Source organism: Macaca fascicularis, chromosome 3 (genome assembly GCF_037993035.2).
Source record: "Macaca fascicularis isolate 582-1 chromosome 3, T2T-MFA8v1.1".
Taxonomy (NCBI): domain Eukaryota; kingdom Metazoa; phylum Chordata; class Mammalia; order Primates; family Cercopithecidae; genus Macaca; species Macaca fascicularis.
Genome location: NC_088377.1, coordinates 60,257,690 through 60,363,868, shown reverse-complemented (window position 1 = coordinate 60,363,868; position 106,179 = coordinate 60,257,690). Strand labels below are relative to the sequence as shown.

Genomic DNA, 106,179 nt, shown 5'->3' with positions numbered 1-106,179 from the left:
AAAAAAAAAAAAAGGCAGGGCACGGTGGCTCATGCCTGTAATCCCAGCACTTGAGGAGGCCAAGGCGGGTGGATTACAAGGTCAGGAGATCGAGACCATCCTGGCTAACATGGTGAAACCCCATCTCTACCAAAACATACAAAAAATTAGCCAGGCGTGGTGGCAGACACCTGTAGTCCCAGCTACTCGGGAGGCTGAGGCAGGAGAATGACGTGAACCCAGGAAGCGGAGGTTGCAGTGAGCCGAGATGGTGCCACTGTACTCCAGCTTGGGCGACAGAAAGAGACTCCGTCTCAAAAAAAAAAGTGCTTATTAACAAATCCCGGCCAGACACAGCAGCCCAAGCCTGTAATCACAGCACTTTAGGAGCCCGGGGCGAGCAGATCACCCGAGGTCAGGAGTTTGAGAACTGCCTGCTAACATGGTGAAACCCCGTCTCTACTAAAAATAAAAAAATTAGTCGAGTATGGTGGTGGTTTCCTGTACTCCCAGCTACTTGCGAACCTGAGGCAGGAGAATCACTTGAACCTGGGTGGCAGAGGTTGCAGTGACCCGAGACTGTGCTTCTGCACTCCAGCCTGGGCGACAGAGCAACACTACCTCTCAAAACAAAACAAAACAAACAACAAACCAAATCGCCTTTATATTTCTGTCTAGTATAATTTATATAGCATAGGGATTAAGAAAACAAGTCCTAGTTGGGTGGGTGGCTCACACTTGTAATCCCAGCAATGTGGGAGGCCGGGGCAGGCAGATTACCTGAGGTCAGGAGTTCAAGACCAGCCTGGAAAACATGGTGAAATCCCGTCTCTACCAAAAATACAAACAATAGCTGGGCATGGTGGTAGGAGCCTGTAATCCCAGCTACACAGGAGGCCGAGTAGGAGAATCCCTTGAACCTGGGAAGCAGAGGCTGCAGTGAGCTGAAATCATGCCACTGCACTCCAGCCTGGGTGACAGAGCAAGACTCTGTCTCAAACAAACAAACAAACAAAAAGAAATTGACACTTTTGATCATACAGCTTGAAACTTAATTTATCTTACCTGAGTTTTTTCCTCAGGAAAGGATCCCCAGGCCTCTCAAAGATTATCAAAGAACTGAAACTCATCAGGTCATAGCATCCTGATAATGAGACTCTAGACCCCTCATTCATCATGATTGCTTCCTTACCCCTCCTCCTGAGTTCCTGTTTTCCCACACATAGTTGCATTTCTTCCCTGCTGTTTCAACTCCTCATTTTAGTAGTCAGGGAGATGGATTTGAGACTGATCTCCCAATCTCCTCAGCTGCAGCACCCAATTAAAATCTTCCTTGGCAATAATCATTGTCTCAATGATTGGCTTTCTGTGCGGCCAGCAGCTGGGTCTAGGCTGAACCCCGCTGTTTTGGTAACACTAAAAGAATGAACTATGATCATACACATGCAGTGGTTCTAAAACATGTCTGCTAATTTCTTTTTCTTTTTTCTTTTTTTTTTTTTTTGAGACAGTCTCGCTTTGTCGCCCAGGCTGGAGTGCAGTGGCACGATCTCGGCTCGCCACAACCTCCGCCTCTTGGGTTCAAGCGATTCTCCTGCCTCGGCCTCCCGAGTAGCTGGGATTGCAAGCACCTGCCAGCATGCCCAGCTAACTTTTGTATTTTTAGTACAGATGGGAGTGTCACCATGTTGGTCAGGCTGTTCTCAAACTCCTGACCTTGTGATCTGCCTGCCTTGACCTCCCAAAGTGCTGGGACTACAGGCGTGAGCCACTGCTCCCAGCCCATGTTTGCAAATTCTTTGACACCCCTCATGGAGTGGAGTCTAATTCCTCCTCATCTTGAACATGGTATGGCTTTCGTGACTCACTTCCTTTTCTTTTGAGACAGGATCTCATTCTGTTTCCCAGGCTGGAGTGCAGTGATGCAATCACGGCTCACTGTAGCCTCTACCTCCTGGGCTCTGGCGATCCTCCCACCTTAACCTCCTGAGTAGCTGGGACCGTAGGTGCTCACCACCACACCAGTTGATTTTTTTTTCCCCCCGAGACGGAGTAATGCTCTTGTTGCCCAGGCTGGAGTGCAATGGCGCGGTCTCAGCTCACTGCAACTTCTACCACCCGGGTTCAAGCGATTCTCCCGTCTCAGGGTCCCAAGTAGCTGGAATTACAGGTGTCTACCACTACTCCCAGCTAATTTTTGTATTTTTTAGTAGAGATGATGTTTCATCATGTTGGCCAGACTGGTCTCCAACTCCTGACCTCAGGCGATCCACCCACCTCAGCCTCCCAAAGTGCTGGGATTACAGGCGTGAACCACGGCGTCTGGCCCTGACTCACTTCTAAGGAGTAGAATGGGGTGGAAGAGACCTACATGACTGCTGAGGCTGCGTCAGAAAAGGTGATGCAGCTCCCACCTGGATCTCTCTGGGAATATGGGCCATTGGAGCACAAAGTCAGCCTATAAACCCAGCTGCCTCCAAGTCACCATGCTGGAGGGATTACATGGAGAGACCACAGTTATACTGTGAGATGTCCTGTCTGTTCCAGCCCTCAGCCATTCGAGTCTTCCCAGCCTAAATACAAGACACGGGACTGAGAAAGCTTTTGAAATGACCCCAGGTAGTGGTGCGTGCCTATAATCCCAGCTACTCGAGAGGCTGAGGCAGAATTGCTTAAACCCAGGAAGCAGAGGTTGCAGTGAGCCATGATCAAGCCACTGCACTCCAGCCTGGGTGACAGAGCAAGACTCCATCTCAAAAAATAAAAATGAAAATGAAATGACCCCAGCCTCAGACAGTACTGTAACCATAGGAGGAACCCTAGGCAAGACCTCCTGTCTAATTCAACACCCTGAATTATCAGAGGTAATAATTCTGACAATTGTTGTTTTACATTCTGGGATGTCTCCTTACACAGTAAAAGACAACAGATAGACACATAATAGTACTTTTCACATAAAAAATACTGAAAATGTAGCACTCCTGGCCAGGTGTGGTGGCTCACGTCTGTAATCCTGGCACTTTGGGAGGGCGAAGGGGACGGGTCACCTGAGGTCAGGAGTTTGAGACCAGCGTGGCCACCATGGTGAAGCCCTGTCTCTACTAAAAATACAAAAATTAGCCAGGTGTAGTGGTGGGCACCTATAATCCCAGCTACTCAGGAGGCCGAGGCAGGAGAATTGCTTGAACCTGGGAGATGGAGTTTGCAATGAGCCAAGATCGTGCCACTGCACTCTAGCCTGGGCAGCAGACTGAGACTCCATCTCAAAAACAAAAACATAGCAATCCTAATTGTTGTTATTATTATTTCAAACCAGTTTTACCTTGACCCACTAGGCCCTTATGTATTAATCATAGCAACTATTATTTATTGAACACTTAGTATAAATCAGACACAGCACATACGCGCACACCTTGTTATATTGCACTTTGATTTATCGTGCTTCACAGAAACTGCATTTTTTTACAAATTGAAGGTTTGTGGCAACCCTGTGTTGAGTAAGTCTGTCAGTGGCATTTTTCCAACAGCACATACTCACTTCATACCTCTGTGTCACGGTTCGCTAATTCTTACAATATTTCAAACTTTTTCATTATTACTCTATCTGCTGTGGTGATCTGTGATCAGTGGTCTTTGATGTTACTACTGCAGTTGTTTTGGGCATCATACACTGTACCCAAATAAGATGGTGATTTAATCAACAAATGTGTGTGTTCTGACTGCCTCTCTGACCAACTGTGCCTCCATCTCACGCCCTCTTGAGTCTCCCTATTTCCTGAGACAGAACAATATTGAAATTAGGTCAATTAATGGCCTCTAAGTGTTAAAGTGAAAGGAAGGATCCTACGTATCTCACTTAATGTCAAAAGCTGGAAATGATTAAGCATCATGAGGAAGACATGTAGAAAACTGGGATGAACAAAAGCAAAGTCGCTTGTACCCATTAGCCAAGTCTCTTGAGAATGAGGCTTACTCTGTGGCCCAGGCTAGAGTGCAGTGGCACGATCTCAGCTCACTGAAACTTCCACTCCTGGGTTCCAGTGATTCTCCTGCCTCAGCCTCTCAAGTAGCTGGGATTACAGGCATGCACTACCACACCTGGCTAATTTTGTATTTTTAGTAGAGACAGCGTTTCACCATGATGGCCAGGCTGGTCTCGAACTCCTGACCTCAGATGATCTGCCTGTCTTGGCCTCCCAAAGTGCTAGGATTAGAGGCGTGAGCCACTGTGTCTGGCAGGAAAGTTCTTGAAGGAAATTAAAAGTGCTGCTGCAGTGAACACATGAATGAAAAGAAAGCAAAACAGCCATATTGCTGATATAGAGAAAGTTTGAGTGGTCTGGATAGAAGATCAAACCAGTCACACATTCCCTTAAGCCAAAGCCTAATCCAGAGGAAGGCCCTAACTCTCCTGAATTCTATGAAGGCCAAGAGGGGTGAGAAAGCTATGGAAGAAAAGTTGGGGCCGGGCGTGGTGGCTCATGCCTGTCATCCCAGCACTTTAGGAGGATGAGATGGGTGGATCACCTGAGGTCAGGAGTTCGAAACCAGCCTGGCCAACATGGTGAAACCCCATCTCTACTGAAAATACAAAAATTAGCCAGGCATGGTGGCCTGTGCCTGTAATCCCAGCTACTCGGGAGGCTGAGACAGGAGAATTGCTTGAACCTGGGAGGCAGAGGTTACAGAGAGCTGAGAATGTGCCACTGCGCTCCAGCCTGGGCGACAGAGTGAGACTGTCTCACAGAAAAAAAAAAAAAAAAAAAAATTACTGATCATTAACAATGCACCTGGTCACCTAAGAGGTCTGATGGAGATGTACAAGAAGATGAACGTTGTTTTCATGCCTGATAACACAACATTCATTCTGCAGCCCATGGATCAATAACTAATTTCTACTTCAAGTCTTATTATTTGAAGAAATGCATTTTAGGCCGGGTACGGTGGCTCACGCCTATAATCTCAGCACTTTGGGAGGCCGAGATGGGTGGATCACTTGAGGTCAGAAGTTCGATGCCAACATGGGGAAACCCTGTATCTACTAAAAATACAAAAAAATTAGCCGGTGTGGTGGCATGTGCCTGTAATCCCAGCTACTTGGGAGGCTGAGGCAGGAGAATTGCTTAAACCCAGGAGGCAGAGGTTGCAGTGAGCCGAGATCATGCCACTGTACTCTAGCCTGGGCAACAGAACGAGACTGTCTCAAAAATAATAATAATAAGAAGAAGAAGAATGTATTTTGGCCAGGTGCAATGGCTCATGCCTGCAATCCTAACACTTTAGGAGGCTAAAATGGGTGGATCACCTCAGGTCAGGAGTTTGAGACCAGACTGGCCAACATAGTGAAACCCCATCTCTAGTAAAAACACAAAAATTAGCCAGGTGTGGTGGCAGGCTCCTGTAATCCCAGCTACTGGGGAGGCTGAGGCAGGAGAATCACTGGAAACTGGGGGGTAAAACTTGCAGTGAGCCAAGATCGTGCCCCTTCACTCTAGCCTGGGTGAAAGAGCAAAACTCCGTCTCAAAAAAAAAAAAAGAAATACATTTTGCAGATCACGAGATCAGGAGCTCAAGACCATCCTGGCTAACACAGTGAAACCCCGTCTCTACTAAAAATACAAAAATTAGCTGGGCATGGTGGCAGGCGCCTGTAGTCCCAGCTACTCGGGAGGCTGAGGCAGGAGAATGGGGTGAACCCGGGAGGTGGAGCTTGCAGTGAGCCGAGATTGCACCACTGCACTCCAGCCTGGGCGACAGAGTGAGACTCCATCTCAAAAAAAAAAAAAAAAAAAAAAAAGAAAGAAATACATTTTGTAAGGCTATGGCTACCATAGCTAGTGGTTCCTTTGATAGATCTGGGCGAAGCCATTGAAATCTTCTGGAAAGGATTCACCATTCTAGATGCCATTAAAAGCATTTGTTATTCATGGGAGAAGGTCAAAAGATGAACATGAACAGAGGTTTCACACTAGTGGATTGCAACCCTCATGGATGATTCTGAGATGTTCAAGACTTCAGTGGAGGAAGGAACTGTAGGTGTGGTTGAAATAGCAAGAGAACTAGAATTAGAAGTTCAGGCCAGGCGCGGTGGCTCACACCTATAATTCCAGCACTTTGGGAGGCCGAGGAGGGTGGATCACCTGAGCTCAGGAGTTCAAGACCAGCCTGGCCAACATGGTGAAACCCCGTATCTACTAAAAATACAAAAATTAGCCGGGCACGGTGGCGCGTGCCTGTAATCCCAACTACTCCGGAGGCTGAGGCAGGAGAATTGCTGCGGGAGGCGGAGGTTACAGTGAGCCAAGATCGTGCCACTGCACTCCAGCCTGGGCAACAGAGCGAGACTCCGCCTCAAAAAAAAAAAAGTTCAGCCCAAAGATGGGAGTGAATTGCTCAATCCCATGAGCAAACCTGAATGAATGAGCAGTTGCTTCTTATGATTGAGCAAAAAAAATGGCTTCTTCAAATGTGATGTATTCCTGGTGAAGATGCTGTGGATATTATTGAAATAACAGCAAAATATTTAGAATACTATATAAAATCCTAGTTGATAAAGTAGCAGCAGGATTTGCGAAGACTGACTCTAATTTTGAAAAAAGTTCTGCTGTGTGTAAAATGCTATCAAACAGCATCACATGCCACAGTGAAGTTGGAAGTCAATTTGATGCCGTAAACTTCACTGTTGTCGTATCTTTTTTTCTTTTTCTTTTTTTTTTTTTTTTTTGAGACTGAGTCTCACTCTGTCTCCCAGGCTGGAGTGCAGAGGCATAGTACCGACTCACCGCAACCTCCACCTCCTAGGTTCAAATGATTCTCCTACCTCAGCCTCCCCAGTGGCTGGGACTATAGGCATGTGCCACCACGCCCAGCCAATTTTTTGTATTTTTAGTAGAGACGGGGTTTCACCATGTTAGTCAGGCTGGTCTCGAACTCCCAATCTCATGTGATCCAGCCTCCTCGGCCTCCAAAAGTGCTGGGACCACAGGCATGAGCCACAGCGCCCGGCCACACTGTTGTCTTATTTTAAGAAATTGCTGGCTGGGCACGGTGGCTCATGCCTATAATCCCAGCATTTTGGAAGGCCGAGGTGGGCGGATTACCTGAGGTCAGGAGTTCAAGACCAGCCTGGCAAACATGGTGAAACCCCATTTCTACTAAAAATACAAAAAATTAGCCTGGCATAGTGGCTAATTATGCACTCCAGTTTGGGCAACAAGAGCAAAATTCCATCTCAAAAAAAAAAAAGAAATTGCCACAGCCATCTTAACCTTCAGGAACCACCACCCTGATCAGTCAGCTGCCACCAACATTGAAGCAAGACCTTCCACTAACAAAAATGTAATGACTTACTGAAAACTCAGATGATCATTAACATTTTTAAGCAATATTTTTAAAGTTACGGTATGTACTTTTTGTTTGTTTGTTTGTTTGTTTTTGAGACTGAGTCTCACTCTGTTGCCCAGGCTGGAGTGCAGTAACGCAATCTCGGCTCACTGCAAGCTCCGCCTCCTGGGTTCATGCCATTCTCCTGCCTCAGCCTCCTGAGTAGCTGGGACCACAGGCACCCGCCACCACGCCAGGTTAATTTGTTTTGTATTTTTAGTAGAGACGGGGTTTCACCGTGTTAGCCGGGATGGTCTCCATCTCTTGACCTTGTGATCCGCCTGCCTTAGCCTCCTAAAGTACTGGGATTACAGGCATGAGCCACCATGCCTGGCCTGTACATTGTTTTTATAGGCATAATGTTATTGCACAGTTAAGAGACAATACAGGCTGGGCATGATGGCTCACGCCTCTAATCTGAGCGCTTTGGGAGCCCCAGGCAGGCGGATCATTTGAGGTCAGGAGTTCAAGACCAGCCTGACCAACATGGTGAAACCCCATCTCTACGAAAATACAAAAATTAGCTGGGCATGGTGGCATGCACCTGTAATCCCAGCTACTTAGGAGGCTGAGGCAGGAGAATCACTTGAACCCAGAGGTGGATGTTGAGCCAAGATTATGCCATTGCACTCCAACCTGGGTGACTCCTTCTCAAAAAATAAATAAACAAACAAATAAATAAAGACTATAGAATAGTATAAACATAACTTTTTTTTTTTTTAAAGGCAGGGTCTCACTAAAAGAGGCTAGAATGCAGTGGCATGATCCTAGCTCACTGTAACCTTGAACACCTGGGCTCAAGTGATCCGCCTACCTCAGCATCATGAGTAAATGGGACTTCAGGTGTATGCCGCCACATCTGGCTAATTTTTTTATTTTTAATTTTTTAGAAAGAGTCTCACTATGTTTCCCAGGCTGGTCTCAAACTCCTGGCCTCAAGCTATCCTCCTGCATTTGCCTTCTAAGCGCTGGGATTACAGGCATGGGCCACTGTGCCCGGCCTAAACGTAACTTTTATTATGCAACCTCTGCCTCCTGGGTTCAAGTGATTCTCCTGCCTCAGCCTCCTGAGTAGCTGGTGTTACAGGTGCGCACCACCACGCCCGGCTAATTTTTGTATTTTTAGTAGAGATGGGGTTTCACCCCATCATGCTGGTCTCAAACTCCTGACCTCAGGTGCTGCCCGCCTCGGCCTTCCAAAGTGCTGAGATTACAGGCGTGAGCCACCGCAACCGCCCCTATTATGTGCACTGGGAAACCAAAAAATGTGTGTAACTCACTTGATTGTGACATTTACTTTATTGAAGTTGTCTGAAACTGCATCTGCAATGTATTTGAAGTATGTCTGTATACAATAATATTTCTATTTATTTATTTATGTATTTATGTATTTATTTAGAGATGGCCTCTGTCGCCAAGGCTGGAATGCAGTGGTGGCGTGATCTCGGCTCACTGCAACCTCCGCCTCCCGGGTTCAAACTATTTTCCTGCCTCAGCCTCCCGAGTAGCTGGCACTAAAGGCGCGGGCCACGACGCCCAGCTTATTTTTTGTATTTTTAGTAGAGACTGAGTTTTACTGTGTTAGCCAACATGGTCTTGATCTCGATCTCATGATCCGCCCACCTCGGCCTCCTAAAGTGCTGGGATTACAGGCGTGAGCGGATTACCGCGCCTGGCCTAAAATAGCATTTCTAGTTTTTTTCTATTTTTTCTTTTATTTTCTTTTTTATTTTATTTTTTTAATAGAGACAGAGTCTCACTTACTGTCCAGGCTGGTCTCAAACTCCTGGCCTCAAGTGATTCTCCTGCCTCGGCTTCTCAAAGTCTTGGGATTACAGGCATAAGCCACTGCACCTGGCCAGCATTTCTATACAATAACAATCATTTATTAAAATATTGTGAAAATAAGGCTGGGCATGGTGGCTCATGCCTGTAATAGCAGCACTTTGGGAGGCTGAGGCTTGTGGATAATTCAGTTCAGTAGTTCAAGACCAGCCTGGCCAACATGGTGAAACCCATTTCTACTAAAAATACAAAAATTGGCTAACTGTGGTGGTGCACACCTGTAATCCCAGCTACTCAGAAGGGTGAGGCAGGGGAATCACTTGAACCTGGGAGGTGGAGGTTGCAGTAAGCTGAGATTGCGCCAGTGCACTCCAGCTTGAGCGACAGAGTGAGACTCCGTCTCAAGAGAAAACACAGGTGAAATAAAGATATTTTCAGACATACAAAGGCTGAGAGGATTCATCACCAACAGAACTGCACTACACAAAATATTAAATACCTTTTTCACACAGGAGGAAAAGGATAACAAATGAAAATCTGGATTGACAGAAAGGAATAAAGAGCATAGGAAATGGAAAGTACATAGGACAATATATAAGACTTTTATTACTATTTAACTCTCTATAAGTATAATTCACTGTTTAAACAAACATAGCAATAAACTAGAAAGAGAAGGAAACTTCCTCAACCTGATTATGGGCAAGTGTGGAAACCCTAAAGTAGAGGATTAAACTGTGTCCCCAGAAATATACATTCAAGTCCTAACTTAGAGTACCTGTAAATCTGGTCTCATTTGGAAATAAGGTCTTTTCAGAAGTAATCAAGTTAAAACAAGATCTTTCTGGATTAACATGGACTCTAAATCTAAGGGTTGATATATTTATAAGAGAAAAGAGAGGGAGTGTTAGTCCATTCTCACACTACCGGCTGGGCGTGGTGGCTCACGCCTGTAATCCCAGCACTTTGGGAGTCCGAAGCGGGTGGATCACGAGGTCAGGAGTTCAAGACCAGCCTAGCCAACACGGTGAAAACCCGTCTCTACTAAAACTATAAAAATTAGCTAGGCGCGGTGGCAGGCACCTATAATCACAGCTGCTCGGGAGGCTGAGGCAGGAGAATCGCTTGAACCCTGGCAGCATAGGTTGCAGTGAGCCGAGATCATGCCACTGCTCTCCAATCTGGGCGACAGAGTGAGACGGAAAAAAAAAAGAACTACCTGAGACTAGGTAATTTACAAAGAAAAGACGTTTAATTGACTCACAGTTCCACAAGCTGTACGGGAGTCACGGCTGCGGAGGCCTCAGGAAACTTACAATCTTGGTGGAAGGGCGAAGGGGAAGCAAGCTGTATTCACATGGCGGCAAGAGTGAGAGAGCCAGTAAAGGAGGAAGTGCTACACACTTAAAAAACCAGATCTCCGCCGGGTGCGGTGGCTCACGCCTGTAATCCCAGCACTTTGGGAGGCCGAGGCAGGCGAATCACGAGGTCAGGAGACCGAGACCATCCTGGCTAACATGGTGAAACCCCATCTCTACTAAATATACCAAAAATGAGCCGGGCGTAGTGGCGGGCGCCTGTAGTCCCAACTACTCGGGAGGCTTAGGCAGGAGAATGGCGTGAACCCAGGAGGCGGAGGTTGCAGTGAGCTTAGATCGTGCCACTGCACTCCAGCCTGGGTGACAGAGCGAGACTCCGTCTCAAAAAAAAAAAAACAGATCTCATGAGAACTTACACACTATCATGAGAACAATAAGGGAAAAATCTGCCTCTATGATGCAATCACTTTCTTACTGACTTTTTTTTTTTTTTTTTTTTTTTGAGATGGAGTCTCGCTCTGTCACCCAGGCTGGAGTGCAGTGGTGCGATCTCGGCTCACTGCAAGCTCTGCCTCCCAGGTTCATGCCATTCTCCTGCCTCAGCCTCCCCAGTAGCTGGGACTACAGGCGACCACTACCATGCCTGGCTAAATTTTTTTTTTTTTTTTTTTTTAGTAGAGATGGGGTCTCACCGTGTTAGCCAGGATGGTCTTGATCTCCTGACCTCGTGATCTGCCCACCTCGGCTCCCAAAGTACTGGGATTACAGGCGTGAGCCACTGCGCCCAGCTGTAATCACTTCCCACCGTGTCTCTCCCACAACACTGGGGATTACAATCCAACATTAGATTTGGGTGGGGACACAGAGCCAAACCATATCAGAGGGAGATTTGGATATAGAGACACAGAGGAGACCCAGGGAGAAGAACATGAGAAGATGGAGGTACAAATCACAGTGATGCATCTATAAGCCTAAGAATGCCAAAAATTGCTAGGCCTCACCAGAAGCTACAGAAAGGCAGAGGGAGCTAGAAGGAGGCTGAGGCAGGAGAATCACTTGAACCCGGTAGGCAGAGGTTGTAGAGAGCCAAAATCGCACCATTGCACTCCAGTCTGGGCAAAAAGAACAAAACTCTGTCTCCAAAAAAAAGAAAAAGAGAAAGAAAAGAATTTTATAGCATCAAAAAAGAATAACATACTGAGGCCAGGCGCAGTGGCTCACACCTGTAATCCCAGCACTTTGGGAGGCTGAGGCGGGTGGATCATGAGGTCAGGAGTTCAAGACCAGCCTGGCCAACATGGTGAAACCCCGTCTGTAGTGAAGATACAAAAATTAGCTGGGCGCAGTGGTGGGTGCCTGTAATCCCAGCTACTCAGGAGGCTAAGGCAGGAGGATTGCTTGAACCCAGGAGGCAGAGGTTGCAGTGAGCCAAGATTGTGCCATTGCCCTCCAGCCTGTGTGACAAGAGCAAAACTCCATCTCAAAAAAAAAAGAAGAAAGTATAACATGCTGAAAAGAAAATTTAGCTGAGGAGGTACAAGAGTTATTCACAGAAAACTACAAAACATTATTGAATGAAACTAAGGAGGCTGAGCGCGGTGGCTCATGCCTGTAATCCCAGTCCTTTGGGAGGCTGAGGTGGGCAGATCACCAGGTCAGGAGATCAAGACCATCCTGCCTAACACGGTGATACCCTGTCTCAACTAAAAATTCAAAAATTAGCTGGGCATGGTGGTAGGTGCCTGTAGTCCCAGCTACTCGGGAGGCTGAGGCAGGAGAATGGCGTGAAGCTGGGAGGCAGAGCTTGCAGTAAACTGAGATGAGGCCACTGCACTTCAGCCTGGGCGACAAAGCAAGACTTAGTCTCAAAAAAAAAAAAAAAAAAAAGAAAAAAAAAAAGAAAAGAAACTAAGGAATGCAGAAACACATGGAAAGCCATTCCATATTCATGGATTGAAAGATGTAATATTGTAATATTGTTGACCGGGCCTGGTGGCTCACGCCTGTAATCACAGCACTTTGGGAGGCCGAGGCAGGCGGATCACGAGGTCAGGAGATCGAGACCATCCTGACTAACACAGTGAAACCCCATCTCTACTAAAAAAAATACAAAAAAATTAGCCGGGCATGGTGGGGCGCCTGTAGTCCCAGCTACTTGGGAGGCTGAGGCAGGAGAATGGCATGAACCCGGGAGGCGGAGCTTGCAGCAAGCCAACATCGCACCACTGTACTCCAGCCTGGGCAACAGAGTGAGACTCCATCTCAAAAAAAAAAAAAAAAAAAGATGTAATATTGTTAAAATATAAATACTCTCCAAATTAATCTACAGATTATCCAAATTAATCTACAGATTCAACACAATTCCTATCAAGATTTCAGCTGCTATTTTTGCAAAATTTGACAAGCTGAGTATAAAATTTATATGGGAATGCAAGGGACCCTGAATGGCCAAAACAATCTCAAAAGTAGTCAAGATCATACAGTACTGGCATTAGGATATAGATATAGATTAATGGAATAGAATTTAATATCGAGAAATAAAACCTGCCAGGCATAGTGGCTCATGCCTGTAATCCCAGCACTTTGGGAGGCCCAGGTGGGTGGATCACTTGAGGTCAGGAGTTCAAGACCAGCCTGACCAACATGGAGAAACCCCATCTCTACTAAAAATACTAAATTAGCCAGGTGTAGTGGCGCATGCCTGTAATCCCAGCTACTCGGGAAGGCTGAGGCAGGAGAATTGCTTGAACCTGGAAGGCAGAGAGGTCTCAGTGAGCCAAGAATATGCCATTGCACTCCAGCCTGGGCAACAAGAATGAAACTCCATCTCAAAAAAAAAGAAAAGAAAGAAAGAGAAATAAAACCTTACATTTAGGTCAACTGATTTTTTACAAGAATTCCAAGACAATCTGATGGGGACATTTGAAAAGACAACCTAATATAAAAATGAGAAAAGAATTTGAACAGATATTTCTCCAAAGAAGGTATACAAATAGTCAATAGACATATGAAGAGATGCTCAACATTATTATTCACTAAGGAGATAGAAATCAAATCCATGATGCTACTTGACCACAATTTGTCTCTTCAACAAATACTGCAAAGGTAACTACATATCCACACGCAAAAGAATCACTTGCACCCCTACCTCACCCATATAGAAAAATTAACTCAAACTGGACCATAGATTTAAATTTAAGAGCTGAAATTATAAAACTCTTCGAAGAAAACAAGAGTAAATCTTTATGACCTTGGGCTAGGTAATGTTGTTTTAGAGATGACACCAAAAGTACAAAAAACAAAATAAAAAAATAAGTATGTTGGACTTCATCAAAATCAAAACATTTTTGTTGCAAATGATGCAACCAAGAAAGTGAAAAGACAATCCACAGCATGGAAGAAAATAAGTTTTAGACACTAATAGCTGTGGAGTTATTTTATAGAAAATTTTTTTTCTTTTTTTCTTTTGAGATGGAGTCTCACCCTGTCGCCCAGCCTGGAGTACAATGGTGTGATCTCAGCTAACTGCAACCTCTGCGTCCCAGAGTCAAGCGATTCTCCTGCCTCAGCCTCCCAAGTAGCTGGGAGTACAGGTGTGTGCCACCACGCCCCACTAATTTTTTGTATCTTTTTTTTTTTTTTTTTTTTTTTTGAGGCGTCAGCCACCACACTTGGCCAATTTTTTTGTATCTTTAGTAGAGACAATGTTTCACCATGTTGGCCAGGCTGGTCTCAAACTCCTGACCTTGTGATCTGCCCACCTTGGCCTCCCAAAGTGCTGGGATTACAGGCGAGCCACCATGCCCAGCCTATGAAAACGTTTTTAAATTATGTTGTGGCAATGGTTGCATAACTTTTGAGTGTACTAATCACTGAATTGTGCATTGTAAATGTGCGAATTTTATGCTATATGAATTATATCTCAATAAGGCTATTTTTAAACAATCAACGCAACTCCTTTATTAAACTAAAAAAGAAAACCATTAGATTCAGAATATCTCTCAATAGATTCAGAAAAGTGTTTGACAGGATCAATTCAGCAAATTAGGAATAGAAGGGAACTTCCTCAAACTGATAAAGGGCACCATCAAACAACCTACAAGTAATAACATGTTTGATGGTGAAAGACAGGAATGTCCACTGCCATCACTTCTACTCAGCACTGTACAAAATATTCCCTCTTTTTTCATACAAAATAGTCTAGCCAGTACAATGAGGTTTTTGTTTTTTATTATTTTTTTGAGACAGAATCTTGCTCTGTCACCCAGGCTGGAGTGCAGTGGTGCAATCTTCGCTCACTGCAGCCTCTACTACCCGGGTTCAAGAGATTCTCCTGCCTCAGCCTCCTGAGTAGCTGGGATTGCAGGCATCTGCGACCATACCCAGCTAATTTTTGTGTTTTTAGTGGAGACAGGGTTTCATCATGCTGGTTAGGCTGATCTCAAACTCCTGACCTTGTGATCCGCCCGCCTTGGCCTCCCAAAATTCTGGGATTATAGATGTGAGCCACCATGCCTGGCCAGCCTTTTTATTTTTTTTAAGACAGAGTTTTGCTCAGTTGCCCAGGCTGGAGTGCAATGGTGCTATCTCGGCTCACCACAAACTCCGCCTCCTGGGATCAAGCAATTCTCCTACCTCAGCCTCCTGAGTAGCTAGGATTACAAGCATGCACCATCACGCTCAGCTAATTTTGTATTTTTAGTAGAGACGGGGTTTCTCCATGTTGGTCAGGCTGGTCTCGAACTCTCGATCACCTCAAGTGATCCGCCCACCTCGGCCTCCCAAAGTGCTGAGATTACAGACGTGAGCCACCACCCTGGCCCAAACTCCCTCAACTTTTGTTTATCTTGAATGTCTTAATATCTCCCTCACTTTTTTTTTTTTTTTTTTGAGACAGAGTCTCACTCTGTCACCCAGGCTGGAGTGCAGTGGCACAGTCTCGGCTCACTGCAACCTCTGCCTCCCAGGTTCAAGCAATTCTTCTGCCTCAGCCTCCCGAGTAGCTGGGATTACAGGCATGTGCCACCATACCTGTCTAATTTTTTTATTTTTAGTAGAGACAGGATTTCATCATGTTGGTCAGGCTGGTCTCAAACTCCTGACCTCGTGATTTGCCCACCTTGGCCTCCCAAAGTGCTGGGATTACAGGTGTGAGCCACCACACCTGGCCACTCCCTCACTTTTGAAGGATAGTTTTGCTGGATATAAGATACTTAGTTGACAGCTTTTTCTTTTACCACTTCACTGTGTTAACTTTTTGATCTCTATAGCTTCTGATGAGAAATCTGCTGATTTTCATCTTATTGAGGATTCCTTGCATGTGGAATTGCTTCCTTCATGCTCTTTTCAAGGTTCTCTCCTTGGCTTTCAAAACTTTAATTATAATGTGTCTCACTATGGGTCTCTGAGTTCATCTTACTTGGAGTTCATTGAACTTCTTGGATTTTTTATATTTACATCTTTTGTCAAGTTTGGGAAGTTTTCAGCTATTATTTCTTCAAATATTCTCTCAGCACCCACCCCTCTTCTCCTCTGGAACTTTGACCATGCATACTTTGGTGCAGGTCTCTTAGGCTCTGTTCACTTTTCCTCAAGTTTTTTTCTTTCTATTCCTCAGACTCGATAATTTCCATAGTCCTTTCTTCAAATTTGCTTTTTTTTTTTTTTTTGGTATTAGGCCATTCTTTGTGTTCCTATAAAGGAATACCTAAGACTGCACAATTCACAAAGAAAAGAGGTTTCATTGGCTCATGGTTCTGCAGGCTTTGTGGGAAGGATGGTGCTGGCATCTGCTTCTGGTGAGGCCTCAGGAAGCTTACTTACAGTCATGGTGGAAGGTGATGGAGAGCCAGCCCACCACACAGCACGAGCAGGAGGAATAGAGAGAGGCAGGAGGTGCCACACACTTTTCAACAACCAGATCCCACGATAACTCACTATTGCAAGGAGAGCATCAAGCCATTTTTAAGGGATCTGTCCCCATGACCAAAACATCTCCCACCAGGGCCCACCTCCAACATTGGGATTACATTTAAATATGAGGTCTGGGGGGACAAGCATTCAAACTATATCACTGATTCTGCCAATTTGTCATTTTATTTGTTATACTTTTTAGTTGCAAAATTTGTTCTTAGTTTCTTTTTCAGGTTTTCTATCTCTTTATTGATATTTCCTTTTTTTTTTAGACAGAGTCTGCTTTGTCACCCAGGTTGAAGCGCAGTGGCATGATCTTGGCTCACTGCAACCTCCACCTCCTAGGTTCATGCCATTCTCCTGCCTCAGCCTCCTGAGTAGCTGGAACTAGAGGCACCCGCCACTGCACCAGGCTAATTTTTTATATTTTTAGTAGAGACGGGATTTCACCATGGTAGCCAGGATGGTCTCCATCTTCTGACCACGTGATCCACCCACCTTGGCCTCCCAAAGTGCTGGGATTACAGGTGTGAGCCACAGCACCTGGCCTTTTTTTTTTTTTTTTTAATTGCCTGGGCTGGAATGCAGTGGTGTGATCTTGGCTCACGGCAACCTCCACCTCCTGGGTTCAAGTAATTATCCTGCCTTAGCCTCTCGAGTAGCTGGGATTACAGGCATGCACCACAACGCTTGGCTAATTTTTGTATTTTTATTTTTGTTTTTTTTTTTAAAGAAAAGTTTTATTAATGTGTTAATATTTCAGCAAAGGTATTGCAACGGGTTGAAAACACACTATTACAGGCTTTAAAGTAACAAACGAGTTTTACATAATGGAAATATTACACATACTTATGGGATTTATTGAATGACTAACAGATTCATAAAATAAATTTTTTGTTTGTTTGTTTGTTTGAGACGGAGTCTCGCTCTGTTGCCCAGGCTGGAGTGCAGTGGCACAGTCTCGGCTCACTGCAAGCTCCGCCTCCAGGGTTCACACCATTCTCCTGCCTCAGTCTCCCGAGTAGCTGGGACTACAGGCACTTGCCACCACACCCAGCTAATTTTGTGTATTTTTAGTAGAGACGGGGTTTCACCATGTTAGCCAGGTTGGTCTCGATCTCCTGACCTCATGATCCACCCTCCTCGGCCTCCCAAAGTGCTGGGATTACAGGCGTGAGCCACCGTGCCCAGCCAGACCCATAAAAGAAATTAAATCTGAAAGATGAAATCCAATATTAGCACCTGCAATATCTCTGACAGTGAAACTTTTAATGGTTTCCCTCTCCTAATGTATTTTTAAACTCGCTCCCAAACACAGTGCTCTCAAACCCCAAGGATGAACGCAAAGACATAAGCAGCCTTGATCCTAGAAATGTACAGCCAAAAGCAGAGCTACAAATAGGGACTCAGACTTGAGAGTTTTACTTAGAAGTAACTTACTGTACTTGAGCCAATCATAATGTGCACTGAATACTGTATATGAGAAAATTCTATGAGTCATAAGGTTTGCGTAGGGATAGTTAAAAATTAGTAATATACAGTATTATCCCTATCAAGTTTTTTTCTCATAAGCTATATTTATAGGAAAACTGTAATTAAAATATTTATTATTATGATTTTTTTTTGAGACAGAGTCTCGCTCTGTCACCCAGGCTGCCACCACGCCCAGCCTAAAATATTTTTTACACCTGCTTATTACATATCCAGGGACACAGCAGGAACATCTGTGTGTTTGATGGTTTGGCATCCACTTTATTGTGCTTACTGATTTTTGTGATAAGCAACACACATCACATCTTCACAACATGCAAGGTAATGCAACAATGACATAAAATTCTCCAAAGAAATAACTGGAAATTGGCTGGGCGCGGTGGCTCAAGCCTGTAATCCCAGCACTTTGGGAGGCCGAGACGGGCGGATCATGAGGTCAGGAGATCGAAACCATCCTGGCTAACACGGTGAAACCCCGTCTCTACTAAAAAATACAAAAAACTAGCCGGGCGTGGTGGCGGGCGCCTGTAGTCCCAGCTACTTGGGAGGCTGAGGCAGGAGAATGGCGTAAACCCGGGAGGCGGAGCTTGCAGTGAGCTGAGATCCGGCCACTGCACTCCAGCCTGGGTGACAGAGCAAGACTCCGTCTCAAAAAAAAAAAAAAAAAAAAAAAAGAAATAACTGGAAATTGCATTAAATACTGCTTTAATGAGGAATAATTGCTATAATAAAACAAATAACATTATACATTATTTTTTCAATGAGCTTCAGTTTGAAGAACTGAATAGTAGAAACAGATCTTAAGATTTGAGTCATGGTAAAACCGGTAAATCTTTGGGATTACAGGCATAAGCCACTGTGTCCTGCCCTCCTATGAGTCTTTAATGCCAAGTCAAGATAAAGTCTTTAATGCTTTGTCAAGATAAAGGCTCATGTCCATTTCAGTGTCAACCATCAGGGACTCAGCTGCAGACACTTTTGACTTATCTGCTTTTTGTTTATTTGTTTTTGATTTTTTGGGTTTTTTTGCAAGCCTTTATGCTGCCTTCCTGTCTTTCTTTTTTTTCTTTTTAGATCAAGTCTTTCTCTGTCCTCAGGCCAGAGTGCAGTGGCATGATCTCAGCTCACTGCAACCTCCGCCTCCAGGGTTCAAGCGATTCTCCTGCCTCAGCCTCCCAAGTAGCTGGGACCACAGGCATGAGCCACCATGCGCAGCTTGCCTTCCTGTCTTTCTCCACTTCCTGAGTTCCCTTCTCCATCCCTACAGCATGGACTCCACATATGCCAAGCTTGCAAGCTTGCTGTTTGCTGCAAACAAACCTGGACTGATAATCTCTCTTTTGTCATCTGGGCAGCCAGACTGACTGTCCTCTTCTACCTGGGTGCCTGTGTACATGTCCTCTAAGCCCTAACGCTTTGCAGCTTCTGTTTCTTTTTTTCTTTTTTTTTTGAGACGGAGTTTCACCCTTGTTGCCCGGGCTAGAGTGCAATGGTGCGATTTCAGCTCACTGCAACCTCTGCCACCCAATTCAAGCGATTCTCCTGCCTCAGCCTCCCGAGTAGCTGGGATTACAGGCATGCACCACCATGTCCAGCTAATTTTGTATTTTTAGTAGAGACAGGCTTTCTCTATGTTGGTCAGGCTGGTCTCGAACTCCTGACTTCAGGTGATCTGCCCAACTTGGCCTCCCAAAGTCCTGAGATTACAGGTGTCAACCACCAAGCCCTGCCAGCTTCTGTTTCTTTATCTATAAACAGCACTGTCGTGAAGATGCAATGAGATGAATTTTAGCTCAGAGCCTGCCACCTGGTGACTTACCCATGTTAGGTATTGTGGTTATAGCTCTGCTGTCAAACCACTTCTCCGACTCTCTTTCTAGCCTCAGTTCATTTGTCAAAGGGTTTGGCCCCAGGATTTTGCTGGATATTCAGAAGTACGACCTCACGTCTGCAGAACGCCACTGACTTTCACACGAGGCCTCCCAGGAAGGGATGCCAGGCCTCAGACACTAGTGGGTGGATCTTGGGACTTGCCACTCCACTTTCGCATTTTTCAGGACCACAAGGCATACAGTTGGTCTAACAGTCTTTTCTGTCCTCCCAGTGGTCAGCTGCAGCCCAGTTCTAGGGCTTCTGTGGGGGAAGACAGGAGAGGGCTGGGAGTCAGGGCACAGAAATGTGTCAGATGAGGCTTTGTGTCAGATGGAGCTTACCACTTGGGTAGTGGAGAAGGCCCAGAAGGCACTATGACAGTGCTCCCAAATCAGGAAAAGATTGCTAAATGCCCATACACTCAGGATCACACGGGAGCCCAGAGTTGGACACCTGGATCAGCTGGGAGTCTGCCTGACATTGATGATGTTTGGCTAGAATACTGATGGACGAATGGGAGGTAGCAAGACCGACACTGAGGGAAGGGCATCCCAGGCACAGGGAAGAGCATTTAGGAAGGCTTGAAACAGTCGGATGCATTCTGAGAACTCCAAGTAATTCCACTCTTGAGTTGAGCGAGGGCTAAAAACCTTCAAACCACAACACATTCCAGCCATTAGTCTCTTCTTCTCCCTCCATTTCATCCTCAATACTATAGCTAGATTTATCTTTCTTCCTTCCTTTCTTTCTTTTTTAAGATGGGGTTTCAGCTGGGCACGGTGGCTCACACCTGTAATTCCAGCACTTTGGGAGGCCGAGGCGGGCGGATCACCTGAGGTCAGGAGCTCAAGACCAGCCTGACCAACATGGAGAAATCCCGTCTCTACTAAAAATACAAAATTAGCCAGGCATGGTGGTGCATGTCTGTAACCTTGCTACTTGGAAGGCTGAGGCAGGAGAATCCCTTGAATCTGAGAGGCGGAGGTTGCAGTGAGCCGGGACTGTGCCATTGCACTCTAGCCTGGGCAATAAGAGCGAAACTCTGTCTCAAATAAATAAATAAATAAATAATAAAATAAATGTGGCTCCTCTGATTTTAAAATTGATTTGGGCTCCCTATATGACCTACAGGACCAAGAACAAACTCCTTTTCTTGACATTGAAAACTCTTCACAGCCTTCCCCCAAACTCCTTCCACCTCTCCTCCCTACCTTTTGTTATAATTATAGCCACTTGGATGATTTCCTGTTCTTAAAGCAGGCCAGTCACCTTTTTTGTCCAGACTTCTCCCTCTGCCTGGAATGTTCTTCTCCCCTTCCTCCCTGGGCAAATTCCCCCCATCTTCCAAGACCCAATTCAGAGGACAGGTTCACTAGAAGCCCCTTCAGGGTACTCCCAGTGCCTAGAATCCAGCCTGTCATTTTGGTTAAATAATTAATTAATCAGATCAAGGACATCTTCCCTGAGTACCCAATATAGCCCCCCAACGCTCCACCCCCATGCTTCCTGCACACCTCCTCTATGCTATGTTGGAACTTCTTGAAGTCAGGCTTCATTTCTTTTGTTCTGTTTCTTTCTTTCTCCTTCCTTCCTTTCTTCCCTCCTCTTCCCTCCTTCCCTCCTTCACTCCTTACTTTTTTTTTTTTTTTTTTTTGAGATGGAGTCTCGCTCTGTCGCCCAGGCTGGAGTGCAGTGGTGCGATCTCAGCTCACTGCAAGCTCCGCCTCCTGGGTTCACGCCATTCTCCTGCCTCAGCTTCCGGAGTAGCTGGGACTACAGGCGCCCGCCAACATGCCCGGCTAATTTTTTTGTATTTTTAGTAGAGACGGGGGGTTTCACCTTGTTAGCCAGGATGGTGTCGATCTCCTGACCTCGTGATCCGCCTGCCTCGGCCTCCCAAAGTGCTGGAATTACAGGCGTGAGCCTCTGCGCCGGTCCCCCCACCTTTTTTTTTTTTTTTTTTTTTTTTTTGCAGTCTCACTCTGTTGCCCAGGCTGGAGTGCAGTGGCACGATCTCAGCTCACTGCAACCTCCACCTCCCTGGTTCAAGTGATTCTCCTGCCTGAGTAGCTGGGACTACAGGCGCCCACCACCACACGCCCACCACCACACCCGGCTAATAGAGACAGGGTTTCAGCATGTTAGCCAGGCTGGTCTCGAATTCCTGATCTCAGGTGATGCGCCCGCCTCAGCCTCTCAAAGTGCTGGAATTAAAGGCATGAGCCACGGTGCCCGGCCTTTTTTCTTTTTTTCCTTTCTCTCTTTCTTTTTTGAGATGGAATCTTGCTCTGTCATCCAGGCTGGAGTGCAATGGCACGATCTCAGTTCACTGCAATCTCCACCTCCCAGGTTCAAGCGATTCTCCTGCCTCAGCCTCCCGACTCGCTGGGATTACAGGCACCCGCCACCGTGCCCGGCTAATTTTTGTATTTTTAGTAGAGATGGAGTTTCACCATCTTGGCCAGGCTGGTCTCAAACTCGTGACCTCATGATCCACCTGCCTCGGCCTCCCAAAGTGTTGGGATTACAGGCGTGAGCCACCGCGCCCGGCCTGCGGCGGCATTTCTTTTCTTTTTTAGAGGAATCAGGCTGGAGTGCAGTGACACAATATCTCACTGCAGCCTCGAACTCCTGGGTTCCACTGCTCCTCCCACCTCAGCCTCCTCAGTAGCTAGGACTGCAGGCGTGCACCACCACGCCCGGCTATTTTCTTTTTTAAATTAATTTTTTGTAGAGGCGAGATCTTGTTACATTGCCCAGGCTGATCTCCAACTCTTAGCCTCAAGCGATCCTCCCACCTCTGCCTCCCAAAGTGCTGGGATTACAGCTGTGAGCCACCGCGCCTGGCACGGGCTTTATTTCTGATGTTCCTTCCTTTTTCCTCGATGCCTTTCTAACTCTGTACCTGGCACATAGAAGTGCTTGGTACGTGTTTGTTGAATGAATGAATTAATGGGCGAACATGCCATTTCACCTTATATATCTTGTGAACCCGCCAGGCCCGGGCCTGATGTCATAGCCTTTACCCCTGGCCCGAGTCTCCAGTCTCCTGCGTGTCTGCTCACCGCAGCGCGAACGCCAGGGCACTACCCTCCCCAACCCCAGCCCAACCCCCTTCCACATCGGGGCCCCCCCGACCCTTTACCCGCCCGCTTCCCCGCCGCGGTGCAGCTCAGCTCCTAGGTCAGCCGGAGGTGTCCCCGCCCACAGCCAGGATTGGAGGACGGAGGCAACGCCCAACCCACTGGGCTGCCTCCTATTGACGCGGCCGCCGCCAGGGGTGGGGACAGGGCCGGCGGCTGCTGACGCCATCCCATAGCCAGAAAAGCCCTGGCCAGTGGCGGGCGCGACAGTGTCCGTGCGACCAGGCGGAGGTGAGTGCGCGGCGGCCGGATGGGCGGGACGGGCGTGGAGGACGCCGAGAATGGTGGCATGCGCTCACGTCCGTGTTCCCAAGGGCTGCGCTCGGCCAAGCGCAGTGCCCAGAGCTCGGAGCCAGCCTGGCCCGGGGGACCCTGCTGGCCAAGGAGGTCGTCAGTCCGGTCTTGTCTTCCAGACCCGGTGGACCGAAGCTTCCGGACGACGAGGAACTGCCCAACATGGCCTCGGAGGTGAGTGGGACCTCGGGGACGCCGGTCCTCCCAGCCTCCAAACGAGAGGGTGGGGGCGCCAGACCTGCCTCGGGCCACCCTGCTGGGAATCGCCCTCCAGGAAGTAATTTTGAAAATTACCCAGGAAGCCGGCACCCCCACCCCTCCCGGGCGCATCTTCTGGAGCTCAGCAGTCACCTTTACTGGGACTCACCTGTGTCCCCAGGCAGCCCTTTTGGCAAATCCACCAACCCACACTACTAGGGGTAGAGTGGCTCTGCCCTCACCTCACAGTGATGCCTGCCTGGCCAGGAAAAGTGCTCCCAAGCCTTCAGCCTTCCACCTCTTCATTCCTTCTTCCCCATGTCCTTTTGTCAGGTCCCACCCCACACCACATCCCTTCTCCTGCTAGAGCAATTGTCCCTGTTTATAGAATAAGGCTTAGCCCCTAAGTGTTCTTGTCCTTGACTGTGGCATGTGGAAAGAACCAAGAAAAAGGGGACCTCGCCTTGTGACTCCAGCAACCCCAGTGCCTGGTTCCCTTCCTGTCTCACTGGACCCTGCTCCTTAGGGTCAGTGGCTCCTGGCTTCTCTTCCTGACCACTGAGATGCTGGAGTCCCAAGCAGAGGTTTCCTTCCTTTGGGCCACAGTTGATTTATCTGGCAATGGGGGTAATAATAGCTGTTGGCCTCCCTCTGTAAGGCACTAGATTATGAGGCCATTGCTTTGGACCCTTCAGGGGAAAGGGGCTGTTCACCTGATGCTTGATGAAGGGAACCCCGGGAAGCAGGAGGTCTGGGTTCCAGGCCCTTCTGGCCTTCATTAGCTAGCAATTCACTTCCTTTTACTCAGTGCCCTGCAAGCTTCTGGGCCATGGGCGGGGGGCAGGGGAGCAGGGCCTGGACTTCGGAGCCAAACAGACTTGGTTTCTGTACCAGTCACTTGGGCCCTCCAAACCTCTTTCCTCATTTGTGAAATAGGGGTGATATTGCCCACCTCATAAAAGGCCATAATAACGTATGTCAAATCCCTAGCACAGGGCTGAGCAACAGTAGGTGCTCAATAAATGGTGGCTAACCACAACAGTACTGATATTTCTACTTTGGGAAGCCGAGGCGGGAGGATTGCTGAAGCCCAGGAATTCCAGACCAGCCTGGGCAACATAGTGAGATCCTGTCTCTACAAAAAAATTTTGAAAATTACGCAGGTGTGGTGGTGTACACCTGTAGTCTCACAGGAGGCGGAGGCAGGAGGATTGCTTGAACCCAGAAGTTTGAGACTGCAGTGAGCATGATCTCACCCTGCACTCCAACCCAGGCAACAGAATGTGATCCAGTTTCAAAAAATAAAAATAGAAAACCCTGCCAGTCATGGTGGTTCACACCTGAAATCCCAGCACTTTGGGAGGCCGAGGCGGGTGGATCATCTGAGGTCAAGAGTTTGAGACCAGCCTGGCCAACATGGTGAAACCCCATCTCTACTAAAAATGCAAAAATTAGCCGGGTGTGGTGGTGGGTGCCTATAGTCCCAGCTATTTGGGAGACTGAGGCAGGAGAATCGCTTGAACTCAGGAGGCGGAGGTTGCAGTGAGCTGAGATCGCACCACTGCACTCCAGCCCTGGGGACAAAGCAAGACTCTTCCTCAAAAAAGGAAAAAAACCCACAAATCCCAAAACCAAAACTGATATTTCCCATGTACATTCGCCCTTGACTGTTGCTCTTTCAACCCAGCCCAACTCAGTGCCCCATCCCCTGGCCCTGAAGAGACCATTCTGGCCCAGATGTGTCCTGGCTTGCAGTAGCACCTTCTGCTACCACACTGGGCTTCCCCTCTCCTCAGTGCCCAAAGGGAGGCACCTCACCCTGATCTCCCCGTAGGGTCCTATTATGCCTGCCAGTAAGGATAGGAGTTTGGTCTGGAGCACAGTAGTCTGGCTTCCCACAAGCCCAGTGCTCCAGGTGACCTCAGCTTGCCCCAGACCTTCCTGTAGGTTGGCACTAATTGGTTTGGCTGCCGCTCCGCTTATTAAGTAGTTGTTTTTATTACTAACAACCTCGGCAGGGTGGCCCAGGAGCCCGCTGGGGGAGGCGGTGCCCGGCTCCCGGCTGAAGGGCAGGCCGGCCCCAATTCTGACTGGCTGGCTCCAGTGATCAGGACCAGGGCCCCACGTGGTGCTTTGCTGGAGAGCTGGGCTTGGTGGGGCAGCTGTGGGGTAAGGGGCAGGACCAGCTCAAAAGACGGGGTGGGGGTGGAGGCTGCCTCTGCAGGGCAGAGTCCTTTGGCAGCCGGGGCTGTTGGGCATGGAGGGGTCAGCTCACAGCTCAGGGCCAGAGCACTGTAGAGGTCTCTGGGGTGCACCCAGGAACCAGGAGCTGAAGCATGTCCTATCCCCTGCCAGCCCTCCCTTAGTAACAGCTGGCATTTCTCAAGTCCTTCCTGAGCACCAGGCACCATGTTATATATGCAATTTGCAAATACGATCTGATTAAATGCTCACAACAAGGCTATCAGATAGGTACTATTATTATCTTTATCTTATTATTATTATCTTTTTTTTTTTTTTTTTTTTTTGAGATGGAGTCTCGCTCTGTCGCCCAGGCTGGAGTGCACTGGCGCGATCTCCGCTCACTGCAAGCTCCGCCTCCCGGGTTCCTGCCATTCTCCTGCCTCAACCTCCGGAGTAGCTGGGACTACAGGCGCCCGCCACCTTGCCCGGCTAATTTTTGTATTTTTAGTAAAAACGGGGTTTCACTGTGTTAGCCAGGATGGTCTCGATCTCCTGACCTCATGATCTGCCTGTCTTGGCCTCCCAAAGTGCTGGGATTACAGGCGTGAGCCACTGCGCCCGGCCCTTAGTATTATTTCTAAGAAGGAGTCTTGCTCTGTTGCCCAAGCTGGAGTGCAATGGCGCCATCTCTGCTCACCACAACCTCTACTTCCAGGGTTCAAGCGATTCTCCTGCTTCAGACTCCCAAGTGGCTGGGACTACAGCTGCCCACCACCGAGCCTGGCTAATTTTTGTATTTTTAGTACAAACGGGGTTTCACCATGTTGGCCAGGCTGATCTTGAACTCCTGACCTCAAGTGATTCACCTGCCTGAGCCTCCCAACCCTGAGGTTTAATAATAGGTGCCAGGCCAGGTAGTTAATAGAAGTCTGGGGTATTGCAGGGGGATAGAGGAGGATATATGTCCCCATTGGCCATTGTAGACTCCCTTCTACAAAAAGGACGTCAGTGAAGTGACATGCCCACCTCCACCCCACCCTCCTCCCAGTCCTGGGCACTAGGGCTGTGCCCCAGGTATTCTGTACCCCCTCCCCGATCCGTCCCATGCCCTGGTCTCTGCCCTCTTTCAAAACAGATGTGGCCAGCGCCTTGGCTCATGTCTGTAATCCCAGCACTTTGGGAAGCTGAGGCTGGAGGATGGCTTGAGACCAGGAGTTCAAGACCAGCCTAGGCAACATAGTGAGACCCTGTCTCTACCAATTTTTTAAATTTTTATTTATTTATTTATTTATTTTGAGACAGAGTCTTGCTCTGTCACCCAGGCTGGAGTGCAGTGGCACAATCTTGGCTCACTGCAAACTCCGCCTCTTGGGTTCAAGTGATTCTCCTGCCTCAGCCTCCTAAGTAGCTGGGACTACAGGCGAGCACCACCATGCCCAGCTCATTTTTGTATTTTTAGTAGAGACTCGATTTCACCATGTTGGCCAGGGTGGTCTTTATCTCCTGACCTCGTGATCCACCCACCTCAGCCTCCCAAAGTGCTGGGATTACAGGCGTGAGCCACCACTCCTGGCCCTACAATTTTTTTTTTTTTTTTTCTGTAACGGAGTCTCCCTCTGTCACCCAGGCAGGAATGCAGTGGCGCGATCTCTGCTCACTGCAAGCTCCGCCTCCCAGGTTCACAACATTCTCCTGCCTCAGCCTCCCGAGTAGCTGGGACTACAGGCGCCCACCACCACGCCCGGCTAATTTTTTGTATTTTTAGTAGAGACGGGTTTTCACCATGTTAGCCAGGATGGTCTCGGTCTCCTGACCTCATGATCCACCCGCCTCGGCCTCTCAAAGTGCTAGGATTACAGGCGTGAGCCACTGCCCCCGGCCCGACCCTACAAAATTTTTGAAAACTGTCTGGATGTGGTGGCGCATGCTTGTAGTCCCAACTACTGGGGAAGCTGAGGCGAGAGGACTGGTTGAGCCCAGGAGTTTGAGGCTGCAGTGAGCTATGATGGTGCCACTGCACTCCAAGCTGGGTAACAGAGTGAGACCCTGTGTCTAAAAAAGAATTTAAAGCTGGGTGCGGTGGCTCACACCTGTAATCCCAGCACTTTGGGAGGCCGAGGCAGGCAGATCACGAGGTCAGGAGATCAAGACCATCCTGGCTAACACAGTGAAACCTGGTCTCTGCTAAAAAAAAAAAACAAAAAAAACAAAAAATTAGCCAGGCGTGGTGGCGGCCGCCTGTAGTCCCAGCTACTTAGGAGGCTGAGGCAGGAGAATGGCGTGAACCTGGGAGGTGGGGCTTGCAGTGAGCCAAGATCCCGCCACTGTACCCCAGCCTGGGTGACAGAGTGAGACTCCATCTCAAAAAAAAAAAAAAAAAAGAATTAAAAAAATTTTTTTTAACAAACAAAACGGGCTGGGCACGGTGGCTCATGCCTATAATCCCAAGCACTTTGGGAGGCCAAGGTCAGGGGATCACCTGAGATCAGGAGTTCAAGACCAGTCTGACCAACATGGTGAAACCCTGTCTCTACTAAAAATACAAAACTCAGCCGGGTGTGGTGGCACATGCCTGTAATTCCAGCTAGTCGGGAGGCTGAGGCAGGAAAATTGGCTTGAACTCAGGAGGCAGAGGTTGCTGTGAGCCGAGATCATGCCACTGCACTCCAGCCTAGGTGACAGAGTGAGACTGTATCTCAAAAAAAAGAACAAAACATAGATGCCTACATACCATTCCTCTGCCCTTGGCTCCTAGGGAGTAAGGGGTCACCCAGTGACCTCCTAGAAGGCCAGTGACAATGGGGGGTGTCAGGGCGCTTTTCAGAGCCAAGGGAGTGGTAGGAATTGGAATCTTAGTCCAGCTCCAAGCTGTGAGGGAGAGAGTTGCAGAGCACTTAAGCTTGGTGGAGACCCTCAAGGCCTCTTTGCCTGTCCCTGCAGCAAAGGTTCAGGACACCAGAGCCAAGTCCAGAAGCCCTGGTGGAACAGGGGTGAAGAGCGTGGGTTCTGACTGGTGGAACAGGGGTGAAGAGCATGGGTTCTGCCTGGTGGAACAGGGGTGAAGAGTGTGGGTGGGTTCTGCCTGGTGGAACAGGGGTGAAGAGCATGGGTTCTGACTTCAGACTGCTGGGCTGCAGCCCTGGCTCTCCCACCCCAGGTGAGGGCAGGCTGCATGCCCCTCTGTGCCTCAGTTTCCCCCTCTTCATAGTGGAATTGTGTTGGTGCCTACCCCAGAGGGTTTTGTCAACAATTAGGATGGCACCTGACACCTTGGTCAGTGGCAGGAAAGGTTCCAGAAGCTCTGCTGTGGTCCCAGGGATGCCTCAGGCCCTGCCACCATCTCGTCAGAGTGGGGCCATGTGGTGAGAAAGAACCCCAACTTTAAGGCCACACGCAGTGGCTCATGCCTGTAATCCTAGCACTTTCAGAGGCCAAGGCGGGAGGATCACCTGAGGTCAGGAGTTCAAGACCAGCCTAGCCAACATGGTGAAACCCCATCTCTACTAATGATACAAAAATTAGCGGGGTGTGGTGGCATGTGCCTGTAATCCCAGCTACTCGGGAGTCTGAGGCAGGAGAATCTTTTGAACCTGGGAGGCAGAGCTTGCAGTGAGCCGAGATGGCGCCACTGCACTCCAGCCTGGCCGACAGAGTGAGAATCTGTCTCAAAAAAAAAAAAAAAAAAAAGAACCCAAACTTTTGGTGTTCAGCCACGTTCCCATGCTCACTCCCAGGGTGGTGACTCTGGGAAGGTCTCAGCCTCCTTCTCTGCCCAGTTAGAATGATCTGATGCCCCTGCTACCATCAGACTTGATAAGTTTCCTGAAGACTGCAAGAAGCGCTGTTCTGGAGGGTGGAGGAGAGACTAATTGTTCTTGCTCTCCTGGCCAGAGTGGGAAGCTTTGGGGTGGCCGGTTTGTGGGTGCAGTGGACCCCATCATGGAGAAGTTCAACGCGTCCATTGCCTACGACCGGCACCTTTGGGAGGTGGATGTTCAAGGCAGCAAAGCCTACAGCAGGGGCCTGGAGAAGGCAGGGCTCCTCACCAAGGCCGAGATGGACCAGATACTCCATGGCCTAGACAAGGTACTCGCCGTGGCCAAAGCCCCACCTAAGGCCCCTTCCCTGTGGCCCCAGGCTCCCACCAAATCCCTAAGCAAATAGTGCAGTGTTGCTCATCTGTGGTTTCACATTAAACTAATTATATACTCAAGTGCTGTTTAACTGTGTGCCTTGATGTCCACCTCTCTCCATCTTTTAATGATCCCTGTGACCCTCATGGCTCATGGGTAAAGGTGGGCCTGAGATGCCCCCTCCCAGGGTGCGCTTCCAGGACTCAGCTCCTGGATGGGGACAGTCAGTCATCACGGATAGGGTGGGACCAGGGCTGGGGCTCTCTTAGCTGCTGATGCCTGCTCACCTGACCCTTGGCATTGCTGCTACCCGCTATATATAGGTGGCTGAGGAGTGGGCCCAGGGCACCTTCAAACTCAGCCCCAATGATGAGGACATCCACACAGCCAACGAGCGCCGCCTGAAGGTATGACCCCTGGAGCCCCACCGCTTTCCTGGCCTCCCCTCCCCACCGCTTCTCCTGGCCTCCCCTCCCAGGGCCACTTTGAGCATTAGCACCATCATTCTGTTTACTTCGCCATTGGCAGACAGCAGGTGAGACCTTAGGACATGGGCCAGGCACCCTGGCTCATGTCTATAATCCTAACACTTTGGGAGGCTGAGGTGGGAGGATTGCTTTAGGCCAGGAGTTCCAGACCAGCCTGGGCAACATAACGAGGTCCCACAACTACAAAAATTAAAAAAAAAAAAAAAAAAGAACAACAGGCCTCAGCAGAAATGGCAAGAGATTTGGGCAGGACCTGGAGCCCTGGGGTACGGAGGTAGGTTAGCAGGGCTGATGAGGAACTGCCTGGGTTGACTCCTTGGGGGATACAGACCTTGGGTCTTCCTTCACCTCCAGGAGCTCATTGGTGAAACGGCAGGGAAGCTGCACACGGGACGGAGCCGGAATGACCAGGTGCTTCTAGCCCCTCCACCCCACTGCTCCATGTTGTCCCAAACTTGGGGAACCCAGGGGGCAGTTAGAGCTCTGCAACCGTCCTGGCTTCTCAGGGAAGCAACACGTCGGCCTCCCTGAGCACCACCTCCTCCTCGCACAGGTGGTCACGGACCTCAGGCTATGGATGCGGCAGACCTGCTCCACGCTCTCTGGCCTCCTCTGGGAACTCATCAGGACCATGGTGGATAGGGCAGAGGCGTGAGTCCTACAGGGACACCCAGGGGGCAGACAGAGGTGTGATGGCAGCCTGAACAGGAGACCTAGGGGGCAGGGGTGAACAGGGTGGGGGTGCCAGGCCCTGAAGGACAGGGGCATCCCAGAACTCCAGGATCGAGGCAGAATAGCTAGGAGTGGGCCATTTCCTGCAGGCCCCAATGCTCCCATGCCAGTCTAGCTCAGCAGGCAGGGAAGACTCACCCGTCGTGGGGCCGGGTGCAGTGGCTCATGCCTATAATCTCAGCACTTTGGGAGGCCAAGGTGGGTGGATCACCTGAGGTCAGGAGTTCGAGACCAGCCTGGCCAACATGGTGAAACTCTGTCTCTACTAAAAATACAAAAATTAGGCAAGCATGGTGGTGTGTGCCTGTAATCCCAGCTACTCGGGAGGCTGAGGCAGGAGAACTGCTTGAACCCGGGAGGCAGAGGTTGCAGTGAACCGAGATCGTGCCATTGCACTCCAGCCTGGGCTACAGAGTGAGACTCTGTCTCAAAGAAAAAAAAGAAAAAAAAAAGAAAACTCACCATTTGCAGAGTTGAGGGCAGGAAGCTAAGCCAAGCACAGCCAGAGTCACTCCCCACCCTGCCTGTCCCCTAGATCCCCCATCCCAAGCTTTGTGTCCCCAACCAGTCCATCTGGCAAAAGACAGAGCCAAAGGCTGCCTCCTGCTGGCCTCATTTCAGGCTTTGGCTTCTGAGACCTGGTGTCTTTGGGACTGGATTTGTTCCTTATAGACCTGGACGAAGAGCTGCTGAGGAGTCTCCATGTGTTGTCAGAGACCCCTTCTCTTCCTCAGCTCCCTGTGATGCTTGTTTCGCAGACTTGGGGGGAAACAAGGGCACAAGAATTGTCACTCAGCAGGTAGGGCAGGGCTGCTAGGAGGAACAGGGAGTGTCTGCTACTGAGTTCAAGGTTTCTTTAAATTTTTTTTTGTTTGTTTTTTTGAGACAGGGTTTTGCTCTGCCGCCTAGTCTGGGGTATAGTGGTGCGATCTTAGCTAACTGCAAACTCTGTCTCCTGGGTTCAAGTGATTGTAGTGCCTGAGCCTCCCAAGTAGCTGAGATTACAGGTGTGCACCACCATGTCCAGCTAATTTTTGTATTTTTTTCAGTAGAGATGGGTTTTGCCATGTTGGCCAGGCTGGTTTCGAACTCCTGAGCTCAGGTGATCCACCCACCTCGGCCTGCCAAAGTGCTAGGATTACAGCCATAAACACTGCACTCAGCTTAATTTTTAAATTGTCTTTAGAGATGAGATCCTGCTCTGTCACCTAGGCTGGAGTACAGTGGCTTGGTAATAGCTCACTGCAGCCTCAAACTCCTGGAATCAAATGATCCTCCCACCTCAGCTTTCTGAGTAGCTAGAACCACCGGTGTGCACCGCCTGTGAGATGGAGTCTCGCTCTGTCGCCCAGGCTGGAGTGCAGTGGCACAATCTCTACTCACTGCAATCTCTGCCTCCTGGGTTCACGCCATTCTCCTGCCTCAGCTTCCGGAGTAACTGGGACTACAGGTGCCCGCTACCACGCCCGGCTAATTTTTTGTATTTTTAGTAGAGACAGGCTTTCACCATGTTAGCCAGGATGGTCTCAATCTCCTGACCTCGTGATCCACCCACCTTGGACTCCCAAAGTGCTGGGATTACAGGCATGAGCCACCATGGCCAGCCGAGAATGTTTTAAACATTTTGTAGAAACGGGGTCTCTCTGTGTGGCTCAGGCTGGTCTCAAACTCCCAGCCTTAAGTGATCCTTCCTTCTTGGCCTCCCAAAGTGCTGGGATTAAAGGCTTGAGCCACCGTGCCTGGCCCTGAGTACAGAATTTATTTATGGGGTGATGAAAATGTTATAAAATTGGTTATGGTGATGGTTGTACAGTAAAGTGTAAATTTTAAATGAGTAAATTGTTTGTGAATGATAATCTCAGTAAAGCTGGTTTATTTAAAACAACAGGCCAGGTGCAATGGCTCATGCCTGTAATCCCAGCACTTTGGGAGGCTGAGGCGGGTGGATCACCTGAGGTCAGGAGTTTGAGACCAGCCTGGTCAACATGGTGAAACCCCATCTCTACTAAAAATACACAAAATTAGCCAGGTGTGATGGTAGGCACCTGTAATCCCAGCCACTTGGGAGGCAGGAGAATCTCTTGAACCTGGGAGGCAGAGGTTGCAGTGAGCTGAGATCATACCACTGCATTCCAGCCTGGGCAACAAAAGCAAAACTCTTTCTCAAAAACAACAACAACAACAACAAACAGGCCAGGTATGGTGGCTCACATTTGTAATCCCAGCCCTTTGGGAGGCCAAGGCAGGAGGATTGCCTGAACCCAGGAGTTTCAGACCACCCTGGGCAACATGGCAAGACCCCATCTCACAGAGTGAGATGGAGTCTCACTCTGTCGCCCAGGCTGGAGTGCAGTGGTGCAATCTCGGCTCACTGCAAGCTCCGCCTCCTAGGTTCACGCCATTCTCCTGCCTCGGCCTCCCGAGTAGCTGGGACTACAGGCGCCCGCCACCACACCCGGCTAATTTTTTGTAGTTTTAGTAGAGACAGGGTTTCACCGTGTTAGCCAGGATGGTCTCGATCTCCTGACCTCGTGATCCACCAGCCTCAGCCTCCCAAAGTGCTGGGATTACAGGCGTGAGCCACCGTGCTCGGCCACAAGACCCCATCTTTACAAAAAATTAAAAATTAGCCGGGCATGGTGGCATGTCCCTTTAGTCCCAGCTACTCAGGAGGCTGAGGCAGGAGGATCACTTGAGCCCAGGAGATAGAGGCAGCAGTGAGCTATGATCGTGCCACTGCACTCCAGCCTGGGCAAAAGAATGAGACCCTGTCTCTAAAAACAAAAACAAAACAAAACAACAAGAAAACAGGACCATCACTCACAGCACCTCTGCCTCTGCCCTGCCTACTTGAATGTGGTGCAGGGCATCTCACCTGCTCAGAGCAGCCCTTGAACGAGCCTCAGCTATTTCTAGGATCCTCAAAACCTCTCACGGCCAAGTCATACCCAACATGGGCCTCCTCCCCTGTTCTGGCCCCTGCTCGGAGATGCTGAGTTACAGAGGCTGGACTTTGGGTGTTTCTGGCAAAGCCTCACCCCAGGAGGCCCCACAGCTCAGGCCCAGTCCTTGGTTCACACGGCCCCACTTCCGGCCTTTTTCCCTTAGGACCGATTTGTCCCTGGGAGATCACCAGATCCCTCATTCAGGTGGAATGCTGCAGGGCGACACTTTTTCCAGGGGTGACAGGGTCCCAGTGTCACAGGCAGGCCTTGCACGAGCCTCCACCCGACCTCCTGCTCCTCCTCTCCCACAGGGAACGTGACGTCCTCTTCCCGGGGTACACCCATCTGCAGAGGGCCCAGCCCATCCGCTGGAGCCACTGGATTCTGAGGTGAGCCAGGTGAGGTGCAGGGGCCATACTAGAGGGGAAGACCCTGGCTGCCCTGACCCTCTTGCCCCTGGCTTCCCACAGCCACGCCGTGGCGCTGACCCGAGACTCTGAGCGGCTGCTGGAGGTGCGGAAGCGGATCAATGTCCTGCCCCTGGGGAGGTGGGTGAGGCTCCAGTGCCCCGAGGGCCTGGTGGGGGTGGCTGCTGTATAGCCTTAGGGATTGACAGAGCTGGGAAGGGCAGAGTGGGACAGAAAGCCGCCTTATCTGCTCAGCGGGGGACCCTGCATGGAGCCCCAGCTCTCGCTAAGGTGGGGACGACCAAGCCATTGAATGTGTCTGAGCAGAGCCAGAGCCCTCCAGCAAGGCTCCTGGCAAGCCCAGCCTGCTGCCCTCAGCCTGACATATGGGAACATGTGTCAGGAGACAAGTGTCCTGCACCCAGGGTGACTCGGTGCTTGGGGACAAGTGTTCTGTGGACACTTAGGGACAAGTATTCTGTACCCAAGGCGACTGGGCCAGGGAAGAGGCTGAGCACCAGGTGGTTGCCCTGGCAACCAGGACTTGGTTCTCTGTGTGTGCTTGCGTGCGTGTGTGTGTGTGTGTGTGTGTGTGTGTGTGTGTCAGGGTTGCCTGCCAGGAGCCCTGGTCACCATGAATCCCTGTCCCTGCAGTGGGGCCATTGCAGGCAATCCCCTAAGTGTGGACCGAGAGCTGCTTCGAGCAGGTGAGACGCCCTGCCCCTCCTCCCCAGGGAGAGGCACCCTCAGCACCCGCCAGGACCCGCAGACACACCTGAAACCAGAGGGCAGGGGCCTGTAGCTCCTGGTGGAACCTTCATTCATTGCCTACGGGCACTGAGTTCATCAAGTCTAGGGGTCACTCATGGCAGGGGTGCTTGGTACTGAGAGACTCAGGGCTCCTGCCTCCCTCCTGGGATTGTGCAAAAGATCCCTCCCCCAGCTGCCACCCCACCCTGATGAGGGGTGGGGGCTGGGCAACCTAGCTGGGGGAGAGGGGGCCACTTCCTGTCCTCCAGCCCAGCCCCGCTTCCTCTCACCCCCCAGAACTCAACTTTGGGGCCATCACTCTCAACAGCATGGATGCCACTAGTGAGCGGGACTTCGTGGGTAAGTCTTGGGGAGCCAGTCCCCTGCCCTGTGCCTCACTTTAGTCCCTCAGCCCAGCTTCTCTCCAGTCTCTTCCCACCCCTCTACGGACAGGCTGGTTGTGGTGATGGTTGTACACTGAAGTGTAAAGCTTAAATGGGTAAATTGGGTGGGGCACAGTGGTTCACGCCTGTAATCCCAGCACTGGCCAACATGGTGAAACCCCATCTCTACTAAGAATACAAAATTTAGCTGGGCATGTGGTGGCAGGTGCCTGTAATCCCAGCTACTCGGGAGGCTGAGGCCAGAGAATCGCTTGAACCCAGGAGGTGGAGGCTGCAGTGAGCTGAGATCGCGCCAGTGCACTCCAGCCTGGGCAACAAGAGCAAAACTCCAACTCAAAAAATAAAATAAAATAAAAATAAATAGGTCAGGCATGGTGGCTCACGCCTGTAATCCTAGCACTTTGGGAGGCCGAGGTAGGTGGATCACCTGAGGTCAGGAGTTCAAGACCAGCCTGGCCAACATGGGGACACCCCGTCTCTACTAAAAGCACAAAAATTAGCTGGGCATAGTGGTGCATGCCTGTAATCCCAGCTACTCGGGAGGCTGAGGAAGGAGATTCGCTTGAACCTGGGAGGTAGAGGTTGCAGTGAGCTGAGATTGCGCCACTGCACTCCAGCCTGCGCGATGGGAGCAAGACTCCATCTCAAAAAAATAAATAAATAAATGGATAAATTGTATGTGAGTAAAAACTCGGTAAAGCTGGTTTATTTAAAACAACAATAACAAAAAACAGACTAGGTGCAGTGGCTCACGTTTGTAATCCCAGCACTTTGGGAGGCCAAGGCAGGAGGATTGCTTGACCCCATGAGTTTCAGACCAGCCTGGGCGACATAGCACGACCCCATCTTTACAAAAAATGAAAATTTAGCCGGGTCCCCCCACCGCCTAACCTCCTCCCGACCCCTGTATGGTCAGGCTGGGTGGGGATGGGAGAGGCCTGGTGACTGGGAACCTTTTCTCCCTCCCAGCTGAGTTCCTGTTCTGGGCTTCGCTATGCATGACCCATCTCAGCAGGATGGCTGAGGACCTCATCCTCTACTGCACCAAGGAATTCAGCTTCGTGCAGCTCTCGGATGCCTACAGGTAAGCCCTGAACTGCCACCTCCGTCTGCCCCTGCCGGCCTCTGTATTCCCCACCCCCCGTGGGCGTGGCTTCCTTCCTCCCCGCCCCACCCCTCCGCCAGACCTGGCCGGTGAGCTGCTGGACCAGCCAAGGATCCAGCCCTTTCAGCGCCAGCACCTCTGTCCCCAGCACGGGAAGCAGCCTGATGCCCCAGAAGAAAAACCCCGACAGTTTGGAGCTGATCCGGAGCAAGGCTGGGCGTGTGTTTGGGCGGGTGAGCAAGGTTGGGGGTGGGGGGGTGGGGAAGGGCGGAGCCTCTGGGCTGATGGTGGGTGGCCAGGGGGCAGGATCCCGGGTCCAGCCCCTGTGCCTCCCTCTTCCCGCAGTGTGCCGGGCTCCTGATGACCCTCAAGGGACTTCCCAGCACCTACAACAAAGACTTACAGGTGCGAGGCCAGGGGAGGCCTGCCTACTACGTGCCAGTTCTCAGGGCTCTGGCACACCCAGGCAGGGCCTCACCCGGGGATTGCCACACATCCTCCCATCCTGTGCACACAGCCTCATCCATGGCTGCCCTTGGACTCTCTACCCTTCCTTTGTTGGGGTACTGAGTGTTCTTCCCATGAAAGGCAGTGGGGATGCCTCAGTTGGGGGAGTGGGACTGTGGGGACCCTGGGTGCAAGGGGGCTGCTAGGCCCTCACCTCCTGCCATGTGCCTCCCAGGAAGACAAGGAAGCTGTGTTTGAAGTGTCAGACACTATGAGTGCCGTGCTGCAGGTGGCCACTGGCGTCATCTCTACGCTGCAGGCAAGATGTCACCCACCTGCCTCTCCTCCCTAGGTCCCAGGCACTGGGGTGGGCATGCAGGGAGGGTGGCCTTGGGAGGAGGCGAGGTGGGGCTGGAGGACCTGGGGCAGGGAAGGAGAGGTGTGCTCGCTCCTGCTCCTGGGGAACAGGGAAAGGACAGAAACTGCTGCCTTGCAGTGGAAGTAGATGAGACTCAGGGGGCCTTGGGTCTATCAACTGGCCAGACCAGAACTCTTTTTAAAAAAAGAAAATCTGGCCGGGCGCGGTGGCTCAAGCCTGTAATCCCAGCACTTTGGGAGGCCGAGACGGGCGGATCACAAGGTCAGGAGATCGAGACCATCCTGGCTAACACGGTGAAACCCCGTCTCTACTAAAAAATACAAAAACTAGCCGGGCGAGGTGGCGGACGCCTGTAGTCCCAGCTACTCGGGAGGCTGAGGCAGGAGAATGGCGTGAACCCGGGAGGCGGAGCTTGCAGTGAGCTGAGATCCGGCCACTGCACTCCAGTCTGGGCGACAAAGCGAGACTCTGTCTCAACAAAAAAAAAAAAAAAAAAAAGAAAATCTATACAAAAGGCCAGGTGCAGTGGCTCATGCCTGGAATCTCACACTTTGGGAGGCCGAGGCAGATGGAGCACTTGAGGTCGGGGGTTTGAGACCAGCCTGGCCAACATGGCATAACCATGTTCTCTACTAAAAATGCAAAAATTAGCCAGACATGATGGCTCACATCTGTAATCCCAGCTACTCAGGAGGCTGAGGCAGGAGAATCACTTGAACCCATGAGATGGAAGTTGTAGTGAGCCAAAATCATGCCACTGCACTCCAGCCTGGACTACAGAGTAAAACTCCATCTACAAATATATAAATTCAATTAAATATCTAAAAAAACCTTTTTTTAGAGACAGGGTCGCTCTCTGTCACCCAGGCTGGAGTGCAGTGGTGCGGTCGTAGCTCACTGCAGTCTCAAACTCCTGGGCTCAAGTGATCCTCCCACCTCAGTCTCTAGAGTAACTGGGACTACAAACATGCGCCACCATGCCTGGCTAATTTTTTTATTTTTTGTAGAGACAGGGTCTCCCCATGTTTCCCAGGCTGGTCTCAAACTCCCGGCCCCAAGCCATTCTCCCACCTTGGTCTCCCAAAGTGCTGGGATTATAGGCATGAGCCACTTTCCTGGCTGATTTCTTTTAAAACCAATTATTATGGGAAATTTATGTATATAACAGCTAGAGAATGCATAATGAACCCTATGTACTGACACCCAGCTTCAATAATAATCAACTTATAGACATCCTGGCTCCGGCAGTCTTTACCTACAGCTCTCCCCCACTCCTTTACCCCCTTATTTTGAAGCAAATTCCCATAATCACATCATTTCATTCCTAGATAGTTCAGGATGTGTCTTGAAATGGGTCTTTCTTGGCTGGGCGCAGAGCCTCATGCCTGTAATCCCATCAATTTGTGAGACTAAGGTGGGCAGATCACTTGAGGTCAGCAGTTCGAGACCAGCCTGGCCAACATGGCAAAACCCCGTCTTTACTAAAAATATAAAAATTAGCTGGGTGTGGTGGTACACACCTGTAATTCCAGCTACTCGGGAGGCTGAGACAGGAGAATTGCTTGAACCTGGGAGATGGAGATTGTAGTGAGCAGAGATCGCACCACTGCACCCCAGCCTGTGTGACAGCAAGACTCCATCTCAAAAAATAATAATAATAAATAAATAAAAAACAGTGTTTTTGGAAGCTAGTCCCCCAACTAGCAGCACCAGCATCACCTCAGAACTCCTGAGAAATGCAATGTGAGGTCCCACTCCAGATGGCTGAATCAGAGACTCTGGGGGTGGTCCCCAGCAATTTGTATTTTTTTCTTAGTAAATTCCCCAGTGGCTAGGCCTGGTAGCTCATGCCTGTAACAATCCCAGCACTTTGAGAGGCTGAGGCAGAAGAAGCACGTGAGCCCAGGAGTTCAAAACCAGCCTGAGCAACATAGCGAGACCCTGTCTCTAAAATTAAAAAAATTAAATCAGCCAGTCGTGATGGCGTGTACCTGTGGTCCCAGCCACTCTGGAGACTGATGTGGGAGGATCCCTTGAGCCCAGGAGGTCAAGGATGCAGAGAGCCAGGATTGTGCCATTGCACTCCAACCTGAGCAACAGAGGAACACCCTGTCTCAAAAAAGCCCAAAACAACAACAACAATATTAGCTGGGCATGGTGGTATGCATGGCTGTAGTCCCAACTATTTGGGGGGCTGAGGCTGGAAGATCCCTTGAGTCCAGGCTGCAGTGAGCTATCATGGCCACTGCACTCCAGCCTGGGCAACAAAGCAAGACACTGTCTCCTAAAACAGAAAACAAATCCTCCAGGAACATCTGATGCATGCTAAAGATAAGGATGCTTTGAAAACATAAAGGCCAGTAAAACATACAGACCAGTAAGCGTTAATAGCACACGTAAATATTATAGATAATTATGAGAAGATGGTTCAAGTTGAGAGTGAGACAGAGCCGAGTGGGTAAGAGAGTATCTGCCCAAGGCAGGGACATCCTAGCAGAGGAGCAGGTCCTGGGCCTGGCAGCTTCAGACCCCAGGGTCCCCAGGGCTCACCACTCACCCACCTGTGCCCACAGATTCACCGAGAGAACATGGGACAGGCTCTCAGCCCCGACATGCTGGCCACTGACCTTGCCTATTACCTGGTCCGCAAAGGGGTAAGTGTGTAGCAGCCAAGGGGAGGGTGAGGAGATGGGGTGCCCCCCAGAGGGTGGGGGAGCTCAGGAAGGGGCACAGGTGGTCCATCCTGGTGGCTCACCCCTGTAATGCCGGCACTTTGGGAGGCCAAGGCAGGTGGGTCACTTGAGGCCAGGGGTTCAAGACCAGCCTGGTCAACATGGTGAAACCCTGTCTCTTTTGTTGTAAAATGCAACAGTTGTTGTAAAAATACAACAATTAGCCCAGTGTGGTGGCACACTCCTGTAATTCCAGCTATTCGGGAGGCTGAGGCAGGAGAATCGCTTGAACCTGGGAGGTGGAGGTTGCAGTGAGGTGAGATCATGCCACTGCACTCCAGCGTGGGCAACAGAGCGAGACTTAGTGTCAGAAAAAAAAAAAAAAAAAAGAAGGGGCACAGGCAGTGGAGGCAGATCAGGGCATGGAGGAAGCTGCCTCAGCACCATCTTCCTCCCTGGCACCCAGATGCCATTCCGCCAGGCCCACGAGGCTTCCGGGAAAGCCGTGTTCATGGCCGAGACCAAGGGGGTCGCCCTCAACGAGCTGTCACTGCAGGAGCTGCAGACCATCAGGTGCGGCCCATCCCCTTCCCCATGCTGCCTCCTAGGAAGTGAGCCTGGGTGCCTAGAACCCAGGGTGGCCCGGCGCCCTGGCCCACCTCTTCCTCTCTCCCCAGCCCCCTGTTCTCGGGCGACGTGAGCTGCGTGTGGGACTACGGGCACAGCGTGGAGCAGTATGGTGCCTTGGGTGGCACTGCACGCTCCAGTGTTGACTGGCAGATCCGCCAGGTGCGGGCACTACTGCAGACACAGCAGGCCTAGGTCCTCCTGCACCTGCCCCCTAATAAAGTGGGCGCTAGAGGAAGCTGCTGCGTGTTTCCTGCCCCAGCCTGGCTCCCTCATTGCTGGGCTTTCTGGGGCTGGCCAGTGGGGACGGTCAGGGACTGGAGAAGCAAGGTGGGGTGGCCTATAATCCCAGCACTTTGGAAGGGCAAGGTGCAAGGATGCTTGAAGCCAGGAGTTTGACACCAGCCTGGGCAACACAGGGAGACCCGTGTCTCTACCCAATAATGAAACAAATAGCCTGGTGTGGTAGCCTGTGCATATAGTCCCAGCTACTTGTAAGGCTGAGGTGAGAGGATACTTGTGTCCAGGAGTGGAGGCTGCAGTAAGCTACGATCACACCACTGCATTCCAGCCTGGACAACAGAGTGAGACCCTGTCTCTAAAAATAAAAAATAAGAATTAAATGGAAGCAGAGAAAACTGGGCAAGGGCAATGAGAGTCATAGATGAAAGGGAAGAGGGGGCTCCCGTCATAGCCTCTGCTCTGTCCAGGGCCCATCCCCTTCAAACAGGGTATCACAGTGACCTCCTAGGCCAGGAGTGATGGCTCACGCCTGTAATCCTACTTTGGGAGGCCTGGGCAATATATCAAGACTCCAGCTACCACATTAAAAAAACAAAAACAAAAATAAAACAACTAGCCAAACAGGGCACAGTGGCTCACACCTAATCCCAGCACTTGTAGGAGGCTGAGGCTGGTAGATCACTTGAGGCCAGGAGTTCGAGAACAACCTGGCCAACATGGTGGAACCCCATCTCTAATAAAAATACAAAAATTAGCCAGGTGTGGTGGCTCATGCCCGTAATCCCAGCTACTTAGGAGGCTGAGGCAGCAGAATTGCTTGAACCCGGGAGGCAGAGGTTGCAGTGAACCAAGATTGCATTATTGTACTCCAGCCTGGGCCACAGAGCGAGGCTCTGTCTAAAAAACAACAACAACAAAAACTAGCCGTTTGTAGTGGTGTGTGCCTATAGTCCCAGCTACTTGGAAGGCTGAGGCAGGAAGATCGCTTGAGCCCAGCAGTGGGAGGCTGCAGTGGGCTGCGATGGCACCACTATACCCCAGCCTGGGAAACAGAGCAAGACCCTGTCCCTAAAAGAAAAAAAGAAGTAAGAAATGTGTGAAACTTACGTTTTATTAACAACAAAGATAAACAAGCTAAGCTCAAGGAAGAATGAATAACCCCTACTACGTGACTTTGGGAGCAATGACAGATTTTGTTAAAGAACCAAGGCTGGGTGCAGTGGCTCACGCCTGTAATCCCAGCACTTTGGGAGGCCAAGGCGGGAGCCAGGAGTTTGAGACCAGCCTGGCCAACATGGTGAAACCCCATCTCTACTAAAAATACAAAAAAAGGCTGGGCGCAGTGGCTCACGCGTGTAATCCCAGCACTTTGGGAGGCTGAGACGGGCGGAGATCGAGACCATCCTGGCTAACACGGTGAAACCCTGTCTGTACTAAAAAAATACAAAAAACTAGCCGGATGTGGTGGCGGGCGCCTGTAGTCCCAGCTGCTTGGGAGGCTGAGGCAGGAGAATGGCGTAAACCCCGGAGGCAGAGCTTGCAGTGAGCTGAGATCCAGCCACTGCGCTCCAGCCTGGGTGACAGAGCAAGACTCTGTCTCAAAAACAAAACAAAACAAAACAAAAAATACAAAATACAAAAAAAAAAAAAAAAAATCAGCTGGGCACGGTGGTGCGTGCCTGTAATCCCAGCTACTTGGGAGGCTGAGGGAGAAGAATCACTTGAACCCGGGAGGTGGAGGTTGCAGTGAGCTGAGATTGTGCCACTGCACTCCAGCCTGGGCGACAGAGGGAGACTCCATCTTAAAAAAAAAAAAAAAAAAAGAACCAAAAGCCAGACTCCAGCAGCAAGGACGTGACACCAAATCCCCAAAAGGGTCAAAGCTGTGGTTCACAGATAAAATATTCCAGAGCAGTTGTTCTCAGACTGCCATTCCTGGCCATTGTAATTTTCACCGAGGAGCTTGTTAGAAATGAAAACTTTCGGCCGGGCGCGGTGGCTCAAGCCTGTAATCCCAGCACTTTGGGAGGCCGAGACGGGCGGATCACGAGGTCAGGAGATCAAGACCATCCTGGCGAACACGGTGAAACCCCGTCTCTACTAAAAAAATACAAAAAACTAGCCAGGCGAGGTGGCGGGCGCCTGTAGTCCCAGCTACACAGGAGGCTGAGGCAGGAGAATGGCGTAAACCCGGGAGGCAGAGCTTGCAGTGAGCTGAGATCCGGCCACTGCGCTCCAGCCTCGGCGACAGAGCGAGACTCTGTCTCAAAAAAAAAAAAAAAAAAAAAAAAAAGAAATGAAAACTTTCTGGCTGGGCACAGTGGCTCACACCTGTAATCCTAGCACTTTGGGAGCCCAAGGTGGGCGGATCACCTGAGGTCAGGAGTTCAAGACCAGCCTGCTCAATATGGTGAAACCCCCGTCTCCACCAAAAATACAAAAATTATCCAGGCATGGTGGGGCATGCCTGTAGTGCCAGCTACTCAGGAGGCTGAGGCAGGAGAATCACTTGAATCTAGGAGGGGGAGGTTGCAGTGAGCCTAGATCACGACACTGCACTTCAGCCTGGGTGACAGAGCAAGACTTTCAAAAACAACAACAGAAAACACACAGTGACCTAAAAAAAAAAAAAAAAGAAAGAAAAAAAAAGCATGGCATGATGGTGCGCACCTGTAATCCCAGCTACTCAGGAGGCTAAGCCAGGATTGCTTGAAGCTAGGAGTTCAAGACTGGCCTAGGCAACATTGTGAGACTGTTTCATTGGGGGGCGGGGCGGAAATGACCTGCCTTGGGTGTCATTGGCAGGACTGGTGGGACCTGATGGTGTGGACGGCCCCATCAGTCACTGTCCATCTCCCTTCCTTCCCAGCATCCCCTGGGCTCCCCCTGGCCTCATTCACCCCTTGCGGAACCTACCCTTTCCTGAACCACTCAGGCACCATCACAGGGTATTACTCGGGCTGAGGCCTGTACCAGTGCTGCAAGGGTGACCTGTGCCCTTCTAAGGGGCATGGTGTATGGAGTGGTAAGGTCAGCCACCCAGCTAGTATATGATGCCAGCCGCTGGGATAGCTTCCTGCTAAACTGACACCTCCTCCACCCTAGAGAGTGATGTATAGATAAATTCTCCCGCAGTGACCTTGAGGGGAGGGTGACTGGGATGTAGGGCCTGGAGGGGACCTGCCCCTTGTTGCAGTCAAGGGAGGCATGGCCGCACCAAACCTGCAGAGAGCCCTGAGGCCAGGCCGGGCACATGGCAAGTGTTCAGTAGAGAGCCCGTGGTGACACAAAGACCTCTTCTACGCAAATCTCACTAAACTCCTGATAAAAGATACCTGAAATTAGAGGCCAAGTATGGTGGTTTATGCATGTAATCCCCACACTTTGGGAGGCCAAGGTGGGAGGATTGCTTGAAGCCAGGAGTTCAGTTCAAGACCAGCCTGGGCAACATAACAAGATCCCAGCTACCACATTAAAAAAAAAAAAAAAAAAGCCAGGTGCGGTGGCTCACGCCTGTAATCCCAGCACTTTGGGAGGCCGAGGCGGTTCAAGACCAGCCTGGCCAAAATGGTGAAACCCCATCTCTACTAAAAATGCAAAGAATTAGCCGGGTGCAGTGGCAGGTGCCTGTAATCCCAGCTACTCAGGAGGCTGAGGCAGGAGAATTGCTTGAACCCGGGTGGTGGAGCTGAGAGTGAGCTGAGTTGCAGTGAGCTGAGATCGTGCCATGGCACTCCAGCCCAGGGGACAAGAGTGTGACTTCTTCTCAAAAAAAAAAACAAGCCAAACCAGGCACGGTGGCTCACACCTGTAACACCTGTAATCCCAGTGTGGTGGGAGGCTGAGGCGGGTGGGTCACTTGATGCCAGGAGTTCGAGACCAGCCTGGCCAACATGGTAGAACCCCATCTCTAATAAAAATACAAAAATTAGCTGGGCGTGGTGGTGCACGCCTGTAGTCCCAGCCACTCGAGAGAGGCCGAGGTGGGAGAATTGCATGAACCTGGGAGGCGGAGGTTGCAGTCAGCTGAGACCATGCCACTGCACTCCAGCCTAAGTGACAGAGTGAGACTCCTCAAAAAAAAAAAAAAAAAAAAACTTTTAAAATAATTTTATTTTATTTTATTTTTTAAAAATTGAGATGGGCTCTCACTATGTTTCTCAGGCTAGTCTCAAACTCCTGAGTTCAAGCCTTCCACCTGCCTCACCCTCCCAAAGTGCTGGGATTACAGGCATGAGCCACCATGCCCAGCCTACCACGAATTTAATGGCTCAACATAATGTGTGTAATGTTTTAATTCTGGACGTCACAAGTCTGAAACTGGTTTTACGGAGATGAAATCAAGTGTCAGCCAGGATCTAGAGGAGGATCCATTTCATTATTTTTTTTCCAGTTTCTAGGGGCCACCTGCATTCCTTGGCTTGTAGTTCCTTCTTCCCTCTGCAAGACCAGTGGTGTAGCATCTTCAATTCTCTCTCTGCTTCCATTGTCGATCTTATTATTATTATTATTTTATTTTTCAGACATAGTCTCGCTCCGTTGCCCAGGATGGAGTGCAATGGCATGATCTCTTCCTCCTCCCGGGTTCAAACGATTCTCCTGCCTCAGCCTCCCAAACAGCTGGGATTACAGGCACCTGCCACCAGGCCTGGCTAAATTTGTTTGTATTTTTAGTAGAGATGGGGTTTCACCATGTTGGTCAGGCTGGTCTTGAACTCCTGACCTCAGGTGATCCAACCACCTCAGCCTCCCAAAGCGCTGGGATTACAGGCATGAGACACTGCGCCCGGCCTAGTGCCATTACTTTCAATGGCAAAACCTGCAATTACTTTTGGATGGATACAATAGTAACATTAAGGATCACCGGTCATAGATCAGCATGACAGATATTATTACAATAATAATAGGCTGGCGTGGTGACTCAGACCTGTTATCCCAGCACTTTGGGAGGCCAAGGCAGGTGGATCACCTGAAGTCAGAAGTTCGAGACCAGCCTCACTAACATGGTGAAACCCCATCTCTACAAAAATGCTAAAAATTAGCCAGGCGTGATGGTGCATGCCTCTAGTCCCAACTACTTGGGAGGCTGAGGCAGGAGAATCGCTTGAACCCGGGAGGTGGAGGTTGCGGTGAGCTGACATCATGCCATTGCACACCAGCCTGGGCAACAAGAGCAAAACTCTATCTCAATAAATAAATAAATTAACTAATTAAAATAAATAAAATAATAATGCTAGGCACAGTGGCTCACGCCTGTAATCCCAGCACTTTGGGAGGCCAAGGCAGGTGGATCACCTGAGGTCAGGAGTTCAAAACCAACCTGGCCAACATGGTGAAACCCCGTCTCTACTAAAAATACAAAAATTAGCTGGACATGGTGGCGGGCACCTGTAATCCCAGCTACTCAAGAGGCTGAAGCAGAATTGCTTAAACCCAGGAGGCAGAGGTTGTAGTGAGCCAAGATCGCACCATTGCACTCCAGCCTGGGTGACAAGAGCAAGACTCTGTCTTAAAAATAAAATAAAATAGTGGCTGGGCGCAGTGGCTCATGCCTGTAATCCCAGCACTTTGGTAGGCCAAGGCAGGTGGATCACCTGAGGTCAGGAGTTCAAGACCAGCCTGACCAACATGGTGAAACCCCGTCTCTACTAAAAATACAAAAAAAAAAATAAAATAGCCAGGCGCAGTGGCTCACACCTGTAATCCCAGCACTTTGGGAGGCCGAGGCAGGCAGATCACGAGGTCAGGAGTTTGAGACCAGCCTGGCCAATATGGTGAAACCCTGTCTCTACTAAAAATACAAAAATTAGCCTGGTGTGGTGGTGGGAGCCTGTAGTCCCAGCTAGTCGGGAGGCTGTAGTCCCAGCTAGTTGGGAGGCTGAGGCAGGAGAATTGCTTGAACCTGGGAGGCGGAGGTTGCAGTGAGCTGAGATCACGCCACTGCACTCCAGCCTGGGTGACAGAGGGAGACTCTGTCTAAAAATAAATAAATAAGAAGAAAAAAGGAGGAGGAGGAGAGGGAGGAGGAGGAGCAGGAGGAAACAGTCAGGCACAGTGGCTCAAGCCTGTAAAGGAGGAGGAGGAGGACGAAACAGCCAGGAGTGGTGGAGGAAGAAGAGGAGGTGAGAAGGAGGAAAGGAGGAGGAGAGGAGAAAGAGGAGAGGAGGAGGAGGAGGAAAGGAAGAGGAGGAGGGGGAGGAGAGGAGTAGGAGGAGGAAAGGGGGAGAAGGAAAGGAGGAGGAGGTGGAGGAGGAAGAAAGGAAGAGGAGAGGAGGAGGGGTAGGAGGAGGAGGAAAGGAGGAGGGGGAGGAGAAGGAGGAGGAGGGGGAGGAGAAGGAGAAGGAGAAGGAGGGGGAGGAGAAGGAGGAGGAGGGGGAGGAGAAGGAGGAGGAGGGGGAGAATACGGAGGAAAGGAGGAGGAGAAGGAAACTGCCAGGCTCGGTGGCTCAAGCCTATAAAGGAGGAGGAGGAGAAGGAAACAGCCAGTAGTGTTGGCTCACACCTATAGAGGAGGAGGAGGAAGAAACAGCCAGGCTAGGTGACTCAGGCCTGTAAAGGAGGAGGAGAATGAGAAGGAGGAGGAAGAAACAGCCAGGCACAGTGGCTCTCACGCCTGGAAAGGAAGAGGAGGAGGAGCAGGAGGAAACAGCCAGGCATGGTGGCTCATGCCTGTGAAGGAGGAAAAGGAGGAAGAAAGAGCCCGGCACAGTGGCTCAAGCCTGTAAAGGAGGAGGGGGAGACAGGTGCAGTGGCTCACTCCTGTAGAGGAGGAGGAGGAAACAGCCAGGAACAGTGGCTCATGCCTGTAAAGGAGGAGGAAGAAGAAGAAGAAAAAAAACAGCCAGGAACGGTGGCTCATGCCTATAAGGGAGGAGGTGGAGAAGGAAGAGGAGAAGGAGGAGGAAACAGTCAGGCGAGGTGGCTCACGCCTGTAAAGGAAAAGGAGGAGGAGGGAAAAACAGCCAGGTACAGTGGCTCATGCCTGTAAAGGAGGGAGAAGGAGGAGGAAACAGCCAGGTGCGGTGGCCCACGCCTGTAAAAGAGGAGGAAACAGCCAGGTGCGGTGGCTCATGCCTGTAAAGAGGAGGAAGAAGAAGAAGAAACAGCCAGGAAGGGTGGCTCATGCCTGTAAGGGAGGAAGAGGAGAAGGAGGAGGAAACAGCCAGGCGAGGTGGCTCAGGACTGTAAAGGGGGAGGAGGAAGAGGAAGAAACAGCCAGGCATGGTGGCGCAGCCTGTAAAGGAGAAGGAGGGGGAAACAGCCAGGTGAGGCAGCTTAAGGCCTGTAAAGGAGGAGGAGGAGGAGGAGGAGGAGGAAAAAACAGCGGGGCGCAGTGGCTCATGCCTGTGAAGGAGGGAGGAGGAGAAGGAAACAGCCAGGCATGGTGACTTACACCTGTGCAGGAAGAGGAGGTGGAGGAGGAGGTGGAGGAAAAAACAGCCAGGAGCGGTGGTTTACGCCTGTAAAGGAGGGGGAGAAAAAGGAGGAGAAAAAATAACTAGCCAGACTGGCTGGTTCACGCCTGTAAAGGAGGAGGAGGAAGAAACAGCCAGGCACGGAAGCTCATGCCTGTGAGGAGGGGGAGGGGGAGGGGGAGGGGGAGGGGGAGGGGGAGGGGGAGGGGGAGGGGGAGGGGGAGGGGGAGCCAGACTGGGTGGTTCACTTCTGTAAAGGAGGAGGAGGAAGGAATAGCCAGTTGCGGTGGCTCATGCCTGTAAAGAGGAGGAGGAGGAGGGGGAGAAGGAGGAGAGGAGGAGGAGACCAGTGGGAGGAGGAAAAGGAAGAGAAAAAGGAGAAAAAAAACAGCCAGACTGGGTGGTTCACTCCTGTAGAGGAGGAGGAGGAAGAAATAGCCAGTTGCGGTGGCTCATGCCTGTAAAGAGGAGGAGGAGGAGGAGGAGAGGAGGAGGAGATGAGGGGGAGGAGGAGGGGAGGAGAGGAAAGGAGGAGGAGGAGGAGAAGAAGAAGGATAAAAAGGAGGAGAAAAAAACAGCCAGACTGGGTGGTTCACGCCTGTAAAGGAGGAGGTGGAAGAACGTCAGTTGCGTTGGCTCATGCCAGTAAAGGAGGAGGAGGACAGGGAGAAGGAGGAGGAAGTGGGGGACAAGGAGGAGGAGGACGTGGGGGACAAGGAGGAGGAGGACGTGGGGGACAAGGAGGAGGAGGAAGTGGGGGACAAGGAGGAGGAGGAAGTGGGGGACAAGGAGGAGGAGGAGGAGAAGGAAACTGCCTGGCTCGGTGGCTCAAGCCTATAAAGGAGGAAAAGGAGGAGGAGGAAACAGCCTGTCGTGGTGGCTCACACCTATAGAGCAGGAGGCAGAAACAGCCAGGCCCGGTGACTCAGGCCTATAAAGGAGGAGAGGGGAGGGAAATGGCCAGGTGCGGTGGCTCATGCCTGTAATCCTAGCAATTTCGGGGTCAGCAGCAAGGAGGAAGGAAGGAGGAGGAAAAAGAAAGAGGAGGAGGAAAGAGGGAGGAAGAAAAAGAAACAAGAGGAGGAGGAGGAAAAGAGGAAAGAGGGAGGAGGAAAAAGAAACAGCCAGGCGGGCTTGGTGACTCACGCCTGTAGTCCCAGCTACTCTGGAGGCAGAAGAATCGCTTGAGCCCAGTCAAACCACTGCACTTGAGCCTGGGCAATGGCGTAAGACTCTGTCTCAAAATAATAGTAATAAAGTTTGAAATACAATAATAATTACCGAAATGTGACACAAAGACACCAAATGAGCACATGCTGTTGGAAAAACGGCACCAATACACTAGCTCAACACAGGGTTGCCACAATCCTCTATGTTAAGAAATGGGCCAGGCATGGTGACTCATGCCTGTAACTCCAGCACTTTGGGAGGCTGAGATGGGAGGATAGATTGAGGCCAGGAGTTCGAGACCAGCCTGGTCAACGTAGTGAGACTCCATCTCAATTGTTTTAAATATTATTATTATTATTATTATTATTTTCATTATTTTGAGATGGAGTCTTGTTTTGTCTCCCAGGCTGGAGTGCAGTGGCACAATCTCAGCCATTCTCCTGCCTCAGCCTCCCGAGTAGCTCGGACTACAGGTGCCCACCACCACGCCCGGCTAATTTTTTTTTGTATTTTTAATAGAGACAGGGTTTCACTGTGCTAGCCAGGATGGTCTCGATCTCCTGACCTCATGATCCGCCCGCCTTGGCCTCCCAAAGTGCTGGGATTACAGGTTTGAGCCACCGCGCCCAGCCTATTTGTATTTTTCAATTAAAAAAAAAAAAAAAAAAAGTTGGCTGGGCGCGGTGGCTCAAGCCTGTAATCCCAGCACTTTGGGAGGCCGAGACAGGCGGATCACGAGGTCGGCAGATCGAGACCATCCTGGTTAACACGGTGAAACTCCGTCTCTACTAAAAAATACAAAAAAACTAGCCGGGCGAGGTGGCGGGCGCCTGTAGTCCCAGCTACTCGGGAGGCTGAGCCAGGAGAATGGCGTGAACCCGGGAGGCGGAGCTTGCAGTGAGCTGAGATCCGGCCACTGCACTCCAGCCTGGGTGACAGAGCGAGACTCCGTCTCAAAAAAAAAAAAAAAAAAAAAAAAAAGTTAAGAAATGCAATATATGTGAAGTGCAACAAAGTGAAGTTAAAAACAAAATGAGGCCAGGCATGGTGGCTCACACCTGTAGTCCCAGCACTCTGGGAGGCCAAGGCGGGTGGATAGCCTGAGGTCAGGAGTTCGAGACCAGCCTGGCCAAACATGGTGAAATCCCGTCTCTACTAAAAATTCAAAAATTAGAAGGGCATGTTGGTGCATGCCTGTAGTCCCAGCTACTCTGGAGGGTAAGGCAGGAGGATCTGTTAAGCCCTGGAGTTTGAGGCTTCATTGAGAGTTCTTACCACGTCACTGTACTCCAGCCTAGCTGACAGAGTGAGACCATGTCTAAGAAAAAAAAATTATAAAATGGTGTATTAAGGCTGGGTGCAGTGGCTCATGCCTGTAATCCCAATACTTTGGGAGGCCAAGGCAGGTGGATCACAGGGTCAGGGGTTCGAGACCAGCCTGGCCAACATGGTGAAACCCCATCTCTACTAAAAATACAAAAATTAGCCAGGTGTGGTAGTGCACGCCCTGTCATTGCCACAGCCATCTCAACCTTCAGGAACCACCACCTTGATCAGTCGGCAGCCACCAACATCAAGGCAAGACCCTCCATTAACAAAACTGTAAAGACTTACTGAAAACTCAGATGATCGTTAATATTTTTAAGCAATAAAGTATTTTTAAGTTAAGGTATGTCCTTCTTTTTTTTTTTTTTTTTGAGGCAGAGTCTCACTCTGTCGGCCAGGCTGGAGTGCAGTGGCACGATCTTGGCTCACTGCAACCTCCGCCTCCCTGGCTCAAGCAATTCTCATGCCTTAGCCTCCCGAGTAGCTGGGATTACAGGCATGTGACACCACGACCAGGTAATTTTTGTATTTTTCGTAGAGATGGGTTTTCTCTGTGTTGGCCAGGCTGGTCTCAAACTCCTGCCCTCAGGTAATCTGCCCGCCTCGGCCTCCCAAAGTGCTGGGATTACAGGCGTGGGCCACCGCGCCTGACCTGTACATTGTTTTTATAGACATAATTTTATTGCATACTTAAGAGACTACAGAGGCGGGCAGATCATTTGAGGTCAAGAGTTCAAGACTAGCCTGACCAACATGGTGAAACCCTGTCTCTACTAAAATATAAAAATTAGCCGGGCAGGGTGGCATGTGCCTGTAATCCCGGCTACTTGGGAGGCTGAGGCAGGAGAATCACTTGAACCCAGAAGGTTGAGGTTGCAGTGAGCCAAGATCAGCCAAGATCAAGTGACAGAGCGAGACCCCCTCTCAAAAAATTAATTAATTAATTAATTAAATAATAAAAGACTACAGAAGAGTGTAAACATAATTTTCTTTCTTTTTTTTTTTTTTTTCCGACAGAGTCTCACTCCATCGCCCAGGCTGGAGTGCAGTGACACCATCTCGGCTCACTGCAAGCTCTGCCTCCCAGGTTCACGCCATGATTTCGCCTCAGCCTCCTGAGCAGCTGGAACTACAGGCGCCTGCCACCATGCCCAGCTAATTTTTTTGTATTTTTTAGTAGAGACAGGGTTTCACCGGGCTAGCCAGGATGGTCTCGATCTCCTGACCTCATGATCCACCTACCTTAGCCTCCCAGAGTGCTGGGATTACAGACTTGAGCCACCGTACCCAGCCACAAAATATATTTCTTTTCTTTGAGATGGAGTTTTGCTGTTTCACCCAGGCTGCAGTGAAGTGGCATGATCTTGGCTCACTGCAACCTTCACCCCCCAGGTTCAAGTGATTCTCCTGTCTCAGCCTATTGAGTAGCTGGGAATACAGGCACCTGCCACCATGTCTGGCTAATTTTTGTATTTTTAGTAGAGATAGGGTTTCACCATGTTGGCCAGGCTGGTCTCAAACTCCTGACCTCAGGTGATCCACCCACCTTGATCTCCCAAAGTGCTGGGATTATAGGCATGAGCCACCACACCCGGCCCCAACTTCTCTTCTGCAGCTTCCTCACCCCTGTTTGCCTTCATAGAATTCAGGAGAGTTAGGGCCTTCCTCCGGATTAGGCTTTGGCTTAAGGGAATGTTGTGACTGGTTTGATCTTCTATCCAGACCACTCAAACTTTCTCTGTATCAGCAATATGGCTGCTTTGCTTTCTTCTCATTCGTGTGTTCACAGGAGTAGCACTTTTAATTTCCTTCAAGAACTTTTCCTGCCAGGCACGGTGGCTCATGCCAGTAATCCTAGCACTTTGGGAGGCCAAGGCAGGCAGATCATCTAAAGGTCAGGAGTTCAAGACCAGCCTGGCCAACATGGTGAAAGCCCGTTTCTACTAAAAAATACAAAACATTAGCTGGTTGTGGTGGCACGTGCCTGTAATCCCAGCTACTTGAGAGGCTGAGGCAGGAGAATCACTGGAACCCTGGCAGCAGTGGTTGCAGGCAGCCGAGATTGCGCCATTGCACTCCAGCCTGGACCACAGAGCAAGACTCCATCTCAAGAGAGATAAAAAAAAGAACTTTTCCTTTGTGTTCACAACCTGGTTAACAGGTACAAGAGGCTTTGCTTTTGTTCATCTCAGTTTTCAACATGTCTGCCTCACGATGTTTCCATCTTTTGACATTAAGTAAGATACACAGGACCCCTCCTTTCACTTGAACACTTAGAGACCATTGTAGGGTTATTAATTGACCTAATTTCAATATTGTTCTGTCTCAGGAAATAGGAAGACTCATGAGGGCAAGAGGGCGTGAGACGGAGGCACAGTTGGTCAGAGAGGCAGTTAGAACACACACATTTGTTGATTGAATCACCATCTTATTTGGGCACAGTATATGATGTCCAAAACAACTGCAGTAGTAACATCAAAGACCACTGATCACAGATCACCACAGCAGATACAGTAATAATGAAAAAGTTTGAAATATTGCAAGAATTAGCGAACCGTGACACAGAGGTATGAAGTGAGTATGTGCTGTTGGAAAAATGCCACTGACAGACTTATTCAACACAGGGTTGCCACAAACCTTCAATTTGTAAAAAATGCAGTTTCTGTGAAGCACGATAAATCAAAGTGCAGTATAACAAGGTGTGCGCGTATGTGCTGTGTCTGATTTATACTAAGTGTTCAATAAATAATAGTTGCTATGATTAATACATAAGGGCCTAGTGGGTCAAGATAAAGCTGGTTTGAAATAATAACAATTAGGATTGCTATGTTTTTGTTTTTGAGATGGAGTCTCACTCTGTTCCCCAGGCTGGAGTATAGTGGCACGATCTTGGCTGATTGCAACCTCCACCACCAGGTTCAAGCAATTCTCCTGCCTCGGCCTCCTAAGTAGCTGGGATTACAAGTGTCCATCACTACACCCGGCTAATTTTTTTATTTTTAGTAGAGACGGGGGTTCCACCATGGTGGCCAGGCTTGTCTCGAACTCCTGACCTCAGGTGATCCACCCGCCTTACCCTCCTGAAGTGCCGGGATTACAGATATGAGCCACCATGCCTGGCCAGGACTGCTATGTTTTCAATGTTTTTTATGTGCAAAGTACTATAAGTGTATACCTGTTGTCGTTTGCTGTGTAAGGAGACATCCCAGGTTGTAAAACAACTGTCACAATTATTACCTCTGATAATTCAGGGGGTTGAATTAGCTAGGAGGTCTTGCTTATGGTTCCTCATATGGTTACAGTACTGGTTGAGATCCTGTCTCAAAAGGAAGTGAGAGATGAAGACCAGACCATGTTTTTATTTTTATTTTTTATTTTATTATTATTATTTTTTGAGATGGAGTCTTGCTCTGTCACCCAGGCTGGAGTGCAGTGGTTTGATCATAGGTCACTGTAACCTCCACCTCCTGGGTTCAAGCAACTCTCCCTCACCTCCCGAGTAGCTGGGATTACAGGTGCGCACCACCATGTGGGGTCATTTCAAAAGCTTCCTCAGTCACGTCTTGTATTTAGACTGAGAAGACTCAAATGACTGAGGGCTGGAACAGACAGGACATCTCACAGTATAACTGTGTGGTCTCTCCATGTAATCCCTCCAGCATGGTGGCGTGGAGGCAGCTGGGCTTCTTATAGGCTGGCTCCATGCTCCAAAGGCCCATATCCCCCAGAGCCAGGTCGGAGCTGCGTTACCTTTTCTGAAGCAGCCTCAGCAGTCATGCAGTCTCTTTGACCACATTCTACCTCTTAGAAGTGAGTCAGGGCCAGACATGGTGGCTCACACTTCTAATCCCAGCACTTTGGGAGGCCGTGGTGGGCAGATCACCTGAGTGAGGTCAGGAGTTCAAGAGCAGCCTGGCCAACGTGGTGAAACCTCATCTCTAGTAAAAACACAAAAATTAGCTGGGTGTGGTGGCACATGCCTGCAGTCCTACCTACTCGGGAGGCTGAGGCCTAAGAATCGCTTGAACCCGGGAGGTAGAGGCTGCAGTGAGCAAAGATCGCACCATTGCACTCCAGCCTGGGAAACAGAGGGAGGCTCCATCTCAAAAAAATAAAAATAAAAGAATTAGAAGAAGTGAGTTGGCCAGGGACAGTAACTCTCGCATATAATCCCAGCACTTTGGGAGGCTGAAATGGGAGAATCACTTGAGCCGAGCACTCTTGCATTCCAGCCTGGGCAACAGAGCAAGACTCCGTCTCAAAAAAAAAAAAAAAAGAATTTGCAGACATATTTTAGAACTGCATGTTTATGATCACATTTCATAATTTTAGTGTTACCAAAACAGCAGGGTTCAGCCTAGCTCCAGCTGCTGGCCGCACAAAAAACCAGGCTGTGCAACGGTGGTGAAACTCCAATCTTTACAAAAGAATACAAAAATCAACTGGGAGCAGTGACTCACACCTATAATCCCAGCACTTTGGAAGGCCGAGGTGGGCGGGTCACCTGAGGTCAGGAGTTTGAGACCAGTCTGGTCAACATGGTGAAACATCATCTCTACTAAAAAATACAAAAATTAGCCAGGTGTGGTGGCAGGCACCTGCAATTCCAGTGACTTGGGACCCTGAGACGGGAAAATCGCTTGAACCCAGGAGGCAGAGGTTGCAGTGAGCTGAGACCGCGCCATTGCACTCTAGCCTGGGCAACAAGAGCATTACTCCATCTCGGGAAAAAAAAAGAAAAATCAGCTGGGTGTGGTGGTGAGCACCTATGGTCCCAGCTTCTCAGGAGGCTAAGGTGGGCGGATAGCCAGAGCCCAGGAGGTCGAGGCAGCAGTGAGCTGTGATTGCACCACTGCACTCTAGCCTGCGAAACAGAGTGAGATCCTGTCTCAAAAGAAAAGGAGGTGAGTCATGAATACCAGACCATGTTCAAGGTGGGGAGGAATTAGACTCCACTCCATGAGGGGTGTCAGAGAATTTGCAGACATGGGCTGGGCGCGGTGGCTCACGCCTGTAATCCCAGCACTTGGGAGGCCAAGGCAGGCAGATCACAAGGTCAAGAGTTAGCAACTTGCCTGACCAACACGGTGAAACCCCTGTCTCTACTAAAAATACAAAAATTAGCTGGGTGTGGTGACAGGCAGCTGTTATCCAGGCTACTCAGGAGGCTGAGGCAGGATAATTGCTTGAAACCGGGAGGCGGAGGTTGTGATGAACTAAGATCACGCCACTGCACTCTTGCATTCCAGCCTGGGCAACAGAGCGAGACTCCGTCTCAAAAAAAAAAAAAAAAAAAAAAAAAGAATTTGCAGACATGTTTTAGAACCACTGCATGTTTATGATCACATTTCATAATTTTAGCGTTACCAAAACAGTGGGGTTCAGCCTAGCTCCAGCTGCTGGCCGCACAAAAAGCCAATCATTGAGACAGTGATTATTGCCAAGGAAGATTTTAATTGGGTGCTGCAGCAGAGGAGATTGGGAGATCAGTCTCAAATCCATCTCCCTGACTACTAAAATTAGGGGTTTATACAGCAGGGAAGAAATGCAACTATATGTGGGAAAACAGGAACTCAGGAGGGGTAAGGAAGCAATCATGATGAATGAGGGGTCTGGAGTCTTATTGTCAGGATGCCATGACCTGGTTAGTTCTTTGATAATCTTTGAAAGGCCTGGGGATCCCTTCCTGAGGAAGGAACTCAGGTAAAATAAATATACGTTTCAAGCTTTATTACCAAAAGTGTCCATTTCTTTTTTTTTTTCCGTTTCTTTTTTTTTTTTTTTTTTTTTTTTGGGACAGAGTCTTACTCTTGTCACCCAGGCTGGAGTGCAGTGGCGCGATCTCAGCTCACTGCAGCCTCTGCTTCCCAGGTTAAAGGGATTCTTATGCCTCTGCCTCCTGCGTAGCTGGGATTACAGATTCCCACCACCATGCCCAGCTAATGTTTGTATTTTTGGTGGAGACAGGGTTTCACCATGTTGGCCAGGCTGGTCTTGAACTCCTGACCTCAGGTGATCTGCCCACCCCAGCCTCCCTTAGTATTGAGATTACAAATGTGAGCCACCCACTCGGCCAGGACTTGTTTTCTTAATCCCTGTGCTATAGAAATTATACTAGACAGAAATATAAAGGCGATTTGTTTCTGTGTTTTGTTTCGTTTTGAGAGGTAGTGTTGCTCTGTCACCCAGGCTGGAGTGCAGAAGCACAGTCTCGGGTCACTGCAACCTCTGCCTCCCAGGTTCAAGTGATTCTCCTGCCTCAGCCTCCCAAGTAGCTGGGATTACAGGAACCCACCACCACACCCAGCTAACTTTTGTATCTTTAGTAGAGACAGGGTTTCATCATGTTGACCAGGCTGTTCTGAAACTCCTGACCTCAGGTGATCTGCTCGCCCTGGGCTCCCAAAGTGCTAGGATTACAGGAGTGAGCCATTGTGTCCGGCTGGGATTTGTTAATAAGCACTTTTTTTTTTTTTTTTTTTTTTTTTGAGACGGAGTTTCGCTCTTGTTACCCAGGCTGGAGTGCAATGGCACAATCTTGGCTCACTGTAACCTCCACCTCCCGGGTTCAAGCAATTCTCCTGCCTCAGCCTCTCAAGTAGCCGGGATTATAGGCATGCGCCACCACACCCAGCTAATTTTCTGTATTTTTAGTAGAAACGGGGTTTCACCATGTTAGCCAGGCTGGTCTTGAACTCCTGACCTCAGGTGATCCGCCAGCCTCAGCCTCCCAAAGTGCTGGGACTACAGGCATGAATCACCACGTTTGGCCTTCTCTTTTTTTTTTTTTTTTTTTGAGATGTGTCTTGGTCTCCTGGAGTGCAGTGGTGCAATCTCAGCTCACTGCAATCTCCACCTGCCAGGTTCAAGAGATTCTCCTGCCTCAGCCTCCTGAGTAGCTAGGATTACAGGAACGTGCCACCACAACCGACTGATTTTTGTGTTTTTAATAGAGACGGGGGTTTCACTATGTTGGTCAGGCTGATCTCGAACTCCTGACCTCAGGTGATCAACCCACCTCGGCCTTTCAAAGTGCTGGGATTACAGGCATGAGGCACTACGCCCAGCCTCTTTTTTTTTTTTTTTTTTTTTTTTTAAGAGACAGCATCTCGGCTGAGCTCAGTGGCTCACGCCTGTAATCCCAGCACTTTGGGAGGCCGAGGCGGGCGGATCATGAGGTCAGGAGATCGAGACCATCCTGGCTAACATGGTGAAACCCCGTCTCTACTAAAAAGATACAAAAAATTAGCCAGGTGTGGTGGCGGGCACCTGTAGTCCCAGCTACTCGGAAGGCTGAACCAGGAGAATGGCGTGAACCCAGGAGGCGGAGCTTGCAGTGAGCAGAGATCCGGGCCACTGCACTCCAGCCTGGGTGACAGAACGAGACCCCATCTCAAAAAAAAAAAAAAAAGAGAGACAGCATCTCACACTGTCGCCCAGACTGGAGTGCAGTGTTGGTCACTGTAACCTCAAACCTTGAGGCTCAAGTGATTCTTCCATCTCAGCCTACTGAGTAGCTGGGACTACAGGCACATGCTACCCTGCCTGGCTAATTTTTTGTAGAGACATGGTCTCACTGTGTTGCTCCATCTGGTCTTGAATTCCTGGGCTCAGGCAATCCTCCCACCTTGGCCTTCCAAAGTGCTGGGATGACAGGCATAGGCATGGCCTCTGGCCAATAAGCATTCTTACGCAGCGTTTACTAAGTGCCAAGCGCTATCTCAAGCACTTTTCTGGGGACTGCATATGTTTATGGGAAAAAGCCCAAGGCAGAGGCCCCAGGAGACAGGCCTGCCTGGAGGGCTGGGTTGGGAGTGAAGAGCAGGCCCCCTCAGGACCAGGGAGCCTCCAGGAAAGAGTCCCTCCTCCCAAGGGTGCAGAGCTAAGGCTCCTGCTTGGTTGGAAGGTCCAAGGGGCAATCCTGAGTGGAACACTGTGACTGTCACTCTGATTGTCTCCCTACAAGGCCCCACGGACTCCAACAGGCAGAGAATGAAAATACTAATAAATTAAAGCAGCTCAAGGCATCTGCAGACACGGTGTCAGGCAGGAGGCCATGCCTCAGGGCACAGGAATAACAGCAGCCTGGCCTGCTGCAGCAAGGTAGCAGCCCCTACTGCAGAGGCCAGTGGCAGCCACCATTGGGGGCACAGACTCTGGGGGTGCTCGTGCATGCGTGTGTGTGTGTGTATGTGTGTGTGCGCGGGTGCGCATATGACATTTTGAGACACCTGGATCTATCTAGGAAGTATCTGAGGGGTACTCGGCTTCCTGCAGAAAACGTAGGGACAAACCTGGAGAAGTAGCATTTTGTAACTTTGGACCCTGAGTAAGCAGGAGACAGTCTGCACAGAACAACAGATGTGTATGGGAATATACTGATTTTCTCTTACTGCAGTAACATACTACTGCACAAAACCCCACAAATTTATTGTTTTAAAATTCTATAGGTTAGAACAAGGGTCCCCAAACCTTGGACCACAGACCAGTACCAGTCTGTGGCCTGCTAGGAACCACGTCGCACAGCAAGAGGTGAGTGGTAGGTGAGTGAGAGGAGCTGCTTCTGTATTTATAGCAGCTCCCCATTGGTTGCATTCCCACCTAAGGTCTCCCTTCTGTCAGATCAGTGGCAGCATTAGATTCCATTAGATTATCATAGGAGCGTAAACGCACATGCGTGGGATCTAGGTTGCGTGCTCCTATGAGAATCTAATGCCTGATGATCTGTCACTGTCTTTCATTACCCCCAGATGGGACTGTCTAGTTGCAGGAAAACAAGTTCGGGGCTCCCACTGATTCTACATGATGGTGAGTTGTATAAATATTTCATTATCTATTACAAGGCAATAATAATAGAAATAAAGTACACATTTAATGTAACGTGCTTAAACCATCCCGAAACCTTCCTGTCTCCCAGTCCAGAAGACAGTGGAAAAACCGTCTTCTACAAAACAGGTTCCTGGTACCAAAAAGGTTGGGGACCACTGGATTAGGAGCTGATATGGTTTGGATCTGTGTCCCCACACAAATCTCATGAAGATTGTAATCTCCAGTGTTGGAGATGGGACCTGGTGGGAGGTCATTGGATCATGCGGGTGAAGTTCTCATGAACGGTATAGCACCATCCCTTTGGTGCTGTTCTTAATAGAGAGTTTTCACAAGATCTAGTTGTTTAAAAGTGTGTAGATCCAGCTCAGCGTGGCAGCTCATGCCTGTAATCCCAGCACTTTGGGAGGCTGAGGTGGGCAGATCACTTGAGGTGAGGAGTTGGAGACCAGCCTGGTCAACATGGAAAAACCCTGTCTCTACTAAAAATACAAAAATTAGCCAAGTGTGGTTGTGTGTGCCTGTAATCCTAGCTAGTCAGGAGGCTGAGGCAGGAGGATTGCTTGAACCCTTGAGTTGGAGGTTGCAGTGAGCCAAGATTGCCCTACTGCACTCCAGCCTGGGCAACAGAGTGAGACTCTGTCTCAAAAAATAAATAAATAAATAAATAAATAAATTGGCTGGGCACAGTGGCTCACGCCTGTAATCCCAGCACTTTGGGAGGCCAAGGCAGAGAGATTACAAAGTCAGGACTTTGAGACCAGTGAGTCCAATATGGTGAAACACCATCTCTACTAAAAATTAGCTGAGTGTGGTGGTGCATGCCTGTAATCCCAGCTACTCAGGAGGCTGAGGCAGGAGGATCGCTTGAACCCCGGAGGTGGAGGTTGCAGTGAGCCAAGATTGTCCCACCGCACTCCAGCCTGGGCGACAGAGTGAGACTCTCTCTCAAAAAATAAATAAATAAATTGGCTGGGAGCGGTGCCTCATGTCTATAATCCCAGCACTTTTGGAGGCCGAGGTGAGCGGGTCATGAGGTCAGGAGATCGAGACCATCCTGGCTAACACGGTGAAACCCCATCTCTACTAAAAAATATAAAAACTAGCCAGGTGTGGTGGCGGGCGCCTGAGGTCCCAGCTACTCGGGAGGCTGAGGCAGGAGAATGGTGTGAACCTGGGAGGCAGTGAGCCGAGATCACACCACTGCACTCCAGCCTGGGTGAGAGAGCAAGACTTCGTCTCAAAAAAAAAAAGAAAAAAAAGAAAGAAAGTAGTAATAATAAAAGTGTGTAGCTCCTCCCCTCCTCTCGGTCGTGCTCCCCTTCACCTTCTGTCATGAGTAGAAGACCCCTGAGGCCTCCCCAGAAGATGCTGCCTTACTTCCTCTAGAGCCTGTGGAGCTGTAAGCTGATTAAACCACCTTTCTTTATAAATTATCTAGTCTCAGGTATTCTTTTTCTTTTTTTTTTTTTTGTCTCAGGTATTTCTTTATTTTTATTTTTTTCTTTTCTTTCTTTTCCTTTTTTTTTGAGATGGAGTCTTGCTGTGTTGCCCAGGCTGGAGTGCAGTGGCACAATCTCAGCTCACTGCAAACTCTGTCTCCTGGGTGAAGCGATTCTACTGCCTCAGGCTCCCCAGTAGGTGGGATTACACATGTGCACCACCACACTCGGCTAATATTTTTTGTATTTTTTTAGTAGAGATGGGGTTTCACCACATTGGCAAGGCTGGTCTTAAACTGACCTCATGATCTGCCCACCTTAGCCTCCCAAAGTGCTGGGATTACAGACGTGAGCCACTGTGCCCCGCCTTCAGGTATTTCTTTTTTTTTTTTTTTTTTTTTTGAGACGGAGTCTGGCTCTGTCGCCCAGGCTGAAGTGCAGTGGCCGGATCTCAGCTCACTGCAAGCTCCGCCTCCCGGGTTTATGCCATTCTCCAGCCTCAGCCTCCCGAGTAGCTGGGACTACAGACGCCCGCCACTTCGCCTGGCTAGTTTTTTGTATTTTTAGTAGAGATGGGGTTTCACCATGTTAGTCAGGATGATCTCGATCTCCTGACCTCGTGATCCGTCCGTCTTGGCCTCCCAAAGTGCTAGCATTACAGGCTTGAGCCACCGCGCCCGGCCAGGTATTTCTTTTTTTTTTGAGATAGTCTCGCTCTGTGGCCCAGGCTGGAGTGTAGTGGCACCATCTCAGCTCACTGCAACCTCCACCTCCTGGGTTCAAGTGATTCTCCTGCCTCAGCCTCCCGAGTAGCTGGGACTACAGGCGCCCGCCACCATGCCTGGCTAATTTTTGTATTTTCAGTAGAGATGAGGTTTCACCATGTTGGCCAGGCTGGTCTTGAACTCTTGGACTCAAGTGATCCACCTGCCTTGGCCTCCCAAAAAGCTGGGATGACAGGCATGAGCCACCATGCCCGGCCTAGTGGGTACCATTTGAACACCCAGCTAACTCCCTACACTAAGTCACACCTGAGCCATTTTATCATGGGGGCTGTCAGAGGCACTGCTCTTTTCCACTGAAGCCTGTACCCAATTCCTAGATCTTGTGTACTTTTCCCCTCACCCAGTTCAAAGGCCCGTGGCTTTGGGACGCCTCTCCACCTCATTAGTCATTCCCTCTCCTGCCCCATCCCGTCGAAACACAATGCATTGTAGTTATTTATGTCCAGAGCTGGTTCCCCAACTAGGCTGTCAGCTAGCCAGTGCAGAGGGTGTGTATTAGTCACATTTGTATCATCAGCCCCCGATTGGCCATGGCTACATTATTGGTTGAGTGAGTAACACAAGGAGCATCTTTAGCGTTTCTTTGTGGGATCTAGTCTCCTCAATGAAGGTACAGGGAATTTTCCGCACTAACCAGGCCAGCTGGGTCCGGGTGGCATTTTATGTACTTTTTTTGTTATTTTGTGATAGAGTCTCGCTCTTTCGCCCAGGCTGGAGTGCAGTGGCGTGATCTGCAACCTCCTCCTCCCGGTTTCAGGCGATTCTCCTGCCTCAGCCTCCTGAGTAGCTGCGATTACAGGCGCGAGCCATCACGCTGGTTAATTTCTATTTTTTTGGTAAAGATGATGTTTCGTCATGTCGCCCAGGCTGGTCTCAGACTGGGCTTAAGGGATCCACCTGCCTTCATCTTCCAAAGTGCTGGGATTATAGGTGTGGGCCACCACACTTAGTCAAGTAAAAAATGTTTAACAGCTTTATTAATATAAGACTCATATGCTGTACAATTTGCCATTTAAAGTGTACAACTCGGCCGGGCGCGGTGGCTCAAGCCTGTAATCCTAGCACTTTGGGAGGCCGAGACGGGCGGATCACAAGGTCAGCAGATCGAGACCATCCTGGTTAACACGGTGAAACCCTGTCTCTACTAAAAAATACAAAAAACTAGCCCGGCGAGGTGGCAGGCGCCTGTAGTCCCAGCTACTCGGGAGGCTGAGCCAGGAGAATGGCGTAAACCCGGGAGGCGGAGCTTGCAGTGAGCTGAGATCCGGCCACTGCACTCCAGCCTGGGCGACAGAGCTAGACTCCATCTCAAAAAAAAAAAATAAAATAAAAATAAAGTGTACAACTCAATGTTTTCAGTATATTCACAGGGTTGTGCAACCACCATCACCATCTATAATACTTTTTTTTTTTTTTTTTTTTTGAGACGGAGTCTCGCTGTGTCGCCCAGGCTGGGGTGCAGTGGCGCGATCTCGGCTCACTGCAAGCTCCGCCTCCCGGGTTCCCGCCATTCTCCTGCCTCAGCCTCTGAGTAGCTGGGACTACAGGCGCCCGCCACCACGCCCGGCTAGTTTTTTGTATTTTTAGTAGAGATGGGGTTTCACCGTGTTAGCCAGGATGGTCTCCATCTCCTGACCTCGTGATCCACCCGCCTCGGCCTCCCAAAGTGCTGGGATTACAGGCTTGAGCCACCGCACCTGGCCCATCTATAATACTTTTAGATGATTTTTGTTTCCCAAAGAGAAACTCCTTACTTATTACCAGTCACTTCCCATCCCTGCCCCCAACCTAGCCTTTTGTCTGTATCCATAGATTGGCCTCTTCTTGCACATTCCATATAAAGTGAATCATACTATATGTATTCTTTTTTTGTGGGGGGTGGGGACAGAGTCTCGCTCTGTCACCCAGGCTGGAGTGCAGTGGCGCAATCTTCGCTCACTGCAGGCTCCACCTCCTGGGTTCACGCCATTCTCCTGCCTCAGCCTGCCAAGTAGCTGGGACCACAGGCGCCCGCCACCATGTCTAGCTAATTTTTTTTTTTTTTTTTTTTTTTTTGTATTTTTAGTAGAGACAGGGTTTCACCGTGTTAGCTAGGATGGTCTTGATCTCCTGACCTCATGATCCGCCTGCCTGGGCCTCCCAAAGTGCTGGGATTACAGGCGTGAGCCACTGCGCCTGGCCTTTTGTTTTGAGAAGCAGTCTTACTCTGTCACCCAGGCTGGAGTGCAGTGGTGTGATCTTGGCTCACCGCAACCTCCACCTCCTGGGTTCAAGCAATTTTCCTGCCTCAGCTTCCCAAGTAGCTGGGATTAGAGGTGCCCACCACCACGCCTGGTGATTTTTGTATTTTTAGTAGAGACAGGGTTTCACCATGTTGGCCAGATTGGTCTTGAACTCCTGACCTCAGATGATCCGCCCACCTCGGCCTCCCAAAGTGCTGGGATTACAGGCATGAGCCACCTGGGCAGGTGATATGTATTATTTTGTGTCTGGCTTCTTTCACTTATTAATAGCACCATGTTTTGGGAGGTTATCCATCTCACAGCATTTATCTATCTATATATTTTTTTGCAACAAGGTCTCTCACTCTGTAGGCTGGAGTGCAGTGGTGTGATCATAGCTCCTGCAGCCCCGACCTGCCGGCTCAAGCGATTCTCCCACCTCAGCCTCCCCAGTAGCTGGGACTACAGGTGCTCACCACCACACACCTGGCTAACTTTTCGTAGATAGGGGTCTGGTTATGTTTTCCAGGCTGGTCTGGAACTCCTGGTCTCAATAAATCCTCCTGCCTCCGCTTCCCAAAGTGTTGAGACCAAGCCTGGCCTCCTTTTTATTTTTATTTTTTTTTTGAGACAGAGTCTTGCCCTGTCGCCCAGGCTGGAGTGCAGTGGCATGATCTCGCTCACTGCAAGTTCCACCTCCTGGGTTCATATCATTCTCCTGCCTCAGCCTCCCGAGTAGCTGGGACTACAGGCACACCCCACCACACCCAGCCAATTTTGTTTTGTATTGTTAGTAGAGATGCGGTTTCACTGTGTTAGCCAGGATGGTCTCAATCTCCTGACCTTGTGATCCGCCTGCCTCGGCCTCCCAAAGTGCTGGGATTACAGGCATGAGCCACTGCGCCCGGCAGGCCTCCTTTTTAGGTAGTTTTCCATTGTACAAATGTAGCACATTTTATTCATCCACTCATCAGTCTCTAGTTAATGCATCCCTAGTATTTGTTCAGATTGACGGGTTCAATACCCACTGGACAAGTTCCTAGATGAGTGACTTTTGGTAAATCATAATCTCCCCAAGTCTGCCTCAGTTACTTCGATTATAAAATGTCAATAATAATGGAATCTACTTCATAGAGAGTCATGGTTGTATTGCCACAGTAATTAATAAAGTGCCAGGCACTTTATAAGGATTGTGTAACACATTTATTATTTACAAAGTAGGCAACAGAGGCTATTGCAGTGGCTCACACCTGTAATTCCAGTACTTTGGGAGGTGGAGATGGGAGGATCACTTGAGGCCAGGAGTTCAAGACCAGCCTGGACAACAGAGTGAGACTCCCATCTCTACAAAAAAAATTTAAAAATTTTCTAGCTGACCCTTTGGACAATAAAGAATTTTATTTTAGAAAATTAGCCAGGTGGCTGGATGCGGTGGCTCACGCCTGTAATCCCAACACTTTGGGAGGCTGATGTGGGTGGATCACAAGGTCAGGAGTTCAAGACCAGCCTGGCCAAGATGGTGAAACCCCGTCTCTACTAAAAAATACAAAAATTAGCTGGGCGTTATGGCGGGTGCCTGTAATCCCAGCTACTCAGGAGGCTGAGGCAGGGAATTGCTTGAACCCGGGAGGCAGAGGTTGCAATGAGCCAAGATGGCGACACTGCACTCCAGCCTGGGCAACAGAGTGAGACTCATCTCAAAAAAAAAAAAAAAGAAAAGAAAAAGAAAATTAGGCCGGGCGCGGTGGCTCAAACCTGTAATCCCAGCACTTTGGGAGGCCAAGACGGGTGGATCACGAGGTCAGGAGATGGAGACCATCCTGGCTAACACGGTGAAACCCCGTCTCTACTAAAAAATACAAAGAACTAGCCGGGCGAGGTGGCAGGCGCCTGTAGTCCCAGCTACTCGGGAGGCTGAGGCAGGAGAATGGCGTAAACCTGGGAGGTGGAGCTTGCAGTGAGCTGAGATCCGACCACTGCACTCCAGCCTGGGTGACAGAGCGAGAGTCCGTCTCAAAAAGAAAAAAAAAAATTAACCAGGTGTAGTGGAGCGCACCTGTGGCCCCAGCTATTCTGGCAGGCTGAGATGGGAGGATTGCTTGAGCCCAGGAGTTCAAGGCTGCAGTGAGCTCTGACTGCACCAGTGCATTCCAGCCTGGGCAACAGAGGAAGACCCTGTCTCTTAAAAAAAAAGAATAAACTACAATGTTTCTGGCAGCCCAGATGCCACCAGCCTCACTACTCTCTGAGGGGTGGGATTTTAACATGCAAAGGCCCACTAACCCGATCACATCTTGCAACTTGAGCTGATTAATACTTTGTTAAAACCTGGACCACGAAAACAGAGATAGGCCGGCGAGGTGGCTCACGCCTGTAATCCCAACACTTTGGGAGGCCGAGGCGGGTGGATCACGAGGTCAGGAGTTCAAGACTAGTCTGGCCAAGATGGTGAAACCCCGTCTCTACTAAAAAATATAAAAATTAGCTAGGTATTATGGCGGGCGCCAGTAATCCCAGCTACTCGGGAGGCTGAGGCAGGGAATTGCTTGAACACCGGAGGTAGAGGTTACAGTGAGCCGAGATCGCGCCACTGCACTCCAGCCTGAGCGACAGAGCGAGACTCTGTCTCAAAAAAGAAACGACAGAGCGAGACTCTGTTTCAAAAAAGAAAAAAAGAGGCTGGGCGCGGTGGCTCACAACTGTAATCCCAGCACTTTGGGAGGCCAAGGCGGGCGGATCACGAGGTCAGGAAATCGAGACCATCCTGGCTAACACGGTGAAACACTGTCTCTACTAAAAATACAAAAAATTAGCCGGGCTTGGTGGCAAGCGCCTATAGTCCCAGCTACTTGGGAGGCTGAGGCAGGAGGAGAATCGCTTGAACCCAGGAGGCGAAGGTTCCAATGAGTCGAGATCGCGCCACTGCACTCCAGCCTGGGCGACAGAGCGAGACTCCGTCTCAAAAAAAAAAAAAAAAAAGAAAAGAAAAGAAAAGAAAACACGAGATAATCCTGTCCGCAAACGCATAGCAGTCTTACGTAGGCCTGGTGAAAGGATGCAGGAACACTCCCCCACCCGCGCCCCCGAGAAAGGCGAACGCGCAGCGCGAGGTTCCGGGTCCGCCAGGCTCCCGGCATGCAGCGCTGCAATCCCGGCAAGCACCTTGGCGCGCGGAGCTGGCACCTTGGCGCGGTCGGCGGCGGCGGGGACAGCTGTGACGTGTGAGGTTCTTGGTCTGCTGGCAGCTAGGGGCGACGAGGCGGGACGTCATGGAAGTGTAAGTCTCCCCGGGCGCGTCCCTTTTCGGCCGAGGAGCCCATCGGTTTGACCGCTGAGAGCCGAGATCCTTGGGAACTTGGCGACCCTCGTACGGAAGTGAGGGCAGCGGGCCGGCCCTGTCCGGGAGGGCCGCGGGGTGGGGACGGGGACGAACGGGACTCTCGCTTTGCCCCTCCGAACCTTCGCTTCCCCTCCACACCCTGTGTCTGGGGTGCGCGGCCGAACACCTCCGGGTCTGGTTGCCTTTCAGTGTGCGCCCTCCTTCTCTCATTCGTTTACCAGCGTTTTTGGGTCACAGTGCGGGGGTGGAGCCCAGCCTGGTATCCGAGCCAGGACTTAGAAGGCTATAAAGGCCTGAGTCTGTTCGCCCTGAAAGTACCTGGAGAAAAGATGAATCAGGGCCGGGTAGAGCTCTGCTTGCAGCACTGGGCCCCTGGGGAGCTCTCACTCGGAAGAGCTGCTCTCAGAGTTTGATGGGAGCAGTCAACGCTGTGAGGGAAGGGGCTAGTTTTTGTGGGGAGAAGGGAAGGATGTGAGCCAGGACTCGGACCGGAGAAACAGCACGGGGTGTGTGGGTGTGTACAGGCGAGGGTAAAAGATTTTCTGACAATTTAACTCCACGTGGTCTTTTCCATGCTTGCTCGTTGCACGTCGTGCAAATGGAAGTTTTTGCATCTACTCCGAATGTGGGCTTTATATGTTTGATATTAACTTGTAGGTATTTACCTATCTTGTGTTCTCTGTGCACTGATTATTTGATTCAGTTTCCTTTATGTTCTTTTGCCTCGTGTTTAATGGTTATATGTACGATGGCATTTCAGATTTTTACATTCTTAATTGTTTTTTCTTAAGAAACAGGGTCTTGCTGTGTCCCCCAGGCGGGAGTGCAATGGTGTAATCATGGTTCACTGCAGCCTCACCTTCCGGACTCAAGCAATCCTGCTTCAGCCCCTCCAGTAGCTGGGACTACAGGCCCACACCATCACTCACGGCTAATTTTTAAAAAAAGTTTTGTAGATACAGGATCTCACTACAGCCCAGGCTGGTCTCCAGCTCCTAAGCTCAAGTGATCCTCCTGCCTTGTACTCCCAAAATGCTGGGATTGCAGGCGTGAGCCACCTCACCTGGTCCCTTCCCATTTTTTTTTTTTTAACTTAACACAATATGTCTGTGTAACTGAAATGAAAGGATCATGAAACAATAATGTATGGAGTACACTCTCATATTGTCTATTTTTTAAGATGAAGGGGGCCAAGCATGGTGGCTCATATCAGTAATCCCAGCACTTTGGGAAGCTTAGGCAGGAGGATCACTTGAGCCTGGGAGGTGGAGACCAGCCTGGGCAACATAGGGAGACCCTGTCTCTACAAAAAATTAAAAAGCTAGTTGGGTGTGGTAGTGCATGCCTGTAGTCTCAGCTACTTACAAGGCAGAGATGGGAGGACCGCTTGAGACCAGGAGGCTGCAGTGAGCTCAGATGGAGCCACTGCACTCCTGACAGAGTGACAGAGCAAGGCTCTGTCTAAAACAATACAAAACAGAACAAAAAAGGTTGACCCACTGAATTAATTTTGCAACCCACGGATCGGATTTCATCTGCAACCTGAAAAACTATTCATATAATTTACTCTAGTCCAAGCCATCATTACTAATTTTTCCCTCTTTACTGGAGCATTTCCTGTGAGCATACAACCCTGCTTTAATATATTCATCTTAGAAAATCCCCTGTCCCCACATACATGTCCACCTCTTACTCCATTTCTGCTTCCCATCCCAACAAAACTTCTTGAAAGTGCTGATTAGCCCCTCTTTCTCTCAACCATTCTGTTGGGCTTTCTTCCTCACTGGTCTACAGAAATGAATGTTAAGATTACCTGATCCAGGGGGCGCGGTGGCTCACACCTGTAATCCCAGCACTTTAAGAGGCCAAGATGGGCGAATCGCCTGAGGTCAGGAGTTTGAGACCAACCTGGCCAACATGGCAAAACCTTGTCTCTACTAAAAATTAAAAAATTAGCCAGGTGTGGTTTTGGGTGCCTGTAATCCCAGCTACTCAGGAGGCTGAGGCAGGAGAATCACTTGAATTCAGGAGGCAGAGGTTACAGTGAACCAGATTGTGCCACTGCGCTCCAGCCTGGGCGACAGAGCAAGACTACATCTCCAAAACAACAACAACAACAACAAAAAAACCCCTGATCCCTCCATCCCTCCGTCTTTTCAAATCCAGAGGTTGATTTTCTGGCCTCAACTTTTTTGATCTCTCAGCAGTGGTTAATACAGAAACTCTAGAAACTTTCCTTTCTTCATGTTACATGTTCCTTTGTGATATTTCCTCCTACATCAAGGATTACTTCACAGTGTCCTTCCCTGGGTCCCATTCCTCCCTTGCTGGATGTCTAAGTGTTGAGGTATCTTAGGTCTCAGTCCTGGGACCCTTTCTCTCCACGCTCTGTCATTTAACCCATCTGTGTGCTGATGGTTCCCAAAGGTGTGTTTCTAGCCTCTTCTCATCGTCTATCCAATTGCATAGACCAAAAATCTAGCCCTCTCTCCTCACTCCGTAAATCTAGTCCATCAGTGGTCTTGTTGTCTCCACCCTAGAATGTATTTTGAATGCAGCTACTTTTCACCGTCTCCACTGTGAGCTTTATAGTCCATCACCTCTGGGCTGGATTAAGCAATAGCCTTTGAGTGTTCACTCTTCCCCAGCCTCCATTCTGTTCTCCACATGGCAACTGGAGTGATCTTAAGTAATGACTGGAACATGTCACCCCCTGGGTAAAACCCTTCATTGACTTTCCATTGCACTTAGAGGAAATCTCCATCTCTTACCAGGACCTGCAAGACCCTGTGAAACCTCACCTACTCCCCAGCCTGACCACTTGCCACTCTCCCAACCTCCCAGACACACACTCCACTGACAGGTATTTCCTTCTCCTCTAACCTTCTGAGCACTTTCTGAGGACAATTGCATTGCGATACCCTCTGTCTGGTATACTTTCCTCCTCGCCCTCACCCTGTTCTCTTCTTTTTATTGTATTTTTAAAGTTTGTTTTTGAGATGGAGTCTCGCTGTGTCACCTAGGCTGGAGTACAATGGCGCAGTCTCGGCTCACTGCAACCTGTGCCACCAGGGTTCAAGATTCTCGTGCCTCAGCCTACAAAGTAGCTGGGATTACAGGTGTGTGCCACCATGCCCAGCTAATTTATGTATTTTTTTTTTTTTTTTTTTTTTTGAGACGGAGTCTTGCTATGTCGCCCAGGGTGGAGTGCAGTGGCCGGATCTCAGCTCACTGCAAGCTCCGCCTCCCTGGTTTTTACGCCATTCTCCTGCCTCAGCCTCCCGAGTAGCCGGGACTACAGGCGCCCACCACCTCGCCCGGCTAGTTTTTTGTATTTTTTAGTAGAGACGGGGTTTCACCGTGTTAGCCAGGATGGTCTCGAACTCCTGACCTCGTGATCTGCCCGTCTCGGCCTCCCAAAGTGCTGGGATTACAGGCTTGAGCCACCGCGCCCGGCCTAATTTATGTATTTTTAATAGAGACAGGGTTTCCATGTTGGCCAGACTGGTCCAGACTGGTATTGAATTCCTGACCTCAGGTGATGTGCCTGCCTTAGCCTCCCAGAGCGTTGGGGTTACAGACGTGAGCCACCACACCTGGCCACCTGTTCTCATCTTGAAGGTTGTGTCCCTTTTCAAAGTTGCCTTTCCTCTTCAGTAAGTCTAACATAAGTTCTTTTTGTCTCTCATATCGTCTTGATTTACTTTCCCTTAAATAATTACAAGTTGCAATAATAAATGTATGTTTACTTGTTTGGAGGGTGGGGACCAGTGTGTGTTCACCTAGTGCTTAGCATTGCATCTGGCACACAGTAGGCATTCAGCAAATACTTGTTCAATAAAGTAATATAACAATACTTTATTAGCTTCATAAATATAGTCATCGCTCAGTGTCTTTGAGGGACTGGTTCTGGGACCCCCTGCGTATACCAAAATTCACAGATGCTCAAGTCCCTTATGTAAAATGGTGTGGTATTTGCATATAACCTATGCACATTCTCCCATATACTTTAAATTGTCTCTAGATTACTTATTGTGATTTCATGACACATAATACCAGTTTTTGTCCATGGTTCCTGGCTCACAACTGCCATAGTCCTTGTTACTTCCTGAGTGACTAAAATAGTAAGCATAACTTTTGTTAAAGTATTTGTCCTTTGTCCATAGTTCCTGAAGCGGCCTTGGAACAGCTTCAGAGCAGTAAAGGTAAAAGACAGTCTTTTGTTAGAATGTTGGGATGCTCTGACCAGGCACAGTGGTTCACGCCTGTAATCCCAGCACTTTGGGAGGCCGAGGCAGGTGGATCATGAAGTCAGGAGATCAAGACCATCCTAACACAGTGAAACCCCGTCTCTACTGAAACTGCAAAAAATTAGTCGGGCGTGGTGGCAGGCGCCTGTAGTCCCAGCTACTCGGGTGGCTGAGGCAGGAGAATGGCATGAACCGGGAGGCGGAGCTTGCAGTGAGCCAAGATCGTGCCACTGCACTCCAGCCTGGGTGGCAGAGTGAGACTGTCTCAAAAAAAAAAAAAAAAAAAAAAGAATGTTGGGGTGTTGTAAGCCTCAGAAGCAGGCCTCAGAAAACAGAAGCTCTGTCCGTCTCTTGCTCTCTAATCATCCGCTGCCTTTCTGTCTTAGAGCTGGCGATAAAATCTCTGACCTGTCTTGTCTGATTGTTTCAGAGGGGGTCCTGCCCCTTACCCAGGAGGAAGGAATACCGCACAGAGAGGCCAAGGAGAATCTGGACCGGCCTTGCTGGGTTTCTGCACTCAGTCTGCTAGTATTAGATCACACTCTTTGTTCAATCAATTACTATGAGGTTGGCCATGCTTCAATCATCTCTCTCCAATGAAATCTCTACAAAACGCCCAAGAGAACTTCTAGATAGCCTAATAGGTAGATGTTTCTGGAGGGTGGTACGCCTGGGAAGGGCATAGAGCTCTGCGTCCCCTCTCCATCTCACCCTGTGCACCACTTCATCTGTATCCTTGGTAATATCCTTTATAATAAACCAGTGAACCTAAGTAAGTGTTTTGTGAGCCATTCTAGCAAATTAATGAAACCCGAAAAGGAGGTCCTGGGAACTGCAGCTTGAAGCCCGTCATTGAGAAGTTCTGGAGGCCCTGACTTGTGTGACTGGTGTCTGAAGTAGGGGTAGTCTTCTGGGACTGAGCCCTCAGCCCGTGGAATCTGACACTGTTTCCAGGTAGTTAGTGTCCGGATTGAATTGGATGGGAAGATACCCAGCTGGTGTTGGCTGCAGAGTTGATTGCCTGCTTATTGGTCGAGAGAAATCCCCACGCGTCTGGTCACAGAAGTCTTCTGTATAGATTGTTGTCAGGTGAGAGCAGAGGAAAAACTTTGATTCTCAACCAACTTATAATATCTGATGCAATGTAAAGGCTGTGTAAATAGTTATTGTACTGTGTTGTCTAGGGAATAGTGACAAAAAGCAGTCTGTCCATGTTTAGTACAGAGGCAGCCATCCTAGGCCTAACTACATAGTACATGTCAGCAACAGTGTAGCATTTTCTTAAAATTTTTTTTTGCATGTTTTTCATTTGAAGTTGGTTGAATCTAAGGATGTGGAACCTGAGGCTAAGGAGGATCGACTGTATAGGAATTCATTAGCTAGCATCCTAGTTGCTAGGCGTGTATATTTTCTGACTTTCCCAAGTGAAATGGTTTGAATCAAGGGGTTTTTGTTCTTGTAACAGCCTGTCCACTTCTGCCAAGTAGTCAGTGACTTCTGGTGACCAATCCAGAATTTTGCAGCCAGTAATTCATGGGAAAATGAGGTTTCCTAATATAGACATGTGATTTGGGAGTGAAGGGCCCTGGAGTGGAAAGGTCTGGAAGCCTAACTTCTGGTCCTTACCTGGTCATCAACAGGAGGTGTGGCGTTTGGAAGTCTGCTCCGTGGGATCTTTAGCAGAACCTTGAGTTGCAGATACAGTTGACCCTTGAACAACACAAGCTTGAACTTCATGGATCTCCTTATACGCAGGTGTTAAAAAATAAATGCAGTTGGCCCTCCTTATCTGCAGGTTCCAAATCTGCAACCCAATGCAGAGAATGAAAATAACCATATTTGAGGGTTGAGAATATACCGCGTACGTGGAGAGCTGACTTCCTAGCTGCTGGTTCTGCAAGGCTCTCTGGGAGACAAGCATGTTCGGATTGTGGTGTATGTGGGGGTCCTGGGACCAATCTCCAATGAATACCAGGGGATGACTGTATATTGTACCTCATCAGACACTCCCAGAACCTGAAGTGAGGAGGTACAATGAACAACTCCCCTAAGTTTTTGCTACTTTAAAAATTCTTATTGAGTAAATACCTACTAAGTAAATAGTATAGAATAATAATAATAGTACCAATAATAATAATAATACCTGAAATTTCTTCTTTTTTTTTGAAAGAGTTTCGCTCTTGTCACCCAGGCTGGAGTGCAATGGCGCAATCTTGGCTCACTGCAACCTCCGCCTCCCGGGTTCAAGCAATTCTCCTGCCTCAGCCTCCGGAGTAACTGCCTGGGTAATTTTTGTATTTTTAGTAGAGATGGGGTTTCATCATGTTGACCAGGCTGGTCTTGAACTCCTGACCTCAGGTGATCCACCCGCCTCTGCCTCCCAAAGTGCTGGGATTACAGGTATGAGCCACTGCGCCTGGCCCAGAAATTTATTGAAGGGGAGGAATACTTATGCTTTATTTGATTGACAATTTAAAAATAAAAACTTCTTGACCATTACTTGGAAATGTATTTTCCTCAAGTAAAAGGTTACAATTTTTTCTTTTTTTTTTTTTTTTAATATGGAGTCTCGCTGCATCACCTAGGCTGGAGTGCATGGTGCGACGTCAGCTCACTGCAACCTCCACCTCCTGGGTTCAAGCGATTCTCCTGCCTCAGCCTCCTCACTAGCTGAGACTACAGGCATGCGCCACCATGCAAAATATTTATATAGCAAAGTTAGGTATGTCTATATATAAGGTATTTGCTGTTTGGCTTTGTCTATAAATGATCATTGATATGCTAGAAAGGTTTGTGTCCACTCTTTTATTCTTGAACATAATATGTATAATTAGCAAAGTGGACACTATCCTCTGTACCATTTTTTTGAGGTAGTGTCAGGATTTCTTTCCTTTTACAGCCGAAAATACTGATATTTATAAAAGGTAGGTAATAGGTACTATAAGAACCCAGTAACAGGACTGAAAAGAGGATACCCATGTGCTAGATCCCAAGAGAATGCTACAGGTTAATTTGTTCATTGATTTCAGAAGCTGCCCAGTTTGCTTGCACCAGAGTTTAGTTTTTCAGAGCATGACTTGATAGCATAGGTTGGGCATAGGAGAATTTGAACAATTCTTTTAATCATTGCCTGCATAAGAGTTAACTGTGTGGCAGTTAATAGGAACTGTTTGGCCGGGCTCGGTGGCTCACGCCTGTAATCCCAACACTTTGGGAGGCCCACGCAGGCGGATCACGAGGTCAGGAGACTGAGACTATCCTGGCTAACACAGTGAAACCCCGTCTCTACTAAAAATACAAACAATTAGCCAGGCGTGGTGGCGAGCGCCTGTAGTCCCAGCTACTCTGGAGGCTGAGGCAGGAGAATGGCATGAACCGGTGAGGCGGAGCTTGCAGTGAGCCAAGATCGTGCTACTGCACTCCAGCCTGGGCAACAGAGTGGGACTCTGTCTCAAAAATAAATAAATAAATAATAGGCACTGTTTGCATGGGCCATTTGTGTATGTGTTTGCTTCTAAGGAAAGTTCACTGAGAGATTTTTTTTGTTCTGTTTATTTGGAATTCAGTTTCCCCAACTAGTTGTTTACATCCATTTAATTGACTCACCGTTTTAAGCAAATTTTACAAGTTAAGTGTCAAATAGAACGTCAGCTTCAGTCATCTAATTCATTACTTGAGGAAATTAAGTAACTGCCTGCCTGTGGTATTGATTTAGACAGTTGTTTTTGTTTTGTTTTTTTACTCAAGCATTGCCATGTTAATTTGCCAGGGCTGATTTTAGAAAGCACCACACAGTGGGTGGCTTTGACTGCAAAAGCTTATTTTCTGACAGTTCTGGAGACTGGAAGTCAAAGATCAAGGTGTAGCAGGTTTGGTTTCTTTTGAGGCCTCTTGCCTTAGCTTGCAGATTGCATACGTCTTGCGGTGTTCTCACATGGTCTCTCCTCTATGAGCACAAGTCCCTGAACTTTTTTCTAGACAGTCTTTAAAATGCATTTGGAGTATTTGCTTTAAACACATGTAAATAAAATGAGTACTATTTTAAGTCCTACAGGAGAATATGAAGTTTTTGTATAGGTAAGCAGTTTCTGGAAGTCTGATTGCGTGTGAATATATTACATAATACTGAAGTGTTAGCTGTAGAGCAGACAGTTCTGCTTTGTAGAGATCAACAGCTTGTACATTTATAATTGCTAGATGTGTCTAGTAAGTTCTAGTACCTCTAAAAAACTTTTAGAGGCCCGGTGTGGTGGCTCACACCTGTAATCTCACTTCTTTGGGAGGCCAAGGCGGTCAGATTATCTGAGGTGGAGTTCGAGACCAGCCTGACTAACATGGAGAAACCCTGTCTCTATTAAAAATACAAAATTAGCCGGGTGTGGTGGCTCATGCCTGTAATACCAGCTACTTGGGAGGCTGAGGCAGGAGAATCGCTTGAACCCGGGAAGTGGAGGTTGTGGTAAGCTGAGATCATGCCATTGCACTCCAGCCTGGGCAACAAGAGCGAAACTCTGTCTCAAAAAACAACAACAACAAAAAACAACTTTGGGGGAAAATGTATTTTACATCCTCAATTATAAGTTACAGTTGTTTTTTTTTTTAACCTTATGGCATTCTTTATTTTAGCTTTACATTTTCTTTTTTTTTTATTTTTTATTTTTATTGAGACGGACTCTTGCTCTGTTGCCCAGGCTAGAGTGCAGTGGCGCAGTCTCGGTTTATTGCAAGCTCTTCCTCCCGGGTTCACGCCATTCTCCTGCCTCAGCCTCCCGAGTAGCTGGGACTACAGATGCCCGCCACCACGCCTGGCTAATTTTTTGTATTTTTAGTAGAGATGGGGTTTCACCGTGTTAGCCAGGATGGTCTCGATCTCCTGACCTCGTGATCCGCCCGCCTTGTCCTCCCAAAGTGCTGGGATTACAGGCGTGAGCCACCGCACCTGGCCACAGTTTCACATTTTCATATTCCTTAACTTCTTAGCATGAAAAATTTTAAACCTATGAAACAGCTGCAAAAAGAGTGCCACAAATACTTGTATACTCGTTACCTAGAGTCACCACTTGTTAACATTTTGATTCAGATATTTGCTGCCTTTTTCTTTTTCTCTTTTCTTTTTTCTTTTCCCTCCCTCTCTCTTTCCCTCCCTACCTCCTTCCCTCCCTTCCTTCCTTCCTTTCTTCCTTTCTTTGTTTTTGATTAGAGACACTTGAGCCCAGGCTGGACCTAAACTCCAGGCTGAAGCTTCCTCCTGTCTCAGCCTCCGGAATAGCTGGGATAACAGGTGTGAGCCCCCATGCCTGGCATTCCCTTATTTCTTTTGCACAGGCATAAGCTTTCTCTCCATACACAGGTGCACACACTTACTTAACTGAACCGTTAGAGAGTTGTAGATATCAGATCATTTCACCCCTTCTTGAAAAAACAGGGCATTGTATGGAGCTCTAATTGCCTTATCACACTCAGGAAACTTAGCGCTAATTTATCTACTATTACTAAGACAAACAATGTAAACTCATATTTTTTCAGTTGTCCTAATAGTGTTCTTTTTCCTCCCAATTCAGGATCCAGTGAAGAACTGCACATTGCATTTAGTTGTCATGTTTCTTTAATTTTCTTTCCTTTGGAAATTTCCTTAGCTTCTTTTTGTGACATTGGCATTCTGACAGATGACATTGATATTTGAAGAGTCTGAATCTAACCCAGTTGTTTTGAAGACTGTTCCTCAGTTTGGAATTCTCTGACTGTATCCCCATGGATAGATTTGAATGAAACATCTTGGGGCTGGATTACTCTGAGGGATGTGTCTTTCTCATGCGTCACATCATTGGTGCTGTGAAATTGGATAACTTGATTAAGTTGATGTCTGTCTGGTTTCACCGTATCCTGTTGCCAACAATCTGTCATTTAGTGGTGGTTACAGTCACTTCTCAAGAATAAAAACTGCCTTTAAAAAAATTTCCCATACATACAGCTCGTTTAGGACTTCATAAAAGGTAGATAAGGTACCTCTTGACATTTTATTAAATAAAGAAAGGCCTGGCATACATGGGCATTTATACTGTGAGTATTTGGCTGGGTTTAAAAAACAATTTATCTTCCTGATAAAAATCAATGGATAAATCAGCTTCTGTCAGCCAGAGTCTGCAAAATGCAGTACGTGTGTAAACATCGATTGTTCTCTTGATCCCAAAACACAGATTCATTAAAACTTATGTGAAAGAGAGTTTTCCTCCTTTATATTTGTTCTAGAAGAGGCAGAGGCTGTTCTTTGGATTCTTGCATTACAATATTGACTTGTTTAGTGGGGTAGTAACTTGGAATGGCCAAGGACAAATTTCCCAGAGCGTGGAATGTTCTGAGTGACAGAGAAGGGGCCATGATTTGGAAATGAAGTTGTAACAGTGCACCTGGGATGGATCCATTGGCCCCAAAGAGAAATAACATTCATATTTTTTTCTCCAGTCAAGTATTCCACGAAGAGATGTCTTAATGTCTCATATTGTGTAGAGCACAGGGAGTTATAACTCAATTTCAAGCAAAGATAGGAGGAAGCCAGTGGGCTGATTTCCTGATTAAGTAGGCAAAGATGACATGTGGTTTCACTTGTCATTTTCAATTTTAAATGAACTGTATCACATGCACTAATTATGCATTGTCCTTCCTGTGTTAGGTTCCTTTCAAATATGATACTCTGTGACCTGAGTGTGTTTGTGGTCATTTGGGCAAAGCAGCACTTTTGTGAAATCATAGCTTGAATCACTGGTAGCATTTGGATCACTGGTAGCACAGAGCTGATTTGATTACAGTGCTGACATCACTGTGCTGATGACCTAAGGCCTAGGTCGAGCCTTGTTGGTTTTGCTTTATTTATTGGCTGGGAAATCACCTCTCTGTTTGGTCCGTGCTTTTGAAATCCTGGGTCATCATTTGCATCATCTCGCTGCACTCCTGGTTTAAGAAAATACAGGTGTCTCTGTTGCACATTATGTCAAGTGCAGACCCCTCTACCTGATTTTTCAGGATTCTGCATTACGAATTTCCATTCATCCAGTCCAGTCTCATTTCCCACAATTCCATAGTTACCTTCCACTTTGTTTAGACTTCTTACTGTGTGACCTTAAGCAAGTTATTTAATTTCTGAACCTTGGCTTCCTCTCTATACAATAGGGATCATATGAATAGCTCCTACGTCAGAGAGGTTTTAATGAGAATTAGCTGAGATAACATCTTTTAAAAATAATAGTCTTCCATTATGGAAATGTTAATACAAGTACCAAGAACTATTCTAAACTTTTAAAATTTGTTGTCTCACTTCATCATAACAGTTTGATGAGGTCGGAGGAGCTGGTGGTAGTGGTAGTTGCACAGGTAGTGGTAATGATAATGTTGGCGCTTATTGAGCACTTACTGTGTTCCAGGTACTTTACATGTTTCCAGTGAACCCTGTGAACAGTCTTACAAGGCCGATGCTATAATTGCCATTTCATAGATAGGAAATTTAAACATAATGAGATTAAGTAACTTGCCCAGATTCACACAGCCAAAGAATTCAGGAGCTGGATTTAGAATCCAGGCCATACTTTTAGATACTAGTTTCATCCCATTTTTATTGTAGAAGGAAAACTTAGGGAGTAATTAACTTAACTAAAATTCTCACAGTACATAAATGGCAGAGCTAGAATATGAACCCAAGTCTTGATTTCAAAACTGTGCTCTTTGTCATACTCCACTGCCTCCAGACTGCTGAAACAATGCTTTCTGTTGTGCTATTGTAGGGTGGATTGATTGTGATTTAATATATGTAACATCGTTGTGTTTCTTCACTCAGGAAAGATGGCATATTGCCTGGATTAAGGGAACCAGGCTTTTGACCGCTGCTTGCCACCCTGACTCTGCCTGTTGAGTTGATGTAGGTGGTGAACACCCTTGGAGCGCAGTGGATATTTGGCAGGATACTTGACCATGGCTGGAATTCCCAGTGGTGACATTAGTGTTAAGTGGCCCATTTCTGTTGATTCAGCAGGAGGACGTGGCTAGCCCAGGATGTCAGTAGCTGATGGGAGGCAGACAGTAATGGGGAGAGGACATGGCTGTGTGATGGGACAGCACTTTGATCCCAAGTCTGCTCTGAAATTGCCCACAGCTAGCTAAACCATGTTGGACTTAAGACATTTCTCAATTTCAATTTTAGGTTGTAGGCCTTAAATTCAAAAAGTGGACTACTACATCTTGACAGGAATTCTTTTACAGGTATTTGATACCCAGAAAGGGGTGTGAGCACAGACTGATGATAGCTTACTTTTCTTTTTCAGGAAGGATGCCAGTTCTGCGCTTCTCAGTAACTACGAGGTAAATTGGACTGTTACATTTTCCTCTCTGATAGTTTGCCCTTTGTAACTAAGATTGTTAAATTCATTTTGGTTAGAAATGACTGAATTCAGGCTGGGCGCATTGGCTCATGCCTGTAATCCCAGTACTTTGGGAGGCTGAGGCGAGTGGATCACTTGAAGTCAGGAGTTCAACACCAGTCTGGCCAACATGGTGAAACCTAGTCTCTACTAAAAATACAGAAATTAGCCAGGTGTGGTGGCACGTGCCTGTAGTCCCAGCTACTTGGTATCCCAGATGAGGCAGGAGGATCACTTGAACCCAGGAGGCAGGGGTTGCAATGAGCCAAGATGAGCCACTGCACTCCAGCCTGGGCAATAGAGCAAGGCTCCGTCTAAAAAAAAAGAAAAAGAAAAAAGAAATGACTGAATTTATTTGGATTTTCCACTTTAAAACAAGACATATGGTACCATCTGGTGGACCTTGGAATAGTGTAAGCTTGATACGTTATACATAGTACTTCAGGGAAGCTGGGAAGACTCTAATTTAGAGGTGGCAACCTTCTTTAAATCTCAAAGATTCTAGATCATCATTTGGGATGTAGTCATAGTATAGAAGCTATGTCTAATATCTAAAAGTATTTTAAGGCTGTTTCTGTCTGCAAAATTTCACATTACATTTTTTATGCTTTTTCCTAATTATCACCCTTGATATATTTATATATTTATAATGCTTTTATACATTGCAAATAGTCTTATGGGTATTCATATCCTTATTTTGAAAGTGAGTTTAGTTTGAGCACGGTGGCTCACGCCCATAATCCCAGCACTTGGGAGGCCAAGGCAGGAGGATCACGAGGTCAGAAAATCAAGACCATCCTGGCCAACATGGTGAAACCCCGTCCCTACTTAAAAAAAAATAAATAAATAAAAGTGAGTTTAGTTGACTCACCTTTCTGAATAGTAGAAATTAAGAAATGTAGAATTTTTGGGGCTTAGGGTGGGATTGCTGGAGAAAGGAAAAGAAGGAAAAAGGTTGGTAAGAGAGGAGATATTCCAGCATTTTTGCCTCCTATTTGGCACTAGCAAAACCATCTGATAGGCTAACTCTAGGTGTAGAAAGAACCATTTCTACCTTGATTGTGAATTTTCCATGTGCCAGAGTCTAAACTCAGGAAGACTCAGAGGAGGTCTAGAAGGTAGTAGGTTAAATGCGGTGGCTCACGTCTATAATCTCAGTACTTTGGAAGGCCAAGGAGAGAGGATTACTTGAGGCTATGAGTTAGAGATCAGCCTGGGAAACATAGCAAGACCCCATCTTTTTTTTTTTTTCTTTTTTTTTGAGACGGAATCTCACTCTGTCGCCCAGGCTGGGTGCAGTGGCCGGATCTCAGCTCACTGCAAGCTCCGCCTCCCGGGTTCATGCCATTCTCCTGCCTCAGCCTCCCAAGTAGCTGGGACTACAGGCGCCCGCCACCTCGCCCAGCTAGTTTTTTGTATTTTTTTAGTAGAGACGGGGTTTCACCATGTTAGCCAGGATGGTCTCGATCTCCTGACCTCGTGATCCGCCTGTCTCGGCCTCCCAAAGTGCTGGGATTACAGGCTTGAGTCACCACGCCCGGCGAAGACCCCCATCTCTTTAAAAAAAAAAAAAAAAAAATTAGCTGGGCATGGTAGCAAACACCTACTATGGTCCTAGCTACTTGGAAGGCAGAGGGGAGGTTCCCTTGAGCCCTGGAGTTTGAGGTTACAGTGATCACCACTGTACTCCAGCCTGGGAGACAGCCTTTGAGACCCTGTACCCAAAAAAAGCTCCCAGAGTTGAAGACAGCAAAAAGAAAGAAAGAAACCTCCCCCTGGTGCCCCCCACCCCGCCCCACAAATTAGAAGGTAGTAGAATAAACACAGTTGGCCGTATTCTTTCCTCCCTAAAGGCTCAATCGTAAATGGTTGCAGCTTAGAACAGGAAGGAAATGGTTGAATGGTCATTGGCCAAGCCTTTGGCTTTTAGGAGCCTCCTTGTCCAGTTTGGACTTTGCTAGGTGTTTGGGTGTTTTATCCGTTGGGGAAACATTGCATTCATTGATATCATGTCACTATTTCTGAAAGGAACAGCAGACGAAAGGGGTTCCATTGTATCTAGTAATGGTGTGTGAGCCTGCATTTTCTTCACTTCTCTGGTAGAATCTCTAAAACAGGAATGAGATTGAGATTCCCCCTGCCCCCAGCACTAATGCCTGTATGTGTTATCCTTGTGGGGAGAGTTTACTTCTAAAGATCCGTAGCATTTTTTCCTTTCTTTTTTTTGGGGGGGTAAACTCTGTCTTATCACTTGCCTCAAAATTTTTATTTTCCAGAAAGAAATCATTATATTAGATTTTTATACTAGAGAAGCAGAATTCTTTTTTTTTTTTTTTTTTCCCAGAGGGAGTCTCGCTCTGTCACCTAGGCTGGAGTGCAGTGGCACCATCCAGGCTCACTGCAACCTCTGCCTCCCAGGTTCAAGTGATTCTCCTGCCTCAGCCTCCCGAGTAGCTGGGATTACAAGCACGTGCCACTACATCCAGCTAATTTTTTGTATTTTTAGTAGAGACAGGGTTTCACCGTGTTAGCCAGGATGGTCTTGATCTCCTGACCTCGTGAACTGCCCGTCTTGGCCTCCCAAAGTGCTGGGATTACAGGCATGAGCCACCGTGCCTGGTCACATAATTCTTTTTTAGCAAAATATTTGTTTTAAGAAAATCTGCTTTCAAATAGTATATTTTTGAGATCAGAGGAGATTAGTGATGTATATATTGATAGGAAATACTTGAAATATTTTAAATAAATTAATGAATTTGGATTATTTGGCTTATATAAGAGCATTTTTTTAAAATGTCATCTGCCTCTAGGACTCATTTGCTCAAATCCAAGAGTTGGAAGCTGCGTAATGGGCGGGTGAAAGGAAGTACTACACTTTCCTGTTTATCCTTCCAAACCACTGACCTTGGATAGATATATTTCTCAAATGTATTCATAAACATCTTTTGTGTATCTCCTTCTAGGTGTTTCAGTTACTAACTGATCTGAAGGAGCAGCGTAAAGAAAGTGGAAAGAATAAACACAGCTCTGGACAACAGAACTTGAACACCATCACCTATGAAGTAAGCCTGGGCTTCTGGCAGACCTACCTAAAGTACCACTGAGGGAGAGGGGTTTATTCTCCCAGTGACTGGCTGCCGAAATCAAGATCACTTTTTATATGATCTGAATAGTTTTACTCTAACCTGATTTTGTTTGTTTGTTTGTTTGTTTTTTGAGACGAAGTCTCACTGTGTTACCCAGGCTGGATTGCAGTGGCATGATCTCCGCTCACTGTAAGCTCCACCTCCCGGGTTCACACCATTCTCCTGCCTCAGCCTCCCGAGTAGCTGGGATTGCAGGCATGCAGCACCTTGCCCAGCTGATTTTGTATTTTTAGTAGAGACAGGGTTTCTCCATGTTGGTCAGGCTGGTATCGAACTCCTGACCTCAGGTGATCCGCCCACCTCGGGCTCCCAAAATGCTGGGATTACAGGCGTGAGCCACCGCACCCAGCCATTTTTCTCTTACATAAAAGTTGTACAGAGCAAGACTCTGAGACTCTGTCTCAAAAAAAAAAAAAAAAAGTAAAAGTTGTCTCTTCCTACCCATTATTTTATTCACTCATATATATCCATGTGGACTCATGGCAATTTATTTTATTCTTTGGGTTCCCCCTTTTTTAAAAAATTGTTCAAAATATGATAGCACAATTGTCAGATTGAGTTTTTTTTTTGAAATCAGAAAAATTTTCTTCTAAAATTTCATTAATTATTCTTCCTGTTCTAGCTACTGATTTTCTCTTTCAGGAATTCCAATTACATGAAGATTGGTTCTCCTGAATGCCTCTTTGTTTTATATAGGATTTTCTTTTCTTTTCTTTCCTTTTTTTTTGAGACAGAGTCTCAGACTCTGTTGCCCAGGCTGGAGTGCTATGGTGCAATCTCGGCTCACTGCAACCTCTGCCTTCCGGGTTCAAGTGTTTCTCCTGCCTCAGCCTCCCTAGTAGCTGGGATTACAGGCATGCACCACCACACCCAGCTAATTTTTTGTATTTTTGGTAGAGATGGGGTTTCACCATGGTGGCCAGGCTGGTCTCGAACTTCTGACTTCAGGTGATTTGGCCACCTCGGCCTCCCAAAGTGCTGGGGTTACAGGTGTGAGCCACCGTGCCCAACCTCTACAGGATTTTTAAAAACAAAATTTTAGAATTTTAATTACAGCCATTTCCTTTGTTTTTTCTCATTCAGGGTTGTCTTATGCTTGGCTTTTTTCTTTTTTTCCAGACGTTAAAATACATATCAAAAACACCATGCAGGCACCAGAGTCCTGAGATTGTCAGGGAATTTCTCACAGCAATGAAAAGCCACAAGTTGACCAAGTAAGTAAATCTCTTAAGTAGGAAGAGAGTGACACATGGTGAAATGATGGCTGAGGAAAGCCATTCGAAGCTACGGTGTATTGATACTCAGCTGGGTTTGGATTTAAAGGAGGATTATAGTATTGTAGATGAAACAACTGAAAGTTAGACATAGGGACTAGAGTAAGGAACAAATCTTTTTTTTTTTTTTTTTTAATCAATGAAGAAAGTTCATTTCTCCTAGTGATACTGTATTAGTGTGCCTGCTTATTTGGCAAAATTAGCAGAGATAATTTACATTCTCAAAAAAGATGGGTGAGGGGAAATGGAAATGCCTCATGGAAAAGAAGGCAAATTTAGGTCATGGGTAGAGATCTCAATCAAATGGGCCAAAATACAGTTTATTTATATCTGCTAACTCCCAACTGCTAGCATCTGACCACAGCATGACAAAATTGGAATCGGGGAACCTGGGCTCTAGTCCATTTTCTGCCCCTTACTAGCACCATGACCTTGGAAAAGGTATTTGACCTCTCTGAGTTTCATTATCCTTACCACTGAGATAAGGATCATCTGCTAAACTCACAAGGCTGGGGCAAGGGTGAAGGGTGGTGTCTTCATGGAAATAATATGTGTAGATGTCCTTTTTGGACTCCAGAAGCCATAAATGATGCAACCTTATTTATTAATCATTACTGTGAACAGGGCCAAACATTTCTATATTATTAACACTGCCTCTACCCTAACGATTCAATTCAGATAAACTTTACAGAGCACTTCACTCCAAGAGCTGAGGATCAGGGCCACTTGATTCTTAACTACACAGTGCCTCGAAACCAAAATTGGTAGAACCAATAGTTCTATTCTTAAAGCGGGACCCATCTAGCCTTCCATTATCTAGATGAAAATGAGCTTACTAATTTAGAAACACAAGTGAGTGTATTCTAGGCTAACGAAATTAATTCTTCTCTAATTATTGAGAACATTAAATGTCACGAGCTGATCTCAAAATGTTAGTAAAATAAGTTAAATTGTTTTGAAAGGAAGGAAATGTGATAATGTGATAGAAATGGGGAAAAAACAAGACAGAATTCAAATATTATATTAATCAAGTACTAACTCTGGTTTGACTGGGTAAATGCAGGAGAAGACCTTCCTTCCTTCCTTCCTTCTTTCTTTCTTTCTTTATTTATTTTTATTAACTTTAAGTTCTAGGGTACATGTGCACAGCGTGCAGGTTTGTTACATATGTGTACATGTGCCATGAGGAGCACATCTTAATGGGGTGTAAAAATCTTTTCTTGGCCGGGCGCAGTGGCTCATGCCTGTAATCCGAGCACTTTGGGAGGCCGAGGCAGGCAGATCACCTGAGGTCGGGAGTTCGAGACCAGCCTGACCAGCATGGAGAAACCCTGTCTCTACTAAAAATACAAAATTAGCTGGGCGTGGTGGCACATGCCTGTAATCCAGGCTACTAGGGAGGCTGAGGCAGGAGAATTGCTTGAACCTGGGAGGCAGAGGTTGTGGTGAGCCAGTGAGTTGGCGGTGAGCCAAGATCATGCCATTGCACTCCAGCTTGGGCAACAAGAGCAAAATTCCATCTCAAAAAATAAATAATCTTTTCTTGGAGTCCCAGTTTGTATGACCTATCGCATTACCCTTACTCCCAGAATTCAGACCAAATTGAATAAAAAGTAGGGTTTACAAGTTAAAAGTATTTTTTATAAAGTTGATCAATGAAGTCCTTCGATGTTTGTGTTTGCTTGAGGCAAAAGTGGCTTGATCGTATTCTGTGAGTTCTTGTAGTGTCCAGTTCCTTTTCTTGGTCTGGAATGAGTTAATCTATTAAAATCAAAAACGTCATAGACCAAGGGTTTACATGAGAAGAAAACTAGCCAGTTTTTTTTGTTTTGTTTTGTCTGTTTTTTTGAGATGGAGTTTCGCTCTTGTGAGTTCATGCTGGAGTGCAATGGCGCGATCTCAGCTCACCGCAACCTCCACCTTCAGGTTCAAGTGATTCCTCCTGCCTCAGCCTCCACAGTAGCAGGGATTACAGGCATGCGCCACCACGCTTGGCTAATTTTGTATTTTTAGTGGAGACGTGGTTTCTCCATGTTGGTCAGATTTTTCTCAAACTCCCAACCTCAGATGATCCGTCCACCTCGACCTCTCAAAGTGCTGGGATTACAGGCATGAGCCACTGTGCCTGGCCAATTTTGTGTTTTTATTTTTTTTAATTAATTAATTTTTTTTTTTTTTTTTTGAGATGGAATCTCACTGTCGCCCAGGCTGGAGTGCTGTGGTGCGATCTCAGCTCACTGCAAGCTCTGCCTCCTGGGTTCATGCCATTCTCCTGCCTCAGCCTTCCAAGTAGCTGGGACCACAGGTGCCCACCACCAAGCCTGGCTAATTTTTTGTATTTTTAGTAGAGACGGGGTTTCACCATGTTAGCCAGGATGGTCTCGATCTCCTGACCTTGTGATCCGCCCGCCTTGGCCTCCCAAAGTGCTGGGGTTACAGACGTGAGCCACCGCCCCCAGGCCCAATTTTGTATTTTTAGTAGAGATGGGGTTTCACTGTATTGGCCAGGCTGGTCTTGAACTCCTGACCTCAGGTGATCCTCCTGCTTCAGCCGCCCAAAGAGCTAGCATTTCAGGCGTAAAGCTACCGTGCCTGGCCTATGTATGCATTTTTGAATTGACTTGTTGATATCTGGAACAAATCCTGCTGAGATTCTGATTGGGATTGTATTACATCTGTAGGTCAGTTTTGGGGGAGAATTGACATTTTGACAATATTAATAATTTAAGATTGGCCAGGCGCAGTGTCTCACGCCTGTAATCCCAGCACTTTGGGAGGCCAAGGCAGGTGGATCACAAGGTCAAGAGATCAAGACCATCCTGGCCAACATGGTGAAACCCTGTCTCTACTAAAAATACAAAAACTTAGCCAGGAGTGTTGGCGGGGGCGCCTGTAGTCCCAGCTACTCGGGCGTCTGAGGCAGGAGAATCACTTGAACCCGAGAGATGGGGGTTGCAGTGAGCTGAGATCGCACCACTGCACTCCAGCCTGGTGACACAGCGAGACTCTGTCTCAAAGAAAACAAACAAAAAAAACCTCATAATAATAATTTAAGATCAGTCAAAGGTTAAAAAAAACAACCCACCAATACTGAACCTTCTAGTCCATGAAAACAGTGTAGCATACAGATTCTGCACAAATTTTTTTAGATTTATACCTATTTCATAATTTTGCATGCTATTGTAAGTGGTGTTCATTTCCAGTTGTTGATTGCTGATGTAGAAATACAGCTGACTTTATATTGATCTTATGCCCTCAAGCCTTGAAAAATCCACTTATTAGTTCCAGGAACTTTTTTAGTGTATTCTTTAGGATTTTCTATGCAGACAGTCATGGTGTTTGCAAACAGAGTTTTACTTCTTTCTCATCTGTATGCCTTTTCCTTCTTTTTCTTATTTCATTGCCCCAGCTCGGGCCTCCAGGACGATGTTGAGTAGGAGTGGTGAGAGCAGACATCCTCAGCTTGTCCCTGATATTAAGGGAATACAGTTTGGCCTTCACCATTAAGTATGATGCTAGTTTAGGTTTTCCATGGATGTCTTTTACCAGGTTTAGGAAGTTCAAATTGCTGAGATTGGATGTTGAATGTTGTCACTTGCTTTTTCTATATCTATAAAGCTAAAAATATTTGTAGCCTTTTGGCTGTATCTTTTTATTTACTTTCTAGTAGTTACTCTAGGGATCCCTACTGGGTTACTAGTAGGGTTAATAATATGCATGCCTGACCATTTATAGTCCGGAGTTAATGTTTTACCGATTAGTGTATATAGGTCTGTTTACCTTCTTTTTGTGTTATGGTTATATTTATAACATATAAACTACATACATTGAAACATATAATCTACATACTATTAGTGGTGTTTTAACATTTACTTTTTTTTTTTTACTTCTTTTTATTATTATTATTATACTTTAAGTTCTAGGGTACATTTACTTTCTATATTCTTACATACTTTAAAGAACTTAAGAGAACAAAAATGTCTTTTATGTCTACCCAAAATGTCATCATTTCTTTTGCTGTCTATTTCTGAAGTGCCCCGTGTCCTGTTTATCATTTACTTCACCAGGAAGAACTTCCTTTGGCACTTTTCTGAGAACAGGTCTGCTGGCTACAGATTCTCTTATTTTCATTTAGCCGAGAATGTCATTATTTTCTTTCATTCCTGAAGGATAATTTCCCTGGATTGATTGATCTTTTCCTTCAGAACTTTAAAGATGTCATTTCAGTGACTTCTGGCTGTCACAGTTTTTGGTTAGAAATCTGTGATCAGGCTAGATGCAGTGGATCACGCCTGTAATCTCAGCCCTTTGGGAGGCTCAGACAGGAAGATCACTTGAGGCCAGGAGTTTGAGACCAGCCTGGGCTTCATTGTGAGACTATCTCTATATTTTGAAAAATAATTAATTTAAAAAAATTTTTAAATCTGCTATCACCCTAACCCTAATGTGTCATTTTCCTCTGGCTGCTTTCAAGATTTTTTTTTTATCCCCTCTGTACTCTCACTGCTTCACTTCACTAGCCTAAAAAAATGTTTTAGGCCGGGTGTGGTGTCTCACACCTGTAATCCCAGCACTTTGGGAGGCCGAGGCAGGCGGATCACAAGGTCAGGAGATCAAGACCATCCTGGCTAACACCGTGAAACCCCGTCTCTACTAAAAAAATACAAAAAAAGAAATGAGCCGGGCGTGGTGCTGGGTGCCTGTAGTCCCAGCTACTCGGGAGGCTGAAGCAGGAGAATGGCGTGAACCCGGGAGGCGGAGCTTGCAGTGAGCTGAGACCGCACCACTGCACTCCAGCCTGGGCGACAGAGTGAGACTCCATCTCAAAAAAAAAAAAATTAAAATTAAATTTAAAAAAGATTCTTTAAGTCTTTGGTCTTCAATAATTTGATAATGATATGTTTCAGCTTTTTTTCCCCAGTTTGTCTTTGCTGAGCTTCTTGATTATGTAGATTTATGTTTCTTACTACATTTGTGAAGTTTTCACCTATTTTTGAAATATTTTTTCTGTCCCAATCTCTTTCTCCTCCTTTTCTTCAACTTCCAAAAATACAACTGGTAAACCTCTGATACTGCTGTACAGATCTTTGAGGCTCTGTTCCTTTTCTTAAAAATTGTAGTTCAAATGGAGTAATTTCTCTTTTTTTTTCCTGTCTCTTTTTTTAATAGAGACAGGGTTTCACTCTGTTGCCCAAGCTGAAGTGCGGTGGCGCCATCAGGCTCACTGCAGCCTCAAAGTCTAATGGGATAATTTCTGTTGATCTGTCTGTATACGCACAGATTGTTCTGGCATCTTCCGTTATCAAGCCTACCAGTGAATTTTTCATTTTGGGTATTTTTCAGTTCTAAAGTTTCCATTTGGTTGTTATAACTCTGCTCTTTTCTGAGAACTTGTATTATTCCATTCATTTCAGGAATGTTTACCTTTTCCCCCAGTTGTTACAATAGTTAGAATCTTGATAATTTTAACATCTGGGGTATCATGGGCTTGGCACCTGTTGATTATCTTTTCCCTGGAGAATGAGTCATATTTTCCTGATCTGGGTAATTGTAGATTGTATCCTGGGCATTTGAGTATTATATTGTTTAGACTCTGGGTCCTGTTAAACTCTGGTTTGTGTTTTAGGAGGCTGTCAGTCCAATTAGGTTCAGACTTCAAGTCAGTCTTGCCTTCCGGGGCAAGGATTTCAGTGTTATTTGGTTTTGAAACCGTTGCCCTGCCACTCTGGGTGTTTGCATATGGGGCTGGACTGGTGGCGTAACTCTCTCCCTTCTCATTCCGGGTCTTTGCTCTTCTAGGTCTGTTCCATGCTTGCTGTTTTGGTGCTGTTCTGCACATAAATAGCTCAGGTGAATCTAGAATTTGTGTTGATTGATATTCAAATTTGGAGGAGTCCCCTTCTGTAGCTCTCCTCTCTGGAACTTCCCTACTCTCTGGCCCACATGATACCCTTCTTTGGGTCCTCTAGCCACAAGTTCCGATTGTCTCTCAAAGGTTTGCCTGCCGGCTTGTGTATGGTTGTTACTAGAGCTGTCCTTGGAGCACAGCAGGGAAAGTAGAAAAGGGAAAAGGAAAAAGGACTCTTCCACACTGTGGACAGCGAGGGCTTCCAGGCTACGCCTGCTGCTGGTCCCCGCCTGGGGGGCTGCCCTTGAGTTGTGAGCTCCTCCTGGGTCTCCAGCCTTTCTCAGTCTCCTGGCCGGAAAGATTGGATTTCTCCTGGAGCTGGAGCTGTCTGTGGGGCCACCACAGCTGCACCAGGATTGAGGCCCTGAGACAAAAGAGGGGAAAAAACCCCAAGAAACTCACATCCATCCTCCACTCCAGATGGTTCTCAGGTTTTGTTTCCTTCCCAGACCACCTGCTTTTGTTTGCTTTTCAGAGTCCTCAGGTATTTTTGTGTTTTTTGTCTGGGGATTCTTTTTTTTTTTTTTGAGATGGAGTCTCACTCTTGTCACCCAGGCTGGATGGAGTGCAGTGGCACAGTCTCGGCTCACTGCAACTGCTGCCTCCCGGGTTCAAGCGATTCTCCTGTCTCGGCCTCCTGAGTAGCTGGGATTACAGGCGCATGCCACCACGCCCGGCTAATTTTGTATTTTTAGTAGAGACAAGGTTTCTCCATGTTGGCCAGGCTGGTCTCCAACTCCTGACCTCAGGTGATCCGCCACCTCAGCCTCCCAAAGTGCTGCGATTACAGGCATGAGTCGCCGCGCCCAGCTGTCTGGAAGTTTTTCATTGTAATCTGTGGAGAGAGAAAAGCTTTTGTGGGCTTCCTTCATCTTCTCCTGTAGCAGCAGTGCTAACAGTTGATTTGTAAGGCCTCTTTTCAGCTCTTTGTCTGGGCTGATGTATTGCTTCCTAAGTCTAACATCTTTTCTACTATAAGTATGGACAAATACTGTTCAAAAAACCTACAAATATGTAGGCATTGTCTTGCAAGCCGATTCATGATTGGCCGTGATCTATATAAATTTAAAGCAGACTGTAGAATTCAAGAAAGATTAATTTTAATTCCCTTTTTTCCATTAGTGATCCTAAAATCGAGGATTTTAAAAAATCTTTTTAAAAGACTTTCTAAACCTTTTAACTTTAACCCTTTGATTAATCGCTTGGTTCCATGACTCTGCCAAGAGCAAACGCTACAGGCAGTGGTGTTGTCCAACAGCCAGTAGAGGGAGCGGCAGGCTTCTTCACTGCGGCTGGGCCTGGCTCCTCCTCTGGGAACTTGCAGCCCTTGTTATATTTGTGAGCACAACACATCCAGTTATACTCTTGTAGTTATTTTTAAATGTACAATTAAATTATTGTTGACTCTAGTCACCCTGTTGGACTATCAAATACTGGATCTTATTGATTCTTTCTATTTTTTCATAGTCATTAACCACGTGCACTTCCCCCTGCCTCGCCCACCCCACTGCCCGTCCCCGCCTCTGGTCTGCTACTCTCTGGTCCTTCTCCTCTCTCTGTCTCCAGAAAGCACGGACTTCTTGGTTACAGCCTGTAGTGGTAGCTGAGATTTTGAGGCCTGGGTGAAGACGTCAGTAGGAGGGTCAGAGGATGAAAGTCAGCACCATGAGAGTGCCTAAACCTTGCTGAAGAAGAGAAAATCCAGGAGATGAAGAAGGGAGAGTTGGAAGGATCAGAAAAGAATTGAGAAAGGTGTCATGGAAGCTCTGAAGGCAGGCAGTTTCAAGGAGGGAATGATCAGCAGTGTCACATGCCACCAACAGGATGGAGTGGGACCGAGGAGCAGCCACTATATGTGGAGGACACCAGGCCCTTGAAGCAAGAACAGTTTTGGTGATCACTTGGGCAAGAGCTAGGGTGTGGGGAGTTGAGAAGCAAGGGGAGAAAGTAGACACAATGAAAGAGGCTTGGTTCTGAAGCCAGCGGGGAATGTTTGTGTCCCAACCCCCTTAACTCCCCCAATACCCCAGACTGGAGTGTGCAGTGTGTGGGGGCCTGCCGTGACCACAGCAGTGCTCAGCTCCTTGGATGTAGGACAGGGAACTTGCTTGGTGGTTCGACCTCGAGCTGGAGTTTTTCAGGGAGCGGTTGTGAATGTCGTTGCTGATCTTAATTCTGGTTGTCTCATTACCAGATCCCCTGCAGCTTTTAGTCCTTGCAGTCCCTCTTCTCCCTCTTCACGTGGAGACCTCTCAGATGGGAACTCATCTCCTTTCCAATTGGCCGCTGCTTTCCCCTCACCATGGTCTCGGTGGAACATGAGACCCTTTGCTGGAGATTTGGGCAGCAGTTTCTGAGGGTCTTTACCCTTCCCTCCTGGAATTTCAGCCTCTCCACATGTTTGTCTCCCCAGCTGGTGGCCATTCTCTACTTTCCTTCCAGACCCTCCCTACTTCGGCTGGAGTTGCTTTTTTACTTCTGTGTTATCAAGAGGCTGTTTCCTCCACAGTCATTCCTCAGTCCCGAGAGTCCAGTTGTTAGCACAGCTGTCATTCCACTGAACTGCACAGGCCACTGATGACCTCTTGGTTGGCAAATCCAGTGACTTCTACATTGACACAGTCTACCTATCTTTCTCGCTCTGTCGCCCAGGCTGGAGTGCAGTGGTGTGATCATAGCTCACTGCAGCCTCAGACTCCTGGGCTCAAACAATCCTGCCTCAGCCTCCCGAGTGGCTAGGACTACAGGTGTATGCCACCATGCTTGACTAATTGTTTTATTTTTATTTTTTGTAGAGACAGAGTCTCAGTTTGTTGTCCAGGCTGTTTTTGAACTCGTAGCCTCAAGTGATCCTCCTACTTTAGCCTCCCAAAGTGTTGGGATTACAGATGTGAGCCACCGTGTCTGGCTTCTGGCCCCTTAAATGGAGGCGCTTTATGGTGTTCTGTCCTGGTTCACTCGCTCCACAGTTGGTCTCTGGAGCATAATATCCACTCCATAGTTTCATGTAACTCCTTGCAAATAAAGCTAGTGCTGGTTTTTTTCCTTTAGTTCTAGACCAAACTAGACACACTTTTTGACAGAAGCCTCTTCAGAGTTATAAAGGTACTATAAACTCAAATTTCATTTTAAATAATGTATTTTTTTCTTTTTTCTTTTTTTTTTTTTTTTTTTTGAGACGGAGTCTCGCTCTGCCACCCAGGCTGGAGTGCAGTGGCCGGATCTCAGCTCACTGCAAGCTCCGCCTCCCGGGTTCACGCCATTCTCCTGCCTCAGCCTCCAGAGTAGCTGGGACTACAGGCGCCCGCCACCTCGCCCGGCTAGTTTTTTGTATTTTTTAGTAGAGACGGGGTTTCACCGTGTCAGCCAGGATGGTCTCGATCTCCTGACCTCGTGATCCGCCCGTCTCGGCCTCCCAAAGTGCTGAGATTACAGGCTTGAGCCACCGCGCCCGGCCTATAATGTATTTTTTTCTAAACAACCTAACCTTGACTCTCTCTATTCCCTCACTCCTCCTCCCCCACCCCACCCAATCTAGGCAGTTGTAAAGTACCGTTGACTTTACCTAAGGGTGATGGGAAGCATTTCACATGTGCTTACTGGCATGCCTGTTGCTGCTGGCCAACTTTATAACTTCACTATCTACGTCCATTTTTTGTGGGTCTTCCAGAATCGCTGGCAGCACCAGCCAGAGCATGCCCCTCTTCCTTGGTTGCTCTCCTGTACTGACCAAGTCACACCCAGCTGCTTGATAGAGCCCTTTTTGATCTTATCCCAAATGACTCTTTCACCCCATGTCTCACCCCTCTTTAGCTGTTTCCTAAAACTCCGGGAGCTTTCTTTCCTGTGGGCATGTCCTTGTGTTGTTCCTGCCCTGGCTGGCTGTCCCTCCCATCCCTTTTGTGTTGAAAAGCCATCAGGGTCTAGTGCAAGTGTCATCTCTGTGGAGTCTCCCTTCTTGAGTCTAGAGTAAATGTTTGGGGGATTACAAGCAGTAGAACTTGACTAGAGCTGCCCTAACAATGATTGCCATTTATGGAGAAATTACTGTGGGACAGATTGCATTATGACACTTTCCATCCATTATCACATGTACACTAGAAGCAGATGGCCAAGAACAGGAGCTTTTCTGCCATTTACTAGCTTTGCAACTGTGGACAAGTTAATTACTATCTCAGTGTCAGTGAAATCTGAGGATTCAATGTACTTCCACATGGAAAACAAGCAATAAATGGTAGCGGTGGCCTCTGGGAAGATTTTCATCCCTCTTCATCCTCTCATAAGATAGTAAGTACTGTTATTGTTCCTATTTCACAGACGAGGAAACTGAGGCTCAGGGAGAGTGGGTAATTGTTCTGCTTCCCCCAACACATGGCTGCAGGAGTCGTGGCTTCTTCATGTTTTCACTCCAGAAGGTCTTTAACGCAATAAATACTTACTGAGCTGATTGGAAAGATGGATCTGCAGCCCCAGAGTCAAATTGAGAGAGAAATATAGAAGTTGTCACCTGCACGGGGGTGGTCATTGCAGTTGTTTGATCTCCTCGAAGTTCTGTAGTCTTTCAGTGTCCACACGATTCAGCCCCCCTTTCAGCAATGAGCTGTGTCTTTCTTTGAGGTAGATGATCACTATATCTAACTGTCACTCAGATCTTTTGTTGTGAAAATTTGCATGTATTTGCCTTCTTTCTCCAGCAGGGTTAAGTGCTTTCAGGGCAGAGGGATTGTACCTTGTATTTCTGTGTATTAGCTCCCACCTCTTTTTTTTTTTTTTTGAGACGGAGTCTCGCTCTGTCGCCCAGGCTGGAGTGCAGTGGCAGGATCTCTGCTCACTGCAAGCTCCGCTTTCCGGGTTCACGCCATTCTCCTGCCTCAGCCTCCAGAGTAGCTGGGACTACAGGCGCCCGCCACCTCGCCCGGCTAGTTTTTTGTATTTTTTAATAGAGACGGGGTTTCACCGTGTTAGCCAGGATGGTCTCCATCTCCTGACCTCGTGATCCACCCGTCTCGGCCTCCCAAAGTGCTGGGATTACAGGCTTAAGCCACCGCGCCCGGCCAACTCCCACCTCTTTTAGTCCCTCTTTACTAAGATAATAGGTCAAATCTGGGAAATATTAATCTCAAAAAGGAATTCACCCATTCTAAGAGATGGCCACACAAGATGATTTTGTGTGTTTTAATTTTTTAGTTTTAGAGATAGGGTGTGGCTCTGGGACCCAGGCTGGAGTACAGGCTAAAGCGATCCTCCTGCCTCACCCCCTTGTCCTCTGCCTTCTGTAGCTGGGACTGCAGGTAGCTGGGACTACAGGCACAACCCACCATGCCCAGCTAATTTATTTTAATTTTTTGGTAAGGTCTTTTAATGTTGCCCAGGCTGATCGGGAATGCCTGGCCTCAAGGGATCCTCCCACTTGGCCTCCCAAAGTGCTGGGATTATAGGCATGAGCCACCACACCTGGCCCAAGGTGATTTTGTTAGTTGGTACTTTCTGTAATTTGGATGAAGAAAGCATTATTTTCTTCACATTTTCCAGATAGAAATTACCATCCTGGGCCGGGCACGGTGGCTCATGCCTGTAATCCTACCACTTTGGGAGGTCAAGGTGAGTGGATCACTTGAGATTGGGAGTTCGAGACCAGCCTGGCCAACATGATGAAGCCCCGTCTCTACTAAAAACATACAAAAAATTAACTGGGCATGGTTGTGGGCACCTGTGATCCCAGTTACTTGGGAGGCTGAGGCAGGAGAATCGCCTGAACCCTGGAAGTGGAGGCTACAGTGAGTCAAGATCGTGCCACTGCAAACCAGCCTGGGCAATAAGAGCGAAACTCCATCTCAAAAAAAAAAAGGAAAAAGAAAATGACCCTCCTGTTTTTAAAATGGTACATGCACTGCTGCTTTGTTTCCTACAATCACACCTCTGATACCCATTCGTACCCTGAGCTGGGAGTCACTCACACACACGCTCCTATTCCCATTCTCTCGGTTTACAGTTGAAGGAACTGAGAGCCACACTCCAGTGGTTTTCCCATTTTTTATCTGACAAAGTATTCTCTGTGCAGCTCAGTCAGGACTCAGGACTTAGGGCTATGCGAGTTCTCAACGCTGTACTTTCCCTCCACAGAGCTGAGAAGCTCCAGCTGCTGAACCACCGGCCTGTGACCGCCGTGGAGATCCAGCTGGTGAGTGAAGGGCGCCTGCGCTGGGGAGGCTGCTGTGGGTCTGAGATGTAGAAAGGCTGTGGTGGACAAGCTAGGAACTGTTGTTTTTTTTTTGAAGAAGCTGCCCAACCACCCCATTTTTTAAGGAAAAGGAGACCTTGCCAGTTTGATCCTAGTTAATGTGGACTTAGGGACCATAAAACACTGGAGGAGATTTCATTCCTCCCCTAGGATTTCGGCTGATGACTTGGCAGCTCTCTGTCTCCCCTGATGTCCAGGCCATTCTGGCCGTTGCTTCCCTGTAGGGGTTGTTGCCAACCAGATGTTGCATAAAAACATGAAACTCAGCATGTCTCTGGTGAACATTCTCTGCCCCCACGCCCACCCTTCACCCCACTCTTGCTTCCTGTCCTTCTGGGTGAGGGGAGCATGTGTGCGCTGTCCCACCGGCTCCCTTCCTTGCTCATCTCCTGGCCTAGCCTCCCATGCTGGAAACCTGCAAGCCATTCTCTTCCTTTCATCTCATAGTCACAGAGTCCCCAAGTTCTGTTGCTTTTGTCTTCTGTTCTTGCTTCTCTCCCTCCTGTACTGCGTTGATTTCTGCATTATGTCTCTACACGGCTCTTGTGGTTGTCCTCTCCCCATTCTCCCTGGCTCCCCAAGTCCATCTCCCACATCACCGTCAGAGATCACATCTAAAATGATGAATGTGATCCCGTTTCCCTGCATGAAACCATTTATTTAGTGCAGCCTCATCACTTGCGGAGTCTGCTTTGCACTGAGAGCATAGGCTTTGGAACAGGAGGAGGCAGCCAGAGTAGAGGGCCTGCGATGGGGTATTGGGCCTGGGAAATGATCCAGGGAGATACCCAGGCCACCACTGGGTACGTTGTGGCCACTGCCTTCTTATTACAGGGCAGAGAGCATCGGTACGTGACAAGTGTCAAGCAGGCCATCTAACTGCCAGTTAAAAAAAAAAAAAAGAAGCTGTTCATTGTCTTTCTAGGATTGTTTTTGTCCTTCAGAATGTACCCAAAATTAAATTAGAACAGTTCCTTCCATGAAGGGTGCTTTTCTCTGGGAACCCGCCTGTAGCCTAAATAGAAACCCCTTTCTCATGTGTCCTGATTATTTTCATGCTTTACGCTGTGTTGGAGTTTCAACTTAGAGCTTAGAGGAGAGAAAAAACAAACAGAACAGCAAGAAACGAATCCCTGTCCCTCTGGGTTAAAGATCACATGTCATGTCTCCTCCAGCTTTAATCAGCAACATATGTTACCCATGGCTTAATGACAGGCAGAGAGAAGAGATGAGGATTAGCGTGACCTCAGCCAGAGCCTGTGGAAAGTGCTATCATTACTTGGGGGAAAATTCGCTGCTATTGAGAATGCCTGGGGTGGGCTGGGCGCAGTGGCTCATGCCTGTAATGCCAGCACTTTGGGAGGCCAAGGTGGGCGGGTCACCTGAGGTCAGGAGTTCAAAACCAGCCTGGCTCAAGTGGTGAAACCCCATCTCTACTAAAAGTACAAAAATTAGCTGGGCATGGTGGTACACACTTGTAATCCCAGCTACTCGGGAGACTGAGGCAGAATCACTTGAACCCGGGAGGCCAAGGTTGCAGTGAGCTGAGATCGCACCACTGTACTCCAGCCTGGCTGACAGAGTGAGACTCCATCTCAAAAGAGAGTGCGTGGGGTGTGCCAGACCTTGGTCCTGGCGCCTGTGATTGTCTGTCACTTTGAATGCCCTCCCCACAGTCTTGGAAGGGGGCAAGTGTCCTCTCCATTTTAGCCCAGAGGGCTGATGAGTGGCTGATTGAGACCTTCTGATTCAGAAGCTTTACTTTGCTCCTCCAAGCTAGGTACTCGTGCTTGATAAGACGAAAGATGTGTGTGACATCTCCTAAGATGGTTTCCTTCTCCTTTCTACAAAGTATGTAGGCCTTGGTAGAAACTGCTGTTTCTCAGCAGTTGAACCATTTTAAACCCAGATTCTTCCCACTCTGGAATTTGGCTACAAAAGGTAGCAAATTGTTTACCAAGGTTTGTAGCAGTATCTCTTCTCACCAGAGAGTGAATAAGAAATGAAAGCTTTGACTGAACATGGTGGCTCACGCCTGTAATCCCAGCACTTTGGGAGGCCAAGGTGGGAGGATTGCTTGAGACCAGGAATTTAAAACCAGCCTGGGCAACATAGTAAGGCCCCATCTCTACGAAAAGTTAAAAAAAATTAGCCAGGTGTGGTGGCGCACACCTGTGGTCCCAGCTATTCAGGAGACTAAGGTGAGAGGATTGCTTGAGCCCAGAATTTCAAGGCTGCAATTAGCTATGATAGTGCCACTGTACTCCAGCCTGGGTGACCGAGCAAGACCCTGTCTTTAAAAAAAAAAAAAAAAAAGCAAATGGCCAGGCACAGTGGCTCACACCTGTAATCCCAGTACTTTGGGAGGCCGAGGTGGGTGGATCACCTGAGGTCAGGAGTTTGTGACCAGCTTGGCCAACATGGCCCTGTCTCTACTAAATACACAAAAATTAACTGGGTGTGGTGGCATGAGCCTGTAATCCCAGCTACTCGGGAGGCTGAGGCAGAGAATCGCTTGAACCTGGGAGGTGGCAGTTGTAGTGAGCCGAGATTGCGCTACTGCGCTCCAACCTGGGTGACAAGAGCGAAACTCCATCTCAAGAAAACAAAAAGAAATAAAGGTTTCACTTACAGTGGAAAGCGCAAAGGACTTGAGTGAGAAGTTCCCTATATCAACACTAGAGCCATTTTTTCTCCCTGGGTCCAGAAAACAGTCCCAGTGTCCGACATTTATTACCATTCACTTGGGAGCCAGGTGTCTTTTGGAGGCTGAAACCTCACCTCTTCAGTTACGCCTGAGCCGTGATTTGCCGTGGCCCTCTGATGACTGCCTGCTGACTCAGAGGCTCAGTGAGGAAATGAGGTGGCCACCCGGCTTAGGACTTGTCGTGCCCAGTTGTGTATTGATTTGGAATGATTTGTGAGCCCTCTGGGCTGAGGTCAGTGAATCCTGTGACCTCACAGGCCACTGTCCTGAACAGCACTACCATCTAGGCCTGTTAGTAATTTCGTGATTATGAAGTCTGGACTCATATAGAGTGTTATTGCTTGTAAAACACTGTTACATATGTTCTCCTTTTGTCCTTGCTGTAGGCGTTACTTTCATTTTACATTAGAGAAAATTGAAATTTAGAAAACCAGGTTTAGTTAACTGTTCTGGATCAAATATTTAATAGTGTACGTTGTTGCTCTCAGATCTTTGACTCATTTTGAGGAAAGTAGGACATTAGGTTTGGCAACTTCGAGTTGCCATTTTTGGAGATCAGCGACCCAGTTTGATGCTCCTGGGACTGAAATAATGAAAGTTTATCATTTGTGTTAACTCAGCTGTCGATACTTCAGACTTTTACGTTTATTTGTCCTTATGTTCTGAACTACCTGAAATGATTGGTATCTGAGAACCTTGAGATGGTGCTTTGAACTTTACTCTTGGAATGTTTCTCCTCTGTTGGAAAGAAAAGGTGAAGGGTCAGGCATAGTGATTCATGCCTGTAATCCCAGCACTTTGGCAGGCTAATGTGGGAGGATCGCTTGAGCCCAGGAGTTCAAGACCAGCCTGGGCAACCCCATCTCTACAAAAAATAATAAAAAATAATTAGCTGGACATGGTGCCACATAGCTATAGTCCCAGCTACTCAGGAGGCTGAGGCAGGAGGATTGCTTGAGCCCAGGAGTTTGAGGCTGCAGTAAGTGACGATTGTGCCAGTATGCTACAGCCTGAGTGACAGAGTAAGACCCACTCTCTTTGGGAAAAGAAAAGGCGGGGGTGAGGGATAATGTAGGCATTGTCATTTACGCTAGTGATCCAAGAGGTGCTAGTGTTTTATTTCTGAAAGTTTCTTTTTGTTTATATTTCATTTAGTTTAATGCAGTGTAGGGTTTCTTCCTGTGACTGGGAACCTTAGGTTGAAAAACAAAAGGTCCTGACTATAATTAACCCTGAGGATTGGATGTTGATAAAAGGTTCGGCTGTTAGTGAATTTAGCAAAGTTTTTTTCTGCACATTCTTTCCTCAAACGGAGATCATCTTTTCTCTGGATTAAATAACCAAATCTTGGCTATTTTCCTCCTTTCTCTGCTTTATTCTTTGGGGGCAGTACATGTTAGATTACTGCTTTTTATAGACTGTAACTTTGCATGTCTAATTTTAAACATGGCTTTTTGGCCGGGCATGGTGTCTAACTCCTATAATCCCAGCACTTTGGGAGGCCGAGGCTAGTGGATCGCCTGAGGTCAGGAGTTCAAGACCAGACTAACCAACATGGAGAAACCCTGTCTCTACTAAAAATACAAAACTATCCGGGCGTGGTGGTGCATGCCTGTAATTCCAGCTACTAGGGAGCCGAGATCACCCCATTGCACTCCAGCCTGGGCAACAAGAGTTAAACTGTCTCAAAAAAAAAAGGGGGGGGCGGGGGTTGAAGATTGTTTCGTTCTCCCAAGAGAATTTACATTTTCCTGAGCTATGGAATCTTTAGAAAATGGTTATTTTATTTCACAGCGTCATAGGGAGTAGCCCCCATTGATTCGCTCAGGATCCCCCCGCCCCATCCTGGGACACCAGAATTATTATCTAGTTGCAGAAACACTTTTGGGCTGAAGTGAGTGGAGAGACCAGAGTTTTGCCAGGAGTTCGTGGTGTGACCTTGGGCATGTCACATGACTTCCTGAACTGTGCTGTTGTCTGTAAAGTGAGGTGGTCAGACTGGGATCCTCTCCAGGATTGCAGGCCTGTCCTATTACCTTGTTTTACTTCAGTCTGCCAGGATTTCTTTCTGGAACTCCCTGTGGTTCCATTTGCCGAATTTCAGAGATTGCTGTGGGGAATGCTGTGGAATAGGACCTGGCCACCTTGAGCTGAGAAAGGTGTTTGTGATCGATGGTTGATGCCACCAAGCAAACAGGGTTAAGTAACTTGACTGCCTGCATGCTGCTTTTAAAAAGGCAGCTGACGACCTAATTCTGCTTAGAATTAGGGGCTCAGGCTGTGGGTATCATCTCTAGATTCAGATTTCTGGGACCACATCAGAAACCAGGTTTTGCATGGACCTTTGATGGGCAGTGTGGTGTGGAGTGTGGGAGACTGTGGGTTTTAGACTGGGCAGGCCTGGCTGGGGATTCCAGTTCTACCTCTTGGCAGCATTGCTGAGAGGATGAAAGGAAATGCTGGACGGGAAGTGCAAGATGCAGCTCCAGGCACACGGGAGGCCTCCCCGCAGGGCTGTTGCTAGTGGGAGTGAGGATTAGAAGAAGGCTCCAGCCGGGCGCGGTGGCTCAAGCCTGTAATCCCAGCACTTTGGGAGGCCGAGACGGGCGGATCACGAGGTCAGGAGATCGAGACCATCCTGGCTAACACAGTGAAACCCCGTCTCTACTAAAAAAATACAAAAAACTAGCCGGGCGTGGCGGCGGACCCTTGTAGTCCCAGCTATTCCAGAGGCTGAGGCAGGAGAATGGTGTGAACCCGGGAGGCGGAGCTTGCAGTGAGCTGAGATCCGGCCACTGCACTCCAGCCTGGGCGACAAAGCGAGACTCCGTCTCAAAATAAAAAAAAAAAGAAGGCTCCAAACCATTTGGCACACAGTGGGCATCATCAACTATGTTGATGTTCATTGAATTACAGCTGTGTGCCGGGCACGGTGGCTCACACTGTAATCCCAGCATTTTGGGAGGCCAAGGCGGGTGGATCATGAGGTCAAGATATTGAGACCATCCTGGCCAACATGGTGAAACCCCGTCTCTACTAAAAATACAAACAGTTAACTGGGCGTGGTGGCTTGCGCCTGTAGTCCCAGCTACTCGGAAGACTGAGGCTGGAGAATTGCTGGAACCCGAGAGGCGGAGGTTGCAGTGAGCCAAGATTGCGCCACTGCACTCCAGCCTGGCACAGAGCAAGACTCCATCCCCAAAAAAAAAAAAAAAAAAAAAAAAATTACAGATGTGCTTGTGAAATATAAAAGTACATAAAGTGCCATATAACTTCTCAGAGATGCATATGCAACCTGTTGACTTCTCTCTGTGCGTGTCGGTGGTTGTATAACTGTTAGCGTTTTCCTTTTTTTTTTTTTTTGAGAGTTGATCTTGCTCTGTCACCCAGGTTGGAGTGCTTGGCTCAACCTGGGCTCAAGTGATCCTCCTACTTCAGACCCCCGAGTAGCTGGGACTACTGGCACACACCACCATGCCTGGCTGATGATTATTATTATTTTTTTTAAGAGATGGGGTTCCTCTATGCTGCCCAGGCCGGGGGTTTTCCTTTTCTTTAAAGAAAAATGCTATCCTACAACTCAGTTTTTACTGACCCATTTTGATCAGTCGCATTGGCTCAGTCCAGGATGTGAGTTGGCTCCACCCTTCCATCTGGAAGATGGAGAGGACTCACGAGGACCCAGGCCGTGAGATCTGTGTGCCAGGAGGCCGGGCTGAGACTGTGAGCACAGTGGGCAGGGCTGCCCAGGACTGTGAGTTTCATTTGTAACCCTGGAGGATTTTCTTTCCTTCTGCAGATGGTGGAAGAGAGTGAAGAGCGGCTCACGGAGGAGCAGATTGAAGCTCTTCTCCACACCGTCACCAGCATTCTGCCTGCAGGGCCAGAGGCTGAGCAGAAGAAGAAGACCAACAGCGACGTGGCAATGGACGAAGAGGACCCAGCATAGAAGAGCACAGCTGGCCCTGGCATTTCATGACGTCAGAAGGCCCAGCAGCCGTTTCCTGGATGTTGAGAGGATTGTTTATTTGATTATACCCTCTATCCCGGCAGGCCTGGCTGGCTTCGTGGTTAGTTGGGTACATCACAAAAATAAGCTAAAAAGAAATATTTGTGCCTTGGGGAGAAGAAACATGGTGAAGACAGGCTGAGGTTGTCAGGGCAGAGAGCTGAAGGTGGGGACAGTGACCGTGGACCCCTCTGTGCTTGAAAGATTTCCTCCACAGCCTTTGCCCCAGTTGTGGGGAGGTCTCTATACACAGCGGGGAAAATGCTTGTGTCTTCTTTGGTGGGCCATGTCCTAATTAGTTTCATCTGCTTCCCTGGGAACTTACTAAACAGGGGCTCAGAGCACTGTTGGGAATCTGGTTAGAACCCCAGAGAGTTACTCTAAGTTAAAATGAGTCACTGACCTTGGCTCACCTTAGAGGAATTTCCTCGAGAACAACAGAGATAAGAAAAGAACCGGCCTGGCCAATCCTTCAACAGCTCTAGAGCCCCTTTTCTCTGCTGGCAGGGGCTTTGTTTACCAGCTCACTGTTTAGGCTAAATGTTAGGGACCAGATCACTGCAGTTGAAAACAGGCATTCCAGGCTTAGTGACAGTGGCAGCAGAAACAGTGTTGGCTGCCTTCCTGACCACCCCACTTTCCTGCCCTGAGACAGCAGCCCAGGGCAGGTGCTTCACATTGAGACCAGGTGAGCCTCATTTGCACAACAGTCAAATTGTTTGCTCCTTTAAAAAGGACACAATTAGCCTGGCCCGGTGGCTTATGCTTATAATCCCAGCACTTTGGGAGGCCAAGGCAGGAGGATCACCTGAGGTCAGGAGTTTGAGACCAGCCTGACCAACATGGAGAAACCCTATCTCTACTAAAAAAAAATACAAAATTAGCCGGGCATGATGGTGCATGCCTGTAATCGCAGCTATGCGGGAGGCAGAGGCAGGAGAATCACTTGAACCCGGGAGGCGGAGGTTGCAGTGAGCTGAGATTGCACTATTGCACTCCAGCCTGGGCAACAAGAGGGAAACTTCATCTCAAAAAAAATAAGTAAGATTATTACCATGTGAAAACCTTTTTAATATTCAGGAATTCAGGATTTGGAAAGTGTAGTTGCCCCAGGCATGTGGTTGTTGCCTTAGGTCCTGCGAATATTGCTGAAAATTGGATTTTCCACATTCACTGTCTTCCCTGTTTTAGGGAAGAAAATGATCGTAGACATTCGATTTTCCAAATTGGTAGTCTTTCATTTTCAATGCTAATGGGATTACTTCTCTTCCAACCCTCCTGCCCATCCATCCGTCCCACTCCCCAGGCAATCGATTGCAGTTCCGTGCATCTTAACCGTACTATCTAGGATTCAGCTGAAATCTGTTTATAGGCAACATTGAAAGTACCAGATTAGGGTCAGGTGTGGTGGCCCACACCTGTAATCCCTAGCACTTTGGGAGGTGGAGGCGGGCGGATAATGAGGTCAGGAGTTCAAGACCAGCCTGGCCAACATAGTGAAACCCCTTCGCTACTAAAGATATAAAAAAATTAGCCGAGTGTGGTGGTGCATGCCTGTGATCCCAGCTACTCAGGAGGCTGAGGCAGGGGAATCGCTTGAACCCGGGAGGCAGAGGTTGCAGTGAGCCAAGATCGCACATTGCACTCCAGCCTGGCCAACGGGGCGAGACTCCATCTCAAAAAAATGAATGAAAGTACCAGATTGTACTTGTAAATCTCTCTAGGGTATTGGGAATTTTACTGGGAGCTGTTGATTTATTTCTCAGGGCATATATGTGCTGTGTGCCGATCTGTCTCATTATTGTCTTTTTTTTTTTTTTTTTTTTTTTTTTTTGAGACAGTCTCGCTGTATTGCCCAGGAGTGCAGTGGCACAATCTCAGCTCACTGCAACCTCTCCCTACCAGATTCAAGTGATTCTGGTGCCTCAGCCTCCTGAGTAGCTGGGACTACAGGCATGCGCCACTATACCCTGCTAATATCTGTATTTTTAGTAGAGATAGGGTTTTGCCATATTGGTCAGGCTGGTCGTAATGTCTCTTGTTAACACTGAATATGTTAGGTGGTTTTTCTCGATGGATTTAGGGTTAACCTAGTTAATAATAAATTGTTTCCAGGTAATTATCAAGTTTTGTCATCTTATAAATCTGAAGAGTTAATATTGTCATGGATACAAATAAAGTGAAATCTGACTGAAGCTAAAATGTGTGATTTTTTTCTTAAAAAACTGACTTTATTTAGATCTACATTTTTAATTGGATTTCAAGAAAAGTTTAAGTTTCTATATTTGAGACCTGAATTTAGCCTCAGTTTTTTGTTAAACCAGGTTCTGGAAGACTTAATTTTATAAGAAATGCACATATATTCCGTGTAATTTTCCTACCACATTAATAGTAAATGTTTCAGAAATAAAAATTGACCAGGCTGTGGCTCACGCCTGTAATCCCAGCACTTTGGGAGGCCAAGAGGGGTGGATCACGAGGTCAGGAATTCAAGACCAGCGTGGCCAACATGGCGAAACCCCGTCTCTACTAAAAATGCAAAAATTAGCCGGGCGTGGTGGCAGGTGCCTGTAATCCCAGCTACTTGGGAGGTTGAGGCAGGAGAATTGCTTGAATCAGGGAGGCGGAGGTTTCAGTGAGCCAAGATCGTGCCACTGTACTCCAGCCTGGGTAGCACAGTGAGACTCCGTCTCAAAAAAAAAAAAATTAAAACAACTGAATTCATGGAGGTAGAGATTTGAAGAATGGTTATCAGAGACTAGAAAGGGTAGTGGGGGTTGGGAGGGATGGCTAATGGATACAACAATATAATTAGAAGGA

The 106,179-nt window shown here is 48.0% G+C and overlaps 2 protein-coding genes across 20 annotated transcripts; both read left to right on the top strand.

Annotated features, from left to right (window-relative positions):
- Nucleotides 1–23,054: 23,054 nt before the first annotated feature.
- On the top strand, nt 23,055–83,136 carry ASL (argininosuccinate lyase). 13 transcript variants are annotated; one of them, XR_010585569.2, is made up of 21 exons: nt 23,055–23,113; nt 23,296–23,350; nt 29,450–29,644; nt 30,015–30,098; nt 30,534–30,590; nt 30,733–30,830; nt 34,168–34,245; nt 34,327–34,404; nt 34,918–34,970; nt 35,311–35,373; nt 36,387–36,501; nt 36,671–36,755; nt 36,868–36,927; nt 37,205–37,288; nt 39,922–40,002; nt 40,487–40,593; nt 59,552–59,609; nt 70,191–70,279; nt 71,583–71,621; nt 79,979–80,015; nt 83,038–83,136. XR_010585569.2 is itself a non-coding variant. In XM_045387961.3 (19 exons), exons 2-17 carry the CDS (start codon nt 23,339–23,341, stop codon nt 59,595–59,597), a joined length of 1,296 nt encoding a protein of 431 aa, XP_045243896.1. In that variant the 5' UTR covers nt 23,055–23,113; nt 23,296–23,338; the 3' UTR covers nt 59,598–59,609; nt 79,979–80,015; nt 83,038–83,136. The 13 variants fall into 13 exon arrangements, 11 of the variants coding, with proteins under 11 accessions (XP_045243896.1, XP_073890971.1, XP_045243894.1 ...); XR_010585570.2 differs by lacking the exon at nt 70,191–70,279; XM_045387961.3 differs by lacking the exons at nt 70,191–70,279; nt 71,583–71,621.
- Nucleotides 59,557–105,554, top strand: CRCP (CGRP receptor component). 7 transcript variants are annotated; one of them, XM_074034875.1, is made up of 8 exons: nt 67,263–67,353; nt 72,097–72,755; nt 73,307–73,421; nt 79,979–80,015; nt 83,038–83,136; nt 84,340–84,434; nt 96,526–96,583; nt 103,150–105,554. In XM_074034875.1, exons 3-8 carry the CDS (start codon nt 73,402–73,404, stop codon nt 103,297–103,299), a joined length of 459 nt encoding a protein of 152 aa, XP_073890976.1. In that variant the 5' UTR covers nt 67,263–67,353; nt 72,097–72,755; nt 73,307–73,401; the 3' UTR covers nt 103,300–105,554. The 7 variants fall into 7 exon arrangements, with proteins under 7 accessions (XP_073890975.1, XP_065397923.1, XP_005549490.1 ...); XM_074034876.1 differs by lacking the exons at nt 72,097–72,755; nt 73,307–73,421 and adding exons at nt 70,191–70,279; nt 71,583–71,621 and having other exon boundaries at nt 103,150–104,239; XM_074034874.1 differs by lacking the exons at nt 67,263–67,353; nt 72,097–72,755; nt 73,307–73,421 and adding exons at nt 59,557–59,609; nt 70,191–70,279.
- Nucleotides 105,555–106,179: the final 625 nt, after the last annotated feature.

Coding starts and splice junctions, on each gene's coding strand:
- ASL (XM_045387959.2), top strand. Junction 30,591..30,732: donor GACGGAGCCGGAATGACCAG/GTGCTTCTAGCC, acceptor CTCCTCGCACAG/GTGGTCACGGACCTCAGGCT. Junction 40,594..40,697: donor CAGGAGCTGCAGACCATCAG/GTGCGGCCCATC, acceptor CTCTCTCCCCAG/CCCCCTGTTCTCGGGCGACG.
- CRCP (XM_065541851.2), top strand. CDS start 67,132: ATGCAGGAACACTCCCCCACCCGCGCCCCCGAGAAAGGCGAACGCGCA. Junction 67,354..70,190: donor AGGCGGGACGTCATGGAAGT/GTAAGTCTCCCC, acceptor ATCTCTTACCAG/GACCTGCAAGACCCTGTGAA. Junction 83,137..84,339: donor TGAACACCATCACCTATGAA/GTAAGCCTGGGC, acceptor CTTTTTTTCCAG/ACGTTAAAATACATATCAAA.